This window comes from Schistocerca americana, chromosome 5 (genome assembly GCF_021461395.2).
Source record: "Schistocerca americana isolate TAMUIC-IGC-003095 chromosome 5, iqSchAmer2.1, whole genome shotgun sequence".
NCBI lineage: Eukaryota > Metazoa > Arthropoda > Insecta > Orthoptera > Acrididae > Schistocerca > Schistocerca americana.
Genome location: NC_060123.1, coordinates 91745608 through 91889786, shown reverse-complemented (window position 1 = coordinate 91889786; position 144179 = coordinate 91745608). Strand labels below are relative to the sequence as shown.

General features: G+C 39.5%; 2 protein-coding genes across 2 annotated transcripts; both read left to right on the top strand.

The window, feature by feature from the left end:
- The first annotated feature begins 41173 nt into the window (after nt 1-41173).
- Nucleotides 41174-90365, top strand: LOC124615674 (nuclear receptor 2C2-associated protein). The gene is made up of 3 exons (XM_047143701.1): nt 41174-41370; nt 62050-62140; nt 88893-90365. The coding sequence occupies exons 1-3, from the start codon at nt 41333-41335 to the stop codon at nt 89181-89183; spliced, it is 420 nt and encodes a 139-aa protein (XP_046999657.1). The 5' UTR covers nt 41174-41332; the 3' UTR covers nt 89184-90365.
- An 8439-nt stretch (nt 90366-98804) lies between these two features.
- On the top strand, nt 98805-100016 carry LOC124615795 (pre-mRNA-splicing factor 38). The gene has a single exon (XM_047143923.1). It carries the CDS (start codon nt 98834-98836, stop codon nt 99797-99799), a length of 966 nt encoding a protein of 321 aa, XP_046999879.1. The 5' UTR covers nt 98805-98833; the 3' UTR covers nt 99800-100016.
- The last annotated feature ends 44163 nt before the right edge of the window (nt 100017-144179 follow it).

Genomic DNA, 144179 nt, shown 5'->3' with positions numbered 1-144179 from the left:
ATATTAAAACTGAAACACACATATCGCCGCCATCTTCACTCGATATGAAAATTTTGCAGTTTTACAAGAAGCTGAAATTTAGAAACATTCTCGCCATACATCTAAGCATTTTCTGAATGATCAACTTGCACTGACAGAATAACTTTTTTAGTAATAAAAGTTCCTTTGTTCTACTTTCTGACGATATGTTCTTGGTGTAAACACGAACTACTATTTATTTTTAATGTGTAACTGTCACGCGCTAACTTTTTTAAAATGCCTACCAAGGTTTATTAGTTTCCACATGCTAAGTAGGACTTGGCACGTGTCCACCCCCAGGTGTCTAAGACAGACTGCGGCTCACTTCACAGAACTCGCGTGTCCTGCTGCTAACAAGTGTCCAGCGGTCGGCCTTGTCTCCAGGATACTGAACAGGTCCACGTATCGCCGCTGTTCCAGTGGCTCATGTCGCCACCACAAACTAATGACAAAATCTTAAGAGTTTACCTTCCTTTTGCTCATCTCCCTTTACATAGCAATGGCGTTATTTTTGTATGTTTGTTTGCGTAACACTTGGTCCATGATTTATTGCCTTTTGCTAATCATTTCATCTGGTTTAATAAATTTTAATGCATATTTGACCTTCAACTGCTGCAGAATTTATTACGGTTTATCAGTACACTAGCACTTCCACTTTGTACATAAGCGTGTTCATTGCACTTCATGTCATCAGTATGTTGGTGACTTTCGTTACACATACTGTGTAGGATGTGAGATCTGATAGTTAATTATTTGCTATATTTTTAGCGATGTACTCTGTTTTACTGATTGTGTAGCAAAGGTATATTGCGGCTCTTGGGCTTAGCTATTTTACATTTCATTTACGAAATCTGTTTTCCTTCTCATGTTCATTCTTTGTTCATTTGTTTTTAACGTAGTTGCTTTATACATGTATGTTTTGCATATTTTTTGTAGGACCCTACGGTACCGTTCTTATTTTGACGTTGGCTTACCAACGATTTGAGCCTATTTCACTGTTGTAGATGTCAGGTTAAACTGACGGGACTGGTAAAGTGTACCAAATAAAGGTTTCTCTTGTGCAGTTTACGACTGACTTTTTATATTTAGTAAAACATGCTCCAGCTGCTGAACAACAGCTATGAACAAAATCATAATCTCAAGAATTGAAGTGTCTGATACATTCCGCGTCTGCGATGGGAGATGTGCACCACACAGCCGCCCCACATAGTGCGGAACAGTGAGAGAGGAGGCGTCGCTGCTCCAACAGTACTCTGATTAAAATCACTTCTGATTGACAGACTGCAGTGGTGGAGGCCAGAAGCATTATTCAATTATTGTTGGTGCAACTTCTAATTTAAATCATATCGAACAAACAACATTCATCATCCATTTTATTTACTTCAAGAAGGAAGTTGATAAATATTAAATAAATGAATGTTTTTTGGAATTCGTAGATTTTAGTAAGAAAACAAAGAGTTGCTATCGCAAATTTCATTTGATCAACTCTTGTGAAACACTCACTCGCTATCAGTAAACGCCGTGAACAAGGTTATGGTAATGGAAGAAATATTAGAGGATCTTATAAAGGAGCTCACAAGGGAACTTCCCCATCGCACCCCCCTCAGATTTAGTTATAAGTTGGCACAGTGGATAGGCCTTGAAAAACTGAACACAGATCAATTGAGAAAACAGGAAGAAGTTGTGTCGCACTATGAAAAAATAAGCAAAATATACAAACTGAGTAGTTCATGGGAAGATATGCAACGTCAAGGACGCCGGCAACTCGGGAGCGCTGTGGTCTCGTGGTAACGTGAGCAGCTGCGGTACGAAAGGTCCTTGGTTTAAATCTTCCATCGAGTGAAAAATTTAATTTTTTACTTTCAGTTTATGTGACAAACTCTTATGTTTTCATCACTTTTTTGGGAGTGATTATCACATCCACAAGAAATCCTAAATCGAGCAAGGTAGAAGAATCTCTTTACCCATTCGCCAAGTGTACAAGTTAGGTGGGTCGGCAACATATTCCTGTCATGTGACGCACATGCCGTCACCAGTGACGTATAGAATATATCAGATCTGTTTTCCTGTGGAGGAATCGGTTGACCTATGACCTTGCGATCAAATGTTTTCGGTTCCCATTGGAGAGGCACGTCCTTTCGTCTACTAATCGCACGGTTTTGCGATGCGGTCGCAAAACACAGACACTAAACTTATTACAGTTAACAGAGACGTCAATGAACGAACGGACAGATAATAACTATGCAAAAATAAAGAAAGTAAAATTTTCACTCCAGGGGAGACTTGAACCAAGGACCTCTCTTTCTACAGCTGCTCACACTACCACGGGACCACGGCGCTCCTGATCCAACATTGTCCATGATGTTGCCTATGTGGCCCATGGACTACTCAGTTTGTATATTTTGCTTATTTTTTTCATAGTTTCACACAACTTCTTCCTGTTTTCTCGATTAATCTGTGTTCAGTTTTTCACGGCCTATGCACTGTGCGAACTTATAACTAAATCTGAGGGGGGTGCGATGGGGAGGTTCCCTTGTCAGACACATTTTCTTCGGTGATGTGCTCTTGAACAATTTGTCTATGTGCTTTTCATAGCTTACTGTGGAGTACATGGAGATGAGAGTTGTCATAAGTAGATACTTTTTTCGCATTGATTCAACTTCTCTACAACATGTTCAGTAGCAGTCCACAACAACGGGCAAGTCTGAAACAGTGTGTTGGAAGTTCTTCATATTCTGTGTCTGACATCCTTTGGTGTGCTCAAGTTGATGCTGAAAAACCAATTGCAAGTCATCTGAATAAGATAACCATGGCTTTTTAAACTCTGTGAGTTAATTTTTTCAGCTGACATACTTTCTGTGGTATGGGGTGTTCTTGATTATCTGAGCTCATTCAAGTGTTTAATTATGGCATCAATTTGGCTAATGTTGTTGGTACTAATTAACAACAGAAATAAATTACTATAATCTCGAAATACTACCATTGATGTTGAGATGAGATACTTTGAGAACTTATTACATGTCTTAAAATATCTTCACGAAAATTGGGCTCCTTTCTCCCTAATCTAAAGTTGTTGCCACTGAAATTAATATACACTGATTAGCCAAAACATTATAACCACGTGCTTAATAGCTTGTTTGTACGTCTTTGTCACGAAATACGAGGCTAAGTCAATCATTATCCTCAATTTAGTTATATTTTTGTTTATTTTGGTAGCACTGTCGTTTTACATTGATGACACATGCTTTGTTTAATTGTTGTTATATCTTTGCAATTTTCAAGTTGCTAGGTTGGTAACGAAGGGGACAACTTCTTACAGAGGATCATTACTGGTGACGAAACATGGATCCATCTTTAAGACCCAGAGAGTAAACGGCAGAGTATAGAATGGAAACATCCTAATTCAGTGTGCAAGAAAAAGTTAAAGACCCAACCGTCCGCAGGAAAACAGATGCTTACGGTTTTTTGGGACGCACAAGGTCCAGTACTGGAGCATTATGGGGAAAAGGGCACAACAATAAAGGGTGTACGTTACAGTGAGATGCTTACTGTCAGTCTAAAGCCTGCAATTCGAAGCAAACGCCGAGGATTGCTGTCAAAATGTGTTGTGTTGTTGCACTACAATGCCCGTCCGCATACTGCTGCTCACACTGCTGAAACCCTCCAGAAACTCAAATTTGAAGTACTGGGTCATCCTCCACATAGTCCCGAACTTGCCCCTTCTGACTATCACTTGTTTGGTCCACTCAAACAGGCATTAAGGGGCCGTCGATTTGCCTCGGACGAAGCGGTGAAAGAAGCGGTGCATTCCTGGCTCGCAGCTCAACCGAGAACCTTCTTTTATGAGGGCATCAGGAAGCTTGTACAACGATGGACCAAGCGCGTTGAAATGCAAGGAGACTATGTCGAAAAATTATGTTCTTGTAAGTTTCATATTTGATCGCAATAAAATTTTATAACAAGTTTGCGGATAATAATTGACTTATCCTCGTTCATCACTGTTTCTGCGTATCAGAGATCCGATAGCTTGTCGGTAGGTTTGTGGAGGTATGTGGCACTAGATGTCTACGTAGACGTCATGTGATTCGCGTAAATAATGAGCTGCTGATTTGCGTACACGATCATGGTGCCCCATAGCAACCCAGATGGGTTCCATAGGATTCACACCAGGCGACGAGACATCAACGTTAAGTTCACTACAACGATCCTCAAAACACTGTAACACGGTTTTGGATCCAAGACACGGACAATTATATTGCTGAAAGATGACATCGCCGTTGGGGAACGCATCAGGTTTCAAGGGATGCAGCTGGCTCGAAGCCATCAGCGTGTCTTCGATTACTACCGCAGGTATCATGCAAGTGCAGGAAAACGTCACCCATAGCATAATACTGCTCTCACCAGCCTCCGTGCGTGACGCGCTGCACGTTTAGAGACGCCGTTCACCTCGATGACATTTGTGGAGACGACCATCGGTTTAGTGTACCAAAAATATGATTCTCCCGAAGAGCCGAAACGTATCCATTGATCGACTGTCAAATCCTGATGGTCCCGTGCACACAGCAATCGTAACTGACGGTGTCATTGGGTCAACATGTGAACACATAAACGTGGTCTGCTGCGGAGCTCTGTGTTCAACAATGTACGATTAACGGTGTATTCTGAAACACTTGTGCCTGCACCAGCACCGTGCACTTTCGACAGAGATGCCACAGGTCACCATCTGTCCTACTGCACAGGGCAGACAAGCCTCCGAAACCCACGTTCTGTGAAGAGTCGTGTACGTCCAACCGTTTAGCGCCTAGTAGTAGTTTCACTGTCCTATCTCTATCCATAGATGCTCACGATGATAGCACGTGAACATTCGACCAGCTTCGCCGTTTTCGAGGTAATCGTTCACAGGCTCTGCGTAATAATTATCTGTCATTTGTCAGAGTCGTTTATCTCAATGGATTTCCCCATTTGCAGCCCATATCTTCGCTAGGGTGATCAACCGTCGGTGTCTGCTCCGCTTACACACTTCTGTTAGCGCGCCACGTGTCCGCAACGCCACCAAGCGGCATGTAACATCGCGGTGGGCAGTGGTAATAATGTTTTCGCTGATCAGTGTAGAGGCTGAATTTCCGGAGGTGCGCACTGAGAAGAGGAAATCATTTCATGATGAAACCAAGAATGAAGTAAATGATTTGAACACAGAAGTTTTTTGTCATCATTTTCAATCTAGTATCTAAGTGGAAAACCCAAAATGGGACAGTGAAGATTTTAGATGAAACATTTAGGTTTTATAGAAACACTCAAAAATCAGGTCGCTGAGGCGCATACGCGTTATTTATCAGTGAATACCATAATGATGGCACAAGAGTTTGGTCCACTCAAACAGGCATTAAGGGGCCGTCGATTTGCCTCGGACGAAGCGGTGAAAGAAGCGGTGCATTCCTGGCTCGCAGCTCAACCGAGAACCTTCTTTTATGAGGGCATCAGGAAGCTTGTACAACGATGGACCAAGCGCGTTGAAATGCAAGGAGACTATGTCGAAAAATTATGTTCTTGTAAGTTTCATATTTGATCGCAATAAAATTTTATAACAAGTTTGCGGATAATAATTGACTTATCCTCGTTCATCACTGTTTCTGCGTATCAGAGATCCGATAGCTTGTCGGTAGGTTTGTGGAGGTATGTGGCACTAGATGTCTACGTAGACGTCATGTGATTCGCGTAAATAATGAGCTGCTGATTTGCGTACACGATCATGGTGCCCCATAGCAACCCAGATGGGTTCCACAGGATTCACACCAGGCGACGAGACATCAACGTTAAGTTCACTACAACGATCCTCAAAACACTGTAACACGGTTTTGGATCCAAGACACGGACAATTATATTGCTGAAAGATGACATCGCCGTTGGGGAACGCATCAGGTTTCAAGGGATGCAGCTGGCTCGAAGCCATCAGCGTGTCTTCGATTACTACCGCAGGTATCATGCAAGTGCAGGAAAACGTCACCCATAGCATAATACTGCTCTCACCAGCCTCCGTGCGTGACGCGCTGCACGTTTAGAGACGCCGTTCACCTCGATGACATTTGTGGAGACGACCATCGGTTTAGTGTACCAAAAATATGATTCTCCCGAAGAGCCGAAACGTATCCATTGATCGACTGTCAAATCCTGATGGTCCCGTGCACACAGCAATCGTAACTGACGGTGTCATTGGGTCAACATGTGAACACATAAACGTGGTCTGCTGCGGAGCTCTGTGTTCAACAATGTACGATTAACGGTGTATTCTGAAACACTTGTGCCTGCACCAGCACCGTGCACTTTCGACAGAGATGCCACAGGTCACCATCTGTCCTACTGCACAGGGCAGACAAGCCTCCGAAACCCACGTTCTGTGAAGAGTCGTGTACGTCCAACCGTTTAGCGCCTAGTAGTAGTTTCACTGTCCTATCTCTATCCATAGATGCTCACGATGATAGCACGTGAACATTCGACCAGCTTCGCCGTTTTCGAGGTAATCGTTCACAGGCTCTGCGTAATAATTATCTGTCATTTGTCAGAGTCGTTTATCTCAATGGATTTCCCCATTTGCAGCCCATATCTTCGCTAGGGTGATCAACCGTCGGTGTCTGCTCCGCTTACACACTTCTGTTAGCGCGCCACGTGTCCGCAACGCCACCAAGCGGCATGTAACATCGCGGTGGGCAGTGGTAATAATGTTTTCGCTGATCAGTGTAGAGGCTGAATTTCCGGAGGTGCGCACTGAGAAGAGGAAATCATTTCATGATGAAACCAAGAATGAAGTAAATGATTTGAACACAGAAGTTTTTTGTCATCATTTTCAATCTAGTATCTAAGTGGAAAACCCAAAATGGGACAGTGAAGATTTTAGATGAAACATTTAGGTTTTATAGAAACACTCAAAAATCAGGTCGCTGAGGCGCATACGCGTTATTTATCAGTGAATACCATAATGATGGCACAAGAGTTTGGTCCACTCAAACAGGCATTAAGGGGCCGTCGATTTGCCTCGGACGAAGCGGTGAAAGAAGCGGTGCATTCCTGGCTCGCAGCTCAACCGAGAACCTTCTTTTATGAGGGCATCAGGAAGCTTGTACAACGATGGACCAAGCGCGTTGAAATGCAAGGAGACTATGTCGAAAAATTATGTTCTTGTAAGTTTCATATTTGATCGCAATAAAATTTTATAACAAGTTTGCGGATAATAATTGACTTATCCTCGTTCATCACTGTTTCTGCGTATCAGAGATCCGATAGCTTGTCGGTAGGTTTGTGGAGGTATGTGGCACTAGATGTCTACGTAGACGTCATGTGATTCGCGTAAATAATGAGCTGCTGATTTGCGTACACGATCATGGTGCCCCATAGCAACCCAGATGGGTTCCACAGGATTCACACCAGGCGACGAGACATCAACGTTAAGTTCACTACAACGATCCTCAAAACACTGTAACACGGTTTTGGATCCAAGACACGGACAATTATATTGCTGAAAGATGACATCGCCGTTGGGGAACGCATCAGGTTTCAAGGGATGCAGCTGGCTCGAAGCCATCAGCGTGTCTTCGATTACTACCGCAGGTATCATGCAAGTGCAGGAAAACGTCACCCATAGCATAATACTGCTCTCACCAGCCTCCGTGCGTGACGCGCTGCACGTTTAGAGACGCCGTTCACCTCGATGACATTTGTGGAGACGACCATCGGTTTAGTGTACCAAAAATATGATTCTCCCGAAGAGCCGAAACGTATCCATTGATCGACTGTCAAATCCTGATGGTCCCGTGCACACAGCAATCGTAACTGACGGTGTCATTGGGTCAACATGTGAACACATAAACGTGGTCTGCTGCGGAGCTCTGTGTTCAACAATGTACGATTAACGGTGTATTCTGAAACACTTGTGCCTGCACCAGCACCGTGCACTTTCGACAGAGATGCCACAGGTCACCATCTGTCCTACTGCACAGGGCAGACAAGCCTCCGAAACCCACGTTCTGTGAAGAGTCGTGTACGTCCAACCGTTTAGCGCCTAGTAGTAGTTTCACTGTCCTATCTCTATCCATAGATGCTCACGATGATAGCACGTGAACATTCGACCAGCTTCGCCGTTTTCGAGGTACTCGTTCACAGGCTCTGCGTAATAATTATCTGTCATTTGTCAGAGTCGTTTATCTCAATGGATTTCCCCATTTGCAGTCCATATCTTCGCTAGGGTGATCAACCGTCGGTGTCTGCTCCGCTTACACACTTCTGTTAGCGCGCCACGTGTCCGCAACGCCACCAAGCGGCATGTAACATCGCGGTGGGCAGTGGTAATAATGTTTTCGCTGATCAGTGTAGAGGCTGAATTTCCGGAGGTGCGCACTGAGAAGAGGAAATCATTTCATGATGAAACCAAGAATGAAGTAAATGATTTGAACACAGAAGTTTTTTGTCATCATTTTCAATCTAGTATCTAAGTGGAAAACCCAAAATGGGACAGTGAAGATTTTAGATGAAACGTTTAGGTTTTATAGAAACACTCAAAAATCAGGTCGCTGAGGCGCATACGCGTTATTTATCAGTGAATACCATAATGATGGCACAAGAGTTTGGTCCACTCAAACAGGCATTAAGGGGCCGTCGATTTGCCTCGGACGAAGCGGTGAAAGAAGCGGTGCATTCCTGGCTCGCAGCTCAACCGAGAACCTTCTTTTATGAGGGCATCAGGAAGCTTGTACAACGATGGACCAAGCGCGTTGAAATGCAAGGAGACTATGTCGAAAAATTATGTTCTTGTAAGTTTCATATTTGATCGCAATAAAATTTTATAACAAGTTTGCGGATAATAATTGACTTATCCTCGTTCATCACTGTTTCTGCGTATCAGAGATCCGATAGCTTGTCGGTAGGTTTGTGGAGGTATGTGGCACTAGATGTCTACGTAGACGTCATGTGATTCGCGTAAATAATGAGCTGCTGATTTGCGTACACGATCATGGTGCCCCATAGCAACCCAGATGGGTTCCACAGGATTCACACCAGGCGACGAGACATCAACGTTAAGTTCACTACAACGATCCTCAAAACACTGTAACACGGTTTTGGATCCAAGACACGGACAATTATATTGCTGAAAGATGACATCGCCGTTGGGGAACGCATCAGGTTTCAAGGGATGCAGCTGGCTCGAAGCCATCAGCGTGTCTTCGATTACTACCGCAGGTATCATGCAAGTGCAGGAAAACGTCACCCATAGCATAATACTGCTCTCACCAGCCTCCGTGCGTGACGCGCTGCACGTTTAGAGACGCCGTTCACCTCGATGACATTTGTGGAGACGACCATCGGTTTAGTGTACCAAAAATATGATTCTCCCGAAGAGCCGAAACGTATCCATTGATCGACTGTCAAATCCTGATGGTCCCGTGCACACAGCAATCGTAACTGACGGTGTCATTGGGTCAACATGTGAACACATAAACGTGGTCTGTTGCGGAGCTCTGTGTTCAACAATGTACGATTAACGGTGTATTCTGAAACACTTGTGCCTGCACCAGCACCGTGCACTTTCGACAGAGATGCCACAGGTCACCATCTGTCCTACAGTACAGGGCAGACAAGCCTCCGAAACCCACGTTCTGTGAAGAGTCGTGTACGTCCAACCGTTTAGTGCCTAGTAGTAGTTTCACTGTCCTATCTCTATCCATAGATGCTCACGATGATATCACGTGAACATTCGACCAGCTTCGCCGTTTTCGAGGTACTCGTTCACAGGCTCTGCGTAATAATTATCTGTCATTTGTCAGAGTCGTTTATCTCAATGGATTTCCCCATTTGCAGCCCATATCTTCGCTAGGGTGATCAACCGTCGGTGTCTGCTCCGCTTACACACTTCTGTTAGCGCGCCACGTGTCCGCAACGCCACCAAGCGGCATGTAACATCGCGGTGGGCAGTGGTAATAATGTTTTCGCTGATCAGTGTAGAGGCTGAATTTCCGGAGGTGCGCACTGAGAAGAGGAAATCATTTCATGATGAAACCAAGAATAAAGTAAATGATTTGAACACAGAAGTTTTTTGTCATCTTTTCAATCTAGTATCTAAGTAGAAAACCCAAAATGGGACAGTGAAGATTTTAGATGAAACATTTAGGTTTTATAGAAACACTCAAAAATCAGGTCGCTGAGGCGCATGCGCGTTATTTATCAGTGAATACCATAATGATGGCACAAGAGTTTAGAAGAAGAAATTAAATATTTGAAATCTATTCATACTTCAGAATTCGGATACATTAATTCGGAACTATTGGACTATTGAATAAGAAACACAAGCTTAAAATTTTGAGTGTGTTTCTGAATGTGCATCTTTTAGACTGTTCCAGCGATTGTAGCTGACACAAAAAGATTGTTCAGCACTCTGACCTGTGTTAAAACTTGTCTTAGATTGGCTATGCATCAACAACGTCTCACTGATTTGGGAACCTGGGCAACTGAATATAGTTTGGCAAGGTAATTAGATTTTGATACTGTAATCTAAACATTTCCTGAACAAAAGGCTCGCAAAGCGTCACTGACGGTGTCACATGCATGTGGGTTATAATACACTACCCGCTGCATGACTCATGGCAGTTTACGTGCGAGGACATGTCTGCTCACCAGGGGTAGAGCAGGGCAGAACACTCCATAATGCAGTGTTACAAGCACCATACATATCGTCAATGTACAAAGCAGTATAACTCCTAGCCTTTTGTTTTAAAGTGAAGCGAAAGAAAATTAACCAATTTAAATAAATAAAATTAAATGGAACTTAAATACATTTTACAGTAATTAATTATCGAGTAGCATCTGCAGCTGAACTTGTAAATTTGTCAGCTTTATCATTTTTCTCCCTTGCCATGTATGTCATGGCTGAGCTGTTGTCCAGTTCCCTAGCTGTGGTGGTTTGGACTCCTGATCACTGTGTAATATCCACACCCACATTTTATTCAAAATAATATTCATGACAGCATTGTATGTGGAATGTGACTGGACTTTGATCCTATTTTGGTAATACTAATAAAAATGACTTCATTAATAAAATAATAAATAATTATTGTCAATGACATAATTTAATATTTTGTGAAAAATTATATCTCAGACAAAACCCATGTAAAAATATCATGAAACTCTCAGTCTTTTGTTATCTATGATTTTGTAGAAAAATGCTTCTTCTTGTTCGAACTGTAGTACTCACAGGATGTGATTGATGTCTTGTTGTAACACAGAGGTCTGTAAAAAGCTGTATTATGTTCTTAACCGATATTTGAACGTAGTGTTTATATGTTACTGAGACGAATTCTCTTTCTTTGGAGTTTTATTTCATTGTAATTCTCATCCTGTGTAAATGTTAAGTTTTCTGCTCAGCTACCAAAGAGCAGAGCAATTATCATTATTGATTTACAGCGCAGTTTATTGGTAAATTGTGAATATTAATGTATCCTGTAACATTGAGAAATATTTTCAATGTTAATGGATATAGTGAATGTGAGAAAAGATTTGATATATATTATTTATTATAAGTAAAACACAGCCTAAAGAGGAATCGATAAGTGACTGTCTTCATGTAGCAGCCATCTTAATGAAATATTGCAGTGGCAGTTTTAAATTGATGTTCTGAACAGAAATAAATGTTGTTGGTTATAATTCCGATAACATTTGTGTCTTGGTGGCCGAGGATCCATTCTGAGGTAATAAATTCCGGTTAGACTGTGAATACACCGAACTTCTATGAATACAAACAGCATGTAATATATAAATTCTTATCTGCTGATGTATGATGCCCAGTAATTTCGTAACAACTTTTATGAAATATTTTGGCAGCAAAATACATTAGTGTTGTCTACATGTAGTATTGTGTGACGAAAGTATTCATTTAGTTTAAAGAAAAGTGTTGCCACCTCCAATAACAGTAGTGTTAAATCTGATAAATGATCTGCAACTAGCAAAGAGTCTTTTAAACAACACCACTGAAATTGCTAGGAATCATTAATCTTGTTGGGTTCAAGTTACTTATCATACATTTAGCTTGTTTGCTGGTTATAAATGATTACTTTTTTGCGTGAACTTAGTGACATTTACACTGCTTGACAGACATCATTGCTATACATTTCCAGGTAGAGATTTCTTTAACAAAATTACTTTCATTAGCTGGGCAAAGCAGTGATTAAATAAAACCTCATGTTACATTAATAATAAGTAACTAATTTTATTGTAATCTTGCTCAACTTGTACGACACAATGGACACACAATTGCACCACATGTCACAAATGTCTTCAACACTACATTTCAAACCAATTTATTATCATTCTTTCAGTCTGTGACTCCATGGAAACGTTATGGTGCTAGCATTCTTTCTCAATATATTTAACTTTTACACACTTTTTCATCTGATTCGTGTCTTAGTTCGACCTAGTGGTAAACTACACTCCTGGAAATTGAAATAAGAACACCGTGAATTCATTGTCCCAGGAAGGGGAAACTTTATTGACACATTCCTGGGGTCAGATACATCACATGATCACACTGACAGAACCACAGGCACATAGACACAGGCAACAGAGCATGCACAATGTCGGCACTAGTACAGTGTATATCCACCTTTCGCAGCAATGCAGGCTGCTATTCTCCCATGGAGACGATCGTAGAGATGCTGGATGTAGTCCTGTGGAACGGCTTGTCATGCCATTTCCACCTGGCGCCTCAGTTGGACCAGCGTTCGTGCTGGACGTGCAGACCGCGTGAGACGACGCTTCATCCAGTCCCAAACATGCTCAATGGGGGACAGATCCGGAGATCTTGCTGGCCAGGGTAGTTGACTTACACCTTCTACAGCACGTTGGGTGGCACGGAATACATGTGGACGTGCATTGTCCTGTTGGAACAGCAAGTTCCCTTGCCGGTCTAGGAATGGTAGAACGATGGGTTCGATGACGGTTTGGATGTACCGTGCACTATTCAGTGTCCCCTCGACGATCACCAGTGGTATACGGCCAGTGTAGGAGATCGCTCCCCACACCATGATGGCGGGTGTTGGCCCTGTGTGCCTCGGTCGTATGCAGTCCTGATTGTGGCGCTCACCTGCACGGCGCCAAACACGCATACGACCATCATTGGCACCAAGGCAGAAGCGACTCTCATCGCTGAAGACGACACGTCTCCATTCGTCCCTCCATTCACGCCTGTCGCGACACCACTGGAGGCGGGCTGCACGATGTTGGGGCGTGAGTGGAAGACGGCCTAACGGTGTGCGGGACCGTAGCCCAGCTTCATGGAGACGGTTGCGAATGGTCCTCGCCGATACCCCAGGAGCAACAGTGTCCCTAATTTGCTGGGAAGTGGCGGTGCGGTCCCCTACGGCACTGGGTAGGATCCTACGGTCTTGGCGTGCATCCGTGCATCGCTGTGGTCCGGTCCCAGGTCGACGGGCACGTACACCTTCCGCCGACCACTGGCGACAACATTGATGTACTGTGGAGACCTCACGCCCCATGTGTTGAGCAATTCGGCGGTACGTCCACCCGTCCTCCCGCATGCCCACTATACGCCCTCGCTCAAAGTCCATCAACTGCACATATGATTCACGTCCACGCTGTCGCGGCATGCTACCAGTGTTAAAGACTGCGATGGAGCTCCGTATGCCACGGCAAACTGGCTGACACTGACGGCGGCGGTGCACAAATGCTGCGCAGCTAGCGCCATTCGACGGCCAACACCGCGGTTCCTGGTGTGTCCGCTGTGCCGTGCGTGTGATCATTGCTTGTACAGCCCTCTCGCAGTGTCCGGAGCAAGTATGGTGGGTCTGACACACCGGTGTCAATGTGTTCTTTTTTTCCATTTCCAGGAGTGTAGAAAGAAGGTATAGATCTACTTTTGTTTTATTACATTCCAGATTTGATTGTAATAGAGCATTATACAAGGTGTATCGTAATAGTTTCATGAAATAACAGTGGGCACGAAAGTAAACATTTTTCTTGATAAAACAGTGTCCAGAAATGAGTAGTTTTGAATTTGGACTATGATGAAGGAAACTATGTATTGTAATAAAAGTGCTGATAGGTCTTCATTGCAGAACGAGTGTGAAATTTAGAGCATGATATTGGCAAGGGCACATCACACAGTTGTACTACTGTTTTCTGTCTGTTGAGTTATTATAGTTAGATACAATGCAAACTGGAAATATATTTATAAATGTTATCTAAACTTGTAACTGCCGCAATGTACTCTAATTCTGACAGAAAATGTGCATGTAAATCAGAAATATGAAGTAGAAAACGTGGTCGCAAAAAATCACATACTGGCAGCAGAAAATTTAACTATCATTGTCAGTTCTGTAATTACAAAACCCGTCTATGTTCACTTCCATAGAAAAACAGTATTATGAAAGTGTGTATGGAAATCAGAAGTGTGAATGTAGAAAACATAGCTGAAAAAAATCACATATTGGAGGCAGCAAATTCAACTGTCAGTGTCAATTTTGTGATTAGGAATCCTGTCTTTGCTCGTTTCCATAGAAAACCAATGTTACGTATTTTGATACCCAAAACTAAGTAAATAAATTATGCAGAAGATACCCTGTGACCAATAATAACAAATTAACTTTAGTAGTTCATCGTTTCCATGGTAAGAATAACAACTGAAGCAAAAGCAAACAAACTCTGATATATGAGCGTTTATAAACGCTGTATTATTGATAAGTAATTTTTACATTCTTGTTCTCTGCTTTATTAGAAAATTAAAAGCAGTTACTCTTATACGTCTGTATAGAAACCTTCCTCTCTGCATCAGAACTCTTCGCGCTATTTCTTCAGGGGCATCCCACTTTCTAAATACAATCCAATGAAGTGTCACAGTCCACATAATATTATCGAATGTTCACACGTTCTGTAATCAGGATGACCCTGCATCCAAAATGAAACCAAAGTTAGTACTGTTAATAGTGGCTCTATGATACTAGTATATATACTGCTGTACACTCTGATTCAGCCTATTGCACCATGAACAACTGTTAAGTCTACCGAATTCTGCTGGCAGTACCTTGTGCAATATATAGTACCAAAGTATAATTATCAGAAACTTGCTTCTGTCGGAGTGCAAAAAGGCGACTATCTTCTTCTTCAAAAGACTCTGACAGAAAATGGGGAACACTGGCCCAAGTCTCATTCTACCTACATCACCAAAAATTTTGTTATGCAAACACACTTGTGCTCCTTTGACACAGAACATTTTTAAATCCTCTTATCCAGTCTCTCTTTGTAGTGAGGCCTTCAGACAACAGCATCTCCCTCTCACTGCCACTGTCTGAGTCTCTCTCCCACTTTCTCTTTTATCTCCCACTGATTTACAGCATGTTCCAGAGCCACTGTCTCCTCTTCATTGTCTGCTTTTGTCTTTCTTTGTCTCTGCTATTGTCTCCTCCATACTTCAGCTGGACAAAATTTCTGGGGAGGGGGACGGTCCAAACTACACCCTCCCCTATACCTTAAGTTCGTCAAACTGGGAGTCTCCAAACCCCTCTCCCTCCCAAGCCTATGTACAGTGTCCTCTCATCTCTTTTTCATTTCCGCTGTCTCTCTCCCTCTCTTATCCTCCACAGCTTCTACCTCCATGCACCTCTCTTTCTCTTTTAGTGCCATAGTCTCTCAGTGACAGTCAATATCTCCTCTGTCTTTGGCTGCCATTTGTATTGTCTTCGTCTATCTCTCATTCTCTTTCTCTGACACTTTCTCTCCCCCACCATCACTGTTTCCTCTCTCTTTCTCTCCCACTGGCTCTGTCTCCTCTTTCTTCCACCAACGCTGTCCCTCTGCTATTCTCCCTCAGCCCAAAGAAGCGTGGAAGTGTTCATATGTCAAACTTTTTGGTGAGGAAGGCCGAATGATGATTGTGGCAGCTGGTTCCCCACTTTTCTGTCAAGAGTCTTTCCTAGAGCCACATATTCGCCTTTTTGCGCTCCGAAACGAGCATTTTTCCTTCGGTTCCATTCTTTTCCCTGCTACTGCAGCATATACAGCTTATATAAAACAAGCTTTCAGAGTTTATTTATGTACTTCGACACATTTATATACTTTGATGCGTATATAAAACAAATAAACACTATGATATAAGGTTAAAAAGGAATCGTTTGCTTTACATTTTTTCTTGATTCGTTGCTCAACGATAACTAGTGAGTTAACACCTATGTATGTAATTTTACCTATGGGTTTAAGCATGATTCAAGCTGGATTCAACACATATAGAAAAGAATAATTTTAACAATATTGGGAGAAAATGAATGATTATTTGGTAATGAATACACACACACACACACAGATATATATATATATATATATATATATATATATATATATATATATATATATATATATACCAAACAATAATTCGTCTTCTTATAATATTGTCCAAATTATTGTTTTCTATATATACGTATGCCACATGTGAGAATCTGTGAGGCTGCATGATGCATTAATCAAGCCCACCTTTGGGTGGCACCTACATCAACAAGGTAACCACTCAGTAAGCATTAATTTTGGATCTGAGCTCCACAAACTCTACAATCTGTGAACCATTTGCCTCATATTTCATCAACCCAATAACCTTCTTGTTCTCAGGTGTTATGCTGGAAGGAATATCAGCTGCATATCCAAACCTATAGAATTCCTTGGGACTGTACCTAATTACTTTATATATATTGCAACCTTTGACGAAGTAGCTGAAACTGTCTGTATATTCATAAAAAACTTAGACTTGGTGAAGTTTCGCATGTGCAATCTCAGAGTGTAATCAGTACATGTGTAGTTTGGAGAGATTCAGAACACATACTGATACAGACAAGCTTTGTGAACTCCACTGGAACCTTAGTCATCTCCACAGAGACTAGTCTTTTATGGAAAACAGTAGCCCACATGAAATTTGGGCTGGGAACACAATCTCTTGCATCCCATCGATAAACTAATAAATTCCACTGTAGTTTCTAACATTATCCATGGTTTTGCCAAAAACAGAATTATTTGTTTATTTAAAAATCTTTTTTTCAAAATCATACATCACGAGAGACCTCTGCTAAGTATTAACATAAATGTATTCCATCAAACAGGGATGTTGCTTGAAGGAGATGCTGCTCCTAATAAGTCTGATCCCCAACCTGAGACACTGCCTGAGGTTTCAATAGTGTGGAATGTATCTCTGCATATTCCCCAGTGTTGTCATCAGCTTGGTGACAGAACGATTTTGCAAGGCTAGGCCCTCCAGATGTAGTGACTTGTCACTGTCTACATCATACAGAGAGGCAGGGTATTCCAGGTCAGTCTGCAGAACATATCCCCTACCAGCATCAGCAGCTACATTTCGTATCTAATTCCTCAGTCTAGTTAGTTAATCTTTGAGCAACCATCAGATCCCTCCAAATGACAGACACAGTTGCATGGCATGTCTGTAAAGACTGCTTACATCCATCTAAAGCTTGGAACCAAATCGTCAGATGATCTACACGCCTCCTCACTCAAACGCAGGTTATTTCCTTGGCATAACTGTGTACACACTGGCGAAGGCCCCGTGAATTCAAGCTTGAAAAAAAAAGCAAGATAACAACATCAGTCAACAGTTTGAGGTTTATATGTGTCTTTTTGAACATTCTCTCGCATGTTAACCACTGGTTTGGCGTAATTAAATCCAGAGTATAGTCCATCCAGAGTATACATGCTCAGACATACACTCCAGAATTTCTGAAAAATGTCTGTGAGCATGTACAATTTAGTATATTCCTCTAAATTAGGAATGTTGAACTCCTCTGAAACATTCACTGCATGGCTCTACTCTTCATTAGTTATGATAGTGACTATAAGTTTTCTGATGAATGTAGTTGTAACTGGAAATGCTGGAAATGTGGTATCACGCAGTCTCTCCATCAAATCCAGATATTCGCAAGGAAAGACACCTTCTTCTAACAAACAGGAACTTTACAGTTCTAGTGAGATGAATATCTTCCCAACTTGTTATCTCAGTGAATTCCTGAAGAGATGCATGCATAAATCTTCATGAATGTATGAAGTGGAGCGATAACATAGACGCAAATCATTTGGAGAATGAAATGTAGTTTTCTACATTGTCAGGTATGATTCTGACCTAATCATTCTCCGACCCAAATTACTATGCAAATACTCAAAATGGAAGTAAGAACCATACCTGTTCAAATTATGGAGGAAAACGGGTATATGTTGTGGTAGTTTGTATCTCATCTTGCATGCATTCTGAACTGTGCTGTGGAATATTCCCATAGGCAACAGTGGCCGCTACATGGAGTTAACATATCTCTGTCAATGGTAGTCCAAAAACATGCCAGTCAACTGCATGCTTGCATAAGGCACTGTTCTCCTGTGATCTGATAATTGGAATGTTGTTGCTAAACAGATCATCTATATCTTATAAAAGCTGTTCGACCTCACCTATCTCACAGGATTATCCCCAACGTATTATTCAAATCCGTTGCAACTGGATCATATGAGTAAACAACTGAATAAAGCATCATACACAGAAAAAGCTACTCTGTGAAATTGCTGCCGGAGGCTCAGGAATCACTTTCACAGCACGCCACAGGAAGTAGTAAGCAATCAAAGTCAGCATGTACAATGATGGGTCAGTATCTGTGGTGGAGAACGATCTTAAATTTTAAGAATGCAGGCTTTCAAAAAATAATGAAATGAAAGATGTGGGTGGCCCTCAACTACGTATCCTCAGACTCAGAGATGCAATATTAAAAGTTTTGGCTGGTTTCGTTGCCTAGGGGCTGGGATACGTAGTTGCCACATTACAAGCCAAATACTGCTGTGTCTACAGTATACAATAAGAATACACACATGAATCGAATGGTCGAAGGCTTCTGTTACTCAGCAGTTGCAAATTATGAATGAAACATTTAAATTTATAAATGAAAGACTGCAATTAAATAAAACCTGTAGGTACTATTGCAACGACTTTAAATTATGAGTATGATAGTACACTACTGGCCATTAAAATTGCTACACCAATAAGAAATGTAGATGATAAATGAGTATTCATTGGACAACTATATTATACTAGAACTGACATGTCATTACATTTTCACCCAATTTGGGGGCATAGATGCTGAGAAATCAGTACCCAGAACATCGACCGCTGGCCGTAACGCCTGGGCATTGGGTCAATCAGAGCTTGGATGGTGTGTACAGGTAAGGCTGCCCATGCAGCTTCAACACGATACCACAGTTCATCAAGAGTAGTGACTGGCGTATTGTGATGAGCCGGTTGCTCGGCCACCATTGACCAGACGTTTTCAGTTGCTGAGAGGCCTGGAGAATTTGGTGGCCAGGGCAGCAGTCGAACATTTTCTGTATCCAGAAAGGCCCATACAGAACCTGCAACATGTCGTCGTGCATTATCCTGCTGAAATGTAGGGTTTCACAGGGATCGAATAAAGGGTAGAGCACAGGTCGTAACACATCTGTAATGTAGCGTACACTGTACAAAGTGCCATCAATGCGAACAAGAGGTGACCGAGACGTGTAACCAATGGCACCCCACACAATCACGCCGGATGATACGCCAGTATGGCGATGACGAATACACGCTTCCAATGTGCATTCACCGCGATATCGCCAAACACGGACGCGACCATCATGATGCTGTAAACAGAACCTGGATTCATCCGAAAGATGACGTTTTGCCATTCGTGCACCCAGGTTCGTCGTTGAGTACACCGTCGCAGGCGCTCCTGTCTGTGATGCAGCGTAAAGGGTAACCGCAGCCATGGTCTCCGAGCTGATAGTCCATGCAGCAGCAAACGTCGTCGAACTGTTCGTGCAGATGGTTGTTGTCGTGCAATCGTCCCCATCTGTTGACTCAGGGATCGAGACGTGGCTGCACGATCCGTTACAGCCGTGTGGATAAGATGCCTGTCAACTCGACTGCTAGTGATACGAGGCCGTTGGGAGCCAGCACGGCGTTCCGTATTACCCTCCTGAACCCACCGATTCCATATTCTGCTAACAGTCATTCGATCTCGACCAACGCGAGCAGCAATGTCACGATACGATAAACCGCAATCGCGATGGGCTACAATCCGACCTTTATCAAAGCCGGAAACGTGATGGTACGCATTTCTCCTCCTTACACGAGGCATCACAACAACGTTTCACCAGGCAACGCCAGTCAACTGCTGTTTGTGTATGAGAAATCGGTTGGAAACTGCCGTCATGTCAGCACGTTGTAGGTGTCGCCACCGGCGCCAACGTTGTGTGAATGCTCTGAAAAGCTAATAATTTGCATACCACAGCATCTTCTTCCTGTCGGTTAAATTTCGCGTCTATAGCACGTCATTTTCGTGGCCAGATGGCCAGTAGTGTAGAAGTACTTTTGAGAATGTTGTATATTTCCGTAAAACACTTATTGGTGTCGATGGTCCAGCAATTAAATAAAATATAAGTTGAATAACAGGGAAACAATAGATCACTACTTGACGTAATTTGTTATGAACATCAACATAGCTCGCGAGATATTCACTTCCAAACGCGTATTACGTCTTCACTGCAGAAGCCACGGAAATCTCACAAGTACACAAGTCGGCACACACAAGTCGGCACTACAGAATGTTTGTATCCCCTGCGACCATGCACAAACTGCTCCACTCCAAGTCTTTCTCGCGACTGTGCATCCGTCACGCTGTGTTGTCCGTGTCCAGCACTCACTCCAGTGTCCTGTACCGTACTGTCCCACACTGCCATACTGCCCCGAACTACCCCCATATCCTCTCTCGAAGCGATCCTCCTCCCTCATTTCCATACAGTCTCACTGTTAAAGAGTGCTGTGATTGGCTAAAGCGCTCCCTCCATGTCTACAAGCCAATGTACACCCACAAACATATTTAAGCACATACGAAATACTGGATTTACATTTAAATACTTGAAATAAAAAAAATATTCCTATGGCTGGACCATAAGCATGCTCTAACACACATTATTAAATACATAAAAAAATTGAATGAACATATTATCAAAGGAATAGCAACAAAAGTTAGGCCAGTAGTCGAATGTCGCTGTGTTTTCTAAAACACAGTAAATATTTTACCAATTTCTTCATGAATAGTATATATCGGATATAAACAAAAACATGATGAATAAATATATTTATAAGCATGCTGCTACCGTTTTTTCGTGTAACTGTGGAGTACTTATGGCCTGACGCGATCAATAGTAATTGGCCACTTTGAACGCCAACAGCTCATGTACTATTTAAGTTACATGCCTGTAATTCATACCAACTTAAGTTTACACTAATAGCTTTCTACAGGCATGTAGATCGACGAAATCTGATGAACCGTTTCGATTCTGGAAATTCGTTACTGGGTGTTACTTGTATTATTTACTGTCAGACACTAAACTTTAAACTAATAAAGATATTGAAAATCTGATAACACCATCAGAATCGTTGTGGAAATAATAGTGATGTACATGTTTCTTTTTGAGGTATCATGATTCATCTGGCTGCTATTAATTTCTATACGAACTGTGAAATGTCTGCCATGATGGTTTCTCAAAGTTCGCCATCTTTGGCCCTCCCTGCGCACAGTGTCACCAAGGAATTCCCAGCCACGTACTCGATGGATCACATGGTCTGGCTGTTGTGCGGCATCACACGCCTGCTAACAAGCCTTGCCTTGCCGAGCGGCCTGAGTGGTGGCTGCCAACTGTGATCTTAGAATATTTTCTGGGTGCCACAACCCGCCCATTACCTCGCAAGAACTTTTTATTGTTTTTGGTATTTTCACATGTACCAGTTCCTGGCTCAAGCAGTCAGTCTCTAAATACTCATGCATAGTGGTAGAGTCGGAGCATCTGAGGCAAAAATGCCTCTCCCTATGATTTTTCGACATGTAGATGGAAAGTAGATGGGACATGCTTTTGATACTGATGTAGAGATGCTTATCACTCTCAAAGAATATCAATAAATCCATATGTTTGGGACATTGACCAGCTACTTTGGAAAGGTAGATGAGTCTCACTACAATGCAATTGGCATCTTCTAGCCTGTTTTTTTTTTCTTATCTTCATTGAGAACATGAATGTGAAATAAATAATTAGGGTTTTGCGCCTCAAATTTTGGTAGGTCTAAGATGGTGGAAAGGAATGGGATGCCTTCGATCTTATTGTACCCAAAGGTGTTAGCTGTTTTGTATGTATTCATAGCCATTGCATCTTTGGGTAATTTCTATCACAAGCTAGAAGTGACCATGCAAAGCAATATTTATCATCTATTTTGAGAATCTGGACATTATACATGCTTTTTAGTGGCAATATTTGGCGGAACAGGAATGTATCTCGATTCCATATTCATTGGGTCAACAGAATGTGAATACAAATAAAAGTGGATTACAGGGTTGAGTGCCTAACCAGACCCTCTTTCCAACATAGCAGAATAATGGCTCCACAAAATGCTCTTGGTAAAAGTTCCATATCACTTCCCATTTGTGATACCATATCATAATGCCATTCCCCAAATTTTAAAAATATTTCTCTTTATGACACTATCACCGTCTTTTGGAGAAGAGAGACAGGGTGGGGTGTGTGCATGAGTTCACAGTACAGAACTGTCTTGCGACTGATTGCGAGATACCATTGCATGTTGATGATTTCAGGGAGGTCCCTTTCCAACACTGCTCAACAAGAATGAACGAAAGTAGGTGGAATTTTATGCCCCACATTGTCAATGCAGGACAGCAGAACCCTATCCCAAAAACACCAGAACTAAGGTGAAGTTCAGTGCAGCTGTGCGATTTACCTGGTTTTCGTTAACATGGCAGTCTGTTGGACTGCTGATGCTCAGTCAGGTTACGTTAGACAAGATTAGGCTAGATTAGGTTGGACTAGGCTACGCTACGTTGGGTCATGTAGGGTCAGATTGGGGTTAAGTTAGGTTAGGTTAGATTAGTGTTAGGTCTAGGTTTAGGGCTGGGTCCAATTGGGTCAGGTCATGTTGGGTTGGGTCGGGTCAGGCCAGTCTGTCCCAGGACAACAGGGCAGCAGCACAGTGATGTTAGCACCAGCTCTGTGGTGGCTGGGCTCGCTGGGCACTCAGTCAGAGCGTCCTTGAGTAGCTGGCAAATGTTAGTAGTAAAAGGCAGTTTTACCTGCTAACTGTCTGTGGCATAAGCTTAAAGTTATAAGTAGGCTGTATAGGATTTTTAATTGGTAACGCCACGTAGCGCTCTGTATGAAAATCACTGGCTGTGCTGTGTGCAGTCTGTGGCTGGTTTGCATTGATGTTTGCTATTGTAGTGTTGGGCAGATGGATGTTAACAGCGCGTAACGTTGCGCAGTTGGAGGTGAGCCGCCAGCAGTGGTGGATATGGGGAAGTGAGATGGCGGATTTTTGAGAGCGGATGATCTGGATGTGTGTCCATCAGAAACAGTACATTTGTAAGAATGGATGTCATGAACTGCTATATATATTATGACTTTTGAACACTATTGAGGTAAATACATTGTTTGTTCTCTATCAAAATCTTTCATTTGCTAACTATATCTATCAGTAGTAGGTGCCTTCAGTAGTTTGAATCTTTTATTTAGCTAGCAGTAGTGGCGCTCGCTGTATTGCAGTAGTTCGAGTAACGAAGATTTTTGTGAGGTAAGAGATTTGTGAAACGTATAGGTTAATTTAGTCATAGCCATTCTCTTGTATGGCTTATTGAAAGTTAGATTGCGTTGCGCTAAAAATATTGGCTGTCAGTTTAGTGTTGATCAGAACAGGTAAAGAGCGAAATGTCTGAGTACGTTCAGTTCTGCTCAGCTGTTTGAAAATCAAATAATGTAAGAGGTTAATCAGCACAGTAATTCATTAATTTTTCTAAGGGGACGTTTCATATGTCGGCCCTTAGTCGAGGATACCTCACTGGAATCTTATGATTTTTTCTTGTACTTTGTGTAATTAGTGTAGCTTTTGTTTATTGCTAGCCCGTAATTGTAGAGAGAATCTCCTTTGTAGTTGCAGTCTTTCATTGTTGTACAGTAAAACAGTTGGGGCATGCATGTAGATTTGCGCCAAGTATTTCGTAGCTGCGCTTGCAATTAACTAGATATTATTTTCAGCGCTATGTTAATGTGTTCCTCACATTTTTGCTCTTCAAATTGTGCTTTTCTGTGTTATCGTGTGAAATATTGTGGCAATAATGGCGTGTGAAAAACGTAACACTAGGCTCCAAAGTAAACTGAGAAATAATAGTGACGACGAGCGTAGCTTATCAGCACCACTGTGTAATGAATTAACAGACATTCGAAGTGGTAATTCGGTAATTGTGCATAGGGAAATGGAGCGGGCGGCAAATGATGGTGTAGACAGTGAAATAAATAGTGAACAGGGAAGCATTATCGATCGATCGGTCGGCAACAGCTCGCCTCAGGAATCCGAAATGACAGAACACAATATTGTAAATACTGTAGACTCAGGTTTTGGGTCCTCACCGTTTTCTCAAATCACTCAAGACACATTTTCTGCTTGTCAAAATGTGAATGTTGCCAGTGAAAATGCACTGCCAAAAAGCATAGAGAAACAGATTCCAGACACTAATACATTATTATTGCAATTAATGCATCAAATGGAACAAAATCAGAGACAAACACAGCAAAAGCTTCAAAAGTTAGACACAATGGAATAAAATCAGAGGCAAACACAGCAAAAGCTTCAAAAGTTAGACACAATGGAACAAAATCTTCAAAAGTTAGACACAATGGAACAACACCAGAGACAAACACAGCAACAGTTAGACGCAGCGGAACAAAATCTTCAAAAGTTAGACACCACACTTGAACAAACACGTGAAGATTTAACCACTGAGTTACATAAAATCGAATCGAAATGTCAAAAAGTCTGTAATGACATAAAAACACAAATTTGTGAGCATTTCCAACCTATTTTTTCACGGCTTGAAAATGCATAACAGAATCACGAAGCAGCCTTAAAAGAACTGCAAACTATTGTTCATGAAAATCATGAGACCTTGCAAGCTAAAATTGACTCAGTTGCGTCTACTGATTCGGTTACACAACTTGCAAAAACTCAGGAAAACTTAAAGGAGACAGTAGATACTCTGAGAATTGGTTCAGAAAGACACATGGAAAGAAATTAGTTCATTATCAGAGAAAGTAGTTGAACTTTCGGATCAGCTAAATAATTTATCCACGAAGGTAGATGATAATCTGAATGCCACAAAACTGGTAGTCTTTAATGACACAGAAGAGTGCGAACAAATTAGGAAATTCAAACAAAATCAGAATCAAATTAATACGCAACACCAAAGAGAAATCCGGGAAGTACAAGATCAGCTGACACAGGTAATACAAGAATTACGTATTTCAGAGGACACTCGAGCTCCAACACGGGAAGAGGGACATAGAAATACGGAACAGCCACAAAGTAATAACACGGGGTACTTCGGAAATTATGAAAGAAATTGGCAAGGTACACCGGATTTTGAGGTGGAACCGCCGAAACGAAGTAACAATGGCCGATATGCGTCTCGCCGACATGATGATTTTGACTATAAGCTGTTTATTACTACACGTAAATTGAAAACATTTAAGAATTCCGGCAACGACATTCATCCACAAGCGTGGCTTCATCAATTCTCTCATTGTTTTCCTCCTAACTGGTCATTAGAGCACAGATTAGAGTTTATGTGTGGCTATTTAGAGAATGAACGAGCTGTAAGAATGCGATCGGTCATTCACGATTGCCACAGTGAAGGAGAATTTTATCATGCCTTCCCCTCAGCATATTGGTCTCAAGCTACACAAGACCGAGTAAAACATGGCATTATGATGCTATGATGAAACATTTCGAACAATCTGAATTTTCCAGTCTTGTGAAATATTTTCAAGACATGTTGCACAAGAATCAATACCTGTCAAACCCATACAGCCCCTCAGAACTCATTCGCATTTGCTTAATCAAATTACCTGAACATTTACGACATATTATTTTGGCAGGACGTTGCAAAGACGACATTGAAGCTTTTCAGGGACTCTTACAAGAATTAGAAATTGACACTGACAATCGCGGAACGCAAAAACAGGAACACAACAATTACAGGTCACATCTGTCGCAATTCCGCGATGAAAGAAATAATAACTGGACACGACAAGGCTATTCTCACAACACAAATCGTGACCAAAACAGACACCACCCGTATGACAACCGTTGGCAGAGTAGTAATAATTACAAGGAAAGATCACCTCTCCATCGTAGTGACTATCACAGACACAATCAGAGAAACAGACAATATGGGAACCAAAATAATTTTTATCAAGGGAGACAGAATACCTTTAGACGCAACAGTCCAGCGCGCAGTTACAACTCAGGGAGAAATTCTCCACCACGTGACAGACAAGAAAGAAACTATGGAATCTACCGACATAACGACAGACGATATGATCGTAACGACAGACCCGAACTGCATCAGAACTGGCGGGATTCAAACAGGGCAGGGCCCTCTCGACAAGGTGAATTTGTAGAAGTTAGGTCTCCAAATCCCAATAACGACGCGCGCCATCAAAGAGACAATAGGCAATGACTCATACCGCTGGCAGCCACAAAACATACTTATGAAGCTGACGACGTAGCTGCCGTGGCTAGTAATTACGTAAAAATCGAAGACATTAGGGACATCTTACTCCAGGGACACGACGTAAAACATAACAACATTGCATATCTTGTGATTCACATTACAGTAAATGACGTAAAATTTACGGCAGTACTTGACTCTGGCAGTCCCATTTCAGTAATTAGTGAAACAGCCTTAGCAAATGCAACAAATCGAACGATTGCCCCACACTTCCATTGCGTAAGATTAAATTACAAGGTGCAATCGTGGGAAAAAGTGTAGATGTACGCCAACAACTTAGAATTCTTTTGTCAAAGCCACAGCTTCTCTATGAACTTTCTTATTGTTCCATTATTGTCGACATAAATTACATTGGGAGTAGATTTTTGAATGAATACAAAGCAATCTTAAACTTTCACGATGCTGAAATAAGTTTAGAGGAAGAAGGTAAGTCAATAGCTTTGAAATTTGAAGATTGGCTCTCAAACCATGACGAGGAAATTAATCAGCTTTACCTTCTGTTAGACAACAGTTCGCAATTTTCGACGGAACTTGATACTAACAATCACTCTGCAAGTACTGACAGGGATGATATCGACGGCGTATTTGATACTAATGAGTTAATTCAGAATAAAATTCAAACAATTGAGAACTGTAATGACACTGATGGGCAGGACCTTTTTGAGCTTTTACAAGCCCATTCCACAGTTTTTACTCACAAAACAGGAACAATCAAGGGATTTCAATACCAATTTCGTGTTCGTGAGCGTACTAAATTTTGTGTTAGACCATACGTAATTCCGGCACATTATAGGGACTGTGTTAGAACAGAAATACAATCCATGGTTGACAAGGGCATTATTGAGCCTGCAGTTAGCCCATACAACAATCCATTACATGTTGTTGAAAAGAAAAATGGATCGATCAGGCTTGTCTTAGATTCGAGATAAATCAATACTATCATCATTCCTGAAACAGACAGGCCGCAAACGTTGGAAGAACTTCTTCAAAATTTTAATGGTGTGAAAGTGTTGTCTTCTATTGATCTCAGATCCAGCTTTTATCAGATCGAACTTCATCCAGAATGTAGAAAATACATAGCTTTCCTTTGTTTCGGCGTTTGTTATCAATTTCGGAAACCTCCTTTTGGTTTGAACATTTCTTCGGCAGCATTCATTTGCGGGCTAAATCCCATATTACCTGAGTTCTTAAAACGTCACATCACCTTATATGTGGACGATATTCTGATAGCAGAAGCCTCATGGGAACAACATAATCGCATCCTCAACAGCGTGTTACATATTTTTGCAGAATCTGGAATTGCAGTTAACTTGGAAAAGTCTGAATTCGGTAGGACAAAGGTGAAGTTTTTGGGACATATTATTTCTTCTAAAGGCATTCAGCAGGATCCTGAAAAGTTAGAAGCAATCAGAGCCATTCCAGTTCCATCCACAAAAAAACAAGTCCGCAGTTTTCTAGGTCTCGTAAATTTTTACCGTCGTTTTCTGAATATGCAAATTCTAGTTACACCAAAACTTTGTTCTCTCACTGAAAAAAATACTATTTGGAACTGGGACGAACAAGCACAGTTAGAATTCAATTCTTTGAAAGAATCGCTACTTAATGCGCCATTACTAGCTCATCCAGATCTGTCATAAGATTTCTCCCTTAGCACGGATTCTCCTAAAGTCGGTCTTGGTGCCCATTTATTTCTACAAGCCACAGAAAATGACACTACTGTTCAGAAAACCATTGCTTTTGCTAGCCGAGTGCTAACAAAATCTGAAAAAAATTATTCCGTTACTGAATTAGAAGCTTTAGCTATCGTTTGGGCATTTAACAAATTCCATTTCTTTCTTTAGGGTAATCACGGAAAAGTATACAGTGATCATTGTGCATTACAATTTCTTATGTCTTCAAAATTAAATCATGACAGGTTAAAACGTTGGGCATTGTTTCTGCAAGAATTTCACTTCACAATAGTCTACACTTCTGGCAAGGAGAACATTGTTGCAGACGCACTGTCACGCGCACCGGCTGGGCTTGAGAAAAGTAACACAGAATGCAAACTCGAGAAAAATTTCAGTATTCTTTACATTTAGAAAGTCGCCTTTTAAAACTTGATCACCACATCTTTAAAGGACATTGCTCATGAACAAGATAAAGATCCGGTTTGGAAAGACATCAAAAGTAAATGGCATGAAAAGACACACACTCAGATTCGGCATTATTATCTGGTTAGAAACAGCATACTCTTCAAACGCTGCACTGTTGATGACAAGCCATGGATACTTTGCATTCCAGATGATTTTGTTAATATGCTCATTTGGTACATTCATTTCAGCTACGCACATTTTGGTCCACGAAAATGTTATCATATTCTTCGGACAACTTGTTATTTTAACAATATGGAAAAGAGAATTCGAAGAGTCTTGTCTATTTGTAAACTTTGTCAAAAGGCGAAACCATCTACTATCTCACATCATGCTCCGTTGTTTCCTATCATTCCTTGTAAATTAAAAGAATTTGCTGCTGTTGATCTCTTGGGACCCCTTGTTAGAACATCGAATGGATTTTCGTACGTTCTAGTCGCTGTTGAACTTACTTCAAAATTTGTTTCTTTCACTCCGTTACGTAAAGCCACTGGATGGTCTGTATCCAACGCCTTTGTTAAAAATTTCTTACGTGAAGTTGGCCACGTTGCTAAAGTCATTTCAGATAACAGACTGCAATTCAGATCTGCTGTTTAGTCACGCATGCTTCGGAACCATAAAATCAAACCTGTTTTTATTTCATTGTACTCACCACATTGTAACCCATTTGAACGGATTATGAAAGAAATCAATAAGCTTTGCAGGCTTTATTGTCACAGACAGCATCAGCATTGGGACAGATATGTACACTTATTTCAAAATGTGCTGGATGAAATGCCTCATGACTCCACTGCTTTACCACCTACTCTTGTACTGAAGAATGAAGAACCACCAAACAGAATCAGAGAGCTTGTACCTTTCCCGAATACACGTAAACTTCAACACAAAGACATAATTGATTTGGCTATTAAAAATATAAAATCTGCAGCAGACAAAAGGAGAAAACTACACGGTAAAGCAAATGCAAAGAAATTATATATTGGTCAGAAAGTTCTCATTAAAGCTCATTCATTGTCACATAACAAGAAACACTTGAGTCACAAATTCTTTCTAGTTTACAATGGACCTTCCAGAATCTGACGTATACCACATGATAATTGCGTTGAAGTTGAAACTCTGCGTACTAGGAAGAGTAAAGGTTTACACCACATTTCACCTGTAAAACCGTTTATTGAAAGATAATCTGCTTTTTAACTTTGTCTTTGCCATAAATCTTTTCCCTTTACATTACTAGTATACTTTGTCAGACTTAGAATCTGTTAACATGCAACAATGTTTGAAGTTAAATATCCAGTCAAGAACCAAGAGAACTTATTTAAACAGAAATTACGAATGCATTGTTATAGTGAACAGATGTCACAGTGTTATTGTGTGTGTACATTCTTGCTTGTTAGTTGCACGATTATGTAACGACTATAAGGCTTACATACTTAGAACATATACTGCTACTGCTAATGAGATTTTAATGCAACATTTTGGTTTACTTGAAAATACATTCTGGATTTAAAGTACTTTCTGTGAGATACCAGATGAGACAGTGGTTAGTTTATGTGACAGTTACACGATTTTATCACGACGCTACTAATGAGTGACAATTTACAATGTTGCTTTTGCGGTGTTTCTGTGTTATATCTGCACAGTTTTTCTGTACTATTCTGGAAAGTAAAACATGTTTTAGTAGTAACTTTTGTGGTATAGCTACAATGAGACAGCCTTTTCCATAGCACTACAATAGGTTACAGCACAGTACTATCTTCATCACGGCAATAAGCGTAAAAACTACGATATCTATACGCAAAGCATTTCACTTGTTTTTGTCATGAGGTAAGGACATTGACTTCTGCAGAAATTAGCTTTCGGAGGACGATAACTACGAAACTTCCACAGAGATTATCTTACAACAAGACGCACAGTTTAACACTACAGTACACGTATTTGAGTGATTAATTTTGTACTTAAAACATTTATTTTTAAAGATTTTTGAGTTACAATGATACAAAGGTTTTCTGTGATACATTTCATTCCATTGCTGTAATCTGTAACATCTGAGGGTATAATTACATTAATCCTCAGGGGGTACACACTTACTTTGTGTACCATGTGTTTGGCAAGCACAAGGAGCCCCAGCTAATATGATATTTGCTTATACAACTTTACACATCGGTACCATATTTCTCTAACACATAAATTACACAGCTATCTGATCATTTAACTGAGAGACAAACTTTTTTTTTACTACATCAGTGACACATGTTTACACAATTACACAGTTGGATAACTTCAGACTTATGAAACTGTATTTTGTCTGTACTTTGTGAACTGTTCATATTTTTTGGAACCATTGTGATACTATGAGAGCCTTGAATGATGTATTAGGTATGGGATCATGATTTTTAAAGTACATTTGAGGTAGATAACACTGTTGAAATGAGCAGATATTTTTTTTTTTTAGATTTTGAAATTATTGCAGGAAGCTACGACATTTTTGAGATTTGGCTGAGTTTTTATGATGTTACTATTACGATGACAATGTGTATTATGCTGTTCAGGTATGTTTAAAATCAATAAGCTGAGAATCGTTCTTTAAGAGTTATGAAACGTGTGTAAATGCATGAATGTATCACAATGAAGGCGAAAATTTTTTGCACACTGTTATATTCATAGGATTTTGTTTCTACACATTTGCAACGCAAATTCTCGACCTGCGAAATTTTTATATGAGACTGTCACTGTATTGCAAACTGGTGTCGTAAATATTTCTGTGAGAAAGTTAAGTGACCTTCATGTAATGCATCGTGGGCACCCAGCTGCGCAACAGTCGCCTGGAAAAAAGCCAATAGTGGGTGCCTTTCAGAGGCAGAGGTGGAGAAAAAAGGAGGTCATTATCCTCGCTATTGACATTTCTTTGTATAAAGCATCGCAAATACGACACACTCAAACTTGAAAACATATGATTATGCTGTGGAGCACTTAATTTATGATATTTACTAAAATGCCTAATGAAATGATGAGAAACATTTTTACATTTATTGTCTTTCTAGTTGAGAGATTGCTCATTTTGTTTAATATCTAGTTTCTGGCTGCACTGCAGCATTGGTTAAAATAAAATTTTATAGATGTACTAATATAGGTATTTTATGCCTACAGATCCATTAAAAATAATAACTTTATGATCTACTTAAAAAAAACGAAGGGGCACAAAAAGACATTTCCCTTCACAGGAATTGCATACATAATTTTCTTTTGAACTACTTGGTAATATTTTTCGTAGAATAAGTTGTGGTGCACCACTTTAATTACATAGACATTCAGATGTGAATAGACATTTCCCCTATCTGCATTGTTGTCTTTAGTGTACTGTTTTTTCTGTTTGAGCTTTGTCATGTTTAGGTGTAAGTTATTGCATTTGCTGCTGCTGATTGCCATGCATAGTGCTACCGAATTTCACTTTGTATCACTCTGTTAAGCCAGTTTTACTACTGAATTATTTTTCTTGTTGCTGCACATTGGCTCATATTAGTTGTAATGTTGCATTTGCTTTGCTAATTTATATTTATTGCTGCTTGCTTTGTCAATTTACATTTTTGTCATTACTGTTTGTGTTAATTGTTTTGTGCTGCTGCATTGCCTCGTCCCTTAGTGTAGCATCTGAGCTCAGTAGATTTAAATTAGCTTAAGATAGGGTAGGCTATATAAGAGAATGAGTTGTGATGAATTGGAAGAAATGCATTGAGACGCTATAAGAAAATGGTTTGGCCAAAAAAGTATTTTGAAAGAGGATATGAACAAAAAAGTACCATTTAGGGACAACAGGTTTAGGTAGGATTTTCTTGGAAATAAATGATGAGGTTAGATAATGGAAAATAAATAATGAGGTAAGAAATACATGAACATATAAATACAGAAAACATGCTTTGATAGAATTTTTTTTGGTGGAAACAAATGTTGAAATAAGATAAAAGATCTATGGAATGAAGTTTTGGGTTGGACTGCAGTACCAAATGTTACACTGAAAACAAACCCTGCCCTTTCCCCTTGTGTTATCCCTCTATGTGTTTGTGTACCCTTCAGTATTTGTGTTTTTCCTGTCTTTATGTATTTAGCTGATGAGAGTTATGTTGTAGAATTTTTCTAATACTATGTTATTTACTTTGTAAAGATGTTTAGACATTATTTATTCTGTTTTGTTTTAATGCTCATGTGTGAAGTTGATGTTTCAAAAGTTATTCTGATCTTTTATGTATTTACTTATGTCATAATTCCTGCAACAATGATGTATATGTTTATTTCTATTCTTTTGTAAAGCCCCTATTACTACAAATGTTATCTGTATTGTTATGTTCTTTAATGATGTATTTTGTACCTTTGTTATTGTATTCTTATGTTATAAAATTGTAATTGACACCAGTTCATCAAATTAAGTAACTTGTAAGTTACATTTCACTGCACACGTTTCTGTTGGTCATAGTATATGGACAATATGTGAGAAGTAGGGACTGATAGTGTTCGCATGTGTGTTGATAATTCAGAAAGGGACTGATTAACAGCATTGCTGGTTCTAAGGACAATTCCAAAAACTTTGTGAGTGCACAAGTGGTGGTTTAAGGACTTGCTATATTATTCGCAAGACTCTTCGATGGTGATTGTGCACCTGCACAGTTGCAACAGATGGCTGCTGGCTGTCTCTACAACGACTGCAGTGGGTCTGCACCTTTGATGACCCACCAGTACCAATATTTCTACAAGGACTGCAGTGGGTCTGCACCTCTGGTGGCCCACCAATACCATACTCTCTACCAGAACTACAGTGGGTCTGCTCTGTGATGTCCTACCTACCAATATTCTTCAGAACTTCGACTGACTCTGTGGTGGGTTTACTCTGTTGTGGCCCATTACCTGTTTGCATGTCAAGAGTCAGCACTGTCTTTCCGTTGGAAGGACAACACTACTTCTTCAACACTGCATGGAAATCCGCTACTTCCGTGTGCATTTTCTTTGATGCTCAGACTTTGAGAAAAAAAAACACTGCAATTTTACTGTGATGAATGATCAGAACTGTCTTTATGGACTGCGAGAAAATTTTAGCTTTTGACCAACGTTGTATCAATAAGTGTATGCATTTGATTTCTTTGTCATTGTAGTTATGAAAAATTTTTTCAAATCTGTATTGGCCAGTGCCCAAAACAATTTGTAAAATTTTTTGTGAGGAGCATGGGGGCTATGTAAGTAGGCTATATAGGTTTTTTTATTGGTAACACCACGTAGCGCTCTGCATGAAAATCACTGGCTGTGCTGTGTGCAGTCTGTGGCTGGTTTGCATTGTTGTTTGCTATTGTAGTGTTGGGCAGCTGGATGTTAACAGCACGTAGCGATGCGCAGTTGGAGGTGAGCCGCCAGCAGTGGTGGATGTGGGGAAGTGAGATGGCGGATTTTTGAGAGCGGATGATCTGGACGTGTGTCCATCAGAAACAGTACATTTGTAAGAATGGATGTCATGAACTGCTATATATATTATGACCTTTGAACACTATTAAGGTAAATACATTGCTTGTTCTCTATCAAAATCTTTCATTTGCTAACTATGCCTATCAGTAGTTAGTGCCTTCAGTAGTTTGAATCTTTTATTTAGCTGGCAGTAGTGGCACTCGCTGTATTGCAGTAGTTCGAGTAACGAAGATTTTTGTGAGGTAAGTGATTTGTGAAACGTATAGGTTAATTTAGTCAGGGCCATTCTCTTGTATGGATTATTGAAAGTCAGACTGCGTTGCGCTAAAAAATATTGTGTGTCAGTTTAAGCACAGTCATGTATAATTTTTCTAAGGGGACGTTTCAAAGTCTGTGGGTCCCACGAACATATATCGCTTCAAAGAACATTAATAACCTGACAGTTAACACAACATAACAAGAAAAAGCATTCACAGATCTCACTGTTTAGAGTTGACTGATGCTCTCTCTCATGACAGCACAGCATGCACTTGATCTAGCGTTATTGCTCAACACAGTGAAGGCTCAGAGACTGTGCACAAAATGTCTATACTCATGTGAATATGGTGGCATTGTAACAAGTGGATCCTGGATCTGTGATTAATAAATGACACAGAGTGTGACAGCTGGCCATGGTGGCCGAGCGGTTCAAGGCGCTTCAGTACAGAACCGCGCGACTGCTATGGTCGCAGGTTCGAATCCTGCCTCGGGCATGGATGTGTGTGATGTCCTTAGGTCAGTTAGGTTTAAGTAGTTCTAAGTTCTAGGGGACTGATGACCTCAGATGTTAAGTCCCATATTGCTCAGAGCCATTGAACCATTTTGAACAGAGTGTGACATATGGAGTTCGATGGGTAAGTAAGCAAGGAAACTGCTGTGAAAGTCAATCTGTCCTCTATTTCTGGCATGGTAAAGGCACATTTGTGTGGAGTGGGTCGACGAGCTGCGGTGGTCACTCAGTCAATGATGTGGAAAGTAATGTCTGGGGCTCGACTGCAGATGATCAACTGATGATGCAGCCAACAGGAGACAGGCAGGCAGTGGCTGCGACACCATATTCTAAAATTGTCTGGCAGCTGCAGTGCATGCGGGATGCTTAGGACTGTGGGATGCGGTTATGACACACTGCGTGTGTCTGAAGCAGACACAGCAGTGGGCATAAGTGACGTAGTGCAGCTGCAGTGCATGCGGGATGCCAACAGGAGACAGGCAGGCATTGGCTGGGACACCATATTCTAAAATTGTCTGACAGCTGCAGTGCATGCGGGATGCTTAGGACTGTGGGATGCGGTTATGACACACCGCGTGTGTCTGAAGCAGACCCAGCAGTGGGCATAAGTGACGTAGTGCTCTGGCTGCTCTGATGGAGGTGGTCTGATTGCCTATGGCGAGCACAACCTGGGCAGCTGTGGGATAAAGCTGAAGTGTGTGTAGTGGTGCAATGACAACTGGCAGCAGGCGTGTTGTGGCTGGCAGCATTCCATATGTCACTGGCAGCTATGAGTGTGGGCTCTGCTGAAGCACTTCCCTGAGCGACAGAGGAGGAAGCGTGTGCTCACAATTGCTACACTGTGCATTTCAAGTGAACCTGATTTCCATCCTCATAATGGCACTATTAGTGCCACTCTTATGTGAATGGTGTGAAATATGAATAGAAATCACCTTTCAGATGTAGGAACATGCCTACGAACTTTCGTTTGCGATTTTTTTTTTTTTTTTTTTTTTTTTTTTGCCATCAGTGTATGGGGTGATGATTATGTCCCATGTTTCAGCCAGTCAGTTTTTGTCTTGTTGACTCGCAACTTGGCCAAACTTGGAGAGGTTGCAGGTGGCACTGACTCCACTTGCCTGAACCATATTACTTAGTCTTGGGGAAAATAGTGGGGCAGCCTAACCGACACCCATCCTGTGCTTGTCACGACTCCAGTAACAGTAGATGGTATCAGAGTGGTGGTGCTTTGTCGACTGAAATTTTCTTCAGTAGGCTGCTGGTGGGGAGAGTCCACATGTTTGGGGCTTCTCTGTAGCTCACTCTCCAGTCTCTGGTTCTGTGGCAGTAATGCATCTATTGACTTTTGCACTTCGTCCATGGTTGCCATCTTGCTTTAGAACTATGTTCTTGCACCTGGATTGGAAGGTGGGAGAGGAAGCATACGTAAAAAGTAACACAAAACACAAAAATTCCAAAGTTCCAAATAGTGCTCACATGCAATAATGGTCAGCATATAGAATTGTTTGTTCATAAGACATAATTTGCCAGATCTGATGTCACTGGCTGTAGGGGATCCCGAAAAAAGCAGGAAAGTTTGCAAGCGAATAATACACGAGGAAAACTGTTCATATAGGAGACTTGATGATTTGTCCACTTATAAGGCATTGTTCATACACAAGGATGTAAGTGCTAGTCGACTCGCAATCCTGTGTCACTTATACTGATGAAAGTTTGTCAAACGACATGTTTGATTAACATCACTTCAGGATCAGCAATGAAGAAGAAATAGAGATTATGTGAGATTAGATTCAGTTTTCGCCCATAGACCCAAAAATGGGATCATTCTCACTTGTATGGAAGAAGTAAGAATGTATAGCATAAATACTTAAAACATTTGAATATAATACTCACTATCCTGATCATTTGTCAGGAGATGGTCAAACTATGTCAATACATTACAGTAAAATGGAATCGCTAATGTTTACAGAATTAATACACTGTCAGAATGAAACACAGTTATGCACTTTTAAGAAATTTGTCATACGCAAAATACCTAATCTTGACTATTGGGACCAATTGCTGCCAAAACTGAAAGCTAACTGAAACTTTTACTTAAGGTGGCCTAACATTCCCTGTTAAGATATTCATCTATAGAGTAGAAGGAGCTGCCTACCACAAATTATTTCAAACACTGTTTAAACCATGTTTATATGAAACCAAGTTTTTAATGTTTGCTGGCAATTTATTGAAAATGTGCATTCCTGAATAATGGGCCCCTTTTTGGGCCAACGTAGGTGATTTTAGGTCTTTGTGTAGATTGCTCTTATTCCTAGTATTGATAGTATGTATTGAGCTATTGGTTTCAAATAGAGACATATTACTTGCAATAATGCAATAAATTCCATTAACCAATAAATATACTGAGAATCAGTGGTTAGAATATCAAGTTCGTTGGAGAGGTTTCTACTTGATTTTATTGAATTTAGACCGCAAATGAGTCTTATTACATACTTTTTCATTCTAAAAACTTTTGCTCAGTTTGATGAGTTACCCCAGAATATGATCCCATAGGATATTATAGAATGAAAGTAAGCAAAGTACGCAAGTTTTTTCTATATTCATATCTTCTACATCTTACATTATACTCACTGCAAATTCAGACTTGTTTAAGCGCTTCAGCAGTTCTGTGGTATGCCCTTCCCCTCCGGAATTTACTGTGGAGTTGTAATCTCAGAAATTTAACACTGTCAGCCTCTTCGATCTGCATGTCTTTGTATGTTATGCCCATGCTCTAAGGAAATCTCCTACAGTTTCTGAACTACATATGGTGAGCCTTGTCAAAGTTTAATGACAGTGAATTAGCTGTAAATCATATACTAATGTCAGTGAAAATTTTAGTAACAGCCTTTTCTAAATTGAATCTGTACCTGACTTGTTATTTATAGCAATGTTTGTATCATCTGCAAAGAGAACAAATCTAGCATCTGGCAATGTAACAGACGAGAGATCATTAATGTCACAAGAAAAAGCATTGGGCCCAAAATGGAACATTGAGGAACACCTCACGTGATTAATTCCTAATTAGATGACGACTAATTGCTTGCACCACAGGTATTTCGCAGTGATACTCCTTGTTTCTGTTAGTTAAGCAAGACTCAAACCGTGACACCATCTAATTCTATTTCCAATATGTGGAGATCTCCACTTACAACTCATTTGTGCGATGAGCTGGCTTTATTGGTGCACCCATGCACTATGTTCAGGGAGGAGACTACAGTGACAGTATGCTGACGAGAACTGAAGAATTGAGAAGGTGCCTGATTGCCAAATATATGCTTATTCATTCAAATTAATACGCAGTCAACTGAAAACTGAGTTCCATTTGTTAATGTCAATACACTCGTGATTACATGACTGCTGAAAATGTTGTTATCACAAATAGTTCACTCTTGTCACAGATCACAGGGCTCAAACCCTGGTCCCAGAAGGTGCAATCTACCCACATTATGAGCACATTGCCCGATGTCATTACTGCACTAAAACGATAGACTGACGTCCAAAACTAGCGCCAAACTAACTTTCTGTGTGCATTGGTGGGAAGCTCATCGTATGCTCGATCCACATGGCCCACAGTGGCTGAAACAAATTAAGCCTCTGTTCTTGTTGACCTGCAGTACATCCTGTCTTTTGCAGACATGGATCAAACGACACAAACACCGTCAAATTAATGTATTGTGCATGTGGGTGGGGAGCTCGCAGTAAGCTCCACCCATGTGTCCACGGCTTGATGAATCCAAAACCAAGGAATCCACCATCTGCTTGGGACAGTGGCTCAGCTCACGCTGCATTGACAATCTCGCACTTGTGCGCACCGCACTGTTTCCAAGCTTTCATGTAATGGTAAAGCTCATGTTGAGCTGTAGGTCAACTGCAGTCCTGCTGTTCACACATTTCTGCAATATGGTTGCCACAATACTAACAATGATAAAGTTTATTCATGGCCAAACCATAGAACTGATGTCCTTGCTCAATTTCTGAGATGTGAAACATTTCAAAATATTGACATTTATGTACTAGCGAAGACCTACAAGCATATCAAGCAGTATTTATAAGAGAATTCATAAACTCTGTTTAACTTATCCATAGTGGGTTTTTTCCTTACATAGCAAATAATGTCAGAAACAACTGTATCTTTGTCCTTCAATAGAACTTAATTTTTTAACTTAGAGAAAGATTATTTAATGAACATTGCGTCAGCACTTTACTATCGTATTTATACATGGTGTAGGCATAATATCTATTGAGTCACTATAGAATGTAAATAATTTTTCGCTTTGGGTATTGTGCCTGTCTTGTGGAAGGAGTTCTTCATAGACAGTAATGCAGGGAAATGTTGAAACTCAAATTTAAAAATATTGTTCCACAGACGTTTTTAAGTCTCAAACATCTATTATATGTACAGCCTGAAGCAATGAATGAAAATATGTACCATGGCCAGGATTCGAGCCCTGGTCTCCTGTGCACTAGGCAGCTGTGCTATCCACTATGCTGCCCTGGCACAATGGAAACACCAACTGGCTGAGATGTGAATGGGAATTCAGTTCCACAAAGCCATTGTGCCAGGGAGGAGTATAAGTTCGAATCCCGGTCTTGGTACAAATTTTCAATCTTTATATCAGTCTGTCTATATATACAACACAGATGTCTGAGACTTGAAAAGGTCTCCGGAAGCATATAGTTTCATCTGATGAAAGCATCTATGCCTTGATTTAAGCCAGTATTCTCCATTTCGCTCGATGCTGAGCTGCTATTCCAATACAATTGGCGAGCCTCTGCAATGCTGTTCGAGTTTGGGGGAATACCAAGTCAGCTACAGTGTGAAAGACAATTTGGATTTAGAAGGGAGGCCTGCTAGGGTAGTCAGGGCAGTTATGCAGAGCCAGTGTGCCACAGTGGCGAAGTGATTGGAACATCTGCTTAGTGAGTAGGAGACCCGTATTCGACTCCAAGCCTTGGTGCAAATTTTCATTCATCACTTCAGTTTGCATATATACATCATAAATATTTAAAGACTTTAAAATAATGACACTTTCTAGTCTATACATTAATGAACTGTGTGCTTTCTGAAAACCCATCAGGAATTTTCGGCATTCGACAATGAAGTTCATAACTAAAAAACAAGAAAAAGCGATTTTTACACACAGATACTCAAAATACAGCCTTCACCAAAAAAGGGTACATTATCAACCCAAAATATGTTTTAGTGCAATGCCTGCGGCAATAAAGAAAAGAAAATAATTCCATAAATTCAAAGTAGAGCTGAAGCAATTTTTAAAACACATAGCTTTTATACCGTTGGAAAAAGTCGGAATATGAAAAAGTGAAATTATTCACATATACTGATGTAAGATGATTGGATTTATATGAAAGAATGTGAACAATCTAAATGTAATAAGTTTAATGTATGCTTATGAATTGACTACATCAATACAGCTAAATATTTAACAATGTAAAAAGTTTAGAAGGTGTCATGGAAAATTTCAAATGAGTTCTGAAAACATAACAAAATAATAAAAACAAAGACTAAGGAGACGCAAAAGCACAAAATCCTCTACTGTAACAAGCGTGAATGCGACGAAATTAGATCTTCCGGTGATAGCAGTCGACTCCTTTTCCCCATCAACTCAGCGTTAAAACTTTCTTTTCGAAACATATAGCCTAGCCTAGTCAAACTTACACCCTGACGACTCGTTCCATAGTGCCAGTTCAACTCCGTTGACGACCTGTGTAAATGCCGCCATTTAAAATGCATAGTGGACTGTTTCGATGTACCGTCATTCCATCCCGTTCTGTCAAATGTGGATCGACGTTAGTGCCGATTATCATAATACCATTACATTGCAAACTATATTTAATAGATGGTGCTTTGGACACTTATTAACGTGAAAAGAGTGCTGAATGTGTGTTTAGATTTAAACTTAAGGAGTAATAGTTGTTACTTATTCATATTCGTGTCAGATCCAAGTGCACGTGGCAGCTTTGTTATACAAGAACTTCAAGGTATAGTACTTTTTTAGTGAGTCTATGGTGTAGGCATAGTCTGTGGTGTAATAGAGTCTTCGTGAAATAACTTGCCTAGTCAAGGTGTACAATCTTTGACAATACCAAGTAAACAATAAACACTAGACACATGTGGCAGATGTAAACAATTGGTTACCACGTGGATATAAGGGTTCGATTCATGATGTCAATTGTTTAAGATTTCGGTGAAACGAATAAAGAATAGACTGACATTAATTATGGCCATTTCACTGAGCCCATCTCAGTTACAGTGCAGGTTAGTTAAAGAAATTAAGTACACATTTGTCTTGTTAATGACGTTTACGCTTACTGTAATGCAACGGCTTTCAATTAATAAAAATCAAAAAAAACCTTTGTTTCCTATGCGCATTTGACACGTGCCACTTCATGCTGGTTTTTCCGTGCTATTGATCAATGGAACACGTAACTAACTAACGGTAACAGGAAGAGCAGTTGTATGCACGTTTTAATGAGATTTCCAATCGGCTTCAAGAGATTTTTCCCACCATGTAATAAACCAGGTCTTATCCGAAATATGTAATGCTTCACCAATTGAAGAGATTTTTCCAGAGAGACTTAAGTATGGCGTTGTTAAACCTCCCTTTCTGCATCTACATCTATATTGTGCAAACCACTGCGAAGTGCTTGGCAGAGGATAAGACCTATTCTGCTAGTTGTTAGGATTTCCTCCTGTTTATTGAGCGCAAGGAAGACAAGAGTGTTTGAATGTCTTTGTGCGTGCTGTTATTGTTATAAACTTATGCTCACGATCCTACATGAAAAAAAGTGATAAAGGAGATGTCAATAACTACCGACCTGTTTCACTGTTAACATCGTTTTCCGTAATTTTTTAGAGGGTGATGGATTCTAGACTAGTATTTCACCGTAGCAAAAATGATATCCACAGCAAATCACCGTTTGGGTTTCAGACTTATTGCTCTACCGAGAACACCATCCGTACATATTCACTGGCCAGGTTTTACAAACGTTAAATAATGTAGCGCCTTTTGTTACTTTATTAGGACCTGTCGAAGGCATTTGACCATGTGAATTGCAGTTGCCTCCAAGATGAAATGAAGTTTAATGCTATTGAGGGTACAGCCAACCAATGGCTAATGTCAGGTCTAACCAAGAGAATGCAGAAAGTTGTACTTCGTAATACAGCCAATAAGGTTGTTGGGGTCTAGTGTAGCAGGGGATACAACCCGTCGGCTTTGGACAATGACGTCACAAGTCGCCAGATAGCAGTTTACCATTTTCGCTTTTGCTGTTATGTTTCAGTTTCGTTTTTTTACTGATTGCTTAATAAAGTGGATCTATTTATTCTATCTCGTGAGATTTTTTTTTAAAAAAGCCAAAAAACACTTATCAGCCACTGAAGGGAGCTACAACACTAAGAAGAATCGCTTCTCGATTGGCGACTTGTGATGTCAATGTCCAAAGCCGACGGGTTGTATCCCCTGCTACACTAGTCCCGGTTGTTGTTGTTGTTGTTGTTACGTGATCTACCCATCTGATCTTCAGCATTCTTCTGTAGCACCACATTTCGAAAGCTTCTATTCTCTTCTTGTCTAAACTATTTATCGTCCACGTTTCACTTCCATACATGGCTGCACTCCATACAAATACTTTCAGAAACGACTTCCTGACATTTAAATTTATACTCGATGTTAACAAATTTTTCTTCTTCAGAAACGCTTTCCTTGCCATTGCCAGTTTACCTTTTATATCCTCTCTACTTCGGCCATCATCAGTTATTTTGCTCCCCAAATAGCAAAACTCCTTTACTACTTTAAGTGTCTCATTTCCTAATCTAATTACCTCAGCATCACCCGACTTAATTCGACTACATTCCATTATCCTCGTTTTGCTTTTGTTGATGTTCATCTTATATCCTCCTTTCAAGACACTATCCATTCCATAAAAACACGGGAGAACTGCCGGATATCAGTAACTTCCTGCCATGATATTTCGGCGCAGAGTCTTCTGGCCATCTTCAGGTGAATGCCACTGTAGTAGTACTGGCATTCACCTGAAGATGGCCAGAAGACTCTGCGCCGAAATATCGTGGCAGGAAGTTACTGATATCCGGCAGTTCTCCCGTGTTTTTATGGAACAATCAGTACGCCGGGAAAGCTTTAAACATCACTATCCATTCCGTTCAACTGCTCTTCTAAGTCCTTTGCTGTCTCTGACAAAATTACAATGTCATCGGCGAACCTCAAAGTTTTTATTTCTTCTCTATGAATTTTAATTCCTACTCCCAATTCTTCTTTTGTTTCCTTCACTGCTTGCTCAATATACAGATTGAATAACATCGGGGAGAGACTACAACCCTGTCTCACTCCCTTCCCAACCACTGCTTCCCTTTGATGTCCCTTGACTCTTTTAACTGCCATCTGGTTTCTGTACAAATTGTAAATAGCCTTTCGCTCCTTGTAATTCACCCCTGCCACCTTCAGAATTTGAAAGACAGTATTCCAGTCAACATTGTCAAAAGCTTTCTCTAAGTCTACAAATGCTAGAAACATAGGTTTGCCTTTGCTTAATCTTTCTTCTAAGATAAGTCGTAAGGTCACTATTGCCTCACGTGTTTCCATGTTTCTACGGAATGCGTTCGTCTGTAAAGAATTCATGTTAGGTGTTAGTATTTTGTAGCTGTAACTTATTAAACTGATAGTTCAGTAGTTTTCACATCTGTCAACACGTGCTTTCTTTGTGATAGGAATTATTATATTCTCCTTAAAGTCTGAGGGAATTTCGCGTGTCTCATACATCTTGCCCACCAGGTGGCAGAGTTTTGTCAGGACTGGCTCTCCCAAGGCCGTCAGTGGTTCTGATGGAATGTTGTCTACTCCGGGGTCCTTGTTTCGACTCAGGTCTTTCAGTGCTCTGTCAAACTTATCGCGCAGTATCGTATCTCCCATTTCATCATCATCTAAAACTTCCTCCATTTCCATAATATTGTCCTCAAGTACATCGCCCTTGTATAGACCCTCTCTATACTCCTTCCACCTTTGTGCTTTACCTTCTTTGCTTAGAACTGGGTTTCCATCTGAGCTCTTGATGTTCATGCAAGTGGTTCTCTTATCTCCAAAGGTCTCTTTAATTTTCCTGTAGGCAGTCTCTATCTTACCCCTAGTGAGATAAGCCTCTACATCCTTACATTTGTCCTCTAGTCATCCCTGCTTAGCCATTTTGCACTTCCTTTGGATCACATTTTTGAGATGTTTGTATTCCTTTTTGCCTGCTTCATTTACTGCATTTTTATATTTTCTCCTTTCATCAATTAAATTCAATATATCTTCTGTTACCCAAGGATTTCTACTAGCCCTCGTCTTTTTACCTACTTGATCCTCTGCTGCCTTCACTACTTCACCCTCAAAGCTACCCATTCTTCTTCTACTGTATTTCTTTCCCCAGTTCCTGTCAATTGTTCCCTTATGCTCTCCTTGAATCTCTGTACAACCTCTAGTTTAGTCAGTTTATCCAGGTCCCATCTCCTTAAATTCCCACCTCTTTGCAGTTTCTTCAGTTTTAATCTACAGGTCATAACCAGTAGAGTGTGGTCAGAGTCCACATCTGCCCCTGGAAATGTCTTACAATTTAAAACCTGGTTTCTAAATCTCTGTCTTACCATTATATAATCTATCTGAAACCTGTCAGTATCTCCAGGCTTCTTCCATGTGTACAACCTTCTTTTATGATTCTTGAACCAAGTGTTAGCTATGATTAAGTTTTGCTCTGTGCAAAATTCTACCAGGCGGCTTCTTCTTTCATTTCTCAGCCCCAATTCATATTCACCAACTACGTTTCCTTCTCTCTCGTTTCCTACTACCCAATTCCAGTCACCCATGACTATTAAATTTTCATCACCCTTCACTATCTGAATAATTTCTTTTATTTCGTCATACATTTCTTCAATTTCTTCGTCATCTGCAGAGCTAGTTGGCATACAAACTTGTACTACTGTAGTAGCCATGGGCTTCGTATCTATGTTGGCCTCAATAATGCGTTCACTATGCTGTTTGTAGTAGCTTACCCGCATTCCTATTTCCTATTCATTATTAAACCTACACCTGCATTACCCATATTTGATTTTGTATTTATAACCCTGTATTCACCTGACCAAAAGTCTTGTTCCTCCTGCCACCGAACTTCACTAATTCCCACAAATCTAACTTCAACGCATCCATTTCCCTTTTTAAATTTTCTAACCTATCTGCCCGATTAAGGGATCTGACATTCCATGCTCCGATCCGTATAACGCCAGTTTTCTTTCTCCTGATAACGACATTCTCTTGAGTAGTCCCCGCCCGGAGATCCGAATGGGGGACTATTTTACCTCCGGAATATTTTAGCCAAGAAGACGCCATCATCATTTAACCATACAGTAAAGCCACATGCCCTCAGGAAAAATTACGGCCGTAGTTTCCTCTTTCTTTCAGTCGTTCACAGTACCAGCACAGCAAGGCCGTTTTGGTTAGTGTTACAAGGCCAGATCAATCAATCATCCAGACTGTTCCCCTTGCAACTACTGAAAAGGCTGCTGCCCCTCTTCAGGAACCACACGTTTGTCTGGCCTCTCAACAGATACCCCTCCGTTGTGGTTGCACCTACGGTACGGCTATCTGTATCGCTGAGGCACGCAAGCCTCCCCACCAACGGCAAGGTCCATGGTTAATGGGGGGGGGGGGCCAGAATTACGTCTCTGAACCAATAAGGTTCAGAGACGTAATTCTGACTGGGGAGCAATCACATATGGGGTTCTTGAAGACTCAATCTTAGGTCTGTCATTGCACCTCATATATGTAAACAATCTTCCATATTATATATAACAAGCAGAATTAGTTCTTTTTGCAGATGACAGTAGTCTTGCAATCAATTCATGTATATGTACAGAAACAGAAGAAATGGTAATCAATGTTGTTAAAAATATCGTTGACAGATTTTCTATTGGTCTCGCCCTTAATTTTAAAAAGGCGCAATGTATTAAGTCCTGTACACCTAGGCGAATGATACATGTAACACATGGTGAAGAAATATTAAGTAGGGTGGAAATTTCAGAATTCCTGGTGATGAGAATTTAAATTGGAGAAACCACTTTTGGCTCATTCCATGTCGTATCAACACAGAAAAAGAGAATTTTCTACTCATTGGCTCAGATTATACTGTTGGTATAGACGTAGAAAAATATGGAATTTTTCTGAGATATGTCATCTCATCTCTGTATTACAGAGCTGAAAAATTGTTATAAAATTACTGTAGAAGCTTTCCTAATTGAGCTACAGACTTGGGATGAATAGTGTTGCAGCATTTCTGACACCCTTTCAATGGTGTGGAATAATATTTAGGTTAATATTAGAAATTTCTTTTCAAAACAAAATTTTAATTAAATTTTTTTAGTAAGTATATATTTTAAAATTTCCAAATTTCTTCCATGAGCAGCTAGTATTGTTCTGAATCACAGGTGAAAATATAAATTTGGGATGATAATTTCTTCATTAGTAAAAAAGTGAAGACTGAACCTCTACCTCAAATAATTCGAGTATGTACAGTTGTTAATTACTACATCAATATGAATATTGACATTTTCATGAAAATAAACGTGAATACTGTTGTTATTAAGATCGAAATAAATAGACCACAGTAAAACAAACTGCTAAGTAACAGGATCTATTAATCATTTTAAGTTTGAAAATGCTTAATTTGTTTGGCACATATCATTTTCAGGTAAAGTATAAGTTCTTCCAGTAGGAGTCACAGAATTTACTTTCACCAGATCATCCATTACTGATACCCACAGAATATCAGCATTTCTTGGGTATGAGAAGAATGTAGGTGGCCCAGTTGGATGAAGAAAAGTTATTTTCACATCATCATGTTGTTCAATTTTTCTGTACAACACACCTGCATGACCAGTTTGCTTGATAGACAACAGTGACATAGCCTGATATGTCTGCTAATTTTAGTTTATCAGGAGATCTGGTACTTCCTTTTTGCAAAGTTGTGCATCCAAAGAAAAGTTTATCACCAATATTTTTATCTAGTTTTTGGAATGAATGCATGGTATTGATGTGTTCCTTTGATAGTCAATGCAGGCTCAAAGTGATTTTTCAAGAAACATTCTGATTCAATATACTCTTCTTGAGTGTAATATGCAAAGTCTACATTGATAATGTTTACTGCTACCCATTCAAAAAGTTGCAGTGGGGTTTGTATTTGGTTTTCATCATCTTTGGAAACTGGGTGCGCAAGCTGCCAGTCTATAGATCCTCTAACACTGTCATAAGCCCCTTTGCCATGTGCTGTGGTAAAAAAGTGCCTCTCTACTACTTTCACTTTAAAATCTTTCTCATGGAAACAGAGGTTTAAGAAGTTCCTTTTGTTTCTGTATTGGGCAGCAGACCCATCTGAAAAACAGAATAAGTTTTTGGAAGATTTTGAAATTTGGCTGTCAGAAAAGTTACGAGTCTTGTATTTATTTATTTATTTATTTATTTATTTTAAAGTATGTACAGCAACTGTGTTGTGCTCTCATGAATCAGAAACAATTAGCTAAGATGTTTAACTTTGTTTTCCTCTTTGAAATATTTAACAAAGGGATGGATTCTTGCCTGTTGGTTTGTCCAGTTGTAATTCTGAGCTGCTTCTTCTGAGCCTATGCTGTAATCCACACCTGAGGCAAGATTCAATGAAATTGTACTTTTCCAGTTGAATTGTCAGCAAAGGATTCTTCCACAATTTAACGAGTCAGTTCCACGTCGACAGTAATTACATTTCCCCATGTTGCAATCAATAGACGATGGATTACAAAGTACTTTGCAAGGCTTTGTGTGTAATTTTGATTTTTATCTTTTGTAGCAGTCTTCAATTTAGTATTTTCTATCATTGGTTTCACATTTTGATGATTTGTACACACACAAACAGTGTGTGCCACTTTGACCAGTTAACATACATTGTTTAGGTCAGAGTTCAGCAAATTTAGAGAAACTACATTAGGGAAGCATCCTATTCCACCCATCTGCTTTGACCCATGACATCATCAATATGGCAGAAACGCCTACTTCTAGTGTTAACAAAATGGAAACGATAACATCACTACACCTACATGCCAACAAATGCAAACAGAAATAAAAATGACACAAGAACGTCTCACTTCAACACTAAAATGAAGATAGTGAAATAACTACAGGCAATAGGGGGTATAGGGCGGGGACAAGCTTAACTCAACTTACAACATAATGCTACAACTTCAGGACCACCCGGAATCGTATACTTCACTCGACCTGTATAGCTCAGACCAAGTACGTGATACCAAAAGACCAACATCAGCAATTCTGAAAAGCCAAGTCGGACATTATTCTTGACCTAATATAGATCAAACGCAACCCTCGATACCAAAATACCAACACCTGCAACTTCGAAAAATGCAATTGGACATTTCCCTTGACTTATACTGCTCAAATTCACCTCTTTATATATACCGGCAAACCACAAATATAAAATCCACAACCAAGAACTTCACAGTCCTACATAAGTCACAGAATTCCTCTCAAACTGAAACCTCAAAAAAAAAAAAAATTGTCTAGTTAAATTAAAACACGACTGAAATACCATAAATATAAAACAGACAAAACATTAGAACTACTACAGGATAAAACTAAAACAAAAATTACTTTCCAGCAAAAACCTCTGACAAAAATAGCCAAGGTTGTCCACTACCACTCACACACAAGGGTGGCGGAGAGAAAAAGAAAAAAACATGACAACAAACACCAAACTAACCACACCTAATGAAAACGCCACACACATAAACAAGGTGCAAAAAAATAACAACAACTGACAGAAAACACAGCAAACACTTCCAAATCCACATTACAGCATTGACTATCCAGACTCAAATAAACCCACATTTACCACAGTGATAACCAAGACTCAAATAAACCCAATACCACACAATGAACTCAACACGTCAACATCCAATACCAGAGGGTGCCATTAAATACAAGAAGACAACATCTACAAACATGAACAAACTCAAAAACACTGTTCGATATTGAAATCAAACAAAATACCACCATATGTCACGGGTCAAAGCAGACGGGTGGAATCAGACATTTCCAATGACATGACAAACCTCTTTTTATGGTGGAAAACTTGTCTTTAAAATTTTTGTATGCTGCTTTAATGTCACACAATATGACCCTTTTCAAAATCTTCGATTTACTTCTGTATGATTCAGTACCTGTTGCACAGTCTTTAAGACCTGGCATTGCCCTACTAGCTACATCATCTTTGTAAAATGACTATACAATCCCCACTGTCTCTATTGGCACATTACATTCATGCACTGTCTTTCTAAAGCTGCGGTTATCTGGGGAACGTGTTGGAAGCATTAGCCTTTTCATCCTATTTGAAATCTTGCTTTTCAGATTTTTTGCAACTTCACATTTCTCATCATTGTGATCGTTTTCTTATGACAAGCTTTCAGCAAAGCAGAAAACGTTTACATTTCATAGATGAGGAAATTTTTCTTACTTCCAGTGTGCAATACTTCTTGTATTTCATTTTTCTGTTAGAAATGGGTGACTCCCCCAAGTGACTGAACAACCTCTGAAGTAGTTATAAATTCTGTATCACTGTGCAATAATGTTTCTGAGTGAGAGTGATAAGTGTACATTTTTGTCACTTAAGGACTGTGCATTTTTTAACATCGTAATTTTCTTCCTATATATATCAAAGATTTTTGAACCACTGACTGTTTGTAAATACAATACATGCATCCATGGTGTGAAATTTTTGATCTTCCTGCTGTTTCTAACAGAGTGATTTGTTTTCTGTAGTGAATTGCAACACTGTATTCCCATTGGGTCTGCTGCCATCTTTAGGGACTATGTGTCAGATTACATCTTGAAAAGGGGGGGGGGGGGGCACACAAACACACTTAATGTTAAAATAGAAAATCACTTGTTAAAAATTAGCCAGTAGCTTCTACATTTTAATGATTGACTTTAAGTCACTTTATAGCTTCTGATAACACCTTGTTTTACTGAAGCACTGTATATTTGACCTAAGCAATAAGTAATCTTGATCTTCAATACAAGTTCACAAGCAACTAACTTATTACACACAGGCAACTTAGAATATATCCATTCTGGAAGGGCTGCTCTCACTCTGACAGTGAGACATGGGTACACAGTCGAATTATAGAAAATAGAGCTTCAGTCTTCTTTTTTTGATACTAACGATGGAATAAATTTGGAATTTTTAAAATATGTACTTTTGAAAAAGGTTAAATTAAAATTTTGCTTTGGAAAGCATTTTCTTACATTAAATATTATTGTGTGTGACACAAAATGGTGTGGAAATGCTGTGAAATGATATTTATCCCAGGTCCATAGTTCAATTAGGAAATCTTCGACAGCAATTCTAAAAACTGCCATTACTTGTTTATGGTCCCAGTTATTATAACTTCATAGCTATAATTCAGGAACTAGTTGACATCTTTAAGAAAAATTTCATATTTTCCTAAGTGTATACCAACAGTACACCTGTGCCAAATTTCAAGGAAGTCTGAGATGGTGAGGTTAGACCCTGTGTTGATTTGGCATGGAAAAAACCCATTATGGAACTTCTAAAACAACTTAGTTCAGCCACATTTGCACTTAGAATCATTGCAGGACAGATAGTTAGGTAAACTGACATATTTTCATTCAGTAATGTCATAAGGAATAATGTTCTGGTGTAACTCACCTTTAAGAAAGAAAGTCTTTGTTGTGCAAAAACATACTGTTAGAAAAATATGTGGTGGTCACCCACAATCATGTTGTGGACATCTGTTTAAGGAGTTGGGTATTCTGACTGGTGCTTCGCAGTATATTTATTCCCTCATGAAGTTTGTTGTACATTATCCACTGCTGTTCAAAAGGTAACAATTATATACATAATTATAATACCAGAATCAAAAATGGCATACATTACTCCACATTAAGGGTGTACACTTCCCCATGAACCATGGACCTTGCCGTTGGTGGGGAGGCTTGCGTGCCTCAGCGATACAGATGGCCGTACCGTAGGTGTAACCACAGTGGAGGGGTATCTGTTGAGAGGCCAGACAAACGTGTGGTTGCTGAAGAGGGGCAGCAGCCTTTTCAGTAGTTGCAGGGGCAACAGTCTGGATGATTGACTGACCTGGCCTTGCAACATTAACCAAAACGGCCTTACTGTGCTGGTACTGCGAACAGCTGAAAGCAAGGGGAAACTACAGCCGTAATTAGTTTGGGAAAAATTAATCTTACACACCAGCCATAAAATTATTTCATTTATGTAACGTCTCAGATTGTTCTACTGAATGTTATTTTCACTTTTAAAACAGAAAAATAATAAATTTCTGTGGGTTCTTGTCCTCAGAGTTCAAATATTGTAATAATGATCGAAAGAATTAGTGTCTGATTATTTCTGCAGTTTAAAATTGCAGCTCCATACACTCACATAATGGCGGCAAACAAAGCACAGTCCGACCTGCTGAGGACACAAAACTTAAAACATTCATAGTTGGTTATTTAGTTACAAATAAATGGCCGAACACTAGAATTCCAATCAGTAAATTTTACATTATACTTTTCCTTTGTTCACTTATTACTACCTTTCACAATATTTAAAACAACAGACCTCAGCTTATCTTTGATCTCATCTGCTTCATACATCATAGAGAAGAAGAACAGAAGAAGCAAAAATTCCACAGACAATACAATGCCAGTACACTCTTTTAGTGGTATAATCTTTTGTTATATGGTTATTCTTTGTAGGAAACTGGTTACAAAATAATAAAACATATTGTTGCTATTTCACAGTATAATAATAAGTCGCAATATAATAATTAGTCTTTTCTCAGTTAAAAGTCATTTCTGGGAAAATATTCGTTAATTCATAAGTTTCAAGCACTGTCCCATACACTGGCAACACAAAATATTGGCAGTGACATTAAAATCCTTGTGGCTACCCTTTTTGTAGCCAGAGGTGACCGGCGTTTTTTTTTTTTTTGCCCCCTCCTCTGATACGTACGGGTCATCTGGGTAGAAAGGCTCGCACACATCGTATTAGGTGTAGGTGCTCCATGGTAGACAGAGGAACAGTGACAGTGCAAATGAATTAGTGACACACAAACATACACATTATTGTCCTCCAGTATGGAACTTAAGTTGTACAGCACCTCATTAGATGTGGTTGCGGACAGATGCAACTAAGAAGTGGCCTGTCAAGGTGTGCATTACCGAATACAGTGTCAACAACACTATGTCCTTCCTGGGCACCACGTTGTCAATCACTGTAGTCCCTATGTGAAGGCTATAGGTGACTCCACTTGTAGACAGTCACGCAGGCTGATCTCCACTATGAACTGTAGCTATGGACTGCAACCCCGGAACTCTGTACTAGAACTGTCACACACCAATGTTAAAAGTGAACTGTGTGTTGCTGCCTATGGCTGCCACTTATCACAACATGGAAGTCCATTTCATTGATGTTGGCATGGAGATTGCTGATTGAGCGGCGAACGTCAAAGCCCTGCCCGGAGGACTGATGACCTTGCAGTTTGATCCCCTTCTTTTAAACCAACCAACCAACCTGCATGGGATGCCAGTTGGAAACTGTCTCAGCATGTCAGCTCCTGTTGCATCCATTAGTGAGGATACAACACTTCCAACTACTGGGCATGGTTTTTTGTTCAAGCAGTCTACAGCAGATTATTGTTAAAGAGGGGCTAACTCAGTCTTTAATTTGGTTCACTTTGTTAAATTTTAGCAGTTTCAGCTTTTCTCAACTCTACTAACTTCATTTGTAAAGAAACATTTGAAACCTGAGTTCATTGTTTCTGCTTTTGCTTTGCTATTCTCAATTCCAGTTCCTGTCTCATGCATGAGGGTCTGGAAACTAACTTTTGTGCTACTAATAGCCCTTATATATGAGCAGAACTTCCTTAGGTTCTGTGAGGTATCCTTCAACAAAATCAGCTTCAACTGTTACTGAAGGATTCAGCATTGCCCCTTTTGCAGCCAGATGTGTTCCATTTCATTCACCATCTCCTTATCTCTAGTGATATTTTGTATTTTACACCTATTATGTAGTAGTAATTGCTTCTTTACAGTGCTTGTATACCATACACACTACCTCTCATCATTAACTTTTGTACAAGGTACATATGTATCAATTGCATGGTCTACTATTATTCTAAACCTGAGTCATAATTCTTCTAATTTCTTCTCTCCAGAACTGTTTCTAATTCCATATTGCGATATGCAACTACTGCATCCTTATCTAGTTTAATGAAAATATATGTGGAATTTCCGTGAGGAAATAGTTGTAGTGCAATGCAGAGAGCAGATTGATGCTGTTATAATACACTTTATTAACCACAGTAAGATACAACTCAAATTTGTACAGACTAGACAGTTGTTCACAATGAACTAAAAATGTTAAGGATACTTGCGGTGCAGCAGCACAACCTTGTGCCCAAAAAGTCTTCTTTACTCGCACTTGCGTTATCAATTGTGAGGTCACTACAGAAGCCACTGCCCTCTTCCCCCCCCCCCCCCCCCCCCACCCCCCCCACCCCCCACCCCCTTTCCATGAGTGTGGGGCACTGTGGGGAGGCATCATCAGAGGGCACAGCTACCAACATTGTTTTTGCAAATGTGCATGTCACCAACCCTACCACAGCTGGCTACTTCGCAGGGCAAGGCTGAGCCGTTTCTTGGTCATAGGTAAGAGAAAGGACTTGAAGTTGTGATCCTCGACCTGTCTCAGTGCAGGTGATCTTGGCGGAGGTTGGCTGGAGATCAGAGGGGGCAGCTATGCCGGGAATGTTTGTCTTTACAGACCTCAACGAGCTGTGTTCAGAATGTCTGATGTTTCGTTGTGCTTCAACGTGGCGTAGGTAGTGGTGTCACTCCCCGCATCCACTGTGCCAACCATATCCTGGAAATTCATGCAAGTTTAAATCAGGTACCTCAAACAGTAGTGGGCTTGCCATGTAGCAAAATATTGTAGGTATTGGTTCCTCATTTTAGCGTACTGCGAGGACCCAAATATGGTGGCGGCAGCATAGGTCTGATAGTATCGTCTCGCAGCGTGACATATTCATAATCTGCTAAATTTTTGGTGAGCTATGTGCCTGTGCTGGAGGTATTCTAAGCTGTGCGCTGTGCTGTTTCACACAGTTGATAAGAGCAGTTAGTTACTTAGTAGCTGGTGCTTGCGCTATTGTTGAGTGGTTGTAGATGGTTGTTGTGTGTGGAGCACAAGGAAGGTGCTTGTGGAGTTATGTTCTATGAAGCCAGCTGTGCATATAAAGGTGAACTACCAGTGACACCTTTTACTGATTCTCCGCTGTTGGTTTGGTGGAGGGTACCTCATGTCAAACCCGGGGAGAGATCACAGTGATGGAGGAAATCTCTGACCGAGATTGGTTCCCAAACATCTGCACTCAAGAACTGGCATGAAAATTTTTTGTAGAGTCCGAGGCCTATGGTTTGTGTTATAGTCCCATAACATTTGATAGGCAAGATGTAGTTGGGTGGCCAGTATAGGAATCTCTGTTGCTGGATTCTCCCTTGGGATGCTGCATGCTTGCTAGCTGGTGTCGGCCAGAAAGTGTTGATTTGGGAAGTGATGTAGCGTGTAGAATTCACCAGTATCACTTAGAACATATTTAAACTGTACGTGACAAGCAACTGCAGCAATCTCCTCAGCCAAAAACAATACTATGAATGCGAAACATTATACACGTATTATTTGAAGTCTCCTGAGTGAGCATGCCAAGTTTCTGTCACTTATGACAGATAGTGAGACAGTGTAGCTGCAGGGAAGTTTCAAAATGGCACGTTTAGGTAATGTACATTACAAGCAATGTGCCATCATTGAATTTCTCTCTGCGGAGAAAGAAATTGTCGGCAATTTGTGCAATGTCTATGGAGCATTGCTGTCGACAGAAGTACAGTTAGTCACTGGGTATGGAGGGTGAGGTCATCAGAAGGTGGTTCGACAGAGCTCAACGATTTGTACCAGTCAGGAAGACCATCCACGACTGTCACACCAGACAGTCCTGACCTTGCCCCCTCAAACTTCCACTTGTTTGGGCCATTAAAAGATGCCATTCATGGAAGACAATTTGAGAGCAATGAGAAGCGGATTTCAGGCAGTGAAGTACTGGCTCCACCACCAGGACAAGGATTGGTACTGACAGTGCATACACCACCTTGTTTCGCACTGGAGGAAGGCCATAGGGTCATAGAATGGGATGGGGATTATGTGGAAAAATAGTGTGTGTAGATAAAACACCATTCTTTTGTGTGTGTAATTCTCATTATGTTCAATAAAGAATTGCTGAAGAAAAAGTGTGGTGCATTACTTTCTGGACAACTGGACAACCCTCGTTGTCTGTCAGCCGGAAGTAATTTGGACTCCACTGGGTCACTATATTATTATTATTATTATTATTATTTTATTTTCTTATTTTTTATTTTATTTATTCATTTTTTATTTTTTGCGAGATCATTGCCAATTGTATCTTTGGTGGTTGTTTGATGGCCCAAGCATCCATAGTGCATGGAGTGGCATGTGATTTGAGTTGATTAGTGTATGAAGGCATTGCCAGAGCGGAGATGGTGTTCTGTTGCCTAATCAGCAGCCAAACTTGAAGTCTCCTACCAAGGGTGTGCACCCAGGAGGAACAGGCCTCAACAATGACATGAGCTGGGAGCAAAGAAACACAGATAAGTAGGTACAGTGTGGACAGCCATGTAGCCACACTGCCAAGCTGCAGCCTTCAATCAAGGTGGTCTTGCTTTTAACCCACGAAGGGCATTGAGGTCCAACAGCATTGAAATGGAAGGATGAATATTAACTTTTCAATTAACCATTTCAAAAGAAAAATAAATCAAGTAATTAAAGAGAATAATTACAATAACAAGAGTTATTATGAATGATTTTTCCTCTGGCAGAAGTTCAGTTGTTTCCACTCAGAATAGATGTTGGTATGGTACGTCTGTCCATCAGTAAGTACACACACAAGGATAGGTCACAGGCTACACTGAAACAACTGACTGTTAATACAACAACCATGTTCTCTCCTACAAGGCTACAGTTACAAAATAACATCAAAATATGTGTTAAATTCACAGATAATAAAGGTACTCATACAACTGCCCATCATGTGTAGTCAATAGCCGTACCAGAGGAGAGAATGTCTTGTCAGATCTGATAACACAGTTTAAATCACTCTGTTGGCACACAGTCTGTAAATATTAACTAAAAAATGGTTTATATCCACACCAGGACAGAGTACCTGTTTCAGTGAGAAGCATACATGGATTTATTTCATACTTCAAACTTGAGGAAACATAATATAGTCACTGCCAGAAGCTCAGGCTGCAGCACCTCCAGACACCACACTACTGCAGGCCCGCAATTACTCAATGTGTATGGCCAGCACATAAACCTCGTTGACAGCTTGCGGAACAGTTTTTCCTGATTCAGCAAGTGACTGCCTTTCCTCTCACGGCTCCAACCAGTGACTTCCGCACGCTACCTGCTGCCTTATAAACACTTTTGCCACCAGAGGGGAAGAGCACAAACCTGTAGGAAGTAGAGCCAACCTGTAGGTGCTAATACCAAACTGGGCAATAGTGATGCACATGGCCCATCATTTAGAGTGGTAGAGGCCATGTGCCTTGTTGAGGAGTGGGTATGTTCACAACGCTGCATTCAAGGGAATTTGGACCTGCGTCTCTGTGAGGTCAGTTACTAAATAAATTGGCATGGCTTAGTTTCGCAAAGAATTTATTTGAGATTGGCAAGTGGTAAGTTCCCACTTTATTTTTGCTTAATGTTACTTCAAAATCCCAACAGAGTCTTAAAGTGCTGTTGACTTTATGTACTGTTACCACTGAAGTGGCCCACTGACCAGGAGGAATTGATATTAACACTTCTTCATTAGTTAGTTGATCCATTTCTCCTTTAAGAGCATTCTTTAGAGCCAGAGACACCAGATGAGCTCAGAAAAAGTGCAGGATAAGTGTCACCTTAAGAGTGACATGAACCTTGAAATCAGCTGCCCTCCCTAATCCAGATGAGAAAAGTGAATATATCTCTCGTAGAAACTCTTTAGAGCAGTGCAAGACCATTTGGACTATGTGGCATGTATACTGTTTCAAGAATCATGAATTCAAAAGCATGGAAAAGTCTATTCCAAAAACATTATCAATTTTGGGATTAGTTACCACAAGAAAATTTACTGGATGGGTGACTAGGTTGTGAGTTAGTAAAACTAACAACTTTCATAGCAAGGCACATGTTGATCTCCATAGTCCCAAAGAATTGACTTGGCTCTCTGCAGTGAAACAAGCTCAAGTATGCAGATTGGAAGGCAATGACATAGAAGCAAATGGTGTCCAGGAGTAACTTCACTGAATGTTTAACTATAAATGCATGTAGGTACATTTGCTAGGCTGTGTGCTGAGAAGTCTGCACTTGTGTAGTTTTATCACTCTTGGTTCATGTTCATAGACTGGGGTGTGATTGTATTGGAACTGCTACAACATACCTCTAGCAGGAGCCCGTTTCTGCTGAATGTGTAGCGTATTGTGCGTTGATGGGGGAACATGCTGCATGTGTGATGAAGGACTGAATGTTTAAAGACAAACAACCGTGCTGCTGCTGACATTGCCCATCACTGCTGGTGTAGGTCACAGAGCAGGTGAGGACCCCATCAGAACTGGTTTGATGTCCTTACAACCACTTCTGTAGAGCTATCTGCCATGACATCTTTTTCTATCAAAAAGTAACTCTGGGCTGCATGGACAGTTTCACAGGTTTGAAATATTCACATTACTTCCTTCAGAGACAGATCCAATTTCCTCAATGCATGGTTCCTCACTTCAGAGTGGAGGACAAGATGCACAATAACGTTCATGATTAAAGTTTCTGCATAGTTCTGCCTTCACAGAAAATTAAAATTGCAATTTTTACTTAATCCCAGTAGGTCAATGACCTGGTCAGCACAAGATTGATTGGGACCCTTTTTGCGCAGTCAAAATTCTAACTGGGCAGCAGTAATGTGTTTCTTCCTCAAAAAATGTGCTTCCATAAAGAAAATATTCTAGACAACTCAAGTCCTGCTGGAATCATTAATGGCTCTAGATTCTGTATTAGGTAAGCTCTAGTTTTTGGAAATGATGCATTGCAGAAATTTGGCAAGCCATAAAATATAACTGCAGTCATTGGCAGTAAGTCTTGGTCTCTTCACTTTGTTCATTAAATGCTGGGATAACCATAAACACAGGTGTCACAAAAGATGTACTTGTTACACTCGCTACTGCTTGCACTGCCTTTAATTTTGCTGCTGTTAGCTCATGATAACTCTGTGCAGTTTGTGGTAGTAATTCTAGTTCCTCGACAGTTGAAGAAACAACACTCAAGCCTAATTACAAAAGTTTAAAGTCTGACTTGTATGCATCGCAGGTCCCGAGTTGTCACACTTCCAAAGCATTGCAATCTATTTTAAGTAAGCATTTCAATTCAAGTCCAGTTCACACAGTAATAATAACCAGAGGGCACAATGTAGACACCATAAACCAAACCAATATGCCAACTGGCACACACTTTACTAATTGCATTACAGTTGACTCAGACTGGCCCTGGGCTGTCTTATATGCAGAAGTCTGGCGTGGTCTTGCCATATGTGCTCGTGATGATAAGCACCATCTGTGTGGTGGTGTCGAGGCACTTGGCAGTAATGTTGCACCAGGTAGTCAGTTTGCATAGTGATGTTGGGTAGTGTCACAACAGATTGAAGCAGAAAACTTGAAGCTTGCAATTGACACAAATTGTGAAATGCATCTTTAATGCTGAAACAACATTTTTTGCAGATAGTTCATTGAAAAGAGAGAATATGTGAATCCAGACTACAAAATAACTCTCAAGCAGCATGTTAACTGCACACTAAAAGTTAATGAGATCTGTTCATCTCCTAGTTCAAAGTTTATGGATCCTTTTTCATCATGAAAACACAGTGCTATAGGACACTTGTATAGGAAGAGACAGACAATGTGGACTTGACCTACAATTAGGATGTACTCTGGTCTTATTATATATATTATATGTAATGGTAAGAAAGAGATTTAGGAACCAGGTTTTAAATTGTAAGACATTTCCAGGAGCAAATGTGGACTCTGACCACAATCTATTGGTTATGAACTATAGATTAAAACTGAAGAAACTGCAAAAAGGTGGGATTTAAGGAGGTGGGACCTGGATAAACTGACTAAACCAGAGGTTGTACAGAGTTTCAGGGAGAGCATAAGGGAACAATTGACAGGAATGGTGGAAAGAAGTACAGTAGAAGAAGAATGGGTAGCTCTGAGGGATGAAGTAGTGAAGGCAGCAGAGGATCAAGTAGGTAAAAAGTCGAGGGCTAGTAGAAATCCTTGGGTAACAGAAGAAATATTGAATTTAATTGATGAAAGAAGAAAATATAAAAATGCAGTAAATGAAGCAGGCAAAAAGGAATACAAGCATCTCAAAACTGAGATCGACAGGAAGTGCAAAATGGCTAAACAGGGATGACTAGAGGACAAATGTAAGGCTGTAGAGGCTTATCTTACGAGGGGTAAGATAGATACTGCCTACAGGAAAATTAAAGAAACCTTTGGAGAAAAGAGAACCACTTGTATGAATATCAAGAGCTCAGATGGAAACCCAGTTCTAAGCAAAGAAGGGAAAGCAGAAAGGTGAAAGGAGTGTATAGATGGTCTGTACAAGGGAGATGTACTTGAGGACAATATTATGGCAATGGAGGAGGATGTAGATGAAGATGAAATGGGAGATACGATACTGCATGAAGAGTTTGACAGAGCACTGAAAGACCTGAGTCGAAACAAGGCCACGGGAATTCCATTAGAACTACTGACTGCCTTAGGAGAGCCAGTCTTGACAAAACTCTACCATCTGTATGAGACAGGTAAAATACCCTCAGACTTAAAGAAGAATATAATAATTCCAATCCCAAAGAAAGCAGGTGTTGACATATGTGAAAATTACCGAACTATCAGTTTAATAAGTCACAGCTGCAAAATACTGATGTGAATTCTTTACAGACAAATGGAAAAACTGGTAGAAGCTGACCTCGGGGGAAGATGAGGTTGGATTCCGTAGAAATATTGTAACACGTGAGGCGATACTGACTCTGGGCAAACCTACATTTCTAGCATTTGTAGACTTGGAGAAAGCTTTTGACAGTGTTGACCGGAATGCTCTCTTTGAAATTCTAAAGGTGGCAGGGGTAAAGTACAGGGAGTGAAAGGCTATTTACAATTTGTACAGAAACCAGATGGCAGTTATAAGAGTCGAGGGGCATGAAAGGGAAGCAGTTGTTGGGAAGGGAGTGAGACAGGTTTATAGCCTCTTCCCAATGTTATTCAATCTGTATATTGAGCAAGCAGTAAAGGAAACAAAAGAAAAATTCAGATTAGGTATTAAAATCCATGGAGAAGAAATAAAAACTTTGAGGTGTGCCGATGACATTGTAATTCTGTCAGAGACAGAAAGGACTTGGAAGAGCAGTTGAACGGAATGGACAGTGTCTTGAAAGGAGGATATAAGATGAACATCAACAAAAGAAAATCGAGGATAATGGAATATGGTCGAATTAAGTCGGATGATGCTGAGGGAATTAGATTAGGAAATGAGACACTTAAAGTAGTAAAGGAGTTTTGCTATTTGGGGAGCAAAATAACTGATGATGGTCGAAGTAGAGAGGATATAAAATGTAGATTGGCAATGGCAAGGAAAGCATTTCTGAAGAAGAGAAATTTGTTAACATCGAGTATAGATTTAAGTGTCAGGAAGTCGTTTCTGAAAGTATTTGTATGGAGTGTAGCCATGTATGGAAGTGAAACATGGACGATAAATAGTTTGGACAAGAAGAGAATAGAAGCTTTCGAAATGTGATGCTACAGAAGAATGCTGAAAATTAGATGGGTAGATCACTTAACTAATTGAATAGAATTGGGGAGAAAAGGAGTTTGTGGCGCAACTTGACAAGAAGAAGTGACCAGTTGTTAGGAGTGATAGAACATGTTCTGAGGCATCAAGGGATCACAAATTTAGCATTGGAGGACAGCGTGGATGGTAAAAATCGTAGAGGGAGACCAAGAGATGAATACACTAGGCAGATTCAGAAGGATGTAGGTTGCAGTAGGTACTGGGAGATGAAGAAGCTTTCACAGGATGGAGTAGCATGAAGAGCTGCATCAAACCAGTCTCAGGACTGAAGACCACAACAACAACAACTTATCTTAACATTTGTGATTTTTTTAAATAGACCTGTAGACCTACTACAAACAGCATTGACATTCTAATTTACCCTACTTCTAGACTGTTAGTGTCATTAGGCATTGTTCCATTTTAATGCATATGTTTGCATGAAATTTCTAAATAATACCCACAAACAAGCTAGTATGAATACACTATGCAGTCTGTTGAAAGAAACTTATTACAGATGCTGAATCAGTAAAATTATTAAGAAGGAACACAATGAGCAATTGTAATCAGACATTGTTGTGTTTGTTTGTTTGATATTAAAGCTCCACAAATTACATCAATATGCAGAGCTATAGTACATAAATAAAACTAGTTAAGTCATTTGTAACTAACCTATATACTACCCACTCCTAATAACTTGTTAACACTGTCCAGATTGAGTTAAAAGTCAACTAATCTGTGAGTTTTAATGTTGTTCCCTCCACTCCATCCTCATTATTTATGTGTGTCTTCTATTTGGAATTCATGATGTTTATCACAATTGTAAAGTTTCCTTGTTCTTTCTGTGGCCATTTATGAAGTACTAAGAATTACAATGCAAATATACTGATTTCAGGGTCAGTTCTGTACTAAATCGAGATGTTAAACTGTATGGGAAGAAACACATTTTTGATGGTAATGATGAAACATGTTGGAACTCCGACCAGGTAATAAATTTCATTTTAATATTTGGTTAATTGTGACCACAAAGAAGTTCTTTAATGCCAAGAGTAGTTTCCTTTAGATTAGCAAATATGACTGATTGATTGATAATACAAACAGATCTTAAGTGATGGAATCACTATTGGGGTTCCAGTATATCTAACCAGACAAAAGGTTCTTGTCTTTTGTCTTAATAGGCTGTTGCTGTGACAGCAACTTTGGAATTACCTGTTGAATATTCTGGTTGTATCAGACATCAGTGTCCAAATATTCATTCCATTGCAGTTTGCATAGGTTGACATGATATATGGGTACCATCTCATATTCTTTGCACTTTTTTGAGGTGATCTCCTAAAAGATTTGCTCTTAGTTTCAAGTCCGGAATCTTCTCCTCTTGGAAGCATATGCATCCCGCCCCCCACCCCCACCCCACTCCCACCTTTCTTGGGAGGTCTGCATTTGGACATACCATGGCATATCATTCATATACATGCAGACACATTGTGTCCCTGAATAGATAATGCATAATAAATTCTTAAGTGGTCACTTTTGTTGGCAGGTGTGCATGAGATTATCTTGCATTTAACTCAGCTCCAGGTGTCGTAGTTCAATGTGTGTATGATAACCAACAGAGGCTTGCTCTTCTGTAGTCATTCTGTTAGGTCTGTCTTATGCAAAACTAATTAACAGCTGTTTAGTTTCTTAAGGGTACATGCTCATGAAAATGACCAAAAATTTGAAAGATGTTTTCTTGGCCTATAGAAAAGAGCATTTCATTCTGATTTCAAAAATGTATAGTTTATGGGCATTATCATTTTCTGTTCATTCTAAAATTGAGGTTGAATGTAATGTTGCACAGGGGCCACACCCATCTGTCAGTTTGAAGTGCATCCAAATACGTGATGTATTATTTTGTTCCTTCTTTTTTCCATCGTTAGTTACAGATCATCAACACAGGTGTATTCTAGAAGGCATTGACTCCCGGAACCGAAGTACAGGCATGTCTAGAAGGCTATGGTTTGAATGTCAACAAAAATCTGAGAATATATGATTTCGGAATTTCATACTCATGTGGTTTTGTAGTTGTTCTGTGTTGTTTTGTTTCTGTGTGTGTGTTTCCTGTGCTACAAATGCTGAGTAAAGAAATTTATTCCCAAACGAAAGTTTCATGGCAACCAGTTCCAAACACAACCAAATAATACACATCAGTTGCTTCAAAAGTCGCCCACAGAAACTGTGTCTACAGGCAGTGCTTCTAGACGTAAACTTTTGCTTTCTGAATGTAATAAGAACAAGCCTAGTAGTATTGTGAGCAGCAATAGCGACAGAAATTTTATTGTGAACCTAAATATGCTGTCAAGACTTTTGAAGAGTGCTGTTAAATGTGAGTACTGCAATTGTGAAGATAGTATTGACATTTCTGAGGACACTTCAGCAAGGAAGGGTCTTTCAAGTCGGTTAGTGATTGCTTGTAACTTGTGTAAGATGCAGAGTGATACTGTTACATCATCGGTAACTGATCGTCAACATTATAGTGTAAATATTCAGCTTGCTTATGCAGGACAATGTATTGGAAGAGGAAGGAGAGCCCTTTTTGTGCAGCGATGGATTTCCCTCCACCTCCACTGAGGTTTGACAAGTACAATAAATTAATACATAATGCGTTATGTGGTGTAAGTGAACATTCAATTAAAAAAGCAGCAGAAGAAGCAGTAGCCTCGTCTGAGAATAGGCATTGTAGCAGCATTTGATGGATCTTGGCAGAAGAGAAGTCGTACTTCTCTGAATGGGGTTGTAACTGCCACATTTATTGAAACTGGTAAGATACTAGATTATGAATGTCTAACAAAGAACTGCCAGTGTTGTTCAAGTAAATTTATTGGCATCCATGTTTGTGTAAAGAACTTTTATGGGCCAAGTGGAAACATGGAAACGAAAGGAGTTCTAAACATTTTTAGAAGCTCAGAGACCAGTCGTGGGTGTGAGGCATGTAGGCTACGTTGGGGATGGAGACTGTAAAGGACACACTTCTGTTGTTAATAACAGACCATATGGGGACACTCTGATAAAAAAGCTTGAATGTGGTGGGCATGTACAAAAAAGAATGGTAGCTCAGCTGAGAAAATTATGTAAAGACTTCAGTGGAAAAAAAACTGTCTGATGGAAAACACATAGGTGTTACAGGTCATCTTACAAAAAGTGAAATTGATTTTTTGATTAAATATTATGTACTAGCAATAAGGAGAAATGTAGGAGATTTGGAGAACATAAGATGAGCTGTTTGGGCAATATGGTTCACACGGAGTGTCAACAGGTGAACCCCTACAACATATTTTGTGTCCAAAAGGGGAAGTTTCATGGTGCAAGTACTGGCTGAGCAATGCTACGGGCATACAATATGCCCACAAACATTCCTTACCACTTGCTGTAATGGAGGCAATTAGGCCTATAGATAACAATCTGGCAAATAAAAATCTACTTAGGAAATGCATGCATGGTCTCTCTCAGAATGCAAATGAAAGCTTCAACAGAACTCTATTTGTTGGGCTGAAAGTGCTGAAGATTGGTGTAATGAATGCAGTAATAACATTCCGTGATGGTGCAATTTCAAGAATCAATGTTATGAAGAAATTGAACATCCAGACGGGGAGGAATATGGCTTCAGCTCTAACTGCTGTTGATAATTGGCGGGATACTGAAGCAGAGACAGCTGCCAAAGCTGCTACCAAGGAGTCAAAGATAAAGAAAATAATGAAGAGAAAAAGTATGGAGGATATGGAAACAGGATGACAACTGAAGTTTGCAGCTGGAATGTTCTAAAGAGCATAGTGGTAAGTTAATAAATCTGTAAATCTCCTTTCTCAATTTACCGAAAACTTGAGTTTCCCTCACTCAGGTACACTTTCTCCTAAATGACTGAAGTTAAACTCACAAAATTTGGTACAGATATTTAGAATGACCTCCTCTACCTTCCATGCCTACTATTTACTGAAACATTTTTAACATGATGATGATGTCACTGATACTTGAGCTACATTTTTAAATATTTTTGTTGTAGTAAAATAAATTACTTGCCTTTTTCACAGATCAGCATCATGGAAGGAAATTGGAGGCATAAAACACTTATGTGAATGTTGTTTGTACTCTCTTTTTCCGAGCTGTGCAGTCAGTGGTTCCAAAGAAAACGGTACCACAGTGAAATAGTGTTCCATTTTTATACTATTATAAATATTGTTGTCAGTGCCAAAATATAATAAATATCTTAATGATTTTGTGGGAAATTCTTTGACTAATGACCCTGATTGTGTGTAAGAATTTTGAGCTACCTCTCATCTCATTTATAGATCAGTTGCACTATGAAAGTGAAGATAATGTTAAAAATGCAGGCCATTCAGGGTCGTGTCCTCTTAATTTTTGGATTGTATATGTGGTGACTCATTTGCTGATGGGTCTGTTTGTACGAGCTAGTAGATGTATTAACAATTTTCATCAGGATTCTTCCCACTGCTGTTGACTGCAAGAGCAGTTGATCGATAAATATATTTCTTTAGGTCATAACTGTGTGGTGGGCTTTGCACATTAATTTAATCCTGATAGATTCTCAATAAAAATTTATGACATTGTTGGTCTCCTCAAAACTGTTAAGGCCAAAGAAGACTATAATTTTGGAGCAGGATACTTGAAATCAGATAAATATTTATTGCTCGTGCTCTCTTACAATTTTTTTCACACACACACGCGCGCGCGCAGACAACTGAAACTGCAGTGCGGGGAGAGAGAGAGAGAGAGAGAGAGAGAGAGAGAGAGAGAGAGAGAGAGTGACATTCCATCCTGGATTTTCCATTGTTTGAAATTAGATGATCAATCACTTCTATCATCATTGGAAGGAAGGATGGCAGGAAGGAAAGGGTCATTAGAGTATAAGCACAAGCTCATCTTGGATAAACTGGGGAAGGAAATTGCCCTTATCCTTTTGAAGGGCACTGTCTGGCATTTGCTCTAATGAATTCAGGGAAACTACAAAAACCTAAATTTGATGATTGTGTGTAGACTTTTTCTGTAAATGTAACAACTGCATTCTCCTTTAATAAAAAGTTTGGATACCCATAACATAAAACAGATACTCAAAAATTCAACAACAATGTGGTGTATGAAGAATCATGCCACAGTTGTCCTGACTACTATGTAGCAAAAACAAGCAGAAATTTCAAAATTCACTTCTGGGAATACATAAGTGGTTTCAGTCTAAACCACTTGGAAAAATCAACTATTGCACAGCACATGCTGGAAACCAAACTCATTATTCACCAGATAGAAAGTAACTGGAAAGATAGGTCCATAAAATCAAAAAGCTTGAATCTATATTGAGTGAACAGACAGATTTTACTAGCCATAGTTATTTTAGCAGTTGTTAAGTCTTGTTTTAAATTCATTCCACACATATGTCAATTTGCTAATACTCAGCTCTCTGACACTGCATGATAAACTTCATATTTGATCATATCATGTTAAACTATATCTGAGAAATGTTTTTAAAATGTACAAACAAATGTGCAAGTGACTGCAACCGCAGCTGCTGACTTGGATCCAAGCAGTCTCATAAGTACAGGCTGAGCAGTAGGTTATGTCCCACTCTCTTTTTTGGACACATTATCAGTGTAGGGAACCAGTCTGGGGACTTTGGTTCCACCTGTGGTGACTTTGGCACCACCTGCGGTGACTTTGGCACCACCTGCGGTGACTTTGGTACCATCGGGCCAGGTGGAGCCTTCTGAAAGCCAGACTATAAATATTTTGTTATTTTGATGTTTATGCCTACTGGGTAGGCAATGTGTCTGTATTATGGAAGAGCATACACCTCAGGATACAGCACTTTCCCTAAATTGCTCCAGGCAAATGCCGGGATGGTTCCTTTGAAAGGGCACGGCCGACTTCCTTCCCTGCCCTTCCCTAATCCGATGACACCAATGACCTCGCTGTCTGGTCTCTTCCCCCAAACAACCCAACCCCAAAACATTTAAGGCACGAGTATGACGTATCGGGGAACCTCAGCAATGTTCGGCCTGCCATGTGCACCAGGCCAGCGAGATCACTCCGGGCTTCAGTGTTGTTTACTAGCCTGAAATTTGATGGGGGTAAGAGGTTTCTGTAATATTGCACACTGTCATTGTTTGTTCAAAAGCACAGATGAGTGATAAATAAATAGCTAATGAGAGTTTTTTCAACTTGAATGTGTCATCTTTCATACATTTGTGCAGTAAATGTTCTAAAATCATGTCGTGCACTGATGAATTTCCATATGATTGTTCACGCTTTTCATTGAAACACAGGCATTCACAGTCCTGTGTTACCGTATTTACTCGAATCTAAGCCACACTTTTTTCCGATTTTTGTAATCCAAAAAACCGCCTGCGGCTTAGAATCGAGAAAGTTCTGAAAAATGTTGGTAGGTGCCGCCACAACTAACTTCTGCCGTCGAATATATGTAGCGCTACACAGGCATGCTTTGCAGGCACAAAGATAAGTACTGGCGCCAAAACCTCTGCGTCAGTAAAAAAATTAAAAAAAAGGTGGAAGATGAACTCTTTTTCTCCGCCCCGAGTTTCGACCACTGCATTTTCAAACATTATCCAACGAAGTAAATACAAATTCTGTATTGTTCATCTTCGAATGTAGCAGCATTTCAATGTATTACGAAAATCCGACTGGCAAGGCTGTTTGGGATGTTCGTCAATGTGGCCAACTCTACATTCTGAATTTTTTCCTACCTGTGAGAAGAGATGGCTGCTAATAGGAACTTTTATGAATTGTGAATCACACGCAGTATTCTTTTCACCATAAGAATAATACGAATATAAACATTTTGCCATGTATTCTTTCGTGTTTGCTATCTCATTTAAATCCTGTCTGCCTAATAAACTACGAAACTAGAGTGAGACAACAGCAAACGCGGAAGAATATACATATCATGTCATGTTTATATTCGTATTATTCTTATGCCTAATAGTGATACAGTCAGAATTGAAGCATGGCAATTGACTAGCTTTTTAAATCTAAGATGACTCTAATTTCTGTGCAGAATATAATGCACTAAAGAGGCGTCTGCAAAGAGTTTCAAACGGAGAAAAATTTTCGCTAAACTCTCGTTCAGAACATCTTCTATCATACGCAGCCTATTATTTGTTGATCATTATCAAAGAAAGCAGCAGTGTAAGTAACAACAAATAGCAGCCTCTTGCCATTGTTTCGCTAATGAGACGATTCCTCTCTCTCTCTCTCTCTCTCTCTCTCTCTCTCTCTCTCTCTCTCTCTCGCGCTCTCTCTTTTTTAAATTTGTAAGCGGCGGTAGCGCCCTCAAAAGCAAGCCATGCCGCGAGCGGCGACAGGCCGTAAACACTCGTTATCAGAATGCGACAAACAATGCATGACACAGTACAGTAATGCATTTTCAGCTCAGAGTGACATAAACACCTATAACAAAGAGAACGGCACTTATCAGATCAAAGAAAAATAAGCAATCAATTCAAACCAGACGAAGCACGTGAAAAAGGAAGGGTACCCGTATAAATACGGACGGAGCGTCTGACACATAGCAATGGCTACCTGGTAAAGCTTAACTGCTAAGCTTACGACTCGAACCAAACTACTGTAGCTGTATCGTCATTTATTCGACCAAAATTGTGTCTCATATTACGTAGGACCAACTTTGTTTCGATTTGGAGGTGTGGTCTAAAACTTTTCCCTCCGCTTGAATTTCGAGTCTCAAATTTCAGGTGCGGCGTAGATTCGGGAAAAATTTTTTCCTTGATTTCGAGTCTCATTTTTCAGGTGCGGCTTAGATTCTAGTAAATACGGTAAGCCCTGTAATGGGGCTGGATATACACACATGGTAACTTTGCCCACTTCTCTTAGTACAGCCAAAAAATCTATGTCTATCAGCTGCTACATGTATCTGCAAATCAAAGTAATTATCTTGCTTGTCTTTCAGATGGATGTATGATAGGTCACTAGCATCTATCTTTGTGTTAAGTTTTTTAAGAACTCTGCGTAAATCAACAGCAGAGAATGCAAGTAGAAATGCTTTCTGTTGTGGCAACTAAATGTTGCTCCAACCTAGCACTGTAGTTCAGTCATGGCTCCATCTTCTTATCAAAACTTGAAAACAGCTGAGGTGGCTGTCTCCTGACTTGGGCTGGACTAACATCCAGGTGGGACCATGTTTTCAAAATAATCTCTTGTGTCATTTGCATGTTTTGCAACAAAAGCAGTAACTGTGCTGAGATATCCAGGTTCAGAGTTGCCACATTGAAACATATAAGTGCCCAGTTAGGACAGAGGCAAAGAAGTGGCAGGAACACCCAAATTAATGGAGAATAGTTAGGAAAGGTGCACTACATTAAGTATCCATCATTGGAAACAAAATTATCACACATATTCATACACCCTTGTTGCCATTTTCTTGCGATGGTATTCATGGTCAAACATACTTGTTGCCATTTTGATGTGACATCAGTCACCATGTCAGTTTCTCAAAAGGTGGCCACATAACTACTGATGATGGTGTGAATAAAATCAGTACATTTGTTCAAGTCACAGTGCTTTAACTCGAGTGAAGAGATGTGAATTACACAAGTCCATTAATTATCACATTGGTGCAAGGTACATACATAGAATCAAATGATCATTCTTTACATAATGTAAGACCTATGAGAGTTAAATGATCACCTAATTTCAGTGTCCAAAACAAACACTCACTGATGGTGAGAATTGGATGGTCGGATGAAGGCTTCCTGATGACCACAACTTGGCTCCTCACTGATCTCAGGTGTGGAGTGCAGACGGCACTCAACAGGGTGAATGTTGGAGTGATGGGCCGGTGGGCCCACTGACACATTGCTGGTCAAGCAAAATGCTTTGTTCAATTCTAAATACACATCTTGTCACAAGTAATGTGAAGCAGACACACCTCACTTCAGTGACCCAGGCAGCAGGCTACTTCCACTCGGTCAAGAGATGCACACATAGGTGCCCTGTGATGCTGACGTTAGACTGAGCAATGGCCAGCGGCCTGTACAGCAATTCAGGCCCCACTTGCATCCGCCTTGGAGGTGGGTGGAGAGTGCTGTATGCAGGACACGACCCGCTGCCTGCTGGCAGGAGTCTGGCGATGGCAGGTGTGGATGGCTGCTCTGGCACCAAGTCCCACAAGGAGACTCAGTGCAGTTGGTGGCTGGCCTGACCTGGTCTCAAACCCATATCTGCAGTAGGCAGTGCTCAGGTGTCTTATCATCTAGTGTGGATCTGACATCGTGGTGGTGCTGCTGGACTTTGAATGAAACTACCCTAAAATTCACACATATTTATATGGCTCTTAGGTGCACTTTTTGCACTACTACCCAACCCCTGGTCAAGCAGCTCACAGCATGGGTCTAGTCCAAGTGTGGTGACATCGTCCTGCTCACTTTGGCTGTTATCGCTGTGCAGTGCAGGTTTCACCAAGCACGGGTGGCCCGTCTCGCAATCCTTTTGCATATACGTTATTCTAAACCATGTCACCACACAGTGCTTACCAGACTGGGATTGCTACTGCAACCCTTCATTGTGGCTTTCTCACTAAATTCACTAAAAACTTGGTAGTAACACTATAGAGATGTCTCACTGAAGTGAAGCCATAGCCAGAACTGGCTATGCAACTGGAACTGATGGATTGGATCTGCATGCCCTCCTAAGTACTGGCTGAGCAGCAGGTTATGTGTCCTACTCTCTTTTTCAGACACGTGATTGGCGTAGGAAAATATTCACATCACTACAGGAATATGTTGAGGAGGTATTAACCGGAGAGTATAAACCAGAGTGCAAGTGGAGGAAATGACCATTTTGCCTTCTTCTCCTCTCTAATATCAGATTGATTGGCTGAAACAAGTAAAGCAGTTATCGTGTGGTTCCCAACCTGATGCAAATCTTTTACAGCTTTTGTACCAATTTTGCTGCTTGTTTTTTCAAGCAGCTTCTCGTTTGCCCTCATGAGGCCAGGTCATTCTATTACAGAAAAGCTTATGTAGACATTGGAATCAAATCTGGGATCTCCGCTTTATAATTAAATGACAATAACCTCCAGACCACAGAGGTGGTTTCTGATACAGTGCCAAGCAGCAGCAGTTCTTGCCCTCTGAAAATGTCCTGCAAGCATTTCCTCTAGTGCTGATTGTTTCTGAACACATACCTGTCTCATATTGAACAGAATTCTTTTCATGTTTGAAGTCATTGGATCGGAAAAAAATCACGGACATAGAAAGAGAACAGTTATTAAACACTCAATGTGTTCACTCAGGACACTGATCCATACTGAAAATCACTTTGACATTTTAAAGTATTCATTGTACAGAAATGTTTGCATTTCAACACCCTATGGCTGATAGATGAAGGATGCAACATAGTGCGTGATGATTCAAGTACTTCTCCTGTTTTCAGTAGTGACACACTGTTGAAACTTACAAAGATAGTTGTCAGGTGTGCTATCATGTCTCAGAGACCTACAGACAATTTAGCTCTCTCTCTCTCTCTCTCTCTCTCTCTCTCCCTCCCTCCCTCCCTCTCTCCCCACCCCCTACATCTCCCACTGCCACTCCCACAAATGCACACCGTGTGTGTGTGTGTGTGTGTGTGTGTGTGTGTGTGTGTGTGAGAGAGAGAGAGAGAGAAATTCCTTTGTTCATTCCATTGTTTGGAACTTAAAAAAGCAGCATACAAAAAAGTAAATGAGAAAGAAACAAAGTGAAATATGTGAGTGTGGTAATCGGCTAAGAATAAATAAAGATGAAGAGCAGATAAGTGGAGAATAATAAAGAAGGAAGTAACTATTCTCAGGGAAGCTAGGATAAGTGCAACAAATCAGCACGAGACAAAGTCTCTTAAGTTTGTTGATTCATTGTTTGTATCATACGTAAGATTTTTCAGGAACTTCTTAGGAGTGTACATTAGTCACATATCGGGTGAGACACCAATGACCGCATCTGGTTTATTGGTTTTTGGTATTTCTTATGATATCATATACCACTGTGAAATATTTTACATAGTGTCTTGCTGCCTTTCTCATAAATTAATTTACAAAACACTTGATTTCTTTAACTGGGTAATATGGTTGATACAAGTTGACGTATTGTTTAAAAACTTATTATAAGCTCAGTAAATGTATAAATAGTTGTTTCTCAGAAACCCAAATATTTATTGGAAAAAATATCCTCAAATTACACTGGTTGTTTATGAACTTTAAATTTATCATGTACTGAAACACTAGAAAACTGTGACATTAGGGAGTCTCGCTAGTCGTATGTGAGATGTGGGGAACCCCCTTCATATACAGAGAGATACAGCGGGATCTTTCAGTTTCTGGGATGTTGCTGTGAACTAATAATGACAACTCCTAAAACTAAACTAAATTGTACTGTGTTTGTGACAAAGAAGATTAAAATCATTGGGCCACATGTTTGATATTCTAAACATAATTGACTGTTCTTGTATCAACTTTAGTTTTTAGTGTCAGGGGTATTTTCCTTGTTTCGAAAGTGGACGCAAGAGAAATTTTTGTTTCAATACAATTTTTTTATTTTTTATTTTTTTTTCCATTTAATTTTTGGTATCGGAAGGCACAGAAGTTGAACTTGCGCCAGAAGGTATGGACCTAGGTACTCACTAGGGGTCTCCGTGCTCCAGCACGTGCCTGCGCCACAAGCCTTACCATGTGAGTGTGCCACTCTCTGTACCACATGAAGTCTGCGGCCAATCGCATTTCCCGTGATCGTGTATTTAAGCAGCCGGGTGGCACAACCCCGACAATCTGATACTCGCCATAGTTTGCGTGTGCATCTCGGCTGTACTGCATTCCAGTTCTGTATGTTGAGATACATACTATTGTTGTCTCGCTGTGTTTATCATCTCAGTTCTTGCTTGCTGGCCTCGTGTTGTGTCGTGGTCGGTCGTAGTGTCTACCATCCCCTACTTGTTCATCTGCCCTGTCTGTTTGTTGTTAGCGATACCTTCAGTGGCTTCACATCTCTATTCTCTACCGTGCACCGCTCGCTGGTCGCTTGGGGCCATAACATAATTCTCATGCTTTCTCTTCTTATCCTATGTGAATTGAAACCCTCATCCTCTTTAAAAAAATATGCTGAAATTATAAAAGATAGGTCACACTTTGACAATAATGTGCCCCTTCTCCTTAATAGAGATGCTGTCATCATCTAGGGGTTCTTACCCTGGCTGTCCTTGAATAGTATTTCATACCAGCAGGAAAATGGTCCTACTGAGCAAAAAAATGGGAATATGTTCCTGTTTATTTAAAAGACTCTGACTGAAAAGTGGATACCAGCTGCCTTATTCTACCCTTCTCTACAAAATATTTCCCAAAATCCTTGCCGTGCAGACATATTTGCTCTTTTTTTAACATGGAAATGGCTTCAAACTCTGTCAAGTTTCCATAACTGTAACTCACTCACACCCACTAGTCCATCACAGTAAGTCACCCATACCCATACACTCTTAGTTGTCCTTTCTCACTCACTCATTCAGCCCAACTCATTGTCAGCATCACTTTGTGTCTATCTGTCATTGTCTCCTATGTAACGGTCACAATCACCTTACTTCTGTCGTACTGTTACTGTCTCCTTTCATTGTCACTCTCTCCCTCTTGCTCTCTCCTATTGCTAATATCTCATTCCTTCCTTCCTATTGCTGCTGTCTCTTCTCACTGTTGCTAACTCTTTCTTCCTCATTCTCATTGTCATACACTCTTTCTCTTGTTGTCACTGGCTCTCATCCACTTCCACTTTCTCCCCCTCCCCCCTCTCCCCAACACTGTCTTCTTCATTTTTTTCCTAGTACTGTTCTGTCACTATCAATTACGTCCCACTACCACTGTGTCCCTCTCTTTTTCTCATACTGTCATTGTCTCTTTCACTCTTTCTATAACAAACCACTGTCTATTATCTTCCGGTATTTATCTGTCTTTTTGCCACTGCCATTGTCTTCTTCTCTCACAGCATAAAAAAGTGCAAATATGTTCGCATGCCAAAATTACTAGTAATTTTTTTGAAGGTGCTGAGGAAGGTAGAATGAGGCAGCTAATACCCCACTCTTCAATCAGTCTTTTAAATAAACAAGAACACTTTTTTATGCTCTTGATAGGAGCATTTTTCCACTGGTTCCGTTTTTATCTCCCTTGCAACAGGGCATGTAACTCGTTGTTGTTATTGTTGTGGTCTTCAGTCCTGAGACTGGTTTGATGCAGCTCTCCATGCTACTCTATCCTGTGCAAGCTTCTTCATCTCCCAGTACCTACTGCAACCTACATCCTTCTGAATCTGCTTAGTGTACTCATCTCTTGGTCTCCCTCTACGATTTTTACCCTCCACGCTGCCCTCCAATACTAAATTGGTGATCCCTTGATGCCTCAGAACATGTCCTACCAACCAATCCCTTCTTCTAGGCAAGTTGTGCCACAAACTCCTCTTCTCCCCAATCCTATTCAATACCTCCTCATTAGTTGTGTGATCTACCCATCTAATCTTCAGCATTCTTCTTTGGCACCACATCTCCAAAGCTTCTATTCTCTTCTTGTCCAAACTATTTATCGTCCATGTTTCACTTCCAGACATGGCCACACTCGATACAAATACTTTCAGAAATGGCTTCCTGACACTTAAATCTATATTCGATGTTAACAAATTTCTCTTCTTCAGAAACGCTTTCCTTGCCATTGCCAATCTACATTTTATATCCTCTCTACATCAACAATCATCAGTTATTTTGCTCCCCAAATAGAAAAACTCCTTTACTACTTTAAGTTCTCATTTCCTAATCTAATTCCCTCAGCATCACCCGACTTAATTTGACTACATTCCATTATCCTCGTTTTTGCTTCTGTTGATGTTCATCTTATATCCTCCTTTCAAGACACTATCCATTCCGTTCAACTGCTCTTCCAAGTCCTTTGCTGTCTCTGACAGAATTACAATGACATCGGCAAACCTCAAAGTTTTTATTTCTTCTCCATGGATTTTAATACCTACTTCGAATTTTTCTTTTGTTTCCTTAACTGCTTGCTCAATATAAAGATTGAATAACATCGCGGATAAGCTACAACCCTGTCTCACTCCTTTCCCAATCACTGCTTCCCTTTCATGCCCCTTGACTCTTATAACTGCCATCTGGTTTCTGTACGAATTGTAAATAGCCCTTCGCTCGCTGTATTTTATCCCTGCCACCTTCAGAATTTGAAAGAGAGTATTCCAGTCAACATTGTCAAATGCTTTCTCTAAGTCTACAAATGCTAGAAACGTAGGTTTGCCTTTCCTTAATCTAGCTTCTAAGATAAGTCGTAGGGTCAATATTGCCTCATGTGTTCCAACATTTCTACGGAATCCAAATTGATCTTCCCCGTGGTCGGTTTCTACTAGTTTTTCCATTCGTCTGTAAAGCATTCGCTTTAGTATTTTGCAGTTATGCCTTATTAAACTGATTGTTCTGTAATTTTCACATCTGTCAACACCTGCTTTCTTTGGGATTGGAATTATTATATTCTTTTTGAAGTCTGAGGGTATTTCCCCTGTCTCATACATCTTGCTCACCAGATGGTAGAGTTTCGTCAGGACTGGCTCTAGTTCTAATGGAATGTTGTCTACTCCCGTGGCCTTGTTTCGACTCAGATCTTTCATTGCTCTGTCAAACTTTTCACGCATTATCATATCTCCCATTTCATCTTCCTCTACATCCTCTCCCATTTCCATAATATTGTCCTCAAGTAAATCACCCTTGTATAGACCCTCTCTATACTCCTTCCACCTTTCTGCTTTTCCTTTTTTGCTTAGAACTGGGTTTCCATCTGAGCTCTTGATATTCATACAAGTGGTTCTCTTCTCTCCAAAGGTCTCTTTAATTTTCCTGTAGGCAGTATGTATCTTACCCCTCGTGAGATAAGCCTCTACATCCTTACATTTGTCCTCTAGCCATCCCTGCTTAGCCATTTTGCACTTGCTGTCAATCTCATTTTTTAGACATTTGTATTCCTTTTTGCCTGCTTCATTTACTGCATTTTTATATTATCTCCTTTCATCAATTAAATTCAATATTTCTTCTGTTACCCAAGGAGTTCTACTAGCCCTTGTCTTTTTACGTACTTCGTCCTCTGCTGCCTTCACTACTTCATCCCTCAAAGCTACCCATCCTTCTTCTACTGTATTTCTTTCCCCCATTCCTGTCAATTGTTCCCTTATGCTCTGCCTGAAACTCTGTATTACCTCTGGTTTAGTCAGTTTATCCAGGTTCCATCTCCTTAAATTCCCACCTTTTTGCAGTTTCTTCAGTTTTAATCTATAGTTCATAACCAATGGATTGTGGTCAGAGTCCACATCTGCCCCTAGAAATGTCTTACAATTTAAAACCTGGTTCCTGAATCTCTGTCTTACCATTACATAATCTATCTGAAACCTATCAGTATCTCCAGTCTTCTTCCATGTATACAACCTTCTCTTATGATTCTTGAACCAGGTGTTAGCTATGATTAAGTTGTGCTCTGTGCAAAATTCTACCAGACGGCTTCCTCTTTCATTTCTTACCCCCAATCCATATTCACCTACTACATTTCCTTCTCTCCCTTTTCCTACTACCAAATTCCAGTCACCCATGACTATCAAATTTTCGTCTCCCTTCACTATCTGAATAATTTCTTTGATTTCATCATACATTTCTTCAATTTCTTCGTCGTCTGCAGAGCTAGTTGGCATATAAACTTGTACTACTGTAGTAGGCGTGGGCTTCATGTCTATCTTGGCCACAATAATGTGTTCACTATGCTGTTTGTAGTAGCTTACCCCCACTCCTAATTTCCTGTTCATTATTAAAGCTACTCCTGCATTACCCCTATTTGATTTTGTATTTATGATCCTGTATTCGTCTGACCAAAATCTTTTTCCTCCTGCCACCGAACTTCACTAATTCCCACTACATCTAACTTTAACCCATCCATTTCCCTATTTAAATTTTCTAACCTACCTGACATTCCACGCTCCGATCTGTAGAACACCAGTTTTCTTTCTCCTGATAACGACATCCTCCTGAGTAGTCCCCACCCGGAGATCCGAATGGGGGACTATTTTACCTCCGGAATATTTTACCCAAGAGGACGCCATTATCATTTAACCATACAGTAAAGCTGCATGCCCTCGGGAAATATTAAGGCTATAGTTTCCCCTTGCTTTCAGCCGTTCGCAGTACCAGCACAGCAAGGCTGTTTTGGTTAGTGTTACAAGGCCAGATCAGTCAATCATCCAGACTGTTGCCTCTGCAACTACTGAAAAGGCTGCTGCCCCTCTTCAAGAACCACGCATTTGTCTGGCCTCTCAACAGATACCCCTCCGTTGTGGTTGCACCTATGGTACGGCTATCTTTATCGCTGAGGCACGCAAGCCTCCCCACCAATGGCAAGGTCCATGGTTCACGGGGGGGGGGGGATGTAACTCATATGAAAAGAAATGTGTTGGTCAGTAAAATTTAGGTAGTTGACTTATGTGAAACTGAAATAACACAGAACTAATTTTACACCTCAGACCAGATTTTTAGTGCAAAAAAGAAGGTTGCATGTTTCTTCATTGTGCAACATGGGTTTCCCAGATGATAATGGAGGTGCTTTACAGAATATTTCTTTGTAGTACATCACTTTAGAAACTACAGTTTCACCTCACACTGGATTTTGTGTATGTATTTTACATGTACAGGCAGGGTAACTTTGAACCTCTTTATGCTGGAAATCAATAAAGATATGAAAACATTTTCAAGTTTGAGATTGGGCTTCGAGGAATAAATGAAAAAAATTACAGCTATTTGCTGTGCACAGCCATCTTGGAATCTGCAACCGAGTTTTGGCACCCAAAAAACAAGTTTTTGGGCTAATTGTTAATAGCACACAAACATTTTTGAAAATGAGGAGATCACTGTTATGGACAAATGCCTAGAGAGTATACTGTTAAAATTTGAGCAATCTGCTGCAGCTATTATTTAGATTTTGCCTCCTAAGGATTTTACAGGGTGACAATTATTGAACTATGTGAAATAAAATCATCATAACTTCTGAACAGTTTGTGTTAGAATGTTCAAACTGCACAGTCAGCTGCGGAGCAGTATGGGAATTAGTATGCGTATGTGCATGGTTTCATTTAGTGACAAAGCCTACTTTCATTTGGATGGGTTCATTGATAAGCAAAATTGGCGCATCTATGGGACTGAGAATCTGCATTTCGCGATCGAGAAGTCTCCTCACTCTCGACGGGTGACTCTGCGGTGTGCAGTGTTCAGTCACAGAATAATCGGTGCGATATTCCTTGATGGCATGGTGACTGTTGAATGGTATGTGAAGATTCGCAAGATGATTTCATTGCCATTATCCAAAGGGACCCTGATTTCGACAAGATGTTGTTCATGCAAGACAGAGCTAACCCCATCCCAGCAGGAGAGTATGTGATGTCCTGGACGAGCACTTTGGGGACCACATTCTGGCTCTGGGGTATCCAGAGGCCACTGGCATGGGCCTCGATTGGGCCATCGTATTCTCCAGATCCAAACACATGCAACTCCTTTTTGTGGTGGTATATTAAAGACAAGGTGTACAGCAATAACTCCAAAAAGTTGCTGACCTGAAAACAACCATTCAGGAGGTTATAGACAGCATTGATATTCCAACACTTCAGCAGGTCACGCAGAATTTCGCTATTCATCTTTGCCACATCATCGCCAACGATGCCAAGCATATCGAACATGCCATAATCTAAATCTGACATTCACATGTTGAATAAAGTGTGTGCACGCCATAGTTTGTAACTAATTTACGTTTTTTTTTTTCCATATAGTTGAATATTTGTCACCCTTTACATGTAGAAGTAGGGTTTCTTTGAACATCTGTATCTTGGAAGTGGATAAAGCTGTCAAGAAGATTTTAGGAAGATATCATAAGAATTGCAACCATTTGCAGTGCATAACCGTCTTGGTGTGCATGGCTGGGTTTTGATCTGCTGGTGACAGTGAAAATACAGTAAATAAAACCTTTTTTGGGGGGTTTTCTGAGGAAACACTGATGAACTAATAGGCCCATCAGGCCCACCATAGACCACATCAAATGCAAGAAGAACTAATTGATTTGTTCCATTTGACGAAGCAGAAGGAAGTGTGTAACATTCGTTCTTTGATCATTTACTGTAGGATAGTGGCACTAAGACAATCCTTCTGTTGGGTATACAAATGGTCCTTCTCATAAGAGCTAGCAAAAACATTTATATCTACCTATTTATCAACCTGTGATATAAGCACCAGAAAATTCTGTCTCTATGTGCTCCATTCTGGAATGTAATAGGTACGTATGCTGTCGCAGGCATACCGACTGATTTTGATTTGAGTTTGCTATCAGAGCGGTCATTGTCAGACGCAGTCCTCTGTGTGTGTGTGTGTGTGTGTGTGTGTGTGTGTGTGTGTGTGTGTGTGTAAAAGTACATGAACTAACCTAGCTCCTCAGGAAGGGGAGAGATATATTGGGGAAGGTTGTGGAGGAAGGGCATATGATTCAGACCCCAGAATGAAAAGGACCCAACCTTCCCTTATCTTTCCCTTTCTGTTCCCTGTTGTGCTGATCCCCCTCTCCCCCCTCCCATACACTCACAGTGTCGTTTGTTTTGTGAAGAAGGAGATTAAGTGTAGTATATATTCAGAGATGAAAAAATTGGCAAAACACAGAAAAGATGGAAAACAAATAAGACCATTTTAATAACTGATGACTTCTTGAGGAAAGAAAGACATGAATGGGAGAGTTCCTTATTTTGTTGATTTCTGTCATTGATTCTCTTTTCTCCTTTTGTAATGAAATTTGTGGCAATCTTTTTCCATAACTCTAGTCTTTCCTCTTTTTCAGAGTTCAGACTCTGTAATAAAATATGATCATATGCAGTAATTGTAAATATCTCAATAAAAAGATTACAATTCTTAGAGCTCTCCCTTAACAGACAGGTGATTATTGTGGATCATTCTTTCATATTGAAAAAATGAAAACATTTCCTGTTTTGTCACTAAACTGGTAACCTGTTATGTAATTAAAATTTAATACGAAATGAACATTGTCTCAACAAACTATGAACTACTAAATCTTCCATCATTTTACTAAGCCTTCTGCAAATTGTAATGGTTTTTCTCTACTCTTCCACTAATAGATTTTTATTTGTGGAATAAAAAGTCGATACCTTCGTTGCGTCATTTATTCATTTTTTTATTGTTGTTGTTATCTGATTCATGTAATCACTTTAAAACACAAGTGAATAGTTTAGTATGTCTTCTTTCTTCATAATATTGATTCATTCTCTCACTCTTCCTGATACTCTCGGCTTTTGTGACCTTCATTTTGATCCTGCGATCAGTCCAAATATGATTTTCCCCTGTTTTTTAAATTGGAGCTACCCTGCACTGCTGCATATGGATATTTTTCACTTATTCCAATAGTGTTCTAGTACTACCTGATTCTTTCCTTTCAGTGTTTCCTGTCAAGCACATTGCATTCCATATCTTTTTGGTCAACATGTTGTCAGCTATTGTAATGATGTGCTTGGCAAATATCAATTACCTCTTCCATCTCATGCATTAAATTGCTTTTCCACTTTCATACAGCTTCTGTCTTGATCTGGGTATCCAGACTTCACCTTTCCTTCATGTCCCATATGTCTCTCAAAATCTATTGTTTAACTTCCTTCAGTTGTTTCTTTATTTTACAGGTCCATCTTGATCGCATAAATTTTTACATTTCACTATGACCGGTTTCGGCCACTGCCATCTTCAGATCTGTTACAAAAACAAAAAGTGTGTAACCAACCGACCTAGTTTGCTGACACTAAATCTATAAAAGTCCTGGTTCTACATAAGAAAAATAAAATGTTTACATGTATACCAGCTATAAATACCATAAAATATTTTGATGTAGTATCATTGTCAAACTAAATGTGTAGATATATAGTAAGTGCTGGTGATGATCAGAATGCATCTGGTATTTATGCAATGAAACTGAGCCAGCAGAGGGCACTGTAGCTAGGCTACATGATTAACCAGTATCACAATTGTAATGGTTAAAATGTGGTATGCATAGTGATTAATTAAAAATTACTTCACATGGCAAAATGAGCATCTGATAATAAACCATGCACTCACATACTCCACATGGCATTGGATCCATAGTTAAAATCCACATAAAAAGTGTAAATATTAATAATGTGAAGCTTCTAACCTGGCAAGGTAAAACATACAGTTGTATAAAATCCAGTATAAAAAGTATAAGATTAAAAACACCCATAAAATAAAATCTTCCAGCTTGACAGATCAGTTACCATAAACATAATTGTAAGGTAATTAATGAAGCTTCATGGTAAATGATAACAGTCAAATAGTTGCAGGATAAAGATTTATTGAAATCCTTGACCACAGTTTCAGTATATCTAAATATACCTTCATCAGAAGCAAACATACACTAAAATCACATTCTGTAGGATTTCAATAAATCTTTGTCCTGCAACTCTTTGGCTGTTATCATTTACTGTGTAGATTTTCAATAGTTACTGCTTCAGCCATGTTTAAAATTTTGAAATTAATGAAACCGTGACTATTAATTAAAAATTAAATAATCGATAGTCGATAATACATCTAGAATGTGGTCTCAATGGTGGCAAGTGGAGGCTTCTCTGTATGACGTTCTTGTTTTCCTGCAGTGGAACTTGCAGAAGGAGGCCCAGTCTACTCGTCACCGGCGGTTGGCACACACGACCACATGCCAATCCACTGGGGCGCTCGATGCTGCTCAAGATGGACCTGTAAAATAAAAGTGCCAAAAAATGATCATGGACTCATTTTCAGACTTTATGTCTTCAGTTAATTTCTTCAGTTGGATACAGACCGTCTTGTCTCAGAGGGTCATTACTGTTGCATACAACTTGGTATCACTGATTGCTGACATACATTGGGGGAAGGGTTAAAGGTAACAATCCACCATACCTGATGTGTTGAGAGCTCTGTTAATAAATAAATAAACCTGGGAATATTTCTAAGGATTTGGTCAATATCTTTCTTGAGAGCTAACTACAGGAAACACTATACGAACATAGTACATTTTACCTGCACTGTAGTTCATCTGAGGTGATGGATTATACTAGCTATAATGGGTGAGGGGAGAAAGAGTGTGAGGTGGGGGAGGGAGGGTTGGAAGAAAAGGAGACTGACAGCTGGGAGGGAGAGGCAGGAAGTGCAGCACCATGTTCCTGTCTCATGCACTTCCAAAAGAGAGGAAAAGATTGAGATGTCAACCTAATGGAAAGTAGGTAGGGAGCATTAGAAAACATGCTGAAACACCATGAATGCATATTACTGAAGACTGTAACACAGAGAAAAGTCTAGAGGAGGTACTTGATAGAAATAGTTGCTGATGGTAATGATGTAACACAAAATTAACCATTAGACCATCACCTCTCAACAAATGTGCCAGTGTCAGACATGCTGATACCTTCAATTTGAAAAGCTTTCAGTTTATCGTAAGCACTCCAGGCCACTTTCACTCTTCCATTTTTGTCCCCCAGACAGTCCAGATGCCTTCAGTTGTTCTGTATACAAAAACTCCGCTGGTCAAATGTTTCATTGTTAGTATGTACGAATTCCTTTTTTGTAGTATTTATTTGCATGATTTGTTTTATTACATTTAATTTGAGGCTATTTTTCAAACTTGTTCTGTTAAGCTCTTTCATTTGTATATACTAGCAGCAAACAGTACGATATCAACAGCAAGGTGAAGGTGGTTCAGATACTTTTCAGTAATGCACGTGCCTTCAATAGGGGTAAAGGACAGCCAACCAATTGCAAAAAATGATGGTTTTCAAATAACCTTGACCATGGTTTCAAAAGATCTAAACCCATCTTTTTCAGAAGGATGGACTTGTTTTTACTATTTTCAATTTGAGTTCATATATTTGAAAAAAGCCTTGGATATCTTGGCTGGCAGGAACTTCAAAATTTTGAACATGGCTGCACTACAGCAATGTTATAGAATAGCAGGACTAACACATGCCTTCTTTATTTTCTCAGCTTAAGAATCTGCAAACTTCCTGTATGGCTGCTGAAAATAATTTTAATTCTATAACATCACATTTCCTAATGCCCATTCCCTTCCTGAACTACGCACTGCTATGAAAGCAGTAGAACTGACATTTACATTATTCAGTCCACTGTGATAGAGGCAGTCAGTGCCTTGTATCTGAAGCAACCTTAGAATAAAATTAGTCAAGAAGCTTACACAAAACCTATGTATCTCATGCAAGATAATAATTATAGTGTCATTCATTGGCAAGTTGTTTCTCATGTTGTATTTGCTTCTGAAGTAAGCTTGCTCCATTATTTGAATAAAGTACAAGGTATTAAGTTCCAGCATAATATAGTAGCAAGGACTAGCAACTTGGATTAATAAATTTTATTATTTCTTCAGTTTCTGTCCTTTGTCACAGTTGAATTTTTATTTATTTATTTATTTGCTAGTTTTGGGCTACATTGTCCATTCTCAAACCATAGCCAACATACAACACAAAATTGTTAAGGCTTTTGTGGCCACTTGTTGACAAACTGCCTATTGGCTCCTGTCTCGGGTTCTTCGGCCGACGTTCATCTAATGATTTTACTGACGTTTCGCCAGCACGAGTGGCTGGCATTGTCAAAGCTTCACTCTCCATTGCCAGTGGTGAACTGGAGCCGAGCTCGCGACCGCAGACTATATGTACCTGGCGCGTCAAAGTCCAAGGGCTTTTCCACGGTCATTTCCGGTGCGGTTCTCCTCTTGCTACGTGTGACGGTCATTCGCTGCAGTACAGGAAGCCAGGATCCATTTACCTTAAGGCTTTCCTCTTTCTTGTTGAAACTGTTCGCGTGTTTTTGTATTTCTACAGCTTCTCTGAACAAGCGTGTGTGATAGTGCTTCTCTACAGCCAGAACTTTCGTGTCGGCGAATTTTATTTTATTACGTGGTCGGCCTCACTCAGTGCTTGCTCTGCCATGACCGATTTCTCCACCTGCCCCAACCTGCAATGTTGGAATGACTGGACGATCAATTAACACCAGGATCAAAGAGCATAAGTGACATTGCAGGTTGGGGCAGGTGGAGAAATCGACCGTGGCACGCACTGAGTGAGACCGACCATGTAACAAAATTCGCCGACACGGAAGTTCTGGCTGTAGAGAAGCAATATCACACACGAACAGTTTCAACAAGAAAGAGGAAAGCCTTAAGGTAAACGGATCCTGGCTTCCCATATTGCAGCGAACAACTGTCACAGGTAGCAAGAGGAGAAACGCACCGGAAATGGGCGCGGAGAAGCCCTCAGACATTGGCGCGCCAGGTACATATAGTCTGTGTCCTAGAGCCTGGCTCCAGTTCACCACCGGAAATGGAGCGTGAAGCTTTGACAATGCCAGCCACTCGTGCTGGTGAAACGTCAGTAAAATCATTAGATGAACGTCGGCCAAATAACCCGAGACAGGAGCCAATAGGCAGTTTGTCAAACAACACAAAATTAGACAACTCCCATTAGTATAATTAACATTACATACCTTTACTGTAAATGCTAACATACTCGTAGAAACGGTGATCAAAACGTTCCCAGTCAAAGGCCTTACAGTCTAGGATTGGTGTGACAGACATGCAAAATCGCCATTAGATTGACGATACCTGTTCGGTAAAATACTACGTCCTGCTGTATGAAGAAGTCTGAACTGCCTACTGCACACCCTCATCTGACAGGATTCGTGGACGTTTCGAGGCCTTTTTAAGGGAGTGAAGGTGTGACAACAGCATGGAGAGAGATCATGACTTTAAATCGAGTGCTCGAGTGTCTCCCGCTTGAGTTGCATAACTTCTGCATTACAACATTTGGGATATGGGAACATGCATTGCCATGAAGCAGCAGCACCCCTTGGCAAATCATTTCACAATAGTGGTTTTCAAAAGACGTGCTGCTCCATACACACTCATCATTCTCCAATGTAAGTCTAATGGTGTTTGTTCTTAAGCAGCCAAGAAAAGAATAACAGCATGTTGGTCATGTTTGGAAACATTTGATAATAAGTTTTCTATAGTTTACGCTTCTGCATTTACTGCAGGCATATTGGAAAGACAAGAATGCCACACTGATCTGTTCCATTGTCTGCTTGTTGATGCTTGTATACTCATCTTAGTGTCACACTATGATGCATATACACTGAAGCAGCGCCCTCAAATGGAGACATTTTTATCGCTCCGTATACATTTCTACCAGTGCACACATATGCAGTAACCATAACTGCTATTTTCAAATATGTATGCTTATTCAGGGTCTAGTAACTTCAGTAAGACAAGTAGTTTACACTCCCTCCAAAAGTACATGATATACTGAAGGTCCATGTTATGACTCCGTATTGAAGTGAACTCGATAGAGTTCAGTTGTGGTTAGTTGTGATATTGTTATGCACTGTGAAGGCTTGCATGCTTCATGCTTCTACAGTGGTAACCATCCACTGTTCATTAAATAGTATTAATCCAGTTGCAGATTCATGACATTCAATACAATCTACTAAACAATTATAATTTAAAATTAAAACTGTCAAAAGTCAGGAAGCATTAAAAATACAATGCCGTAATGAGGTGTAATCAGATGTCTGAAGTGGCTGTAAGCTGTTGTCAAAACATAAATTAAAAGTATAAAAGTGGCAAATGGTCAGTAATAAGTAGGCCAATGAAAATCTGCATTTTTATATCATAATTATTTTCATATAACACAGTGGAAAGTCCTTGTTGGAATATCAACAATATTCTGAAAAGGATATATTGCTACTCACTGTAAAGGTGACACTTTGAGTTGCAGATAGGCATAACGAAAAAACTGTTACATTGATCTTTTGGCCAAAGCCTTCCTCAGAAAAGCAAGCACACCTCATGCACACATGACCAGTACCACCAGCAGCTCTGACCATAATCTCCCAGCTGTAGCAGTCATGTGTGAGTGAGGTGTGTTTGCTTGGGTGAATGTGTGTTTTTCGTTGTGCCTGCCTGCAACTGGACGGTTCATCTTCATGGTGAGTGGCAATCTTTCCTTTTCCAAAGATTGTCAGTGAAAGTTGTGAATGGCTTGAAATTTCACCATTTTAGGTTACCATAACAACACAAGGTAGGTGCCCTGAATCTAAGTCTCGACCCTTTGCATTAAAATTCCAACAAACGGTGTCAGAAATGCTAAAGGTTCAAGTGGAAAATGTTTCTGAGGAAATGGCATTGCTAAATGCCCAGACTGTAATAGTTTAACAAAAAAATGCTGCCTGATTTTGACAGTTTTAATTAGTTCATGAAAATTGTTTAGTAGATTGTATTAGAGGTTATGAAATTTGTACATGGACTAGTACTATTTAATGGGCAGTGGATTATTACCACTATAACAGCATGAAGTGAAGTGTGTACAGCTTTGCAGCATGTAAGAATATCACATTTAGCCACTAGTGACCTCTGTCGAACTCACTTTGATACGGTCATAACATGGACCTTCAGTATACCACATACATTTGGAGGGAGCTTACACTGCTTGTCTTAGTGAAGTTCCTGAATTCTGAATAAGAATTACTGTTCTGTGCATATACCAAAATATTAGTAATGGCTACTGTATGTGTATGCACTGTTGGAAATGTAAATTAACATTTACAATAATAGTATGTGATGTTAATTGTGTGAATCCTAATGGGAGTTGTCAAAGTATTCTGGAATGCGAAGAAATTTAAAGATTCCCCTAACAGTTACATACTGTTTGTTGGCTATGGTTTGAGAAGGGACAATGTAGTCAGAAACTAGTAACCACAAACAAAAAATAAAAAAAGTTGAATGTAACTGTATCAGGAAAAAAGTATAATGTTCTTCTATGCAGCTGAACATTATTTGTTGGAGCCTTATATGCCTACAGTTTTTTATGTATTTTTTTTATTTCTTTCACCTGAAGTTGGATCATTCCAACATTTTTCCAGTTTTGATGAATTATCTTCTTTCACAAACATTCTGTAAACAATTTTGCTTGTATAATTTTCCTCATCTGAAACACTGCTGTCTGCAAGTTTTTCCTTTCTTCTTACCTCAAAATGGCTTTATATACCTCATCTTGCGTTATTTCTGTGCCATCTTAAGTAATGAAATGTGATGCCTGTAAGTTGTTTTGTTTTCTTAATATTTTTGTTGTTCTCAGTGTTTTCTCTTTGCAGATTTTCAGTGTATCTTCTCAATGACATCTTCAAACAGTTTTGGTTAATTTAGCATATTCTTGTTTTTGGTTTGTTGAAATTTTTGTCATTTATTTAATAGCTCCCTCTTTCCATTTGAGATTTTCATTCATTCATTCCTTCCTTCCTTCCTTCTTTCTTCCTTTCTTTGTCCCTGCAAAATTTCTTGCTCTTTGCATGAGTTCCTTTTTAAAATAATCTTCCATTTTGTCTGTATCTATATGATATTGTTTTTTGAAGATGCAGAACTTGTTGGTTTATTTAACTTGGTAGTGCTCTCTCCTTAAATAAATTCTCATAATCTCTATATGTTATTTTCTAACACATGAACCTGGTTGTTTCTATTTTTCCATTTATTTTCACTCCAGGTCTTATATCACTTACAATTAAAAAGTGGTTTACTACTGATACATCCTGTACAATTTCTTTGTTAGTTGATGCATAATAATCAGTTTCATTGTTAGGGCTATTTGGTCCTTTTTTATACTTTTTTATGTCCAGAACAACATATTAAGGCCAAACATGTTGTTCTCAGCAACTTCTGTCACTCATAAAGTTGTACCCACAATTTCCAACTAAAGAACTGTTCATTATTTTTGTCCATCTTTGACATTAAAAGCCCCCAGTTTCATCTTGTAGGCGGATTTATCAGTTTCTGTAACTTTTCACAGGGGTGTTTTAACTCATCGTGATCAGTGCAAATTGGTTCATAGGCTTGAAGGAAGTGTGTGTGACTCCTATTTCTTGTTTTTAATACAAGTCCTGATGCACTGTGAGGTTCCCTAACTATTTATAATATTGTTTTTAATCCTCTGGTTCACAAGATACATTACATCTGAATCTCCTACCTACTTTGTTCCTTGGAGTATAATAAATGTCCTGATTTAATTTCTGTTTCATCCTAATTTTGTTACTGCACTTTTGATAATCCTTTTATATCCCATATGAAGTAATTTAGCTCCTTTTCAAACTCCACTTCAGTTCTCTATTCTGCAATTTATTTTCTTTATATCTTAAATAAAATAACTTGTGATGGACAGGCATCAGGGGCAGGCGATGGCCTGGGGTGGGGAGGGGGGGAGGAGGGGAGGGGGAAATGGTATTTACAGCTGCTCCACTCCTCCCCCTTACACTAGGTTACATGATTCATCTGGCAAGGTTCAGAAGGTACCTACAAAACAGGCAACACAATGAGCATGTGGAGTAAGAGAAAGAGTTTGGGTTGACTGACACATAGTGCCAACTACTCAGGCTTAAAGCCAGTCACAAAGTTATTTTAATCAAGATATAAATGAAAAGTAGTAGGAGGAGCTGGAGATTTAAAATTTCTTTAGTGTATCATGTTTAAAGCATCTTACACTGTACCTACAATTTATTGATTTTGTTTACAAACTAACATATTTGAAATGTTAACAGGGATCACCACAATGGATTGAAATTGAGTTTCCAGATGTGAAAAATCTTTCAGCATTTGAAATACAGTTTCAAGGAGGATTTGTTGGAAAAGACTGCCAAATAGAGATAGTGCCTGGGCCTGAAAGTGAGAAGTACGTGGAGCCATTTTATCCAGAGGATATAAATTCTTTACAGAAATTTTCACTAAAACGTGTGACACCTGCAAAAATTGTCAAATTTGTGTTCAACTCAAGCACAGACTTCTTTGGACGAATTGTAGTGTACAATCTAACACTGTATGGATCCAGCTGATATGAAAGTAACATTTGCATTTTTTTATTTTTGTCTTAAACATTTTATGTTCCAAATACATTTTCTGGCAGTATTGAACTGTTAGTTCTTGTTTGCTTATTTACCATACCAGAAATTGATTACCATCCTGATTAATTAAGCAAGCATAACTATTCATGTATCAGTGAAATGTAAAGCTCATAATTTAAATATCCGTGTGAACAACTGAATGCAAAAATTGTTTGTGTAGGAAAAATGATAAATTCCTTTTTCCTTTTATACAGATGAGTGATAGCGCATTATTTTTATGTTCATTCTAGAACTGTGCTTTATGTGCAATATTTCCTAATTTTCATTGACACAAGATGTTTGCTGACATATTACTGTGTAATATATGATCACATGTCTTATTGTCAAAGTACTGTTACACACCCCTACCATATTCATTTCTTTTATGTCTTCTTAGCTCACACTTGTTGTGGTTTTCTCAAAGAACTTTAAGTGAATGCTTCTGAATGAAGGAAAGAAGAATGATATTTTTCAGAAAAGACATTTTGAACTGACTGATGTCATTGTGACAGATGACAACAAGACTAATGAAAGAGGTAATAACAGTGTGATATGCACTAATGGCACATCTCTGACTGTATAGACCATGCATCCAGGTTGGACATCCATTCTTTCAAAATTTTACAGTAGTCCAGGCAAGGTCTCGTCAGTGTATTAAATGTTTCACACTCTGTGCAAACCTGTTTAGAGGGAATGGATGATACATGGATGTTGTGGAATTAAAATTATGTGAAAATCTTAACAGAAAAGAAAGAATATGGTACTGTTTTTACTCTTTAGATATCACTCGTTCTTCTGGGTGTCCTTTTAAATACCAAGACAATGCAATTTACATTGGGACTTGTATTCTCAGTCATAGTCAATAAATCACAGGGACAGAGTACTTAGAATTGTGGAATGGGTGTGAGATTACCATGTTTCTCCCACAGACAGCTGTATGCATCTAGCGAGTTGTGTTATATAAGAATTTATTTATTCTTGAATCTGGAGGTGAAATTAAAAATATCATGTGTAATCAGGTTTTGTTGTAAATTAATATTACAAAGAATTTATGAAAGATTTTGCTTTATAATTTGTATAATGCATATGTACTTTGAAAAACATGTAAATAAATGAAATTTGTTTTTATGCTAAGATATAGAAAGATTTAATTCTTTTTGTATCCAATATAAGATTCGGTTAAATAATTAATCAGGCAGTTTTGCATAATCACGTATTACATTCTTAGGTCTGCCTACAGTGTACAGCTGTAAACTGGTCATGCCATTCTTAAATCATTCCTGAGTCATAATACCACAAGCTGATATTCAGAGTAATTTTCAGTTTTTGCAAAACGCATTAACTACATGAGCTGGAAATGACTCAAGCAGGTGGTGATGGTATCTATAAGTATTACACCTGGTTTTATCTAGAATTATCATGCCTGGATACTGTACAACTGAGACTCTTACTTCTGTGAACGATTCTCCCCCTAATATCAATGGAGTCTGAGCACATAGCACTATGCTTCCAGGGTCTGTAAATGTAAGAAAAATTACCTATCCTTGTTGCGTTGTCATCTTTTCCCCCCTTTCAGATTTTTTCTTCCGTCGCTGGCAGTGGGGCTGACAGCTCTTTGGAGGCCAGCATGCTGGCCTGTCTTCACCACTCCAGGCACAGACTGTGTCGGGAGTGTGTTTCTGTGGATGGCTGTGGAAAGTCAGCTCACCTGCTTGTGCTGCCTACATCGTGGCCTCAGAGACCTGGTGCAGGACAGCAAGGTGTGAAAGTTTGTCAAGAGCTGAAGTCTGCCAGGTGACTAATGAAGCCAAGTTGCCACTGGTTGCAAGTAGCTGCTATGTAGCATGGCAGGACACTGCTTCAGCATGGATGGCAGTTATACTGCTTGCCATGATGTTTATGTCTTCTCTATTTGTTGGGTGGCAGGTATTCTTCCTGGAAGGATCATCTCACTACTCCTAATCCCCAGCAATCTTCTTGTCACAAATGTGCCATCTTCTGTTGCCTCCAGGAGTGAAGACAGTTGTAGCGTCTTTGAGTACAGACATCAGTGTGATGCTGGCAGTGTTGGTCGGTCTCCCTGCTGTTGGTGCACCTGAGTGAAGATATAGACCGGAGAGATCGGTTTTCAGCTTATATGGTGTGCCACAGTGGCGAGTTACCACCAGCTTGAACTTCTCACAGCCACAGTAGCTCACAGTGTGCTCACTGCCTCACTTCTTGCAGGTTGGGAAGTGTGTCATCAGATGCGAGGATTGTGCTCCCATGGTAGCCTACACCCCTCACGAATGCCTCAGGTGTGAGCAGTGTTGTGCCATGTCTCCCAGCCTGCGGCAGCAGAAACACTTAAGATGCCCCCCTACAGTGCCTCAGGAGCTCAAGATGGCTCTCTACCGTGCCTCAGGTGCTCAACAGTGATGACTGTAAGTCACCTGCATCACCTGAAAGAGTTTCCTGTTCCCCAGGTTATCAGTTACAATAACTAGGAGAGACTGGGGACACACTGTATGTTTAGGATGACTTTATGCGCACTACTGAATGCACCTCAAATCCAATGTCCTCAAACCCTTCTTTAAGGTGTTCAGGGTTAGCACAGTGCAAGTAACATTTAAACACTGCTTTGATGAGCTTCTCTGAGGCAGCACTGTGCTTACAGAAAGGCAGTAAGTGTGCTACCTCACTCGTCACATTTTAGTATTCTTCAGTGTTACCAACCACTTCTTAACACTTCCAAACTTCCTCCAACACCTGTCAACAGTGCTGCCCTACATTCACAAGCCCCTCTTCATCACATGTGTCCATTCCAAGTCCATATATGTAGTAGGCTATGCTGGAATACATGGGGGGCCTATGAGGCTGCTAATAGATGAAGTTCCACTGGCAGGTAATCTACCACACCCTTTGCTCCACACACTTGTCTCTTTGCTTCTCCATCTCAGCTGGAATACTTGTATACTGTGCAATTTGACCAGTTGACCACATACTGACACATAATGATGCTCCTTTCAGTGCTTGATACACCTATTGGAAGGTACAACGCAGAGGATCTAAATTGTTGATACCACAATAGGGGTACTCTGATGAATGTTCACAGGGCCATTGCTAGGTGTTTCACCACCATAGCTGAGAATTGAAAATGTGATATCCCTCTGTTTTACTACCATCAGTCTCCGCAATAAACCTACCCCACCACCACCAACATCCAACAGCAGAACAATGCAAATCTTGTATTATACTTTTAATCATTAAACTAAGGTGACAGGCTTCCTCATTTTCTGAGGAACTTCTCAGTTTTCGTGTTTTATCCTCAGTTCCTCGAAAACTGTTTGAGGACAACAAATGTCCTCAATTTCTTATCTTTTATCCCCAATTTTCGAAATTTCCCAAAATAATTGGGACCACACATTGTGGAAAATGCTTTGGTATTGCTAAATTTAATAACTATTCAGTACATTTTTTAAAACAATTTGGTGTTTTAATTATTTCTCTTTTTCATTTTTTATCCTCATTTGCTCAGTTTTTCACTGTTTGATTTGAAATTAATTTTTTCTCCCCACTGCCACCTCTAAAGTTTTGCTGCCCTAAATGGCTGTAAGTGTTCAACTAAGCTATTACGTATGTTGCAACCAGGCAAGTTCTTAAGTTTTGATATTGATGTTCCAGATGCTTGCGGAAACATCAAGCCATTTGCCACAGTGGCTTTCCTTTCTTATATGTCCCATTATCTCCAAGGAATGCAAGGTGGCTTTCATCATAAACAACTAATAGTAGCAGCTATACATGCAAGTAGGTCTTAATTAAAATATGAAGTGACATCTTGACAATATGGGAGAGCATCACGGAGACACAACACAGTTGTACTGGCAGATGTGAACTACCCCCATTAAAATCTGCTTTTAAGTTTCAAGAAGCTGCTTTAAGTGAGGAATATACTACAATCCTCTACTCACACCGTCTGTCCATAGACTGCATGTGTATGGGCAAGTTCATGTTAGAGAGATTGGTCACTGGTTCCATGTAACCTGATGAGCAGCGTATGACAGACTGTTCACATATCACAGTACAGCTGTGACTCACTTGTCTAGCTATTAAGTATAGCTGTGGAGTTTTATTTGATTTCATTATGCCCATATGGCAGTAAGGGCTCCATTTATTCTGGTGGACAGTGTGTTGTTGTCACACCAATATAAAAAGCTGTAAAGTAATTGCAACGTAGTTGGTATATGACATGCTTGCACTCACAGATGGCCTAGTCACTAATGGGATAGGATTAGCCTGTGACAGGACTGGAGTAGGAAGTGCTGGGTGGGAGGATTGGGCAGGTTTTGCACCTGGGTGCTCCACAGGGATATGACCCCCTTGGCAAGGGGTTGGGATTGAGAGTAGGGTAGGGATAGGGAGAACCCTGGATGTCATATAGAGTGGGTGGGTGATGAAATACCACTTTAGGAGGAGTGGGAAGGATCTTGGGTAGGATGTCCCTCATAATCAAAGCCCAGGCAAAGAATATGGCTCAATTGTTACAGTCAGGGGTGGTACTGGGTAATGAGGGGATTTCCTCTTCTTCATTGATTCTTGTGGGTGGTGGGAGGATTAATGGTGAGGGAAGGTATGACACAGAAAACTGTTTGCAGACTAGATTTTGGGGTAGTACCTTCAACATACAGGGTGAGGACATCCTTGTCACTGTACACCATCCATGAACGGCCAGCCTGTACTGAGCAATTTTTTGGTGTTGAAGAGATGACAGCTGCTGAAATGCAGGTACTGTTTGTGATTAGTGGGCTTAATTTGGACAATAGTGTGGATGGAGCTGTCAGAGAGGTGGAGGTCAACTTCCAGGCAAATGGCACGTTGGGTTGAGAAGGAGCACGTGAAGCAGATGGGGGAGAAGGTATCGAGGTTGTGGAGGAATGAGGGCCTGGTGCCATGGCCCTGAGTCCAGATCATGAAGATATCATCAATGAACCTGAACCAGACAAAAAAAACTTGATGTAGGAGGTTGCCTTGAAAGAGCCCATGGCTGTGCACAGATTTGTTTATATACTTGCTCCTCTAAGGATAAGTAGTCATGTGTAAGGATATAGTTGATAAGGCATCTGAGAAATGAGGTAGTGGATTTGAAGTCTGAATGGTGTTGAGAGGGGTAGTCTTCAACGGTGGCAAAACTATGGCATGAAGGTATGTTGTACAGGATAGGTGGTGGCATCAAAAGTGCGGAGTAGGTGCCAAGTTCCTGCCATTCACTTAAAAGGGATCGGCAGACCCTCAGATACTGGAGCATCACAGGGTTGCATATGTACAAGTCGCCTCCCCATCATGCATCAACCGTAAGAAGACGACAGATGGGAGGACAAGCAGCACCACCAGAAGTCCTCCATGCCAAGGACCTGTTTCCTCATCCATGTCATGTGTACAGAAGTGGAGCAGCACAAATTCCTCTGTGGTCCGGCTGTATAGGGTGACACAAGCTAACATGTCGGCAGTTAGCTCCAAATCATGTGCTGGGTTGTAGCAGCCCATTTGTCAGATCCCGGTCAGAAGCCAGCGCATTGGGACCTAGGACTTTCCAGTGATATCCTGTGATATACCTGTCAACCGATTACACCAAATGCTCAAGCTCTGTACTTAAATGATTATCAGTGGCACAGTCTTCCTGTCTCACTATGTTTATTCACTGTGTGTTCCAGATGTTTGCCTGTTAGTGCCTGGGAAGTTGAATTATTTTTATTGAAGACTTTTCCTTTGTTATTAAATCTCTCCTCTATGGTCGTATTAATCCATCATTTTAGTTTACCTGTACCTTCTTATTTCTTATCAAGCATCTCCCCATGAGAGTAGGTGAAGGAAATAGTATCATTGATGTGAGAGGCTAAGCTTTGGGTGATTGGCTGGAGATTTTGGTCAACAGGAGTGGAAATTTTTTCAGAAGGAACATAATAACTACTGTAGCTACAATTTGGTGTCCAGGATTTTTTGAGAGCGTGTAGAAGATGGGTTTGTGAGATCAGATGTTGGGGTGATGAGAGATATGGACTAGGGATGTGTTTATGGGATTGGTCTACGGATTTCAGTAAAGATGGGGGTTAAGCCCGGTCCACACGCAACGATCTGTCTGCGCAGACATCGGCGCAGATGTCTGTACATGCAAAAGATCGCTGCAAATGTGGTGTGTTCACACGACACAAACCCCAATCTACTACTCGCCCGCCATCTGTCGGTGTAGAAAAGAAATATCAGTGGCAAGCGACTACGCTCCCCGAAAACGTCAAAATTTAATTCAGTTATTTTGAAAAATAGAAATGGAGGAAGTTCTGTTGTGGTCTGTGTTCGCAACTTGTGTTGCAAAAAACATTCAGACCAACCGCAGGAAACAGAGAGAGCGGTCAAAATGGTGCAGACAGTGGCTGCTAAAGCGAAAGCAGTTTTGTCACGTAAATTTACTGCGAGAGTTGCAGGGCGAACCTGTTTTGTTTTACATAACCTCGTGTTCCATTTCCTCGCACATTGGCACTCCAATTTCATCTTCAATTGTACTCCTGCTTGGTCTTGGCGTTTCTTGATCACTAAGAGAGCCAAGTAGATAAAAATACCATAACGTTGGCTGGTATACTTGATCTGCTCCTACACCAGATCTTCTAGATTTCTGAACTTTGGATAACTCTTTTCGGTAAACAGTTCGCTAACAGACTAATTTACTTGACTTGCCTTCATGAACTCATCTTTCAGGAAAGCGTAAATAGCTTCACATGTGTTGGGTATTATTTCACTCAATGCTTGTTTCGATATTGCAGATGAAAATTCCAAATCATTGTAGCTCCTTCCTGTTGCTAGGAATCTTAATGTTACTGCCAGGCGTTCATGAGGAGAAATTTCCCTTCTCATACAAGTATTTTTCTCATAATATGAGGGGTTACATGCTTTAAGAGATAATTATAAGTTTCGACATCCATCCGCAAATAACTTCGCCAGTTCGCAACGAAATTATTTTTTTATTACCGTTTCTCTGTTTGCCGACGCGCCAACTGCCCGCAATTTTTCAATTAGAGCATTGTATGCTGCTGTCTTTTTGTCTCGGTCACTATATTCTTTACTTTTAATCTTCCACAAACATGGGTGGTTTCTGTATATTTCAATGAATTCACTTACAAACTCTCGAGAACACTGACGAGTATCAGCCATTTTAATGCCCAGTGCACACAAATACAAACACTAGACTGAGCAAACAGCTGTTTCGCGTCAGATTTGCGACGATCTCCTGTCCACACGCTCCAACTTGTCTGCGCAGATGTGGTTTGAACCGACAGATTTGAGAGGTTTCGCTCAAACCTCCAACTCCAACTTCCAGGTTTGCACACACCTCAGGTTGGTGCAAATCTTCTGTTCACACGCAGCGATCTGTCTGCGCAGATGTGATGTGCGCAGACATTTGCGCAGACAGATCGTTGCGTGTGGACGGGCCTGTATGTTAGACTGTGGTATCTGCGATGTACGATAAAAATCTGTGGTCGAAGCGCAATATTATGTCGACAGCCGATTTTAGCCGTGTTACAAGTATGTTACGTGCCATCTGAGATTAAACCTGAATCTGCTTCAGTGGGTCCAAGTTTAGCATTCCACAATAGAGCTGAGTCCTGAACATGTTTCATTTTCTGATCTAATGTCAAATTTGATCTCAAGTCAGCAAAGTTTATACAATCTGCCCTATGAGTGTACTTCAAGGAATATCAAATACAAAAGTCTCAAAAACTACCAGTAGGTATTTACTCTAAGTTCGTTATTGGTATTACGATTGACTCTGAAGGCAGAAACAAATTGCCTGTAAGTGAGTAGAAGCCCATTGTGGAATCCCAGCCAAAGAAAGCAGGCTGCGAGTGATGGGACACCACTAGACATAAAGCTTTCCTGTATGGAATATGGACAACTTATTCGGAACAGGGCATTCGAATCTTGGCAGGAAGAATGGAAGCAAGCTCATGACACAATGGAGGCGATCATGTGTAGGTATGGAGCCAGACCAGCAACATCCACTTTGAGTAGAGTAAGGCTCAATCATGGGACATTATCAAAGCATTGAAACCGACTGCATACATACCACACACCAATCTGTGATTGTGTGATACTACTCAGAGAGGCATGAAACTTATAATATTTCAATGCAGTGAGCCGAGGAACAAGTTTTTAGCACTTATTATTAAGCCGGGTTCACAAGAGCAATAAAAGTGTCACCACAGTTAGTGACATACCGCAGTTGCGTGTGTGAACTCCCAGTTCTTAGGGGCGCAACTAAAGAGACGCAACTTTAGTCGCGCTACAAAAAGTTCAACTTGGTTGCACTTTGTTGCACCACTTTCCTACCAAGTATTGGGAGACACGAGTATTCTGTCGCAATTATCGTGCAGTAATTGTTTCTGCAGTCCATTCGATTTCATTGTTTTTTTATTTTATTTCTGAAAAAGTGAAAACAATGGTCGGCACGTACACTTCCGCAAGTTCTAGAAAACTACAGGAACAGCAACCTATGTTTGATTTTCTGCAGCAATGTGTGTGTGTGTGTGTGTGTGTGTGTGCGCGTGCGCGCGCGCGCGCGCGCGCGCGCGCTTTTGCAAACCAATGACATAGCTCACGAAGGAATAAATAAAGAAACTTAATATATGTAACCAAAGAACGAATCGTATAAACTTCTTAATTTGTGGGGCCAAGAATAGTATAAATTGTGGATTACATGCAGGAAGTAGCTTCCTAGTATGATGTGGCAGTTGTTAAAGTAAAAATTAGTTATTCAGATTGCTTATATTAACGAATACAATAAGATTCTAAAATCTTGGAACTGTGGCGTGTCTGCAGATGATATTTACATGCCAGCTGCTAGTTAGTTTGCCATTTTGACAGTATTTTCGTCTCTTAAGTGTTATTTATTTTATAAATGTGTTTGTTTCCCTTGATTTATCCCTGTGCGAAATCTATTTTTGGATCCAGTATATGCATTTAACTCACCACAGCTCTATGGACATAACCTGTAGTATAACATTCATATCCGCCCATATGATTTCAGTTGACACCATACTGAAAGTTGCCCAACTACGTAGAAGCTGTGGCGTCCTGTGTGAAAGGTAGTTCACGATGCCACTACAGCAAGCCACAAGCTGTGGCGCCACATTAAATGCGTGTGTGAATGCGGCCTTAGGAATAAAATCGCGCACCAGTGTCAGTCAGGTTCTTGCTATATGAACCGAACATTAAAACCTACAAGAAAAATAATCGAATGTAATTGTAACTGACAGATAAAGATATAAAGTTTAATAGTAAAATTTAAAGGACAGGGAAAGGAAGCTAAACTCAAAGAAGCGGATATTGAGTGAATAAAGATATTATTATTACGCAGCAATGACTGAATGACCCGAAGGAAAAAAAAATAAAAAAGAAACAACCAACTGGATGCATTAATTTCTGTTAGCTACGTCACTTTGCTTGCTTTGCTGTCGGAACCAGTGTGCTCAATACTAGAATTTCTTGTGTGCGAGGTAGTCTTCTTTGCGCTGTGATATCTTTGGATTAATGTCTTGTGTCTTCATGTTTATATCAAACTTTAGTTTGTAAATATGGCGAACAGGACTGTGAAGGATGCGAAGTCTGTGAGAGGTACAAATCCGCAGTATCTAGTAGAAAAAATAATAAGAGCTAGAATATACGACTGCAAATACTGGAAAGAAGAATGCTTCGCGTTAAGTGCAGAGTTGCTCGTGGACAAAGCAATGGAATTGCGATATATAGGTGGAGTATATGGTGGCAATATCAAGCCAACACCTTTTCTGTGTCTGGTACTGAAGATGTTGCAGATTCAGCCAGAGAAAGACATTGTAGTAGAATTTATAAAGAACGAAGAATTTAAATACGTTCGTGCGCTAGGTGCAATGTACATGAGACTGGTAGGCTCATCTTTGGATTGCTACAAGTATTTGGAACCACTGTTTAATGACAGCAGAAAGTTGCGAAGACAAAATAGACAGGGGCATTTTGAGTTGGTGTATATGGATGAATTTATTGATGAGCTCTTACGTGAGGAAAGAGTTTGTGATGTAATTTTACCAAGGATTCAGAAGAGACATGTTTTGGAAGAAAATAATGAGCTTGACGCCAAAGTTTCAGCATTGGACGACGATATCGATGAAGGTATTGAATCCTCAGGAGATGAAGAGGAGATAGTTAAACCTGTAGAACCACCGCCGCAGGTTGAGAGCCATTATCCACGCGGGCGAGAAGAGAAAATGAGGAGATCGCCTAACCGCCGGAGAAGCTTGTCTCGCGAGAGGAATCGCGACAGAGAACGGAGGCGAAGCAGAGAACGAGAAAGGAATCGCATGGATAGAAATGATCGTGAAAAGAAAGTACGCCGTAGTAGAAGCAGGGAAAGACGCCACCGTTCGAAATCACCTGTTGGAAGGCAGGGACACAGAGACAGAGGTGAAAGGGAAAGAGAGCATCAGAGGACAAACAGGGGCAACGACATGGATAGAGATATCCGTAGACGCGACAGGGATATGGACAGAAACAGGCAGAGACATTAAGATGTGTTGTGTATTATTCACGGGAGAAATGTTGTGTTTTTTGTCTGAATGAAAGTGACACTGTGTGATTTCTATATTTCACAGAAAATTCATCTGAAGCTGTTAACTTGTGGTAGTTATCTTGTGTATATGTGGAATGTGACGTGTTTTGTCGAGTGTATAAATTACTGATGATTTGGATAGAGGCTTTGCAATAAATGTTTTGAAGTCAACAAAATATTGTAGAAGTTTTTTCCATTTCTGTCAAAACATTGGTGGTTATCTATGGAATGAATGTTGTTTCGTTTTCAGATGTGACATGAATAGTACCAAACGATTGCCTGATATTATGTCTAGAGCTTTTAATAAGTTATATCCGCACCTCTTTCCTGTCAATTACATTGTGAAGAATGATAAAACTTCCGTAGTTGAGGTTTCTAATTCATTATGTAATTGATATAACATTTGGTCAGTTTGCAGATTGTGTGTAAGTTACTGCAAGATTGTTGCATCTATATTTATTCAAGTTTTGACAGAAAATTTACTGAGTTTTAGTCGTTTGGTTTGTTGCTGAAACTGGTAGTCAGAATCACTGTATCGTAACAGGCTTCTCAACAGTTCTCAGTTCACTAAGGTTCTACAAATTAAATTAAGATTGGTCTCTCGATGTTTTCTTGTGAGAAAAGAATGTGCAAATGAAAGCTGCTATAGAGGCCACGTGTAGCTTCATATTATTGTCACCTCTGCCCCTGTGGACTTGTTCTTATTTCCAGTGGAATTGTAAAATGACCTCAGGTTTGGAAAATCACTGTAGCAATTGCTAAACCAAACACCATACAAATACAATGTTCCCCTAGGTGTTGTCATATTAACTGCTACAGTACAATAAATACTAGGATATAGTCATGGACAAATTGTCATGATACATAATACTGTGGCCACTAAACTGAAGAACATATGTTAAAAATTTTGCTCCCCTCCTCATTCTACATCATGTTATATAGTGTAGTTTATCCTAGAAACATTTTGGAGAGCGAATCTCGTAGTATCATTTGTGTTACAGGACTCGTGATTAGTAGGAAATTGTTGGTGGCATTAGTATTTAACTCTAAAGGAGAGTACTAAAGCACAATTTTTATCACCTGTCCTCTGTTCATGTTTTCAAAAAACCTTTTGTGTGCTCACTGTATTTCTTTTTCCTTCATTCTGTTTATTTTTTTCTCTTTGAGCATTTGCTCAAATTTGTGTTTTATGAGTTTTAATGTATTTTTTCACTGTCTGTGTTTCTTCTTTGGAGCTGTTTAGTTCCTTGAGGTCTTTGCTGATTTCTTTTACTCATTAAATTTTCACTATATTAGTTATAACTGTGTCAAAAAATCATCTTTGTTAGTCTGTCCTGATTCATCCTGTCTGTTTCTATAGAACTTTGATGGTGTTTGTAATTGTCTCTGTCTATATGTTCAGTTCTTTGCTGGTCTCTCTATCCAGATATGTTCTTTCTTAACTGACCTGTAGATATTTCTCAATATTTTACTCTCTTGTTTTTCTTTCTCTTTCATTTCCATTTTTCGTGTTGGGTCATTCCATATCAAATCACCCAATAAAAAATAAACTGTACACCCACCTCCTTAGATTTTCATGAAATTTGGCTCAAATGGTTCTAATACCATCCTGACTACACCTGCAAATTTTTTTTTACTGTATCTGTTATAGTTTTTTTTATAAATTTTTAAAGTTTTTATGTTTTGCGTTTTCCGAACCTTCGGAAATGGTAAATTTAATTTGTATTCAAAACTTTAAAATTGCTTATCTTAAAAACTCTTAGATAACATCATGAATTTTTGCAGCAAGTTTATTTATTATACATATTTGAAGATATAAACGATACTATTAAAATATATTAATATTTTCTATGAAAACAAATATATATGTATTTTTTCTTTTTTTTAATGCATGTTCTGTTTTATAAGGATTGCAATATCTAGAGTCTCAGACCTGATAGAATGCTCAAATTTGTTTTAATTTACTCTTAAACATATAGGCTACTTGATAAAACAAAAATAATGATGGCTTTTTAACATGTTTATTAATTATAGTAGATTACATTAGAATTATGTACAAAGATAGTGTTCTTACAACACTTTTGTATAACCCAACTGATTGCTTGAAACATTGAATTTTTTGAGTAATTTTGTCTTTTTAATAAACATTAATGCTGATCCAAACTGTTTTTCCACTTCATCCAAGAGCTTTCAGTTCTTTTGATACAGTCTTTTTTGAAGTAATACATTCTTCCAGTGCCGCTTGATTGAGGTGCGTCTACTACACAGACTATATGCTCCAAACGCACTATGCAAGAATCTTCTCTTTCAGGCCAATAAAATGATGCAGCTGGTCCTGAAGGATGTAGAAATAGAATTTCTGCATCTTCTTCATCATTGAATATTGTTTTTACCTGTCCAAAGTACCAGTTACCATCATGATTTGCATGGTTCAACACGAACCCAATCAGAAGAAGAATGGAAAGAAAAGACTAAGGAGGGTTTTACACTATCTGTAGTCCTTCTAATTTTAAGGTTGTTTGTTGGAAGTGGTTTGAAGTTATGAAAACTTCTTGTTCCAGGAATGGTTCGGGTTGCTGAAAAAACGTTTTTCTAGTTTTAACCGTAGCAAATCAGCTTCTTTTTTGACAATAAAGTGAAAATGAATGTTTTCAATATTTTTTTCACAAAACTTGTACACATCGATTGCTGTCATTATTTGTTCTTCATCTGAAAGCTGTAGACTGGCTTTCCTTAAAATTCTTTTAATAGTTCCTCCTAGGCCATCACAAATTGACTTCCCATGACTTGTTGCAAAAAAAGAGTGTTGGGCCTTCAAATTAAAGCCTCTCAAGTGTTCAGTCAAATTTTTAAAACTGTTTCTATTTTTGTACTGCCCAGCACAACTATCTGTAAAGTAGTGAACTGAGTCAATGTCAGTATGATGTAATGACAGCCACTTTGTAATTTCTTTTTGTACAAAGTTAACAAAACCAGTGTCATGTTCATGGTCATCACTAATAAAACAGTGGTTGGAACCAAAAACATTGTTTTCCTCATTTCCTAGGAAAACTCCAACTGGGTGTAGAGTACAACCACCTCTATTCCAGTGGTAACTTTGGATCTCATTTTGTATAACAAAGGAATAATTTTCACTGAAATCCATCACAATAATTGCTGTTTTGGGTGGTGGGTCTTCTTTCAATCTTTTAAAGGCTGCTGATTGGGATTTTGCTATAAACGAGTGCAGGGTGAGCTTTTCCAATGACCTAACCAATAAAGAAATGTAGTCTTCAACAATGATAGACTGTTTGATCATTTCTGCCCTGTCTGTGTTAACCCACTGACTGATTACAATTTCTTCTTCTAAATCATAATCTTCACTTAGTTTTTCAGTTAAGTACTCAGTTAGTGCAGCATTTGGAGGACAGCTGTCGCAATAATGTAGCATGCAGTTTTGGTTTTCCGTGTTGCACACAAGCATCTTAATTAGGTCTTTATAAGATTCTTCAATTTTCACAGCATCCAATAATAGTTTAACATTCTGGTGGATACTGCATACACATACAGTGTGTGTGACTGCAGCACCAGCAAGGATAACCATTTAGGTCTCGAGAAACAAAATTTTGAAAATCCTACTTCTACCTCGGGATTATCCCATTTGAAAGAATAATAGAGTTCTCTCAAGTTACACAAAATGAGTCTTTTTTGCATGTACACATTTTTTTGAACACTTACTTTGTCTTTTGTTCCAGGTAGCACTCTGGAACTTTCATCCTTTTCATAAAAATTTGTTACAAGTCTTACTGTATTTTCAGAAAGAGTTTTACCTTTTTTTGGACCAGGAGTTTCCAAAATACCCTTTTCAGATTTTAGCTTTCTAGCTTGTCGCACCATGTACTCACTTACATTAAATTCTTTCATCACTTTATTTCGACTCCAAGAATCTGGAGCCAAGGTCAGAATCTGGATTTTTCTAGACCCCCAACAGATGACATCTTCTCTTTCATAAGAGAAATCATTACATCAAAATCCTTTGCTTTCTCAATCACACTTTTATCTTCTTCATCATCATCATCAGAACTTGGTGCATCATATTTTAATGCTTTTGAAACCGCCTTTTTTGCAGTCTTTTCAATACTACTAACCTTCCTTTTAAAATAAGACGCTTTACTTTGTTCTGACAAGCCATGAAGCTTTATTGGTGTTAAACCTAAATTATCAAGAGCAATGTTTGTTTGTACAAGGGATTCATTTCTGGATTCCAATGATTCTAATTCGACCATGACTTCATCATCTGTTTCACTTTCATTGACTTCAACTCTTAATTTTTCCTCACAAAAGTTACGGCATGTTGAGCAAAGCTTTTGTTCAGGTTTTATGCTACTATTTATTGTCAGTAATTGTTTACATAGATCCAAGCCTACACTTCTCAACAACTTTTGATGGGCTTTTTGTGTTTTTTTTAGTGGGTTTACACATGTTGTTTGATACTTTTCAAAAACATTTAAAAAGTAGTAACTGTAGTGTGAACATATATTCTTAAATTCACACAGATTAATTCCAGATTGTAAGTGGATCAAATTTTTTTCTTCCTCACTCAATTCAGGTACCGCTTGTAACTTTTTTGAAGGTGTGTAGGTTGTTTGGAAACAGTCAGATTTTTTAAATAACCCTAAACTACAGGTTTGAATATCTGACATACTGATTTCACTTTTGGTCTGATTACTGTTCTGGTTACTTTTATAGGATATTGGAAAAGAATCTCTGTAAACTAAGTAACAGTACTTACTGAAAGTTCGAATAAACTTAATAAAATACTATCCAAGCACTATTTAACACTATAATAATTTTTTATTTCAAAACACAGGAATAACAAAACAAAATCCAAGCATACATTGTTACTCCAAGAAGACAAAAACTTATTTTTGGTGTCTAAGTCACTTGGTACTTTTTATTTTTAAAATATAATTAATATTATTTAAAAAATTAGATAACTATTGAACAGGTTAAAAAGCCAACATAATTTTTCTTTTCTCTAATAGCCTATACAATTAAGAGTATTTTAAAACAAATTTGAGCTTTCTATCAGGTCTGAGACTCTAGATATTGCAGTTTTTGTAAAACTAAACAACAAAAAAACCCAACAACTACTTGTAATTTTTTTTCATTTGGAAGATTTTAATATATCTTTATGGTAATTTTTTTAACATTTAGATATAATACACAAACTTATTCCAAAATTTCATACTGATATCTTGAGTATTCTTTAACATACAAATTTTTTTAGTTGTGAGGACACGTTTAAGTTACGATTTCCGACTGCTGAAACAACGCCAAATCTAAAAACTTTAAAAATTTATAAAAAAAAACTATAAGAGATAGAGGAAAAAAATTGTACAAGTGCTTTCAGGATGATAAAAGAAGTAATTGTACCAAGTTTCATCAAAATCTGACATGGTTGGTGTCAAGGCCTGGGTGACTTGACATGGAATGACCCTGTTGTTTCTGAAGCACACACGGCTTTTGGTAAGATTACTGTAGTATAGTGTATGTAATTTGGTACTGATACAGATAATTCTTTTGTTGCAGTTATTCTGTGTAAATCTGTATGCCTTTTGTACTTTTGTGATCCTTTTTTCATTGGATGCCAAGTTCTGCCATGTTTTCTGTATGATCTCTCCAATGTATTTGAATCTTTCCACATGTGTTGTTTTTTCATACTTGGGTACCAATGTCTTTCTGTCTGTGGATTTGGCAAACATGTACTGTTTCTTTTTCTTTTTTCTTTCTTTTTTTGTAAAAAAAAAAGAAAGAAGAAGAAGATTTGCAGTCCTGTTTTTACTTAGATTTTGTGTCTTGCCTCTAGAGCTTCTTTGAATTTAACTTTGGACTTGTTAATGTTTCCTGAATTACCTTTTTGGTCTTTTCCACCTTCGTGCCTTCCAGAGTTGAAGAGTGGTTCTCTGTCTGTGGAGTCATAGGCCATTGTGAAGTCAACAAATATTGTGGTAGTCCTAGAATATCTCATTGTTAATATTGTTCTAAGCCCCAAATATGTCGCTGCATGATATTTACTTCCTGAACCCTACCTGGTAGTCTCATATCTGTGGAGATACCAGAGGCTGTAACCGATTTAACAAGGCTCTGGACAGAATTTTGTATGTGTCAGGTAGTAGTGAAATTTCTCTGAAGTTATTATGGTCTCTTTTTGTCTAATTTCAAGTGGAGTGGTTGTATTGGGGCCAACTTCTGTTCTTCCGGTACCTTTCCTGCTTCCCAGATGATGTAGATGCTTTGTGTATGTTGGGTGTAATGTTTTTGTTGTCTACTTTCCAGATTTCCAACATCCATCTTCTGTAGGTGCTCTGTTAGTTTTCAATGATTTTATTATGTTCATGCTTTCTTTGTGTGTTAGAAAATTGGAATCCAGATTAGGTTCACACTTTTTGAAATGTAGTATCCATGTGAGTTTATCTCACCTGAGTAATGTGTCAAACTATTATGCTAATATTTCAGTTCTTTTTTGGATTTGTCTCCAGTGTTACAATATGACTTTTGAAGTGTGCGGTTGATAATCTGTCATACTTTCTCTGAATGTTTTGTCGTTTTTGTTGAAGTCCTATCTTCTTCAAACCGTTGTTTTTGTAACCTCTTTTTTTCTGTATGGATTATTTTCGAAGAGGTCTGTATCTTGTTGAATTCTTCTCATATTTCCGATTTTGTGTGCCTGTTAAATTTTCTCCAGGCTTTTATTCTGTCTTCATTGGTTCTGTCACTTGTCATGTTCCACCATATGTGTTTCATTATTCTTAGTGGTTGCCACAGTTTCATCAGTTCTTCAATTTTTTTCTAACAATTCTGTCCAGTCGTTGCTCTTTGATACCCTTAATTTTTTTTCTGTTCCTTCTTTTTTGTTTAGTTGTAGGTAGCCTATTTGTGATCTGTTCTGAAACTTATATTCACTTTCTTGATTTGTCTGTTGGGTATAAATTTCGCTTTGATTTGGAGGAGACAATGACTGAATTCAAAAAACCCTTTTTTCTTTCTTAGATTCATAATTTCTCTGATGTTTATGTGGATATCACTGTGTGGTCTGTCTGAAATTCTCGTAGGACATTGTTGAGGGATTTCCAAATATGTAGTTTTTTTGTGTGGTTTCTGGAATAGTTAATATTAGGCCTATATGCTATGTATTATGAAATTATTTTATTGATTTTCATTTACTCCCTTCTCTCATTGTGTTCTTTGTATCCTCATCTTTGTGAATACCATTACATTCGATGGTACAGCTTTCAGAAAAATTCCCGCTATGTTTCAGGTAGTTTGACAAATCTGTGAGTAAATGTTAACAAAACTTTTGAGATACAAGTGAACCACCATCTCGTATTATAAACAGTGTATTTTGTTGTCATTGAATCAACTGTGGGTTATTGGTGAAACATTGTAAATGAACTAAGCTAATACTGTTTTTGGCCTTGTTTCACAAGTGTATTATTAATGTTATTGCCCAATGTAGGTTTCTAGTTATAAGCCCATCTGGGAATCAGTAATTTACTTGAAAATGGGCTTATAACTGCAAACCTAGGTTGTGCAATAACATTAATAATAAAATTGTGAAATAAGGCCAAAACAGTGTTTGTTTAGTCAGTATATTTTATATATCTTTTATGGACTACACTGTACAAATCTTGCAGAGATATGGTAGTAAATAAAAGATAGAGAGAAGTTTAGAAGCTGTGATCAGTAAACAGTGAGGGCATTATTAATCACGTTCACCTCTGCAAGGCACAAAGTACACAGAACAAAATGTTTTTCATGGAACAAATGTGCTGTTGATGTTCTCAAGATTGGTTTGATAAACTGTAAGAATTGCTAGTTTCTTATGTTGAACATAATTCTTCAATATTAATCAAATGTACAAAAGACTTGTAGGTCCTGGATGGAAATGATAACAATAATATGAAAAGGATAGATCGCAACTCATCATATGGAGGAGTTGACGACTTGCAGATAGTCCCAGCAAGAAGACTGCTATACATTAAGCTCTCTCTCTCTCTCTCTCTCTCTCTCTCTCTCTCTCTCTCTCTCTCTCTGTGAGACAGTGGCCTCGCTTGTGTGTGCGCGTGCCCTCTATATCAGAAGGAGGTCTTTTGGTCAAAAGCTTAATGTGTAGCAGTCTCTTTGTTCTGCCTGTGTGTGACTCACCATCTCCTACGTGTGGTGACTAGCAATCTATCTTTTTCATAGTATTGTTATTTTTTCAATAGAAATAATTTACTGTTCATCCAATTGTTGTTATTTTTAGAAGAGGTTGCAGGAAGTGGAGAGAATTGGTGTCACGACACACTTAGAATGCTGTAAGTGTAGGAGGGGTGCAGAGGGCGCCTCCTGCATTAAGTTCTGTCGCTTTAGGTATACATTGTGCTTCACACTGATCATCAGTGAAAGTAGAAACGTCAAGCAAAGGGTGCAGTTGTGATAGATCAGGAACTGCTTCATCACTCATTACAGCACAAATAATTTGAACACAATTTTCAGCAATAGCTACCACTGGATTTTATTGTTTGATTAGTGAAGTTAGCTGTGGATAGAGACTAAATGCTGTTGGCCCAAAGTCTTCCCTCATTTTTAGAAATTTAGAGCTGGGACATCAGACTATTAGGGAGAATGTACAACTTTTTTGTTCTGATTTTCTCATGTTTATTATTTCATAGGTACAGGAAAATATGGATCATATCGATAAAGATAACATGATTGATGCCATTGTGGTGAATCAAACGCCAAGAAAAATTAACAAAAGCAGTCTAAACTCTCAACAAATTTACTTGAAGGGAAAGATAAGGATTTTGTATGTTCAGTGAGGTTGGCCACGTAATTTAGTGTGCCATGTATTACAACACATGAGCCTGTGATTGTCACTTGGAATTCTTTTCTTGTGAGGTGCTTGCTGCACTATCTCCATTAGTGCACATTAGTTAGTTATTTCGCGTTCCATAGGTCATTAACAAGATTTCTGTTGAAATGATGTGGAGTGAGCAGTTCACAGGCCATATGTAACCAATTTGTTAGAGCTTATGGTCTCTTGCTGTCCATTACCAAACTGCTAAATAACACAGCGCTTTAAATTAAATAAAAATGAACATTCTAGCCATTGTCACTATTGACTGATGTTATAATTTCAACATAGTTTTAACAACAGAGTAACAGTAATTTGTGCTGTGGTACAGATGCTACCAGTGTTTAATGAAGTAATCTTCTATGGAATAGATTGTCCAGAAGAAATTATTGTAGTATAATTTTGTAATTTCATTTACCACCAGAGTTTGAATGTTACTGGGCTGATTTTAAAAGCTGTTTGTGGGTGCATGTTGAGTTATATTTAGAGCCCCTGACAACCTTAGTAGTGAAGGTCTTTTTATTCTAGCGTTATAGCTTTGTTCATTACCATGGGGCCTATTTCATGTGGAATCACCCTGTAACTGTTGCTCTCATAGCACAGATGTTTGCAAAAATTTGGTGTAATGAAGTATACATGATGAAAGGTGGTTGAAATAATTTTTCCAAAATTTTTTGGTTGAAAGTAGGGTGAGGAGGCTGTTTTGAAATTGTGCCATTTTCACAAACTGGTGTTTAAAAGACAAAGTGGCTTATAAGTTTGTAAACACTATAAGTCTTATATTTATTAACCAATTTTAATTTGGTGTTGTCGGAAAGATGTAAGGCTCAACTACAGTATGAAATGCTGGAATTATTCATACAAATACGTACAAATATGTAATGAATTCATTTCTAAAGTCCTTTTTTAATTTCAGGAAGTTTTTTTCACCAAAGTCACAAGTTTCTCCATCTTAATTTTAACTGTATATGAGACTGAAAATTTGTACCAAGGCCAGGATTCGAACCTGCTCCTGTTCACTAAGAGATGCACTAACCACTATGTCACCCCCCCCCCCCCCCCCCCCCCCTGGCACAGTGACTTTGCACAACTGCATGGGACGCCGTAGCAACCTCTCTAAATCCAGATTCCCATTCATGCCTCATCCCATTTGGTATTCCCCCTAAACACTTTTTAAGTGGAGCCCCTCCACGCCCACACCGGCATGATGGCCAACACAAAGGGTCTACTACCATCTGTGCTTAAGGGCTAGTTTTCCATAAAGTGAGGTTTCACAGGATGTGGGTACTGCAATGTTTGCGTATGTCTGGGGATAGATTGGGTCAAAAGTTGAACGAAGGGAAGTAGTTTGAAGGGCAAAGGGAAGAAAACCTGTGCAATAGTTGGGTCGGGTTGTAAGAGCAGTAGCTGTTTTCTTGCTGCCTGTGACAGGCCATGCAAGGGCAGGTTTTGTTAGTAGTGGGTATCATGCAGGTGGATACCTTTGACGTTGCCGGTTGTGTTACTCGGTGGCTGCTGCTGGGTGCTGGTGTTCTTGGTCAGCTTCAGCAAACCTGTAACAGTTAGGTTCATCATCATTTTGTGTCCGATATGTCACATATTGGATTCACAGTGTAGAGTAGTGTTGGCGATTTGTCTGTGCATTAGTGTGCAAGCTTGTTGGTTTCCCTGCTGTAGCCTTTAGGTCGGCTGTAATAGCATCTGGCATATCCAGTCAGTGTTGCTGATATGCAGGGAGCTGCAGATGTTGTCACTTGTGGGTGTATGTCAGCTTGCCATAGGTGGTTATGCTCTATCTAGTAGTGTCTTTGGCCACTTATGCTTTCACCTATGGTTGTGATCATAGTTTCCCAGATTAAGGATGAAAGGACTGTTCAAGTATCTCAAGTTCCTGTATAGTCATGTGGCATGTTTTTTGAATACTTCCTCGAGTGTTTCAAGGCGGCATTCATTGGGAAGATCCATGGTGCGTCTTTGGCTGGATTTGGCACAGGTACCGAAGGACTCAGTCCCTCCTGAGGCCCTCCGCCGATGCTTTCTTTCCATCCTTCCTGCGTTTCCCAGCTCTGCCACAGTCTATACCAATGGTTCAGTGGTCGCTGGTCGAGTTGGGTATGCTTTTACTCTTGGGGAACAACCTGAACAATGCTCATGGCTGGATGGCTGCAGTGTTTTCACTGCAGAGCTCGTTGCCATCTCCCGCGCCCTAGAGTATATCTGCTCCTGCTCAGGCGAGTCCTTCGTTATCTGTAGTGACTCCCTGAATGGTTTACAAGCTGTTGACCAGTGTTTTCCTCGCCCTCATCTGGTGATGCCTATCCAGGAGACCCTACATACCCTTGCCCGTTGCAGCCACTCCGTGGTCTATGTGTGGACCCTGGGTCATGTTGGCATCCTGGGTAATGAACGTGTTGACATGCTGGCCAAACAGGCTATCAGCGCACCAGCCCTGGAGATTGGCCTTTCGGATTGTGATCTCCAGTCAGTTTTGTTGTAGAAGGTCCTTAGCACCTGGGGTGATGAATGGCGCACACTGCCTTCACCCGACACACTTCAGATCGTCAAGGAGACTACCGGTGTGTGGCACTCCTCCTTGCGGGCCTCTCGCAAGGTCTCTGTTGTCCTCTGCCGGCTACAACGCATTGGCCACACCTGGCTGACGCACGGTTATTATTGCAACCCGAGGACCCACCTCTCTGTCGCTGTGGTTCAGTGTTGACAGTGATCCACATTTTGTTGGACTGTCCACTTTTAACTGCGCTCAGGCAGACGTTTGCACTGCCTGATATGCTCCCTGCACTTTTAATAGATGGCGCTGTGATGGCAGGCTTAGTTTTGAGTTTTATTCGAGCAGGGAGCTTTTATCCCTCGATCTGAGGGTTTGTTTCTTTTTTTTTGTTTTTTGTTTTTGCATTGAGTCTGGCCTTTGGCCTACAGTTTTAGGTTGGGGTTTTTAGTGTGGCTCCTGGTGGTCGGCTTTTCCTTTTTTTGTTTCCATGGTCAGCCAACCACTGTAACGCTCTGTGTGCTTTTAATTACTCTTTACTGGTCTTTGTGTATGTCTGTCTGTTGCTTGTTTTTGTTCCTTGTTGGTGTTTCCTGATTGTGGAAAAAGGGATCGATGGCCTTTGTAGTCTGGTCCCTTCAGCCCCCACAAACCAACCAACCACGGTGCGTGTGTATTGTGGAGTGTTGCTAATGATGTGTAGCACTTTGTTCTGTATGATCTGCAGGTGGCACTGGCATGTAGGAGCTGCGTATCCCCAGACAGGAGATGCGTATGTCATTGGAGATCTAATCAGTGTCATATATATGGACCTTAAGACCATACTATTCAGTGTACTTTTCCTGTTGAACATTGAGTAGAGTTGTTTGAGCCTTGCATGCACTCTGTTGGCAATACATAGCATGTGGTCCCCCCATGTAGGCTTCCGATCCAGCCAGACGCTGAGATATATGACTTTCGTAAATGTATTGAGTGTGCATGTAGTGTTACCTGTCGACAGTGTTGATGTTTGCGCAGTACCTCCGGTCTGCGTGTGAACAGAACTGCTTCGCACTTGTCGACCTTTCCTTTAATATACCATTGTTCCAACCAAGGCTTGGCAGTTCTGCGTGCTGTCTGTGTTCATGAATTAATGTTCGACAGTTTTCAATCTTGTTCAAGGATGGCTGTGTCATCCACATAGATGGCTAACATCGTGTTTTGTGTTGCTGGAAAGTCATTAATGTACAGGTTGAAGAAGATGGTCCCCAGGTGCTTCCCTGCTATACTGCTTGGATACCCTATTGTGTCGATTGTTTGCCCTGCACGTCAGTGTTGAAATGTCTGTTTGTGAGATATGAGTGTATGAGACATATGAGTTCGCTGGGAAACCAGCATTGCTTAGTGTGCACATAAGGCTGTTGTCCCAGAGATGATTGAAAGCTTTTTCGATGTCCAGGAACACAGCCCCTGTGGCTTTGTTCATGTTGTAGCCGTGTGTTATATGTTTGACTATTTGGAGGAGTTGTTGTTTTGTTGAGTGGCGATTCCTAAAGCTGAATTGCTCTGGTCTTAGGGTGTCATTGGCGATACAGTACCTAGTGATGCGTTTTAGTATTATCTTCTCAAGAAACTTGCTGAGCAAGCACAGCAGACTGACTGGTCAGTAATTTTGTGGGAGGGAGTGGTCTTTCCCTGGATTCCTCAACATCAGGACCATGGCCGCCTTCCAAAAGTCAGAGAAGTGTTGGTGTTTTAAGATGGCATTCGTTATGTGTTCAGGGTACTCCATGGCTTTATCCGTGAACTCCTGGAGGACATGGTTTTGAATGCCATCGGGCCTAGAGAATTTCCTGGCGTTGTTATGATAAACTCAAACAGCACTGCAGAGGCTCTCCATCTGTGTCAGAATAGCACCTTGGCATCAAATGAAATGGGCAATCCTACCTGAAACCCAGCCATAGTGTTTTAATTTGGATTGAGGAGGGAGGCATACTAGGATACTCCATGCAGTTGTGCAAAGCCACTGCAACACAAGTAATGCAGGAGTTTAGCTTGCAACAGAAGTGTGACTGCTGTGAACTGGCAACAGTATTGTAGTTGTTGTTCTGTGCGTGCCACACAAGGTACTAGATTTAAATCTTTATCATTAATTAATTCTTGTTTCACCTTACAGATTATTCGTAATATACCTTTTACTGATTAGAGCCTCAAAAAACACACTTGATTTAGAAATCATTGTGGATAACAAATATTCTATAGATTCTCGGTCAGCAGAGGTATGTGAGAAGAATGGTGGTCGTAATATAGTAATATAGTAATAATAGTAAAGATAATGATTTAATAGATATGTCAATTATGAACCCAGCTGATATTCGACTGCTGGAGCTAAGAACCTCCTTTGAAAATACTGACAGTGTTTGTTGTTCTGACCAATGGCTATATTTTGGAACATTTGAAGATTGACAAAGAATTTTCTGTGACCCTTTTAAGAAACATGGTAAAAGGACTATTAAGAATTCTTCGAAAGTTGTTTAAGTATGGCAAGGAAATATAAAACTCTTGGCCTTATCACAGGTACTAAGCTTTGTATAACATGCCGTGAGGCCATTATATCTCCTACACTGTACAGGGTGCTCTGAAATTACCATTACAAACTTGTAGGACTTGTAGAGGGGTGCGATTACATGATCTTTTAAATAGGAATCCATGTCTGGAAATATACATTTTCCATTCTATGACATTTCAGTTCAGATGTTTAAATCATCCGCTTCTGCTTGAGGAGTTGACTTAGGTGTGACACAGTACAAGTACTAGGTAACAATACGTAAAGAAACAAAAACAAAAAACAAGCCCATTTATCACCTAAGCAACATTTGTTTGCATTAGTACTTAAACATTACATTCTGTATGTACAGTATGCTGGGTTCTTTTCTGTTTTGGAATAATGTTAACATATAATGTTTATGTGTTACTACAAACAGAAGTGCTTAAGTGATAAATGGATGTTCTGTTATGTTTCCTTTCAAATTGTTACCTAATAATTGTACTGTCACACTTAATTCAGTTCCTCAAGCGGAAGTGGATGTGTTAAATATCTGGACTGAAACCATCACAGAATGTTCCCAGACTTGGGTTCCTATTCAAAATATTATGTACTCATCCACTCTACAAGTCCTAGAAGTTTGTAACAGGAATTTCCAAACACTGTGTATAGTTCGTCAGGGTTGGATGGATGAATGTGAAATTGAAGATCCAGAATATACACTTTGTCCACCTACAGTCCTTGAAAAACTTAATGAAAGTTGTAAATGACTTGAGAATTCCATTTAAGGTAGTCAAAAGAACACAAGGAAGGTGTCCAGAATTTATTCTATCCAAGTCTCGTCGCTTAGCCTTAAAATTCCACCAAACACTGTCAGAAATGCTAAATGTTCCCATGCAAAATGTACCTGAATAAATGACATTGCTGAATGCACAGACTGTAATAGTTTGATGAAAAAAAAGATCAAGAGAAATGGAGCAGGAATTGCATTCAAGAAAAATAACAGGTACTTAACTTAACATCAACTTCATGAGGTAAAGAAAATACCCACAAATTTTAAAAAGTAATGGTAAAGAAATCAAGGATCTTTCCAAAAGATGATGATATTTTGTTGAAAGGAAACAGAATAGGCAAGAATGTGGAAACATGCCCTGTCCTTTTACTGCAACAATGAAGATAGTTGAATTTCTACTAATAAAAGAGATTGTCTGTCTGTCCCTTCCAAAAATTGGAAAAGGGTGTGTAAGAGAAAAAGATTGATTTTGCATACCCTGAAACATGTGTACTTACCTTTCAAAGGAAACTGCTCTTCTGATAAAATTGATTTTACAAGTTTTGTGAACTTCATCCAACAGTATGTATTACTGCCAACAGTTGTGGAATGCGTAATGTATATGTATGCATTTATCACCAAAATATAGAGCTGATGATGCACATTGTACATATAAAAGTATTGTACATTGAACTTTTACAGAAACTTGCTTGCAATCTGGAAAAGCAGGAGTGCACATTGTATTGCTGTAGTCAGTGTCCTGAATAATATGAACTGCATAATTTTTTTTCTGGGGCTAAAATCCTTACTTAGAATCAAGCAAGGAAACTCCTCCTGATACACAAGTATCATTGTAGGGAATTTTGAAGAAAACTACAAATGTTTGCTTCAGCTTGCTGCACTGTGAGATCACTGGCAGAACATTCAAGTTAACCTTCATCCTTTTGTTGTGTACTATAAATCTGTGGATGGCATTAACTCATTGTTGTTGTTGTTGTTGTTGCATAAGTGATCGTTAGCAGCATGATACAAACACTTTCTGTGTTTTCCAGAAAACTGTTCTCACTTTTATGTGGAACAAATACCATCCATGTGCCATGTCACCCATTTACCTCAGTGATGACAGTGCAGCACGAGATAAAAATATTAAGTACTTTGTAAATTTGTGCCATCTCTAGGAAGATTATGAGGTAACTTCAGAACAGAATTTTATTTCACTAGTCAGTCCCAAAGAAAGCAGGTGTTGACAGATGCGAAAATTACCGAACTATCAGTTTAATAAGTCATGGCTGCAAAATACTAACGCGAATTCTTTACAGATGAATGGAAAAACTAGTGGAAGCCTACCTCAGGGAAGATCAGTTTGGATTCCGTAGAAATATTGGAGCACGTGAGGCAATACTGACCCTATGACTTATCTTAGAAGCTAGATTAAGCAAAGGCAAACCTACGTTTCTAGCATTTGCATACTTAGAGAAAGCTTTTGACAATGTTGACTGGAATACTCTCTTTCAAATTCTGAAGGTGGCAGGGGTGAAATACAGGGAGCGAAAGGCTATTTACAATTTGTACAGAAACCAGATGGCAGTTATAAGAGTTGAGGGACATGAAAGGGAAGCAGTGGTTGGGGAGGGAGTAAGACAGGATTGTGGCCTATCTCTGATGTTATTCAATCTGTATATTGGGCAAGCAGTAAAGGAAACAAAAGAAAACTTCGTAGTAGGTATTAAAATCCGTGGAGAAGAAATAAAAACTTTGTGGTTCACCGATGACATTGTAATTTTGTCAGAGACAGCAAAGGATTTGGAAGAGCAGCTGAACAGAATGGACAGTGTCTTGAATGGAGGGTATAAGATGAACATCAACAAAAGCAAAACGAGGATAATGGAATGTAGTCGAATTAAGTCAGGCGATGCTGAGGGAATTAGATTAGGAAATGAGACACTTAAAGTAGTAAAGGAGTTTTGCTATTTGGGGAGCAAAATAACTGATGATGGTCGAAGTAGAGAGGATATAAAATGTAGACTGGCAATGGCAAGGAAAACGTTTCTGAAGAAGAGAAATTTGTTAACAACGAATATAGATTTAAGTGTCAGGAAGTTGTTTCTGAAAGTATTTGTATGGAGTGTAGCCATGTATGGAAGTGAAACATGGACGATAAATAGTTTGGACAAGAAGAGAATAGAAGATTTCAAAATGTGGTGCCAAAGAAGAATGCTGAAGATTAGATGGGTAGATCACATAACTAACGAGGAGGTATTGAATAGGATTGGGGAGAAGAGAAGTTTGTGACACAACTTGACGAGAAGAAGGGATCGGTTGGTAGGACATATTCTGAGGCATCAAGGGATCACCAATTTAGTATTGGAGGGCAGCATGGAGGGTAAAAATCGTAGAGGGAGACCAAGAGATGAATACACTAAGCAGATTCAGAAGGATGTAGGTTGCAGTAGGTACTGGGAGATGAAAAAGCTTGCACAGGATAGAGTAGCATGGAGAGCTGCATCAAACCAGTCTCAGGACTGAAGACCACAACAACAACAGTCATGGCAGAAATGCATGTGATTTGGTGGTAGTATTAAATGTTAGCTACAAGTGCAAGTGTCCATATGACAATCCCATTGTAAGTCCAAAAGATCTGTTTGCATACACCAAAACTCATGTTCCCATAATATAAACAAAGACAAAGGCAATAACAAAATTCTCAAATATGTTACAAAAACAATTCTGCCATTCCTGACAAGAGTTAATCATTTTTTTCGAAACACCAAACAAAAACTGCTTGCTGATAAAGCATATTCCATTGGCTGCTATATTCATATAGCTTCAAACAAAGTCTGTATCACTGTTAAAGACGAAATGTTCATTGGAGCTATCTACAATAATCAGTGATTGCTTGGAAAAATTCTAGAGATCAGTGAAGAACATAGAGATGCAAAGATTAAATTCATGTTGTCATCTGTATCTTGTTCAGTTTTTTTTTTATGGCCACTTCATGCTGATCATTTGCTGGATCACTTATGAAAATATTTTAATCATTTTTATCTGCTCCTAGCGCAAGCACAAGTGCCCCGGTCGCTTATACATTTTTGTTTGTTGTACACTAGTTGACAGCCACAAAATGAAATGAATATACTTTTGTTTACGTTATTTAAGTTTTAAATCGCTAAACAGAGCAAACACGTTATACAAAACAAAAATTAAGATGGTGAAACTTGTGATTTTGGTGAAAAAGTTCCTGAAATTGGCAGGGGGATTACAGATTTGCAAATATTTGTAAGCATAATTCCAGAATTTTAATTTTATACCATACTTCTTCCTTTTCATCAAATGGAATAAAGGTGATTCATAAATTTAAATAAAATTATAATGGTTACAAACTTTTAACCCTCCTTTCCTACCAATTCCAGTCTGTGAAAGACTGAATTTAAAAATTATGCCCTAGCCACAGTTTTGATCCAAAAATTGGAGAAAAGATATTCTATCTAATTGCATACTTTCTTACACCAATTGTTCACAAACATCTGTGACACAAGGGCAACATGATTTCTGTATTTTGGGGGATTTTAAATGAAATAAGACATGGTTTATATATGAAGTATTTCATTAGTCATGTATGCCTTGTCATATATCACATATTATTTTCACTACTCACTTTTTTTTATAATGACTAGTTCCTGCGTAAGTGGTAAGCTACCCCATATGTTAGTATGCTGAGTTGTTTATTTGCTGAAGTAACAGTTGTGTCTAATGCATATTGAGAATTGACTTTTGTGTGTGCAGTTCTATGCCAGAAAGAAGTTGAAAATTTTCCCCAAATGCTTGTTTAATTCATGGGGTTTTAAAAACTCATGGGATATCAGAAACGTCCAAGGCAAAATAATCTGATGATATGAGAATTTAGAACCAGTGAACTATAAAGTTGCTGGCCAGTACCTACTTGAAGAAGGGAGATAGAGAAAGGAACTAATGATTCCTAAAGCTAGGCTAGTGTTATGCAGTTTTAAACGTTCCTATCGACAGCACTGATATTTTGTCTTTTGCAGCTAATTACTGATGGGCAATTCTGCCTTATGTGTTTGTAGTTCTCTCATGAGAATTTTCTTTTTAACACATTTAGAACTAGTAATACCCTCATAGACTTATTTTTTTGTTTGTTGACAACCTGTTGGCACATATTTTTGAAAAGTGCCTCATGTTGATTCTATTTTTCATTCATTAATACTTGTGTGTAAGTGTTTGTAATAAATGTAGTTCAAAGATTTTGCTATTGTGGATCTGTTACAGTGAATATAATTGCAAAAAGTTAAGAGGTGTTGAGGATTCTCGAAAGTTGTTTCTTATAGTGCAAGAGTGATTCTTACTGCCAGAGAAAGAGGAGGGATAGAGGTTAGCAGATTAATCATGCAGTCTGAATCAGCAGGTGACCATGCTGTTGGCATGTAATAAAACCAACATTACATATGAATATAATACACGGAGGGGGGGGGGGGGGGGGGGGGGGGGGGGAACTACACATCAACATTCCAATAGGACAGCTAATTACTTGTTGATTTGAATGCTGTTGTTTTATTTATAACAGTTTTACAGGCAGTTGGAAGCTCACAGGTCAGCTACTCTCTCTCACTTTGAAACCATGGGTTATTAGGAATATGTACATATTACAGTTGATGTCAATACTGAATAGTGATTATGGATGGAAAAATAAGTGCATATGCTGGGCAGTTGAAATCAGTGTTGGAGAAAGCATTTATTAGCCTCAGTCATAATGGAATTCATTAAGCCTAAAGCTTGAATTATGAGGGAAATGGTTATATAATCTAATGTAGATTCCTCCAGTAAGGCCTCAGTTATGGTGGCCATGCCAAAGTTTGGCATGCCGTCTCTGCTGCAGGCCCCAGCAGAAAATGAATGTGATAAATTCAAAACCATTCTGACTAAATGCCTACAATTGCTTCTAACTGCTCCTACCATCTCGGAACACCAAGAGTTAACATCCAGTACAGTTCTGTCGTGAAAGCATTTCCACAGAATGCACATGACACAAGGGTGACCAACATGAACTGAATGAAATGAACCAAATGAGAGAAAATCAAATCAGATTCGTCCTTTCACTACCTCAGTCCTGGAAGAATGGCATGAGCATGAGCAAGCACAACTGTAGAATAGCAGGAGATGGCATCCTTGTTTCTTTTTGTAGGGTCAGTGGTTGTGTATATACTTTTCTAAACTTGGTGTAGACACACACACGCACAGACAAACCAGACTCTGCGACCTACTTACTTTTCAGGTGCCTCATGCCATATCTTTTTAACCATCACAATACCAGGAGGAGGAGGAGGAGGGGGGGGGGGAGGTGTTACTTGGTGCCCATCTTTTGAAAAGATTGTAATTTGGTCATAACCCCTTTCTTCTTCTTTTGTTTTGGTCATCTTAGGACCATGTTAATTCACTTCAGCTTCATTTCTTCTGGTCTTCCTTCTTTCCCAATATTCTTTCATTCACATACTTTGCAACCTTCTGCATTCTTCTGTCCAAGATGATTTTGTTCTGGGTCTTGTTTGTCCTCAAAAGCTTTGTAGGCCTCAATTTTTTATTTAAAAATCACCCTGTTGTATATATCTGGTTTCTGTATTCTCATATCTTCCAGATCTCTCTGTATCTCTTGGGTCCATCATACTTTGGTTTTCTTGTTCATCAGAAATTGCTTGATTCAACATGTTAACCTCCCCTGGTCCGTTCTGAGGATGTGTCCGAAGAACATGCTCCTTCCTTTCCTGATGATGTCAGAAATTTTTTCTATCTTGGTATACAGTTCCTGGTTGGCTCACTTTCTAAACTGACCATCTTCTGAAACTTCCTGGCAGATTAAGACTGTGTGCCTGACTGAGACTCGAACTCGGGACCTTTGCCTTTCGCGGGCAAGTGCTCTACCATCTGAGCTACTGAAGCACGACTCATGCCCGGTACTCACAGCTTTACTTCTGCCAGTATCTCATCTCTTACCTACCCGAGTTTGAGTCTCGGTTGGGCACACAGTTTTAATCTGCCAGGAAGTTTCATATCAGCGCACACTCCGCTGCAGAGTGAAAATCTCATTCTGACCATCTTCTGTCGTTTGAGATCCTAATATTCTTCTGCAAATTTTTCTTTCTATCAATTCTAGCCTCTTGATCACTCTGTTTCTTGCTAAGTTGAGAGTTTCTGCTGCATGTAGAGTTTCAGGGCAGATCACTGTTTGGTAATGTTTCAGTTTTGCATTTATCAAAATATTCTTCTTATTGTAGATGTTGATAGTTTATATGCTCAGTTAATTTTGTTTATTCATGCTCCCATTGATTCTTTTTCAGCCAGTCCAATGTCTATCCATTCTCCAAGGTATTTGAATTATCTCCACCTTCTGAATTTTCCCTCCTCCTATTGTCATCTGTCCGGGGCTGTCATGATGTTTGTCATATATTGTGTCTTCTCAATAGAGATCTGTAGGCTCGTTTTAGCTGCCTGTCTCTGCAGTTATGTGGTTTGGTTAACTGCCTCTTCTAGTGATTCGAACAAGGTCACAATGTCATCTGCGAATGCTAGACAATCTAAGCATACTCATTTATTCTTACACCCCAGTTGTATTCCACCCAGTTCTTTCATTCTTTGTCACCACTCTCTAATCACCTTATTGAGGACACAATTAAAGAGCAAAGGGGAAAGTCCATCTCACCCCAGTTTTAATCGTAAAGGCCTCCAACAACTTTCCTCTGAACTTGACCTTGGATGTTGTGTTGCTTAGGGTCTGTTTAACCTGTTCACTGGATTTTGTATCTAAATTAATCTCCCCCTAAAATTTGGAACAATGTGTGTCTGTCTACAGAATCATAGGCTTTCTTGAAGTCTATGACTGTAAGCACAAACTTTTTGTTCCTCTGTTTTTGATAAGCAATTATCACTTTTAGATTCAGGATCTGTTCTGCACATGATCTCTCCATTCTGAAGCTTCCTTGGTACTCATCAATTTGTGGATTTAGTTGTTCTTCCACTCTGTTTATCAGTGCTTTTGAGAATACCATATAGGTCACAGGTATTAAGGAAATTCTCCTGTAGTTCCCAGGTTCTGTCTTATTGCCTTTCTTGTGTATAGGATGTATTAGCACTGATGTATAACCTGGAAGCTGCTCTTCATCCCAGATTTTTCGTATAATTTCTCATTCGCATACTTTAAGAGTTCTGCAATGATCCGATCTTCCCAGGTCCTTTGTTATTTTTCAAGGTTCTTATAATGTTCTTTACCTCTTCTATAGTTGGGTGGTTCTGAGTCAGGGTTTGATTCTTTCTCATTGTAATTGAATGTCTCAGATGGCACTTCACAATTCAGGATGTCTTTAAAGTATTCTGCCAAGATCTGACTGTTTTCCATGTCTCCATACACTGTCTTTCCTTCTTTATTCTTAAAGCTGAGGTTTGAGGATCATATCTACTTAAGTTGATCTTGAATGTTCTGTAGAAGTCTCACATGTTGTTCTTCTGGAACTCTTCTTCTATTTGAGTTAAATGTTCTTTCAAATATTTCCTCTTGAGATTTCTGGTAGTTTTAGCAGTGGTTTTCCTTACTTCTTGGAAGTTCTTTAGATTTTCTGTTGTTTTTTGAAGGCACCAATAAAACCACACTCTCTGATGCTTTTTGATTGCTTTGTCTCCTTCTACAGACCACTATGCTTGTTTCTTCTCCTTTTTCATGCGAACTGTTTCCTTTGCGCTGCCAATCAGTGCATCTTCCAGCTGTTCCCAACATTGGTAGTTCTTCTGATTCAAGCTCACCTTAAAATCTTTGCTAGTTCTAAGTTTCTTTGTATTATACTTCACGACACAGGTTGTGTTTTTAGTCTGATGAGCTTTGATTTTTTATTTTGTATAGAGAGTGATCTGAGTCTAAATTTGCATCCCTGAGGACTTTGACATTTTGAATGTCCTTCTCTGCATGTCTTGATATTGCTACATGGTCTAGCTGAAACTCTCCTAGTAATGGATTGGGAGATACCCATGTTTTCTGTTTTCTTGGAAGGCGTTTAAGTGCTGTCAATTTCATTATCAGCTCAAAGGTATTACAAATTTCCACTATTTGTTGCCATTTCAATTAGTCCTGTTGTGGGCTGGATAGTCCCGAATTATGTTTCTGAACTCTCTCTCTTTCCCTAGCTGAGCACTGAAGTCTCCAAGTAGTATGATAACATTTTTAGTTGGAATTTTGGATAGTGTTTCCTCCAGGTCTTCCCAAAATTATTCTACTTTCTCTTGGTTGTTTCTATTAGTCTCATTTGTGGGATCATGTACATTGACCAAGGAAAATATCTTATTTGCTCCCATAAAGGTAAGTGTGGAAAGTCTGCTGTTTCTGGAGCTGAAGTCAGTGATGGCTCCCAGGATCTGTTTATTGATTATAAAGCCTGTGCCCAGTTGAGGTACATTCTTCATTACTCTCTTGCCAGGTTTTCCCTTCAGAATGTGATATCCTTCTGATTCCAATGCTCCTTCATCTGTATGTCTTGTTTCCTGTAACACAGTTACAATGATTTTTTGCTTGGCCAAGTATCAGTAAGATATTTCAGTTTTCCAGTTGTGAGGAGTGAGTTAACATTGAAGGCAACAAAGTATGACACTTTATTACTTTCCAGTCTCTTGCATGCTGGTGTGAGCTCCCCAGAATCCGTTGGCTCACTAATGTTGTCATTGACAATGGTGGGTTGGTTACCATCTAGGGTAGTCCTTTCTATAAGCGAACTTGCCATCCTGCTGAACTGAATTAGTTATGTTGGGGTCAACACCTAGACATTGACAGGGTTACAACTGGGGTAGTTAGCCTCAGAGGTGCCTTGAGATGTCACCTGGCTTCTCTTTTACGGCTTATTTGGGTGCCAACCCTCCTCCTTTATCCAGGCTTGGGACCACCAGCAGCAGTTTCAGGTTACTCAATCCATCTGTTAGTACTGCAGGCAGAGTTCACAACCACTTTATATTACAAAATTTTGGAAAAAATTATTTATTGTTTTTAATTAAGTAGACTACCAGATTCCATAAATATTTTAAATTTTTCAGTTAAACTTAAGCTAAAAGTTTAAGTTTTAGTAGTAGATGTGTAGATGTGACATTCCACAGTGAGTCAAACAATGGAAACTCCAGTTAGGAGCTTCAACAATGTGGGAAAAGATATATTGCTGCTTACCATAAAGAAGGCATGTTAAATTTCAGACAGGCACAATTAAAAGACACACAAAGCTTTCAGCTACAGCCTTCATCAGCAAAATAGAAACACACACTATTCATACACACAAGCAAGCATGCCTCACACACACATGACCACCAACTCTGGCAACTTTGGCGGGAATGCTATTCTGATGAAGTCTGTGACTACCTTTGTGTAAGTGTCTTTTAATTGTGCCTCTCTGCAACTTTAAATGTCTTATTTCTGTTAAGTAACAATCTGTTTTCCTACATTGTCGATATTCCACAGTGAGTGTCATAATGAAAATTTACAGGTTCAGAATCCCATCAGTATTTCTTTAAAAAGTATGTTGTGAATAAAGGTCAGCAATAATTAACATAATTTAAGATAAAATATTTTTTTGTGTTGGTCACAAAGCAACCCCCCCCCCCCTCCCCCGGCCACACAGACAATTGGTAATACATGTGTTACTAAATGTGAATTGCTACTACACACACACACACACACATTTCATTTCACATGCGTTCTTACATGCCTAAGAAATATGCCATCTTAATCTCTTAAATAACTGAAAGTGATGTGATAGCTGAACAGAAATTCATAAGGTAGTTCTCCAGTTCATCAGCATGTACTGGAATTTTTCAACCTGCTGTAAAATTTGTCTATCAATTTATGTGAATTAGTAACCAAATACTAATGAAAATTTCAATACAAGTGCTCTCCTCCACACTCATTTCTCAATCACTGCTTACAATTGTTAATTTAAGGTTATGCTTCATATTCTTCATTTCTCAGAGAAATGAGACTTCAGAGTATTTCAGTCACTGCTGCAGTATGATACAGATTTTCATGACTGATTTTCACCTTTATAGGCCACATTTTGATTTTTTAAATGTAGATATGAAGAATAAACAGAGAGAGTGAGAGAGAGAGAGAGAGAGAGAGAGAGAGAGAGAGAGAGAGAGTGAGAGAGAGAGAACACTCAATTCTCACAAGTATTAGTACTAACATCCTATTAGTATTTTTGTAACACTGAAACAGTATACAAAACCTGGAAAAGCCTTTCCAGAGAAATGTAAATATTAAAGTATACTTTTGAATATAATAGAGGGAAACATTCCACGTGGGAAAAATATATCTAAAAACAAAGATGATGTAACTTACCAAACGAAAGTGCTGGCATGTTGATAGACACACAAACAAACACAAACATACACACAAAATTCAAGCTTTTGCAACCAATGGTTGCTTCATCAAGAAAGAGGGAAGGAGAGGGAAAGACGAAAGGATGTGGGTTTTAAGGGAGAGGGTAAGGAGTCATTCCAATCCCGGGAGCGAAAAGACTTACCTTAGGGGGAAAAAAAGGACAGGTATACACTTGCACACACACACACACATATCCATCCGCATGTACACAGACACAAGCAGACATTTGTAAAGGCAAAGAGGAGATATTGAGTTGTTGAGTTGCAGACGGACATACTGATAACACTGTTATACATTTTATCTGGCGAGCAGCTGCACATAATGGGAGCAGATCTCTCTCTCTCTCTCTCTCTCTCTCTCTCTCTCTCTCTCTCTCTCTCACACACACACACACACACACACACACACACACACAGGGACTACTGAGGCCGGACTGTGAGCAACTGTGCCTGATGGGAGCAGCATTCGGTGGTGGGATAAGGAGAAGGCATGGGGCAGGGGGGGGGGGGGGGGTAGCAGCGGTGGGAGAAGGTGTGGTGCTGCTTGTGGGAGCATGCAGGGATGTGGTGGGAACAGGATAGGGCTGCTAGGTGCAGTCGGGAGGTTGGTTTGGTGTGGAGGAGGGAGGGAGGGAGGGGGGGGGGTGATGTAAGAGAAGTGGAAATGGAGAGAAGTAGAGAAGGGGAAAAGGATTAGTCAGAACACAGGTGGAATGGAAGGTGGAAGGCTGTGTTGTGCTGGAGTGGAAGCGGAGAAGGGGATAAGTAAGTGAAGTGAAGTACATTGTGCTGGGAAGTATGTTTAGCAGCTGGGCGATTTAGCTGTTTCTCTGAGCAGCCAGACAGCTTGTTGGTTGTCATCCAATGTAGAAAGCAGCACATCAGTTGCATCTTAGTTTGTAGATCGCATGACTGCTTTCACAGGTAACTGTGCCCTTGATGCAATAGGAGATGCCTGTAACTGGACTGGAGTCGGTGGTGATGGGGGAATGTATGGGACCGGTCTTGCACCTAGGTCTGTTGCAGAGTAATGAGTCACAAGCCAAGGGGATGGAGGCAAGGTTACAGTAGAATGGACAAGGATATTATGTAGGTTTGATCGGCAGCAGAATACCACTTTGGGAGGGGTGGAAAGAATGGTGGGTAGGACATTCCCCATTTTGGGACATGATGATAGGTAGTGAAAACCCTATCGAAAAATGTGATTCATTTGCTCCAGTCCCAGGTGGGACTGAGTCATGATGAGAGTTCTTCTTTGTGGAAGGATGGTGGGAATATGGCAGGTGGTAGGTGAATGGTGAGACAAGGCATGGGAGATCTATTTCTACTTAAGGGTGGAGGATAAATTTGGTATGTGAAGGCCTCAGCAAGACTCATGGTGTATTTGAACAGGGACTGCTCATACTACAGATGTGATGACCATGGGTGGCTAGGCTGTACAGAAGGGACTTCTTGGTAAGGAATAGATGGCAGCTGTCGAAGTCATTACAACACATCACAGCCAAAACTGACTTGGATTTACTGCTCTTAAAACTGATTCAAAACTAGTGGTGGAACACAGACTAATGTACATCATGGTTACAACAACAATTGTATTTATACTATACAGCAATGTGAACAGATATTTTCAATATAGTTAAAGTAAAACATAACTAAACTTACACCTGATATTGATCAGTCTTCTTGGTTCTGATTACAGAATTTGCTTTGGTACAACTAAGTAACAAGTTTGAAATAATCAGTATTTTTGGAAGAAATCGGTTTTTGCATAAAATTTTATGGAATATGAACTTAACACATTCGCTGCCACTTTAATTGGGCTTGCATTGCTACATAACCAATTATTTTTTAAATAGAATCTCAATCTGTATTGCTAAAAGTAACATAAAATGTATTTAATTTATAAGAAAAAGATAAAATCTACTCTCGTGAATCAAATTTTTTTGGGGCGCTCTAAGGTGTCAGTGGCATATCAGGTCACATTTTGTAGTGGGTGGCCATGCTAGTGTGTCTTGTTTATTTTTCCTGAAAATTGTGACAATTTAGAGTACTACATTTTTATTTTATATTCAGAAATAAAATGAAACATCCTACTGACAAACGACATATTTATTGAACAAAAAATATGGAAGAAACAGTATTCAAAAACAAACACAAGATCATGGAGAAACTTATGAAATACAATGTATGTCAAATCTCAGAAAAGATACAATCAAGAACTTTACCGATTACACTCAAACAAATAAAATAAATACAAAGTCCAAGAATAGTACCTACACATATCTGTCAAAAAATGAAAGAACAAAAAAAGTTCTATCTGCCTTTAGAGGTGGTGAATAACACAATTCAACCAATACCAAGCTTTATTTCGGCAGTCTGGGCACTCGTAAATCATGTCTGTTCATTGTCCTCGGCTGGTGCGTGATCTGCACTTTTTTCTCAGTGTTTTTGATTTTCCAGTTGATTTTCATTTTACCACAACATGTTTAGGATTTCTGACTGGCCATTCTACCTGCTTTTGTGGCAATAGTACTCTTATAATACTGAGTCTGAAATCTTGGAGGGTCATTTTTGTTCCAGAATATTTATTGTGTAGGGCATGTGCATTTGTCAGCATCTTTCCATAACATGGATAAAAAGTTTCTTGTAGCAGCATATGATTTTTTGATCCAAGAGGTAATATGATAACATCTGATTGTGCCAATCAACTCCCTACATAAATTTATTGTAGTTTACAACGGCCAAGGGCTTAGATTTTTTCTCCTTTCTTTTGTTTTCAACCTCAACCATTTCATTTGTAAAACAAAAACTGTAGCAAACCTCCCTCTTATCACACCACTTACCTATCATAACTCCTTCTGCAAATTTGGTAATGGCTTCACCTTTTTGGAATTTTGCCTTCTGTATTTCCTCGAGTGTATCCTTCCTATTCACCCTCAGAGTTCACATGCAGTGAGTCTTCTTATCCAGGAACAACTTAGCCAATGTGAAGCTGTTATAGTAATTGTTCATGTACACATGGTGACCAGCATTCAACTTTTCATCCAGTAAATGAAGAACAATTTTTTGCACATGGCCTCTTCCTCCTAAATCGTCCAGCATGCCGGTGTATACCGTGAATTTTAGGACCATTCCAGTGGGAGTTGTCAAAATATATAGCTTTATGCCATATTTGTGCTTTTTATTTTTGATGTATTGGCAGAAAAGTAATCTTCCACACCAAAGGATCATTAATTCGTCCAGTGACAGTTCCCGTCCAGGGTAGTACACTTGGCACATCCTTACATTGAAAAAATTGATAACTGGGTGTATTTTATACAACTTGCCAGATGGTTTTGGTTCACCCTGTTTTGGGTTTTTAGAAAAATGCAATGCATGTAGTATTAGAAGAAAATGATTTCATGAAATACTATCGGCAATTCCTTTCACTTGAAATAAAGGGTCCTTTTTCCTATAGTCCTGCAACTTCCTCATCTTTACATTTCCCATGTGCAGGAAACTCCCAAGAACACTAACAATTCACCAACCGTCACATCTTTCCAACAATTTATTTGTGATTGTTCTTTGGTTTCCACAGAAATGAATAATTCAATTGCATTTAGATTTATTCCTTCTACAACTTTCAATAAAAAATCGTCTGTCAGCAAAAGATGAAAATAATCTAAGGGAGCAGAATGAGGTTTTCACTCTACAGTGGAATGTGCGCTGATATGAAACTCCCTGGCAGATTAAAACTCAAACTCGGGACCTTTGCCTTTCGTGGGCAAGTGCTCTACCATCTGAGCTACACAAGCACAACTCATGCCCCATCCTCACAGCTTTACTTCTGCCAGTACCTTGTCTCCTATCTTCCAAACTTTATAGAAGCTCTCCTGCAAACCTTGCAGAACTAGCACTCCTGAAAGAAAGGATATTGCAGAGACATGGCTTAGCCACAGCCTGGGGGATGTTTCCAGAATGAGATTTTCACTCTGCAGTGGAGTGTGTGCTGATATGAAACTTCCTGGCAGAGTGAAAATCGCATTCTGGAAACATCCCCCAGGCTGTGGCTAAGCCATGTCTCTGCAATATCCTTTCTTTCAGGAGTGCTAGTTCTGCAAGGTCTGCAGGACAGCTTCTGTAAAGTTTGGAAGATAGGAGATGAGGTACTGGAAGAAGTAAAACTGTGAGGATGGGGTGCAAGTCTTGCTTGGTAGCTCAGATGGTAGAGCACTTGCCCGCGAGAGACAAAGGTCCCAAGTTCGAGTCTCAGTCCAGCACACAGTTTTAATATGCCAGGAAGTTTCATCTAAGGGAGTGTTTCCCATTTGTTAAATTAGCAGTCCCTCACTTTTTATAAATGGGCAGTTTACTATTCCAAGGGGCTCGCTTTCCTATGCAACACTTGTATCAGCTACTTTACCACTTGTTACCACTCCTTCTGCCCTTTCCCTGTCGCTTGGATTCACAGCCATTTCTACAGTCCCATATAAAGCAAACTTTGCTCCATCAGGCTCTTCACTGTATTCCCACCCGTCCTCCCCACTGGCCAATTCCATTTCCGAATCGGTTTCTTCAAATATTCATAATAATTCTGCATCCATTAGTTTTCATATGTTTATTCTGTCCTGTATTTTACGTTTCTTAGGTTCTGAAGGGCCCACTGTGCCATGATTGTTTTCCATTTTCAGTCCCACAACAGAGAAAAACTGTAGGGAAACAACGTGAGCCGCACCCATAAAAATTGAAAACAATACATTCTTAGAGTGCCTGCACAATAAACCACACCAAATGGCTGTGCCCCACTAAACCATGGTGCCTTGCAACAGCTGAGTCTCTCACCGCGCAGGTGCATCCACAGCATGTGCACCAGTATCGGCCAGGCGTGCTGGTGTACCGATGGCAGCAAACATGTTAAACAGTTGAGTAATTGCATTCTTTATTTGCTGTGTAATTGCATTATTGCCTTTGATACTAACTGAAATAATTAAGGACTATTATTATTACTACCACTTTTTTGCATCCTGTTCTCACAAATAATAATCTCAATGTCTATTTACAACTGGCCAAAAATAATTTGAATTTACAGTGCAACATTTGATAAATGTAATTTCATCACAAGCTCATCAAATTTCATAAATACGGCAAGGGTGGGACAGTACAATTAAAAGTTTTATACGTATATAAAATCACGTAATAGTATCACAATCCCAAAAATATATGGCATCAATCTGCTCATATGTGCTTTCCCATTCTGCTACATTATTGTACCCCCCAGAGTATTGCACATAGGAATTATACAAAGTAATTGTAGTGTCTGTATCTGTTTGTGAGATACACTTGTGACAAGTACTAATCATTAAATGGTGCAAGCATACAGCTAAAACATATAAGTTTCAAATAACACAGCTAATCCACAAATACAGGGTGTACATAACGTCTGGGAACACTTTCAATTATTTATTGCACAAGAACCAAACATTGTACAGATATCATAGATATGTCATTTTGAAGAGAAACCCTGAAAGTTTTTTTTTCATGTATACCACCACAGTTTAGTTTGATAATTTGCCGATAGTTAGCGCTAGTCACAAACGTGGTGAGTTCAGGTGCGGAGTGAGCTTTCTGTGTGTTGAAGTTCGTGAAATGGCCTCCCCAATCACCAGGTCTCACTTCATGTCACTTTTTCACACATTAAAGATCTGGTGTATGTACCGCCACTACCATGTGATGTAGCAGAGCTCTGGGAGAGAATATGGGAAGCGACTACCACAGTCAACGATGCCATGCTGGGATGGGTATGGCAAGAATTCGATTACCGTATTGACATCTGCCGGGTCACTCATGGTTCACATATTGAATGTTTGTAAAAAAAAAACTTACAGACTTTCTTTTCAAAATGCAATGTCTGTGACATCGGTACAATATTTCGTTCTTGTGCAATATGTAATTTAAAGTGTTCCCAGACTTTATATACACCCTGTATAGGTTTCTAGTAACATTTATACCTTGTCCTAGCAGTGGGAATGCATGTAGTAGATGTGAAACCAAATTTTACAAACAAAATATTATTTAAATTTATTACTAATGAGAACAGAAATTGATCATCTAAACCACAAGGCACTGTTTAAAACTGTTACTAAAAATCTCAAAGCGTTCTTGATCAATTCACTTAAAAAAATTTTATGTTATTCTACTGAATGGTCACAGTGATATAGAGTATGTATTTTATGATAAATGTTATACATAAATATATGTGTAGTATGTGAAGGGCAAAAGTTTTTAACAAAAATCTCAAAAAGTTTTTGACTGATGTACTTCAGATGTTTGTATGACACTCTGATAAAATTTTGGACAGACATAGGTTATATACATCAGGGAAAACATAGTTAACAAAAATCTCAAAAAGTTATAGACTGACTTTCAAATTTTTTCATGTTACTCCAACAAATGTTTGGACAGACTTAGACTACATATTTTTTGAATGTGTGTATGGTTTTCTATTGAAGCTGACAAGTCTCCAAATAAGAATAACCAACGTTTACAATAAAACACTCTTTGTTCAGACATGATCACATGAAAATATTGCACAGAATGCGAAAACAGCCGAACTCCAAATGTTTTCCAAAGCTCACTGAATCTGAAGATAGAACATTCCTCATGCCAGAGTCATTGGCAATCAATGGTCAGCACAGACCCCCTCCCACCCCATCCCTCTCCCCCAATCCTCCCTCCCAACCAGTGCAGAGCACTGGGTGGGGGGGTGGGGAATGGGCATTGTTGAATACAGTGGTGTTGGTTGATTGGTCAAGGTAGCATGGCTACTGATGCCATAACTGGTCCGAGTGGAAGACATGGGTGGAGCATTTATCATGGAGTCAGGGAGGTCCATACAGAGTGGAGTAGTGAAGGTACAGTCCACCATCCAGTAAGGAGGATGGACCGCTCGACCTGCACGTGTGAACTGGACTGGCTTGGGAGGTGATGGTGTTGAAGGAGTGGTGAAGAGTGATCCATCTTGGAGCTGTAAGGAAAGCTTGTCCCACGGACATCCAGGATTGTTGACAAAAAAGCAAATCTCATCAATTGTAGTCATAGGGGCACTGTAGGAGAAGGGGGGCAAAAATATTGTAGCTTGAGAGAAGCACCAGGACAAACTGGGGGCAGCAGCATGTGGCAGCACTTGCGGCAATGTAATGTCATATGCACTGTATGGTTGAACCTGAGGCAGCAGATTGTCATATGCAGAGTGTGGGAGAGTGAGGCAAGGGAGATAGATCTTCACATGCAACCACTGAGCAAGTGATAGGCATAGGCTCATTGCACACAAGCTCTGGTTGATGCACAGGCAAAGGGGTGGTATGTGCCAGTTTGGGGCTGTCGTGGAATGGTGGAGGACTACAGAGACAGTGATGGGGCGGATTCCTCAATCATCCAAGACTGTTTAATGTACTGAAATGAATCTGTCTGATGCTGGCCATTGATGAAGATGTTCATGGTATTAGCCATGCAGCCAGTAACTGGTGTGGGCCAGAGTAAAGTGGCTGCAATGTGGGTTTCACTGTGTCATCCTGTAACATAATAAACTTGTGTGAGTCCAAGGCTGAATGCAAGAAACCGGGGAGGGGGGGAAGATCTGCAGTTGTGGAGAGGGCACAGGGATAGGGATAGAAGCTATGTGTGACCGGACATGCTCAGCAGTAGTGGGGTGTCAGGTAGGGTGATGGATGTAGCATCATCAATGAACTCAGCTGCAAGGACTAATGTCTCCCCATACAAGACCTCTACAAGTGATGCCTGGAGGTCTGACTTATAAGTCATGCTGATTCCTAAAATGACCCAGGGAAGGCCATTGAACCACTCACCACGTGGCACTTGAGGGTCACTTTCAGAGTCGTATGCCAACACTCAATGTGCCCATTGCTCTGAGGATGGTACACTGTTGTGCAAAATTTATCCACACCCCACAGAGCATGCAGAGTATGTTACATAACTGTGATTCAAACTGCGAACCCTGATCCGCGATGTTAGCTGTAGGATACCCAAATCTAGCTGTTTAAGAAGATACAAATGCTCATGCTACAGAAACTGCTGTCATGCCTAGAAGAAGGGTCACCTTCCCCACACCGTGTAACTTAGTTACTGTGAAAGACCGGAAATGTTACTGCAGAAAGGTACAACAGCTTGAACGGGAGTACTGGTGGCATGACGGTGTGATGGAAATAGCCATTGACAACCTCATTGTTGATGTCAGCACTTCAGATTCCAGTGATGAACCAGAGAAAATGATTACATGCAAAAGGTAAACTGTTAGTGCATCGGAATTATCAGAAGCTGCATCAAAATTGGCCTGTTTCATCCTTGTTTTATTATACATTTGTGTTATATGTTATTACAGCTCTTCTGAAATGTGTGGCATCCAGTAAATTTAAAAAGTAAACAGTAAGTTAGTATCTTCCATTCCTAGTGTTGTAAACTGTTCTTTTACCTAGTTCTAATCCTGCATTTATTTTGATATGGTACCTGATAATGTAGGATGTTAATGTTTATATTTAACATGTAAGTAGAAACAGTTATCTCAATTTTGATAGCATGAAGTATTTAACTGATGATTAACTCTGTCCTACACATAGCTGTTTCTTGTGGAAGTTTAGAAAACATGTTTGTGTTGCCTGCACTGCGTGCTTGCAGTACATGGAGGCGGAGCTTGTTCCCCTCCTCACCCCGCTGCTTCCCTCAGCAGCCCTGGTGCTCACTCCCCACTCTCCACACCCCCTGCTGGGAGATGCCAAATAATAGTCTGCGTAGAGTATATATGTTCAGTAAACTAGATAAAAAAAATCATTAGTGTCATATCTCAATGAGGAACTTTGAACTTTCAGTACAGGGCAGGGGCATGTAGAGAAACTCTGGTACACCTTCCGGGTTACAGGACTGGAGTAGGTGGTGGTGGGAGGGTGCATGGGACAGGACCGTCCCCGGTGTAAAACCTGTGTAAGAAAGGAAAGAGGAAGCTGCCTGGTAGAATTTTGCACAGAGCATAACTTAAAAATAGCTAACACTTCGTTCAAGAATCATGAAAGAAGGTTGTATACATGGAAGAAGCCTGGATATACTATAAGGTATCAGACAGATTATATAATGGTAAGACAGAGATTTAGGAACCACACTTTAAATTGTAAGACATTTCCAGGGGCAGATGTGGACTCTGACCACAATCTATTGGTTATGAACTGTAGATTAAAACTGAAGAAACTGCAAAAAGGTGGGAATTTAAGGAGATGGGACCTGGATAAACTGACTAAACCAGAGGTTGTACAGAGTTTCAGGTAGATCATAAGGGAGTAATTGACAGGAATGGGGAAAACAAATACAGTAGAAGAAGAATGGGTAGCTTTGAGGGATGATATAGTGAAGGCAGCAGAGGATCAAGTAGGTAAAAAGACGAGGGCTAGTAGAAATCCTTGGCTAACAGAAGAAATATTGACTTTAATTGATGAAAGGAGTAAACATAAAAATGTAGTAAATGAAGCAGGCAAAAAGGAATACAAACGTCTCAAAAATGAGATCGACAGGAAGTGCAAAATGGCTAAGCAGGGATGGCTAGAGGACAAATGTAAGGATGTAGAGGCTTATCTCACGAGGGGTAAGATAGATACTGCCTACAGGAAAATTAAAGAGACCTTTGGAAAAATGAGAACCACTTGTATGAATATCAAGAGCTCAGATGGAAACCCAGTTCTAAGCAAAAAAGGAAAAGCAGAAAGGTGGAAGGATTATATAGAGGGTCTATGCAAGGGCGACGTACTTGAGGGCAATATTATGGAAATGTAAGAGGATGTAGTTGGAGGTGAAATGAGAGATATGATACTGCATGAAGAGTTTGGCAGAGCACTGAAAGACCTGAGTCGAAACAAGGCCCCAGGAGTAGACAACATTCCATTAAAACTACTGACAGCCTTGGGAGAGCCAAAAACTCTACCGTCTGGTGAGCAAGATGTATGAGACAGGCGAAATACCCTCAGACTTCAAGAAGAATATAATAATTCCAATCCCAAAGAAAGCAGGTGTTAACAGATGTGAAAATCACTGAACTATCAGTTTAATAAGTCACGGCTGCAAAATACTAACGCGAATTCTTTACAGATGAGTGGAAAAACTGGTAGAAGCCGACCTCGGGGAAGATCAGTTTGGATTCCGTAGAAATATTGGAACATGTGAGGCAATACTGACCCTACGACTTATCTTAGAAGATAGATTAAGGAAAGGCAAACCTACATTTCTAGCATTTGTAGACTTAGAGAAAGATCTTGACAATGTTGACTGGAATACTCTCTTTGAAATTCTGAAGTTGGCAGGGGTAAAATACAGGGAGCGAAAGGCTATTTACAATTTGTACAGAAACCAGATGGCAGTTATAAGAGTCGAGGGTCATGAAAGGGAAGCAGTGGTTGGGAAGGGAGTGAGACAGGGTTGTGGCCTATCCCTGATGTTATTCAATGTGTATATTGAGCAAGCAGTAAAGGAAACAAAAGAAAAATTCGTAGTAGGAATTAAAATCCATAGAGAAGAAATAAAAATTTGAGGTTTGCCGATGATGTTGTAATTCTGTCAGAGACAGCAAAGGACTTGGAAGAACAATTGAACAGAATGGACAGTGTCTTGAAAGGAGGATATAAGATGAACATCAACAAAAGCAACACGAGTGTAATGGAATGTGGTCAAATTAAGCTGGGTGATGCTGAGGGAGTTATATTAAGAAATGAGACCCTTAAAGTAGGAAAGGAGTTTTGGTATTTGGGGAGCAAAATAACTGATGATGGTTGAAGAAGAGAGGATATAAAATGTAGACTGGCAATGGCAAGAAAAGTATTTCTGAAGTAGTGAAATTTGTTAACATCGAGTATAGATTTAAGTGTCAGGAAGACGTTTCTGAAAGTATCTGTTGGAGTGTAGCCATGTATGGAAGTGAAACATGGATGATAAATAGTTTGGACAAGAAGAGAACAGAAGCTTTCAAAATGTGGTGCTACAGAAGAATGCTGAAGATTAGATGGGTAGATCACATAACTAATGAGGAGGTATTGAACAGAATCGGGGAGAAGAGGAGTTTGTGGCACAACTTGATCAGAAGATGGGATTGGTTGGTAGGACATGTTCTGAGGCATCAAGGGATCACCAATTTAGTATTGGAGGGCAGTGTGGAGGATAAAAATTGAAGAGGGAGACCAAGAGATGAATACACTAAGCAGATTCAGAAGGATGTAGGTTGCAGTAGGTACTGGGAGATGAAGAAGCTTGCACAGGATAGAGTACCATGGAGAGCTGCATCAGACCAGTCTCAGGACTGAAGACCACAACAACAACAACAACCACTGTAAAGATGAATGAAATAAGTATTAGTGTTAGTGGTGTTGAAAAACAACTGAAATCATTAAAATTGAACATAGGTCAGGGCCCAATGGAATCCTTGTCAGATTCTGTATTGAATTTGAGCCCCTCTTCTGACTATAATATGTCTTATATCCCGCAAACAAAAAGCTGTGCTCTGTTCTTGGAAAAAGTCACAGGTGACACCCATCTATGATAAGGGTAGTAGAAGTGATCTACTAAATTACCATCCAATATCCTCGACACTGATTTGTTGTAGAATCTTAGAACATATTCTGAGCGCAAACATAATGAGGTATCAGGAACAGAATAACCCCCTCAATGCCAACCAGCATGGATTTCAAAAACATAAGTCATGTCAAACCCAACCTGCACATGTGTCACATGACATACTGACAGATTTGGGTCAAGGCAACCAGGTAGATGCAGTGTTTCTTTATTTCTGAAAAGCATTTGACTCTGTATCCCACCTACGCTATCAAAAGTATGATCATATGGTGTGTCAAATGAAATTTGTGGCTGGGTTGAGGACTTTTTGGTAGTGAGGACACAGTTGTTATCTTGGATGGAGAGTCATCGCCAGATGTAGACGTAATTTTGGGTGCACCCCAAGGAAGTGTATTGGGACTCTTTGTGTTCATTTGTATATTAATGACCTTGCAAATGATGTTAATAGCAAAATCAGGCTTTTTGCAGATGATACAGTTATTGATAAGGTAGTTCTGTCTAAGAGGAGCTGCATAATTATTCAGTCAGACCTTGATAATATTTCAACATGGTGCAGAGATTGGCATCTTGCTCTAAATGTTCAGAAATATAAATTTTGCACTTCACTAAGTGATAAAAATGCACTGTCCTGTGACTATAATATCAATGAGTCACTGTTGGAATTGGCCAACTCATACAAATACATGGGTGTAACACTTTGTAGGATATGAAATGGAATGATCACGTAGGTTCAGTCATGGGTAAAGCAGGTGGTAGACTTCAGTTTATTGTTAGATTACTGGGGAAGTGCAATCAGTCCACAAAAGAGATTGCTTACTATTTAAGAAAATTGTTAGCTATATTATGCTTTGTAAAAACGCAAAATTATGTTGGAATTATTTATTTTCCTTGTTTGATGATAGTTACCTTTTAAAACACATTTAGTAATGAGTTAAAACAAATAATTATTATGGTGGTAAGCAGGTTAACTGAAAATGAGTGGTGTGAATCATGATAGTGTTACAGTGAGCGGGCACACATAGAATGTCTCCTGGTGCACAAACATTCGGGTAAAGTCTGGTGCCAGCAGGCCAGCTCTGCGGCCGAGGTGACATCAAAAGGAGTAGAGCAGAAGTGCCTGGAATGATCCACTTCACATCATCTTGACACTTCAAGACATTATGATGCCACGGCTATATAAGGTCCACTGTACTGTCACAGTAATTCAGTGTGGATAGTTTCGTGTTCAGATTTCATTGTCTAGTGGACTATTTTATATGACTTTTTTTATTTATTTAGTTTAGTCTCTCAGTGTATTGTGAATTAAGTTTGCAATGGATAAATTTGTCACCAAAAAGGCACGCTTGGAAACTGATGATACTGCAAGTCAACCTCCAAGAATTATTGTGTCATCAATTGCTTCGCAGTTGCATAGCCAAAACCTGGACAATCTGGTAAGGGAAGATTATTTCAGAAGTCTTGGTTGATCAAATATACATGGGTAGAATATGAAGCATCTACCAAAAAAGTTTTTGCAAAACCTGCAAAGAGGCAGATGCTAAAATTCTATTACAATTTTCTTTGAAAAAAGAAGATGCATTTACTTCCATAGGGCTTTCTAACTGGAAAAAGGCTTTGGAAAAATTCTGTCTCCATGAAAATATGTTTATGCATAAAGAAGGTGTTCTGAAGTTAAATTCTTTTACTAACCGAAGTGTGGCTTCTCAATTGAATGAACAGTTAGATAGTGATATGAAGAAAGGCTGTTCACCTCTTGAGACAATTTTTACTACCATGCAATTTCTATGCTGACAAGGACTAGCAATTAGAGGACACAAAGATGTAAACTCAATTTTCTTTCAGTTGTTGGAACTCTGAAAGAATGACATACCTGAATTTAAAGATTGGTTAGGGTGTTCGGGGTATAAGTGGATGCCCCACAATATTCAAAACAAGATCATTGATCTACTAGGAAAGCCTGTGTTGAGAAAGGTATTGGCTTCAATCAAGAAGACTGAGCATTTTTCTGTTATAGTTGATGAAAGTATTTGTACTGTCAATGATTCCTCAATCATCAATGAAGACTTTACTGGGTTATACAAGATACCCAACACTGAATCACAAACTCTGTTTAGTATTTTAAAAGACTTTTTGCTTGTCTTGATTTGACATTGGGTAACTTAGGAGGAAAGTGCTATGGTGGTGCCTTGAATATGAGAGGTAAGTTCAAAGGACTAAAAAAAGTTAGTTTTGGATATGCAACCAGAAGCACTTTATGTACACTGCACTACTCACATTTTAGACTTGGCAGTCTCCACCATCTTACATCTATAAGGGATATTATGGCTTTAGCCAAGGACTTAATAAACACCATAAGGGAATCCAACAAAAGGGACTTTTCAGAAGCATACGCTGTGAGAGCACCAATGACCAAGGTGGTCTACGACTCCTTTGCCCGACTTGATGGACTATGCGAGCTTCTAGTATCTTGAGAATACTTGAAAACTTTGAAGTACTTTTAGAGTCTTTTGAAACATTTTCTGCAGAGGACAAAACAGAGGAAGGTTACGAATGTGCAGGCTACCTTGAGTCAATGTTACAATTCAGGGCTTATTTCTTTTTACATCTTTATTGCCATGCAGTGAACCCAGAAGAGGACATCAATGAAAAAATTCAGTGCCCTCATCTAAGTGTTGCAGATCTGAAAAAAATATATGAGGGCTTGATTTGTATATTGAATGGAAGGCATGATAGTTTTGAACACTTTTGGGAATTGTGTTTAAAAGAAAAACCTTAACAATTTGATAATCCTTTGCTTCCTCGGAATCGAAGTACACCAAAGAAGTATGAAAACAATGAAGCCAGCTCACTGCACACTTTCAAAATCCCAAAGGAATACTACAAAGCTATTTACATTGAAGTTCATGAAATGGTGCAATCTTGCATTACTGAGCGGTTTGCTTCAACTGGACTCATACAGGTCATTGCAGTTGAACAAGAGTGCTTGCTTTTAGTAAATAGATGTGAAACAGATTTGGAAAAATCAACTGAGTTTTTCAAAAATGACGTAGACATTGAGAGACTGCACTTACACTTGAATATGTTAGCCAATATCGCTTATAAAAAACAGTTGGTCTTAAAAAACATGTGGGTTGTAAGAAAGTACATTACACAAGAGCCTGCAGTTGGAGAAATGTTATGTGAAATAGTGATGTGCATTAAGCTTCTCCAAGTAGTTTCAACCACAACAGCAACAGCAGAATGGTCATTTAGCACCCTTAGACATCTGAAGTCATATCTTCGACCAACAATGGGACAGCAGCGATTAAACAATTTGTCTGTTCTTCATGCCCACCGAGATGTTTTGGATGAATTGGATATCTGACCAGTCATCAGTGACTTCATATTCAGTAATCCAGTCAGACAGTTGACATTTGCATGTTGCTAAAGACACTCTTGCCCTAATAACGGAGTGACGCTGATGAGATTGACACCAGTATCGATCTGAGTATCGTATTTGAACTAAGCTAAACATTATCTTTGTGCAGTTCCGCCAGCCAGTTCTTTGTAGTAAGCCTTACTTGTGTAAAGAGGTGAATGAATGACCTCCTGATTATAAGGTGTTGTTTGGTGTAACTGACCCGAGCATCCACCTCAATGGTATTTAGAGCAATATTAAAAATCTTTATAAAATAGAGAATTAAATACATAAATAATGTTAAATTTTCAGTTTCAAAATATTACTAGTTTAGTATAGTACTAGTTTTTATAGAATAGTACTAGTTTAATATAGTACTGTATTAATTATTTTCAAATTCTTAAATATTTTTAGGGTGTAGGACCCAATTAAAACCTGCTATTTACATACTTTTTGACTGAAAGTATTTGACATATTGTATTAACTTCATTAACTGTATTAAAGCATTAACTTTGACATACTGTTTTTTTTAATAAACCCTGAGCCTTATTCACAGTAAGCTTAAATTAGCTATTTCACTTATTAATTGAAGTGCTATTACTGTGTGACAGCAATATTTTATATTTTATTCTTTTTATGATAGTTTAGGATTTATTTAAATATATTTCAGTCTTTCAGAGCTATATACATACTGCCCTGTAACAGTCTATAAGCATGTTTATTACTGTAAATTAAATTAGCTTTTCATGAAAGTACCACGTGTGTTTATGTTTTGTTTCTTTTTTTCAAAGCCAAAAAATGTGTCGGGCTTGTTGAATTTCCCAGAGTGTTGAGTTATCGAGAGTCCAGTTTTTGAGGTTCTAATGTTGATCATATGACTCTAAAGTGCTTAAAAAAATCTTTAAAACTCGCTATTCAGCATCTAAAATTTAGAAAATTTCTCGGGGCAAGACCCCCAGTATGCCCCCCCCCCCCCAATATATTTTTGTAAATTGGTGCCCCTGGGAGCCATACCAGATAGGACTAACAGGAGATAATGAACGTATGCAGAGGACTGCACAAATGGCCACAGGTTTGTTTAATTTGTGGGAAAGTGTCACAGAGATACTGAAAGAACTGAACTGGCAGACTCTTGAAGACAGTTGTAAATGAAGTTTCAAGAACTGGCTTTAAATGATTACTCTAAGAATATACTACAGCCCCCAACATATTTCTCACATAGGAATCATGAGGATAAGATTAGAATAATTACTACATACATAGAGGCATTCAAACAATCTTCTTCCTTCACTCAATATATGAATGGAACAGGAAGAAACCCTAGTAGCTAGTACAATGGGACATACCCTTTGCCATACACCTCACGCTGGTTTGCAGAGTGCAAACGTAGATGTAGATCTAACAGCTTGGCTTGAGCCTGGTAGATTGCAAGAGACTATCTGTAGGGAAGTGGAAGAGGCCTCACGTAGGTTTGATACCATTGTCCTGTAAGTGGGCCAGTTTGTGAAATTAACAAGAGATGAAATAGCGTTGACACATGACAGATAATCAGCCACTACATTTTCTGAGCCACAGATATATCAGTTGCTCATTGTATATTGACAGATGAGATCCACCTGCCAAAACCTGCTTGGGAGGAAAGTCAATGGTAGCATTACGAATGGCCTTCATGAGGGGAAGATGATCCATGAAAATTGTTACATTCCTTCCTTCATTGTCTGTGTGAAAATATTTCATGGCCTTGTACACTGCAAGGAGTTCCCTGTCAAAAGCCAACCACTTACATTGAGCTGTAGATAGTGTTTTGGAAAAGAAACGGAGTGGCTGAATTGTGTCACCAACATGCTGTTGAAGAACCGCACTTACTGTGAAATCACATGCATCCACTATAAAAGAGATGCGAGCATCTGGCAAGGGGTGGGCACTAACATTATTTTGAGATCCTTGAAAACTTTCATCATACCATTAGACCACTGTACCTGGCAATTACCAGAAATTAGTTTGTCAGCTGATGTGTTAGTATTGAGGATATGAATAGCTGCTGCCGTTTTCAGGTATTGCCTGTAAATATTTATTGTTCCCAAAAGCGAGCACAATTTACAAAAAGTCCCTGGAACAGGTAGATCGCAAATACAGTTGACCCGGTCTTGTGGAAGATGTGTACCCCCACAGGAGATGGTGTACTTAAGAAAGGTAACAGAGATGCATTGAAGTTGTGATTTATTATGATTAATTTCAGCTCTGTTACATGCCAGCCAGTTCTGTATGATATAGATACAGTAGATTAATACTTGTTCCATAGATCATGAATACGACACTCGTAATGATGTGGAACGTGTCAGGTTAATAAAAGATGTCTGTACAAGATAATACATTACACAAAATATTGCATGATACTAATGTTTAAGTCCCCCCCCCCCCCCCTTAATTTATATCTAAAAATTCAGCTATTGAGTAGAAGGAGTTGTCATCTAGAAATTCTTTTAATTTATTTTTAAATGTTAGTTGACTATCTGTCAGGCTTTTGATGCTGTTTGGTAGGTGACTAAAGACTTTTGTGGCAGCATAATTTACCCCTTTCTGTGCTGAAGTCAGATTTAACCCTGCATAGTGAAGATCATCCTTTCTACTGGTGTTATAGCTATGCAAACTGCTATTACTTTTGAACTGGGTTGGATTATTAATAACAAGTTTCATAAGTGAATATATATACTGTGAGGTTATTGTGAGGATCCCTAGATCTTTAAATAGATGTCTGCAGGATGACCATGGGTGGGCTCCAGCAATTATTCTGATTACGCGTTTTTGAGCAATGAATACTTTTCTACTCAACGATGAATTACCCCAGAATATGATGCCATATGAAAGCAGTGAATGAAAGTAGGCATAGTAAGCTAATTTACTGAGATGCTTATCACCAAAATTTGCAATAACCCTAATAGCATACGTAGCTGAATTCAGACGTTTCAGCAGACCATCAATGTGTTGCTTCCAGTTTAATCTCTCATCAGTGGACACACCTAAAAATTTTGAAAATTCCACTTTAGCTACAGACTACTGTTCAGAGTCTATATTTATTACTGGAGTTGTGCCATTTACTGTACGGAACTGTATATACTGTGTTTTATCAAAATTTAAAGAGAGTCTGTTTGCAGAGAACCACTTAATAATTTTGTGAAAAACATCATTTACAATTACATCACTTAGTTCTTGGTTTTTGGATGTTATTACTACACTTGTATCATCAGCAAAAAGAACTAACTTTGCATCTTCATCAAATTGGAATGGTAAGTCATTAATGTATATCAAGAACAGTAAAGGACCTAAGACCGAACCCTGTGGGACCCCGTACTTGATAGGCCCCCAGTTTGAGGAATCAGCTGTTCTTTTAACATTACATGAACCACTTATTTCAACTTTCTGCATTCTTCCAGTTAAGTATGAATTAAACCATTTGTGCACTGCCCCCCCCCCCTCAAGCCATAATGATTTAGTTTATCTAAAAGAATTCCATGATTTACACAATCAAAGACCTTTGAGAGATCACAAAAAACATGAATGGGTGATGTCCGGTTATTCAGAGCATTTAATATTTGACCAGTGAAAGCGTATATATAGCATTTTCTGTTGAAAAGCCTTTCTGAAAACCAAACTGACATTTTGTTAGTACTTTATTTTTAAAATATGGGAGGCTACTCTTGAATACATTACTTTCTCAAAAATCTTTGATAGAGCTGTCAGAAGAGAGATTGGGCGGTAGTTGTTGACATCCGACGTATCCCCCTTTTTATGCAATGGTTTTACAATGGCATATTTCAGTCTATAGGCGAAAACACCCTGCTCCAAAGAGCTATTACGTACGTGGCTGAGAATCCTACTTATCTGTGGGGAACAAGCTGTAAGTACCTTGCTGGAAATGCCATCAATTCCGTAAGAGCTTTTACTTTTCAGTGAGTTTATTATTTTACTGATTTCAGAGGGGGAGGTTGGTGGAATTACAGTTGTTTCAAACTGCACAGGTATGTACTCTTATATTAGTAGCCTTGACTCTTCTAGTGAAGATCTAGATCCTATTTTCACCACAACCTTTAAAAAATGATTATTGAAAATATTTTCAATTTCTGGTTGTTTGTTAGTACACTTGTCATTCAGTTTTATGGCACTAAAGTCTTCCTGTGCAATGGTTGCCCTGTTTCCCTTTCAATAATATTCCAAATTTCTTTAATTTTATTTTCAGAGTTACTGATCTCA

What these genes read in the sequence shown, in the direction of transcription:
- LOC124615674 (XM_047143701.1), top strand. Translation starts at nt 41,333, where the DNA reads ATGGCCATTTCACTGAGCCCATCTCAGTTACAGTGCAG. An exon ending in CCATCTCAGTTACAGTGCAG is followed by an intron (nt 41,371 to 62,049) that starts GTTAGTTAAAGA and finishes TACTGATTTCAG; the next exon opens with GGTCAGTTCTGTACTAAATC. An exon ending in CATGTTGGAACTCCGACCAG is followed by an intron (nt 62,141 to 88,892) that starts GTAATAAATTTC and finishes AAATGTTAACAG; the next exon opens with GGATCACCACAATGGATTGA.
- LOC124615795 (XM_047143923.1), top strand. Translation starts at nt 98,834, where the DNA reads ATGGCGAACAGGACTGTGAAGGATGCGAAGTCTGTGAGAGGTACAAAT.